We start from the raw sequence: 123340 nt of genomic DNA, 5'->3' as shown, positions 1-123340 counted from the left end.
ATCCTATTTTAACTAACGTAGCGACATAGAGCTTATTCTAGTCTCTAGCTACCTACTTTAGGCCGTAGAGACTCCGGAGTACCTTAAGGACCGTGTTCGGTAGGGTTTCGACTCCTAGTAGGGGTTTCATATAGATGTCTTCGGCTAGGTAGCTTTAGGTAAACGTTTTATTGACGTCGACCTAATATATCTCGAGATCCCGCTCGTAAACTACTACTATAAAGACCCTTAGGGTGTTATAGCGTACTATAGGTACAAATGTCTCTTCGAAGTTAACGCCGAATTTCTATAAAAACCCTCTTACGACAAGTCTTGCCTTAAACTTTTCGATTGCTCCGCTAATAAGTCTCTTTACGTTAAAGACCTACTTAGAGGTAACTATATTCGCCCCCCTTAGAGCGATAGCCGTTTCCTAGGTATTATTACTTAATAACAAGAGTAGCTTAGTATCGATAGCGTTCTTCTATAAGTAGCCCTATTTAGGATCCCCTAGCCTAGCCTTATATATCTTCGGGATAGGTACTTCCTATTAGTAGGCGATACCGGGTCCGAATGTAGTAAAGGCGTGTTCTTAGACTTCGTCGAATAGTTCCTCTACCGTAGCTATAAATATACGTTCGTCGGTATTAGTAAGTCTATTATTCACCTATAGTAGTTAGTAGAACAAAGCTGTTATAGCTTTGTAGTACTTAGCCTTATAGTCCTAGTCCTAGCCGTAGTTATCGTTAGGATCCCTAGTCCTTTTCCTCCGGACGATTAGTTCCGGTAGCTCCGGGGTTTCCTCGATCTTCTTATAGTCCGCGATATTATCTAGTCTACCGGAAAGTTAGATATAGAGCGGTCTTAAGACAGTTAGTCCTTTATCCTTAGCCGTAGCGGGTTCGGTCTCTATATAGGGAGCGGGGATTAGCTAGGTCAGTTCTTCTATAGAGGACTCGGCTACTTTAGTAGTAGAAAGTTAGGGTATTTTATACCCTATCTCGCTTACGTCACTCTCGCTAGGCCTAGGTATTATGCTACCCGAGGATCGTGAGATTGCTATCGGGGTATCCGCTAGTCGCTAAACTAGTAGTAGTCGCGAGACCGCCGGTAGTCGACCGACTAGCCTTCGTTCGGGTGCCTTACTAGGTTAGTTTATAAAGGAGACACCTAAATCTAGATCTCCCCCCTTCTCGTTTTCGAACTAATCTACTTGGCTATACTACCTAATAGCTCGTATATCTAGCTCCTAGAACAACTATTACTTAGTCGATTAACCGTATCTAACGAAAATAGCTTCCTTACCCCGGTTTATTAACTTATCCTATCGTAGCCCTTTTAGATATAATTTCGGTTCTACGTAAACTACTGCCCTATAACCCTATACTGTTAGGTGATCTACCGTTGGTACTTTGCTAGTAAATGCTTCCTCCGGCAAAAGTTAGATACCGTTAAGTAACGGTCCGTTCGGTAGTAGGTTACGTATAACCGCCTATACCTCTACCGCTTTAGGCTAGAATTCTACCGGTATTCCTAATTCCTCGAGTATTACGCGGATCGCGTTCTCCGATACCTAGATTAATCTTTCTACCACTCCGTTTTGTATAGAGTTGTAAGTATCCGTTATATCGTATTAAACCCCCGATTATTTCTCCTATTCTTTTAGAACTATTAGTAGCTTAGGTACATTATTACTCCGTACTACTCTTACCTAGTATTTCGATACTTTCTCTATAGTTAGCCGCTATTATCGTAGTACTTACGGTACGTCGGATTTGTTCTTAAGCGGGATTACCTACTTCTTTCTTAAGAAGTTATCTACGATCTCTAGCTAGTATTTAAAACCTAGCCTAGATGTCGCATTTTTGAAGGGTCCGTAGACATCGATAGATATAAGCGTAAGTCTTTCGTTCTTTCGCTCTACGACAGCGCCTTTAAACTTCCGTATATTCGCGATAGAGTATACCTTATAGTTATACTCGTCCGGGATAGGAATCGGGTCCTTCTTATTACTTACCCTATAGACGTTCCGGAGTAATCCTTTATCTAGGTGTACGAATCTTCTATACTAAAGCTCCTACTAATCCTCGGTAGGTACCGCGGCTAGAGCTTCCTCGTATAGCATCTCCGGTAGTCTATTATCTACCTAGTTTAGGGAGTCGGATATCGAAGATACTACCGGTACCCCCCCTCGTAGTACTGTTCGTACGATAGGCTTTCCGCTCTTATACTTAAGTATAAAGTTTAGGGGTTCGACATCGAATTGCTTAATAAACTGCCTCTATAAAACTAGATTAACTCCGAGATTAGGAACAAATAAGACTTTATCTAGCGCGATTTGTTTCCCGTTAGGCCTCCTATATTTACTATTCCTTTATAGAATATATCTAGGTACCCCCTACCGACTTTAATTACTTTCCTTCTCGCTAGTTTCCTAAGCGATCTGAATAGAGGCTTATTATTAGTTATATATAAGGAGGTATAGAAGTCTAGTAACTATTCGGAGGCGGGAAACTTGCCTTTTACTTCGGTAGTAGAATAGGCGACTTCGTCGTCGTATATTTCCTCGGTATCGCTTTCTCGTAAGGTATAGGCTCGTATCGCCTTTACCTTTATCTTATTGTCGGATTGGCTTCTCCTATCCTTCTACTGTTTCTTAGACTTCTTAAGGGCGTTTTAGGCCTTCTCTAGATCCCGGACTAGCTCTTCGTAAGACTTCTTTTCCGGTTACTTCTAGGTGTTCTTCTTTTTAATAAACTCCTTTACGGAATCTAGTTCCGGGCATAATATAACTAGGTAGTTACTATCGTAGATAAAGCAGCCGCTCTTACCCCCTTGCCTCTAGGAGTATAGAGCGGTCTCGCCCTTACTCTTTTAGATCCGGATTTCGTAGGATTTAAGTAAGGTTATAGCGGATTCCTAGCCTAGGTTTAGCTAGGCTAGGATAGTGTCCCTAGTACTAGCGTAGACGTCCGGGAGGCTACTTAGTAGGTGCTTAAACCTTCGGATAGGGTCCTTATAGTAGGTCTCTTTACTATCTATTTCGGCAATCTATATAGATAGGTTACCTAGATATATCTACTCTTTTCTAATTGTCTAATCGTCCGGTAGCTTAAACGATACTAGCTGTTTTATAAGCGCTACTACGTGTGCCTTATAGACCTTACTATACTTCTTCTATAGAAGTTTCTAGATCTCTTTCGTATCTCGTATATCTAAGATTTCTTAGTTATCCTCCTCGGACAAATATACTAAGATAGTATATCTCGCTATACCGTTCGCCTTCAAAGTGATCTTAGGCGTAACGGATTCTAGGAGATTAGCTAACGAGTCGTCGATAACCTAGAATACCTCCCGGCTTTTAAGATAGTCTCGTAGTATAACGAACTAGCGCTTCTAGTTCTTACGAGTAATAGTAGGGCCGACCTTCCGGGGGCCCTCGTGACTCGTTAAGTCTTCTATAGCAAAGGTAGCCTTAGATATATAGTAAGCTCTACTTGACTACGGTAGTTAGAATAAGCTTAGACTCCCCGAGTCTATTAGTAGCGTTCCGTATAGTATATAAAGGTATATAGTAGAATAGTGTTTAGTACTAAAGGTGTCTCTACTATTAGTATAGAGACTACGTCTCTTATACCTATATAGAGGGATATTACTCTAGTCCTAGTTCTATATACTACGCCTTATCGGTTTTACCTATATCTTATCCTACGACGGTAGTTCCTCCGATAGTCTCGTACTAACTAGCTAAGCGACTTTAGGTCCTCTAAGTCGCTCCTACTATTCGTACGGTATTATAGTAGTATTACCGCACTATTGTCTCGACTAGCTTAGTATATACTAAGTCAGTCTTAGTACCGTACGATATGCCTACTAACCTATATTCGTAATAATTCCTAACGTCATAGTACTCTTATTCGAGTTATCCTCTTCTTAGTTACTTGTCGTACTCTTTCCTTACCCTTATTATTAGAGCTTAGAGCCTCCGGCGTATTGTCTTTATCGCTATCCGAGTCTTCTATCCCTTCTAGGATTATAGCCTCTCTATATGTCACGGCCGCTCCGTAAGTAGAGGATTCGAATCTGATCACGTGACCCGGATGACTAAGCTCGGCCCGATGCCGACGCCCGACACCTCGGCCTTTAAGTATAGGCCTCGTTCTTAGACTCTCTTCTCTCTTTAGCTATCGACTTCGTTAACACTATACCCTTATACTCTCCTACTATAGTCTCGTAATACTTCGATAGCTTATATTAAGGACGCTACTATATTTAGCGCCGCTTAAGACTCTAGAAATTATAATATTACGACTCCTTAAAATCCCCGACTCGTACTAGCGTAAAAGTAGCGTAGTGCTCTCTCTTTCGCCCTAGATCAAGACGCTAAGAAGGCGTATCACTATATTATAGCTAGGCTATAGGGCACCGGTTGCCCTAGCGGCGGCGGCGGCGCGAATACTTAATATATCGAGCGCCGCGCGCGACTAACTCGAAACTTAGAACTTTTTACGCGATCCGATTAGTACACCTAGTCCGACGACACCGTCCTACTAGATCCCTTTACTAAGTACGCTAATAAGGAACGCGCGGTTCTCGATAGGCTCCTAGAAGAGGAGGAAGGAGAGGATACCTAACCCGAAATTATAGACACTTTTAACCTCGTAGTATTGCTCTACGAGGGCGATATTATAGACCACCTCGATAAGAATAGGTCAACCGACAATACTCGTAAGGACTTTGCTATTAACTATATAGACGATCGCGGTCGTACCGGGACATACCGTATCCTACTCGACTAGCTACGGTTACTTAACGCGACTTAGTTTTACGACTACGTCTAGAACTAACTAGAGGTAATTGCCTACGCCCTTCGCAAACTCGAGGCTGATCACCGCTAAGGTATCCTAGATAGGGCGGCGCTATATTAAGCTAACGAGCTAAATAAGAAGAAGTTCGAGGAAGTATATACCGAACTATAATATACGGAAAAGCAAAAGTAGGAATGTAAGTAGGACCTAGAACAGGCTAATAAGGACCTTATAAAGGCTAACTAGGACGTCACTAAGTATAGGAAGTAGGCTAATGACTAGTATAGCTCTACTAAGAGAGCCGAAAAGGAGGTCGATATATTTAAAGTTAAAGTCGCTAAACTAGAAATACTCGTACCGGACGACTCCGCCCCTACGGCTACCGACGTAGTAGGGCTATAGTAGACTATCGCTACGCTTAAACAGGATCTCGAGGAAGCTAAGCGTAGCCGTACTACCGAGAAACCTAAGGAGCGTAGCGCCCGCTCCCTCTCCGAGTCACGACGTCGACGCGGTAATAAACTAGCTAAAAAGTACGCCGAATAACCCGCTACGAAGCCTACGCGGAAGTAACGTAAGGAGCGATTCGCTAATAACTCCTCCGACCCCGATTCCTCCGACTCGTCCTTAGACTCTAATTCCGATTTCGAAGAGCGTCCGCGCCGTAAGAGTAAGGGTAAGGACAAGAGATCGAGAAAGAGATAAGAGACCGTTATCGTCGACGACGACGACGACTTCGAGATTATAGACAGTAGCGTAGATATCGTACGCTATAACCGAACTATAGTAGAAGACTTTAAGACGAGTTCCCGTACTAAAGTACCTAAGCCCAAATTCTTAGGAGAGAATATAGGTAGTAAAGACTCGCCGATACTTAATAAGTAGACTACTTAACTCGGTAATAAGCTTGCCGCTTCTATCTTTAAGGACGTACTATCCGCCCTACGTTTCGTATAAGAAACTACTATAGGGTTAGTATACTCTATACTCCGTAACTATATTCCCTAGAAGATCGTCTTCTCTAAGATTCCCTCCGCGAGCCGGCTATTTAAGAGCGTAAAGAAATGCCTACGTTTCCTAGATAAGAACTTCGGCGACTATAATCCCGAGGGCACCGCGCGTAATAATATAGACGCGCTTAAGATAGTAGAGAATAACAAGTTCTCCGAGTTCTATACTAAGTTCTAACGTAAGCGCGCCTAGCTCCTATAAGGCGCGAGCCGTAAGTACGAGGTTATCGAGCTTAAGAAGAAGCTAAGCTTTAAGTACCGTAATCGACTAGTCGTATTACCTAACGCGAAGTCGGTTAAGGAGCTTACTCGGCAATACTACCGCCTAGAGAGCGAGCTAGCTTAACTTAAACACGACCTACTACGTACTAAGAACGACGAGAAGAAGGACAAGAAGACGACTATACCTAAGGGTAACGGTACGGTATCGGTACCTCCTATAGTAGGGTAGATTATACTACCGGTACTCTCTTTAGATAACGGTATACCTCTCGGTCGCTCTCCTTATACTAATTAGCCGCTCCTTCCGTAGAAGGACCGCCCTAATTATTATAATAACCTTATATAACTTACTTAAGATTAGCGTACTTAGATTATCGCTAGCGGTAGCTACCTACGCTACCGGGGTACCGGCTACGTCTTAGGCGCCGCCGGCTACCTACTTGACCTATATAAGCGTCCTAAGAAGAAGGCTAATAATAACGGCCTTACGGTTACTAAAGTACCGGCGGGAAATGCCTAAGCTATTATTTGAGCGTAATAGATAATAGTCCGCCTTAGGAAGTCTTATACTAGAACTCATACCCTTACGAACCTTATAAATATACCCGTAACGTATAGGCGTTTTCCTTATAAGCCCGAGCGAGCACGCCCTCTTCTATAGAAGTAGATAAAGGACCCGAAGTCTTGTATTACTTTATAGTAGAGGGTAGGGCAAATAGAATATATATATATATATATATACCTTCCTTAGTAATAGTACTAACTCTAAACTCGTAAATAGATAGATAGATTTGTTATTCCCCTGTTCTAGGACCCTATCCGGCCTATGCAGGTATATATCTATTGTTATGTACAAAGGGAAACCCGAATAGGTGAAAACCCTTCCCGCCCCCGACTACTCCTTGTCTAGTTTAGCTTTCCCTCTGAACGTACGTAGTCTATGTCACTACCCCGTTAGCCCCCGCTCCTAGCCGGTCTCGTCGCGCTACGTCGTGTCCTCTCTTCCTACACTGTTCCTACTAGGCGGTACTGTTCTAGCCAGCCCTTCTCTAGTATCTAGTTCGTAATGCGCCGTAGGTCCTTAGCGTTATTAAGAAGTGCCCTAATCGTCCGGTTCCTCGCCTTTGCCATCCACTCCCCCCTTCCTAGCGACCACCTCGGACAGACGAGGAGTGCGTGCCGTACGTTCTAGGAGCGATAGCCGTAGGGGTAGCTAGTATTCGTGTATCCTGGAACCTTCCTCTATGATAGGTACCCCTGGAGGCCGATGTGTTCGCTTCGCAGTTAGGTTGCTATGCTACTCTGTGCCCTCGTAAGGCGGTAGTAGATGAGCTTCGGGGGGTGCTTGACCGCGGATTTTGTAGCTGACCATTCCTTAGGTTGTCCCGCTGGCTAAGGGCGTCTACTATGCCCTACAACCTAGTTGTTCCACCTCTCTTTCTATAGTTGCTCTACAAACGATTTCTCACCTTCCCATTATGTTGCTAGCTGTTCGTCCCTTGCCCGGTAGTTCGGCTCGTTTCCGGGTCGAATGCCCCTATGCGCTAGTACTGATTCGCGGGCCCTTACGACTGCACTGGCGATGACCTTCTGTACTAGGTACTGTGCCGACTTGCCTAAGTAGGAGGTCCGTAGTCCCTGGATATATAGGTCGATCGGCGGTATAGCGGTCTCGTGCTTAAGCATCCTCGTTAGTGTCGACTTATATGCCCCGGTGACCTTCCTTAGGCATTGGTTTTGGATCTTCGCTAGCGGCGCGACGAGTCCCTTCGATAGGCAGGCCCTCTCGCCTAAGGACCACACTTGGCTGCTATAGGTAAGGACTGGCCGTACAATAGCCGTATATAGAAGTCGTGACTGCCGGAAGTCCGCCCCCTATGTGGACGTAGTGAGCCTCTGGCATGATGCTATATTCTGTTCAGCTTTCCGTAATATTGCCTATACGTGCTTCCTCTACCGTAGCGCCGGGTCCACCTATAGTCCGAGGATCCTGAGCTGATTTGCCGGGTTAGTCGTGTGCCCCTATATCTGGATAGAAGCTTGCATATTGTGGAACCGTGGCCGGCGCGTAAAGTGTATCAGATTGTACTTTTCTGGGGCAAACCGAGCCCCGTGCCTCCTAGCCTAGTCCTCGCAGATCTTGTGCTTCTCTTCTAGTAGCCTACAGTTCTCCTTAGTCGAGGAAGACCACGCTAGGATGTTTGTGTCGTCTACGAAGCCGCTCGTAGCGGTGTTCTGGGATTCTAGGGCTGGGAGCAGCGTCGCCATAAAGAAGAGGAACAGAATAGGTGCTAGCGTTGAGCCTTGCGGGATTCTAGTGTAGACTGCTTAAAATGGGCTTCTATACTGGCCGACCAGGATCGACGTACTACGGTTTTGGAGGTAGGACCGTACGAAGTTAATAAGCTACTTAGGGAGTCCTTTCGACCTTAGGATATAGAGTAGCCGCGGGTATAACACGTAGTCGAAGGCTCCCGATATGTCTAGGCTAAGTAAGGAAGCCACCTTGTCCCTATTCTTATACTAGATAGCCTTTACCTAAGAGGTGATAAGTTCCATCGCGGATAGCGTCGATCGCTATGGGCGCGTACCCATCTAGGTGTCCGGGAGTAGGGAGTGTTCCTCTACCGCCTCGGAGAGTCTCGTTACAACCAGCTTCTTAAGCGCCTTCCCAAGAGTGTTAAGGAGCGCAATTGGGCGGTACGACTTCACCTACGTATAGTCTTCCTTCTACGGCTTGCGTAGGACCACTGTCGTCGATTGTTTAAAAGCTATCGGGTGGTACCCGGTCTGTAGGCAGGCGTTGAAGATCGCTGTAACTGCTGGGGCTAGTTGATCTCTACACTTCTTTAGTAGCTCGTTTGGGATCCCATCCGGCCCCGGGGCTTTCTTCGCCGGCAACTTCCTTAGTATAGCGGCAACTTCTCCCTCGGACACCTCCTATTAGACCGCGATGCTAGGGGCTAGGGGAGTAGAGCTGTTTATGTCGCTTAGATCAGCCTCGACTAGGGGCGGGAAGAACTTACTAGCTAGTAGACGCGCCTTGGCCTCGGGGTCGCTAACCGGGCCACTAGGCGATTATAGCGCTAGGATAGAGAAGGAGGGGCCCTATATAGGGTCCTGTCGGGCCCATTTCGCTAGCTTCCACATCCTCTCTAGCTTGCCGGCGATTTCTTCCACTATAGCCCTCTAGCCGACTACTTTCTCCCTTCGTATTATAGCTTTCTTCTGTTGGTATGCCTCCCTATATACGTTCTAGGCCTCCTCGCTATAGCTGCTCGTCCACACCCGGCGGGCTCTCCTTACTTCTCTTACTACCGTAGTGCACTCCGGCGTTTAGTATAGTTTGGACTATGTCGTTAGTTAGGCAAGCGGAACGTAAAGTGAGGTCGCTTTTCTTATTTCGTCTATCAACCCCTAGACTGCTTCGTCTATCTCGTCTTTACTGTTGTATTGCTACTACGCGATCTGGACTAGCCTCTTAGAGTTATCGAGGTACGCCTAGATGTTGGCCCAGTGGGCCTTTCCCCAGTTTGGCTTAGGGGTTCCCGCTGGTGTGCGTTGTATCTGTGTCGCAATAGAGGTCCTGACTAGCATGTGGTCTGACGACGCCTCGAGTTCATGTTCGATCCCACAGTAGGTTACCGTGTGGTAGTAGCTATCTGAGATCCAGGAGAGGTCGATCGTGCCTTGGAGTCCCCCTCTCTTCTAGGTGCCCAGGTCCTTCGGGGTATTGAGGGCAATTGCGTTGCTCGCCATCAAGTCGAGTACTTCGTCGGCTATAGGGTGCGGCTGTATAAGGCTTTCCTAGGAAGGGTGGTGTATATTGAAGTCTCCTACTACGATGTGGCACCCTTGTCTCTTGAGCGTACTGTCTAGGTGTCTGTAGACCCCTAGGTCGCGGCTAGACCTCGAGGCTAGCGGTTGTATATATAGGTTGTGTATCCAGGTGCTACCTACGTGGAGGGAGGTAATATCGCCCCCGCCTTCTTCGTCTGCGTAGTACACTACCTCCCAGTCGGATTCTAGTATGTCCTTGCTGACATAGAAGCACGTGCGGGGTCTGCCGTCGCCTCGTAGGCATGTCGTGTAGCCTAGTAACTTGCAGGTCGTTGGTCTCTTATAGTGCGGGTTAATCTATAGCTCCTAGATTACAAGGACGTGGTGGACGCGCGGGTCCGCCTCGTGTAGGAAATGGTTCTGGACTATATCCTTGCTATAGTTGACGTTATACTAGATGATGCTAAGCGTGTCGAGGCTAGTCATCGGCATCGACAATCATTTCCTCTGTATCGTCCTGTGTCCTACTGCCCTGTACGTCCTAGTCTACGCCTATCGGCTATGTACTAAAGGGGAGCCGGGCCTGGTTAGATTCCCTCGCCGTAGCTAGTAGAGCACGTGGCCTCCCGTACGCCCTAGGTTGCGCATCCTTTACATCGTTCTCGGCCCTAGGGCGCTTATGCCCGACCGCCGCTAGTTAGTTCCGGTGTAGGCTAGCCTTACGGTCGCCGTAGAATCTTAGGGCGACGGTTCTGTTTGTGATTGCCTTGTTTTTCGCTAGTTTCCGCTATGGGCATTCCGCACTATACGATAGGTAGTGCCCCGGACAGTTCGCGTACCGTCTCGTAGTCGATGTACAGTCCCTAGACATATAGTCTCCTATACAGTTCGAGCAGGCCTGCTTGTTTGTACACGTGTAGGTTTGGTGTCCATACTGTTGGCATTTGAAGTATTGGAGGACACGAAAGGATAAGGAGTGCTTTTCTACTGTCTTGAGGCTATATTGCTAGACCAGGCCTTGTTCTATCGCTAGATCCGCCGCTTTCGCGTCTTGTAGCTATACTATTAGCGCCGAGGCCTTCTTGCCTTCTGGCCATTTCCTATGGAGCTAAGTCGCCTTCTGGATTAGAGAGTTAAGAGTGACCGGGTTGTCCTCTTAGAGAGCGCGTAGGTGACCCTGGTTAGTTAGGTCAAACTCCTTAGGCATGTCGTGGACTAGGATCGTAAATTGTTTCGTTAAGACCTTCGCTAATGCCGCAACCTTAGATGCCCACTGTGGCTGTGCCTCTAGGTGCCTCCTAGTAGTAGCAGAGCTAGTATAGATCTATAGAGTGCCGTTAGACTGTTAGTTTACTGCGACCACCCCTAGTTAGTTGATTCGTTAGGCGAGCTCCTTGTTCGATAGCTTCGTAACTTCGGCCTAGTCTTCCTTTGCTGCAATGCGGATCGTAACTGCATCGTGCGTTGGGCGGGGGCCTAGTATCGATGCCGCGACCGATGCCTAGCTATAGGGGTGTTGATTCCGGGTGGCCTTGCTAATCGCCTAGGACGTCGTCCTCATTTCTTGTTGCCCTCGGTGATACGACAGTACAAGCGCCGTGCGTAGCTGAGTGATCATTACCTATAGAGACCGGTAAGGGAGCTGATCGTTAGTTTCTATACTTTTTGCGTCCTCTATAAGTTGCTGCCAGTTGTCTTAGGGGGGCTTCGCCTGTAGGGCCGTAGGCGCCGTTAGTGCCGTAGCCTGGGCTGCTATTGCCTAGGAGTTGCCTAATGTAGCTAGGCACCTCCGCGGCGTTTGGAGCTGAAGAAACAGGGTGAAGAGAGCTTCAAGCTGTCCAGATTGAATGAGGTAGAACTCCCTCAGTCCTAGGGGCAGTGGCCTGCTTTATATATCGTTGGAATGGCCTTGATAAGAGCTTTCGAATGTGTCTTGTTTTGGCGCAGAGATCGATAAGCCTTTTGTTAGTCACAAGTTGAACTCACAAGTTAACTCGTAAATACTTCCTTTACGTAAAAACACAAATTCCCGCTCTATAATATTAAGCCCCTTATACTAGGCCTAGGTAATAGCTCCTAAGTATTAATAATTATTACTAAAGCTATAAACATTAAACTGAACCTTTAAAGCTATATAGAGACGGTTAAATACCTAGTTACCGATACCTACTACGATATAGTCCTTAGCCTTAGATAGTACGCGAAGTATAGCCCTTATAAAGACTAGAAGCGAAGCGTACTTACCTTTAACGACGTTAACTATTAGAATTACTCTCTCTATAAGAACGTTAGCCTACTAGTAACGTTACCTATCCCCGAGTTACTACTAACGCCGGTACTCGACTATAATAGCCTTAAGGGACCCGACATCCGCGATATACCGGTCCCTTAGCCCCTCGAAGTCGGCGCCGAAAGAGTTAGGGCTAAGTATAGAGACGATATTAAGTAGATCAACTTATACGAACTCCGGAGACTCTATCGTACGAGAGGTACGGAAGTATATACTATATAGATTAACCTACGCGAAGTATATACGGCTAAGAGCGCGGCCGATCTAGTTATAGTATAAGCGTTAGGGCTTTACGCTATAGTAGTACGAAAGGTTATAGGCGGTAACGCTATATTTGCGTACGCTATATATATTAAAGATAGCTACTATAGGACGCTCCGTTATCGATAGGAGTACTAGGTAGAGGCCTACGCAAGAAACGTAACTGATTATAACGTGTTTATAGAAAAGCTATACCGGAAGTAGAAGGACCCCGACGTACTCGGCAAGCTACCGGCTATATACTATTATCGGTAAGCTCTGTTCTCGAAGTTAGAGTTAGATAAGCTACTACCTTATCGCCCTAGCCTAGATTATAAGATTAAGCTAAAGAAGGATGCTTAGCTACCGTTTAAGCGGCGCTATCTGATTTCGAATAGAGAGTTAGAAGTAGTAAAGGCTTAGGTAGATGACTAACTTTAGAAAGGTAATATCTAACGTAGTAACTTACCTATAGTATTACTAGTAATTATCGTACGTAAACTAGGTAGTAGACTACGCGTCTATATCGACTACCGCGCCCTAAACGCTATTACTATAAAATCGAGGTACCCTATCCTACTTATCTAAGATACCCTTAACCGGATTAGTAGTAAGAAGTACTTTACTAAGCTCGATATAATCGCTACCTTTAATCGTTTACGTATCGCGGAAGGGGACGAGTAGAATACGGCATTTACTACGCGCTACGGTCAATTCGAATGTCTAGTAATGCCCTTTAGTCTCTATAATACACCCGGCACCTTCTAGTTATATATTAATAACGCGCTCCGAGAGTACCTAGACGATTTTACCTCCGCGTACCTCGATAACGCACTTATATTTAGCGACACCCTAGAGAAGCACATCGTTTACGTCGAGAAGGTCATAGCGAAGCTATAGGAGGTAGGACTTTAACTCGATATCGATAAGTACGAGTTTTACGTCTAAGAGACGAAGTACCTTAGCTTAATTATAGGCGCGGACGGTATTAAGATAGATAAGGACAAGATCGCTATAATCTAAGAATAGGAGACCCCTCGTAACCTAATAGATATTCTATCCTTCCTTAGCTTTTATAACTTCTATAGACGGTTTATTCGTAACTAATTAGGCATCGCCTACCCAATAATATAGCTTACTAAGAAAGACGTACTATAGGTATAGGGTAACAAATATTAGGACGCTTTCGAACGTATAAAACAAGCGTTTACTAAGGACGACATTATGCTCGTACATTTCGTACCCGGACGAGAAACGAAGCTCGAAACGGATACGTTAGACTTCGTCACTACTATAGTAATGTCGTAGCAAGGAGAAGACGGTATATAGCGCCTAGTAGCTTTTATGTCTAAGAAGATGTCGCCGTAAGAATATAACTACGACATCTATAATAAGGAACTACTCGCTATTATAAAATCCTTTAAGGAATAGAGGCTAGAGCTTATGTCTAGAGACATTAATAGAGATAAGGCCGACTTCGAAAACCTTACCGACGAAAGCGGTAAGCTAATCCTAGTATACTCTAATTATAAGAACCTTAAATACTTTACGAGTACTAAGGTCCTAAATAGACGTTAGGCACGTTAGTCCGAGTTCTTATTACAGTTCTACTTTAAGATTATCTATATCCCTAGTAAGACGAATGTCAAACCTAATACTCTAATACGGCGGCTATAGGACGTCCCTATAAACAATAACGACCTACGAAGATAGTATTAAGAATAGGCGTTACTACCTAAGTACCGATTCCTTAACATCTCGCCGATAGAGATCCGTCTAGGCCGACGGGACAATAAACTTATAACTAAGATCCGCGTTATATACGGAGAAGCGGAGCTATAGTAAGCGTTACGCTAGTTAGACGTAGGAGAGCCTTATACGCTACTACGCTAGTACCGTATAGATAATAGCGAGGCGGTAGCTATAGGCGGCCTTATCTATATTAAGAATAGATACGGCGGCTATAACGTCTTCGTACTAGACGTACCGGGCTTCCGCTTTAAGGTCTTCTAAGTATATTATAGCACCCCCTCTACTAGTTACCTAGGTCGTACGAAGACCTACGAGCTTATTACTCGCGACTTCGTCTAGCCCGGTCTTTCGTAGTATATACGTAATAAGATCTTTAAGTACTACGAATGCCGCTCGTTAAAACCCTCGTAGACGTAATATCTAGGGCTACTAAAACTCCTATTAATCCCGTTTGAACTATAGGACGAAATTGCTATAGATTTCGTAGTAGGACTACTAAAGAGTACTAATTATAATAGCGTTATATATACTAATGCCCTTACGATTACTAACCGTACGGGTAAGGGATACTATATAATCCTAGTAAAGGAGATAACGGCCGAATATATCGCCGAGGTCTTCGTCCGGGACTACTACCGCTTATATAGTACCCCTCTGTCTATCGTTATAGATCGAGGTAGTTAGTAGCTATTAGCTTTCTAGTAACGCTTCTACGAACTAGTAGGGATAGTCTATAAGTTGTCTATAGCCTTCTATCCTAAGACTAATAAATAGTCTAAGAACACGAATAAGGAGATAGAGAAGTACCTCCGTATCTTTGTCGACTACGTATAAGGAGATTAGGTATAGTGGCTTCCGCTAGCGGAATTCGTAAAGAACAACTATATTATAGAAGTAATAGGCGTGTCGCTATTCTTTACCAAACGAGGTCGTAATCCTCGTACTAGTAACTTTAATAAAGATAGCCTCCCTAAGCGTCTAATACCTACTAAGTAACGCCGATCCGCCGAAAAGGCAGAGCGTTTTGCTTAATAGATAAAGGACTTCCGTATATAGATAGATAGATTTGTCATTCCCCTGTTCTAGGACCCTATCCGGCCTATATAGGTATATATCTATTGTTATATATAAAGGGAAACCCGAATAGGTGAAAACCCTTCCCGCCCCCGACTACTCCTTATCTAGTTTAGCTTTCCCTCTGAACGTACGTAGTCTATGTCACTACCCCGTTAGCCCCCGCTCCTAGCCGGTCTCGTCGCGCTACGTCGTGTCCTCTCTTCCTATACTACTCCTACTAGGCGGTACTATTCTAGCCAGCCCTTCTCTAGTATCTAGTTCGTAATACGCCGTAGGTCCTTAGCGTTGTTAAGAAGTGCCCTAATCGTCCGGTTCCTCGCCTTTACTATCTACTCCCCCCTTCCTAGCGACTACCTCGGACAGACGAGGAGTACGTACCGTACGTTCTAGGAGCGATAGCCGTAGGGGCAGCTAGTATTCGTATATCCTAGAACCTTCCTCTATAATAGGTACCCCTAGAGGCCGATATGTTCGCTTCGTAGTTAGGTTGCTATACTACTCTATACCCTCGTAAGGCGGTAGTAGATAAGCTTCGGGGGGTACTTAACCGCGGATTTTGTAGCTAACTATTCCTTAGGTTGTCCCGCTAGCTAAGGGCGTCCACTATACCCTATAACCTGGTTGTTCCACCTCTCTTTCTATAGTTACTCTATAAACAATTTCTTACCTTCCTATTATATTACTAGCTATTCGTCCCTTACCCGGTAGTTCGGCTCGTTTCCGGGTCGAATGCCCCTATACGCTAGTACTAATTCGCGGGCCCTTACGACTACACTAGCGATAACCTTCTATACTAGGTACTATGCCGACTTGCCTAAGTAGGAGGTCCGTAGTCCCTAGATATATAGGTCGATCGGCGGTATAGCGGTCTCGTACTTAAGTATTCTCGTTAGTGTCGACTTATATACCCCGGTGACCTTCCTTAGGCATTGGTTTTAGATCTTCGCTAGCGGCGCGACGAGTCCCTTCGATAGGTAGGCCCTCTCGCCTAAGGACTACACTTGGCTACTATAGGTAAGGACTAGCCGTATAATAGCCGTATATAGAAGTCGTGACTACCGGAAGTCCGCCCCCTATATAGACGTAGTGAGCCTCTAGTATGATGCTATATTCTGTTTAGCTTTCCGTAATATTGCCTATACGTGCTTCCTCTACCGTAGCGCCGGGTCTACCTATAGTCCGAGGATCCTAAGCTGATTTGCCGGGTTAGTTGTGTACCCCTATATCTAGATAGAAGCTTGTATATTATAGAACCGTGGCCGGCCCGTAAATTGTATTAGATTGTACTTTTCTAGGGCAAACCGAGCCCCGTGCCTCCTAGCCTAGTCCTCGTAGATCTTATACTTCTCTTCTAGTAGCCTATAGTTCCCCTTAGTCGAGGAAGACTACGCTAGGATGTTTATGTCGTCTACGAAGCCGCTCGTAGCGGTATTCTAGGATTCTAGGGCTAGGAGTAGCGTCGCTATAAAGAAGAGGAACAGAATAGGTACTAGCGTTAAGCCTTACGGGATTCTAGTATAGACTACTTAAAATGGGCTTCTATACTAGCCGACTAGGATCGACGTACTACGGTTTTAGAGGTAGGACCGTACGAAGTTAATAAGCTACTTAGGGAGTCCTTTCGACCTTAGGATATAGAGTAGCCGCGGGTATAACACGTAGTCGAAGGCTCCCGATATGTCTAGGCTAAGTAAGGAAGCCACCTTGTCCCTATTCTTATACTAGATAGCCTTTACCTAAGAGGTGATAAGTTCTATCGCGGATAGCGTCGATCGCTATAGGCGCGTACCTATCTAGGTGTCCGGGAGTAGGGAGTGTTCCTCTACCGCCTCGGAGAGTCTCGTTATAACTAGCTTCTTAAGCGCCTTCTTAAGAGTGTTAAGGAGCGTAATTAGGCGGTACGACTTCACCTACGTATAGTCTTCCTTCTACGGCTTACGTAGGACCATTGTCGTCGATTGTTTAAAAGCTATCGGGTGGTACCCGGTCTATAGGTAGGCGTTAAAGATCGCTATAACTGCTAGGGCTAGTTGATCTCTACACTTCTTTAGTAGCTCGTTTGGGATCCTATCCGGCCCCGGGGCTTTCTTTGCCGGCAACTTCCTTAGTATAGCGGCAACTTCTCCCTCGGACACCTCCTATTAGACCGCGATGCTAGGGGCTAGGGGAGTAGAGCTGTTTATGTCGCTTAGATCAGCCTCGACTAGGGGCGGGAAGAACTTACTAGCTAGTAGACGCGCCTTGGCCTCGGGGTCGCTAACCGGGCCACTAGGCGATTATAGCGCTAGGATAGAGAAGGAGGGGCCCTATATAGGGTCCTGTCGGGCCTATTTCGCTAGCTTCTACATCCTCTCTAGCTTGCCGGCGATTTCTTCTACTATAGCCCTCTAGCCGACTACTTTCTCCCTTCGTATTATAGCTTTCTTCTGTTAGTATACCTCCCTATATACGTTCTAAGCCTCCTCGCTATAGCTGCTCGTCCACACCCGGCGGGCTCTCCTTACTTCTCTTACTACCGTAGTACACTCCGGCGTCTAGTATAGTTTAGACTATGTCGTTAGTTAGGCAAGCGGAACGTAAAGTGAGGTCGCTTTTCTTATTTCGTCTATTAACCCCTAGACTGCTTCGTCTATCTCGTCTTTACTGTTGTATTACTGCTACGCGATCTAGACTAGCCTCTTAAAGTTATCGAGGTACGCCTAGATGTTGGCCTAGTAGGCCTTTCTCTAGTTTGGCTTAGGGGTTCTCGCTAGTATGCGTTGTATCTATATCGTAATAGAGGTCCTAACTAGCATGTGGTCTAACGACGCCTCGAGTTTATATTCGATCCTATAGTAGGTTACCGTGTAGTACTAGCTATCTAAGATCTAGGAGAGGTCGATCGTGCCTTAGAGTCCCCCTCTCTTCTAGGTACCTAGGTCCTTCGGGGTATTAAGGGCAATTACGTTACTCGCTATTAAGTCGAGTACTTCGTCGGCTATAGGGTGCGGCTATATAAGGCTTTCCTAGGAAGGGTAGTAAATATTAAAGTCTCCTACTACGATATAGCACCCTTGTCTCTTAAGCGTACTGTCTAGGTGTCTATAGACCCCTAGGTCGCGGCTAGACCTCGAGGCTAGCGGTTATATATATAGGTTATATATCTAGGTGCTACCTACGTAGAGGGAGGTAATATTACCCCCGCCTTCTTCGTCTACGTAGTACACTACCTCCTAGTTAGATTCTAGTATATCCTTACTAATATAGAAGCACGTACGGGGTCTGCCGTCGCCTCGTAGGTATGTTATATAGCCTAGTAACTTATAGGTCGTTAGTCTCTTATAGTACGGGTTAATCTATAGCTCCTAGATTGTAAGGACGTAGTAGACGCGCGGGTCCGCCTCGTATAGGAAATGGTTCTGGACTATATCCTTGCTATAGTTGACGTTATACTAGATAATGCTAAGCGTGTCGAGGCTAGTTATCGGCATCGATAATCATTTCCTCTATATCGTCCTATATCCTACTACCCTATACGTCCTAGTCTACGCCTATCGGCTATATACTAAAGGGGAGCCGGGCCTAGTTAGATTCCCTCGCCGTAGCTAGCAGAGTACGTGGCCTCCCGTACGCCCTAGGTTACGTATCCTTTACATCGTTCTCGGCCCTAGGGCGCTTATACCCGACCGCCGCTAGTTAGTTCCGGTGTAGGCTAGCCTTACGGTCGCCGTAGAATCTTAGGGCGACGGTTCTGTTTGTGATTGCCTTGTTTTTCGCTAGTTTCCGCTATAGGCATTCCGTACTATACGATAGGTAGTGCCCCGGACAGTTCGCGCACCGTCTCGTAGTCAATATATAGTCCCTAGACATATAGTCTCCTATATAGTTCGAGCAGGCCTACTTGTTTATGTACGTGTAGGTTTAGTGTCTATCCTGTTAGTATTTGAAGCATTAGAGGACACGAAAGGATGAGGAGTACTTTTCTACTATCTTAAGGCTGTATTACTAGACTAGGCCTTATTCTATCGCTAGATCCGCCGCTTTCGCGTCTTGTAGCTATATTATTAGCGCCGAGGCCTTCTTGCCTTCTGGCCATTTCCTATAGAGCCAAGTCGCCTTCTGGATTAGAGAGTTAAGAGTGACCGGGTTGTCCTCTTAGAGAGCGCGTAGGTAACCCTAGTTAGTTAGGTCAAACTCCTTAGGCATGTCGTAGACTAGGATCGTGAATTGTTTCGTTAAGACCTTCGCTAATGCCGCAACCTTAGATGCCTACTATAGCTATGCCTCTAGGTACCTCCTAGTAGTAGTAGAGCTAGTATAGATCTATAGAGTACCGTTAGACTATTAGTTCACTACGACCACCCCTAGTTAGTTGATTCGTTAGGCGAGCTCCTTATTCGATAGCTTCGTAACTTCGGCCTAGTCTTCCTTTACTACAATACGGATCGTAACTGTATCGTACATTAGGCGGGGGCCTAGTATCGATGCCGCGACCGATACCTAGCTATAGGGGTGTTGATTCCGGGTGGGCTTACTAATTGCCTAGGACGTCGTCCTTATTTCTTATTGCCCTCGGTGATACGACAGTATAAGCGCCGTACGTAGCTAAGTGATCATTACCTATAGAGACCGGTAAGGGAGCTGATCGTTAGTTTCTATACTTTTTACGTCCTCTATAAGTTGCTACTAGTTGTCTTAGGGGGGCTTCGCCTATAGGGCCGTAGGCGCCGTTAGTGCCGTAGCCTAGGCTACTATTACCTAGGAGTTGCCTAATGTAGCTAGGCACCTCCGCGGCGTTTAGAGCTAAAGAAATAGGGTGAAGAGAGCTTTAAGCTGTCCAGATTGAATAAGGTAGAACTCCCTTAGTCCTAGTCCTAGGGGCAGTGGCCTGCTTTGTATATCGTTAGAATAGCCTTAATAAGAGCTTTCGAATGTGTCTTGTTTTAGCGTAGAGATCGATCGCTTTCTTCTATTAGTATACCTCCCTCCGGGTCCAAATCGAGTACGGTTCTCTTCCGTATATATCTATACGAATGCTTACGTTACGATCAAGCCCTATAAGTAGATAACGCTAATATATACCGTACTATACTACCGCGATATAGCCTAGGCGACCGTGTCTATATTAATACTAAGAACTAGAAGTCATTACGCCTAGCTAAGACGCTTAATATTAAATAGTTTAGACCGGTAATAATTACTACCGCGCTCGGTAAGAATACGTATAGTATTACCCTACTAGAGACGATCCGCGTACATAACTCCTTCTATTTAAATCTTCTCCGACCGGTAGATCTAGAAGATAACGTACGACCGCCGCCGATCGAGGTTACTAATAAAACTAGTAATACGTTCAAGACCTAGGAGGTTAAACGCGCCCTAGATTCTAAGACGAAGGGCAGAGGCATTACTATACTAGTGAAATAGAAGGGCTATTTAGGTAGTAAGTCTACCTAGGAGCCCGCGAGCGTAGTATATAAGGATATACCGAAGGCAGTCGTAGACTTTAAGTATAATAACCTAACTAAGTCTATACTGATTAACTTTTATCCGCTAGAAGATTAGATTCCGAATAAGACCCTAGTCGATATAAGACTAAACGCGAACGTAATATATCTAGTATCTTAGTTAACCGTAACGGTATAGCCTCTACGTAAAGATAATAGCCCTATAGCTCTAGTTTAGGATAACTATACGCCTAATACTAACGATAGCTATATTAAAAGGGTTTAGTACCTATCTCTAGTAAGTTATTAGAGCTAATAGACAAAACGAACGATATAGACGATAATAAAGCTTTCGCGTTTACGCTAAGAGAGATTTAAGGATATATACTTCGAGACGAAGGTATTTTAGAGGGGGGGTAGTGTTACGGCCGCTCCGCAAGTGAAGGATTCGAATCTGATCACGTGACCCCTGGTCACGTGATCCGAATGACTAAGCTCGGCCCGATACCGACGCCCGACCCCTCGGCCTTTAAGTATAGGCCTCGTTCTTAGACTCTCTTCTCTCTTTAGCTATCGACTTCGTTAATACTTTACCCTTGTACTCTCGTACTATAGTCTCGTGACACTATAAGGCCTATATACCTTCGTTAGACTCTCCGGTAACTCTTAGCTAGCTCTAATACTAGTAAAGGACTCGAACCTCGATAAAGATATAACTAAAACTTATAACCTTATTCGTAACCGTAACCTTGCTCGTAACGTTATACTTACTTTATATAATACTAAGGACCTTAACCCTAGGTACCTTAATACCTTAAGATTTCGACTTCGAGTCGACCTTAACCTTAATTTTACAAAAATGTACTAATAATACTACCGGGTATATACTTAAATCCCCCCCTTATTAACTACTAAAATATAGACGACTAACTACCCTAGTAAGTAAGGGCGCGCGTAGTAACCCTACGATAGCTTACGCGTAGGTGTATATACTTACTAGTCCGCGGGCCGTAAAATATATATAGTAATCCTAAAAGATAATAAATCTAAAATTCTTAGATTCTCGTATTTTTACCTTATAGAGAGATTCTTCGTAAATCCTACCTTCCTACTAAGGTCGCCTCCTAAATATATATATCTTAGTAGTACCCCTATATACCCCTACTACGTAATTAACCGTTAAAGATTAACGAGATTCGATACGCAAATTTCAGGATCTAAAGGGGCCCTCGACTTATTAATACTAGTATCCTAGTAAAGTTAAATTTGTACGCTCGGTAGGTTACGAAGCGCTCGCTAGTAAATCGAGCTTCGGTAAGCAAATCGCTAGACGCTAAATACTCTATTATATAGGTATTATTACTCTAGGATATAAGAACATTACCTCCTAGTAGATTCTATATATTGCCTCGCTATAGGCTATAGTATAAAACGCGAGGATATTAGCCGACTTTAGTAGCGCTATTAAGAGACTAATAGGGTATAGGAGACTTATTAGTAGAGGTGTATACGAGGGCCTAGGAATCTTTTAGCGTAGTCGTAAGTTACTACTAGTATAACTCCTCGATAATACCTTACTAATTATAAGATATAGTACGGTAAAGAAGAATTATACTCTATAGGTTTGATATCTCGCTTTACGGGATTATATATAAGGCATAATACTCGTATTCGTAGCTTTTCTACTACTAGTAGTCTTCTATAACCTGCTTTACTACCGAGCGGGCTATACTACCGAGCGGGCTACTTTTGCTAAGAACTATACTACTTCTACTTTAATTACGACGGTATCTTAATACGACGACATCCTATAGAATCGTTACTAGGAGGACAATTCCTCTTTAGATTCTTCGCTATCTAGCGAGTCTACTTGATAGATACGTACGTTATGCCCCGACTCGCTATATCGCTTATAGCGTCGTAGCCTTAGTAACTTTTTAATAACTACGCTTTATATACGGCGGCTAGCCGGCTCTTTACTTCTAGTCCGTTAGTATCCTATCTCTATATTACTAGCTAAACTATATAGTTCCGCTAGTATCTATTAGAAGTAGGACTTCGAACTAATATTACGAATATGTTCTAGGTTAACGAGGTCGATAGTAAAGGCACTAAGGCGCTAGAAGCTCCCGTCGTAGGATCGTAGGTCTATAAGTTCGTTAATAGAAAGGAGTTATAGTATATTATAATCGATCTTATCGATCTTAAGCTATTTTCTATAAAACATCAACTTGTTTAATATAAAGCGATAGGACTTTAGAGTATTAACTTAGTAACCGGGCGAGCAAATATAAGTAAACCTTTAGGATTATATACTAGACCGGGGTACTCGACTAGGAGAAGAATCATTAATAGATTAATAAGCGAGTTAATCCGTAGGTAAGTACGATATACTATTATAGTATAGACCTAGGCTAGATAATATACTTATAGGTAATACCTACTTATTAGTCGAACATATACTAAACCCTTAGTATTCTAAATAGTTTGCCTTTCCTATATTATTATAGTGTCTAATGCTCGTTCGCGGTACTTTTATATAGCGGGTACTATACCTAATAGTACTCTATAGTAATCTCGTTATACGCTTATTACTACTTATCGTCTTTAGAGTCCTTAATAGTATTACCCGTAGCCTTAGGTAGATAAGATTCGACCTTAGCTAGGATCTTACTAAGAAAGCTTAGTAGTACTAGCTCCTCCCTATTTATATATATCGATAGGCTAAATAGAACTTTATTTATTATCTTGATCTACTCGTACGCGAGCCTTACCGCTCTCCTTACCTCCTCCTTTGCTACTTCTAGATCTCCTAGCTTAACCTTAATAGTACTTTTGAGTACCCTAATCTTCTTATACGAGCGGCCGAAGTCAATCTCGAATACTAGTATAAGCTCTAGGTATAGTATCTTCCTCGCGCTTATCGTAAAGGAATTCGCTAACTCTAGGTATAGGTCTCCTTATCTACTACCCTCTATAGCCCCGAAATCGAGGCGAAGCTTACGGATCTCTTTCGCCTTATCGATACTAATTATCTTATACTACTTTATTAACTAGTTGCCCTAATTCTCTCTTTTCTAGACGTTACCGCGGTAGCCTAGAACTTATATACCCTTAAAGTAGAGAACGAGTTTGTTAATAGAGTAGTAGATCTTAAGAGTTTCGGCGCGGATCTAACGTTATATATAAGAGAGGCCGAGGAGGAGGGTTCTAGAGTAGGCGTAAGACTTAGCCGCGAAGTTAAAGTTATCGTTAGAAGGGCGAGTCCGGCGGGATGAAGTAATAGTATCGTCGTCGATAGTAAGAGGGATACCGTTAGGTTCGAGGAGGGCGAGCTCGTAGATCCTATTATAGAGCTCGCTAGGAAGGCGGAGAAAGTAGTAGGCTATTATAATTCCGTTATAGTGTTACCTAGTAGGCTTAGTAGTAGTGTTTAAGTAGATACTATTAATTAGATAGTAGTTAGTAATAGTCGAGTCCGGTATTATAGTAGTTATCGAGGGAATAGATTAATAAGAGACGATTTAGAGGGGAGCGAAGTCAAATCAGATATATAAATCAAGAGTTATTTATAAGAATGACGTAGGTTACGTAAGTTCTAGAGAGGTGAATACTAAAGCCCCTTTCTAAATTTAGACGTACGAGGATACTATCTACTAACCCTTCGCGGCGGGTACAAATACCTAGGCCTCTAATACGTTCACTCGTAATATAGTAAAGGTAGTATTGATTAGATGACTCTAATGTCACTTATAGGTAGAGGAGTACGAAAGTGCTAAAGAGCGATAACTAATCTAAGGAACGCGGATTCTTATATATATACTAAGTATTATTACGGTCGGTAAGAGCGTCTTACCCTATATTACTCTTATCCCTAAAGGATAAACAACGCTATTAGAGTATACGTTACGGACCCGGAGGAGAAGCGAGAGCTAGAGGGCCTAATAAGTAAGGAGCTAGTAGATAGGATTGGCTAGAAGGAGATAGTAGAAGCCAAAATCGAGCCTAGAGGAGTAATACGCCTCTTTATAGTATAGGAGACAGACCGACAAAAGCTCGAGACCCTTAAGGACTAGATAGTTAAGGTAGCGAGGTCGGTAAAGGTCTCTTACTAGTAGTTTACGATAATAGCCTATAGGGTACTAAGGATCTTTAGGGTAGAGAACGACCTCGCCCTACTCTAGATATAGAACTAGAACACCTTACCGGGAGTACGCTTTACTAAAGCAGCGTAGCTAAATAGGAACGTCGAAGCTACTAAGACGTACTCCTCTCTAATCGTCTAGATAGCTACCGCGGAATAAGCGAACTAGGTCCTAGAAGGAGGACTATTCTAGTAATACAAACGCCTCGACACGGAGATATATAAGAGCAGCTATAGAGTACTCTAATGCTTCAACTGCTAATAATACGGCCACATCGCGCTAAAGTACACCGAGAAGACCCCTAAGTACCTATACTACGTAGGACCGTATTAGGGGAAATAATACCTACGGGAGGAATCGAGGTACGCGTACTACGGCCGTAAACACCCGGTATACTCGAACTAATGCCCTATAAGGATAGTAGCGTAAGAAAAGGCCCGCTAGGCTAGGGTAATAACTCCGGCGAGGTACTCTATACTAACGCTCGGCAATTCCTAGTATAGAGGATTCGAGGCCGTAAAGAGGAAAAGGATAGACAAAGCGACACAAAATATATAGTAGAGCACTTACCCGCCGCCGGGACGCCTAAGGGGGCTATAGAGGGCGGCAAATAAAGCTAGATAGATACGAATCTTTAGGTACCCCCTAACGACCGAATACTAACTAACCTAATAGGATAGCGCGATAAACAAAGGAGCTATATAGCTAATAAGCACCCTAATAGACCTTATCCTAGCTAGTCCGTAATACTAACATAAGCCAACCTTACTATTATATAGTATAATATTAATAAAAGTAAGGATAAGGTTCAACTCTACTTCCTCTAGGAACTTAACGACTAAAGGCATTATATCGTAGCGATATAAGAGCTATAGCTCAACCTATATACTCGAAGACCTACTACCTATACCGACCTACGGTACTATATAGCTATCGAGGGAGGCATAGGCTATACCCTAAGGACATATATATACGTTAGTAAAGTATTACGTACGGACGCCTAGAAGGTAATCTCGTACCCGGAAGGGAGTTAAGGAGACATTACGACTATCTAAATCACTACGAGTCAAGGACCTATCTAGATATATAACGTCTATAACCCTCCTCCTTAGGGAAGAACGAGTAGAGACCTCGGCACGCTAGTACGACTTGACTAGGTACTCGACTAAGGGGACATAAACTATATCCTCCTAGGCGACTTCAACCTCTACTACCTAACGTAGGGTCTAGAATTCACCCCCTCTTACGTATATCTAGGTAGTAAGCTCCTAGAGATTACGGAAAGTAGGGACATAGAGCTCGTAACCCTAAAGGGTATAGAGACGTAGAAGGTAAGAACAAGCGCGAGTACTATCGACCTATACTTTCTATCGAGGGACGTAGTAACAAGGCTAGTAGAGTATAGACCTAACCTTGCCCTAGAGGCAGGGTTAGACCATATCCCTATCTAGATAACAATAGCGACGGGGATAGAAGAGGAGCTTCGGGGTGAAAAGCGCCTTAACTAGAAAAAAGCTCCCTAGGAGGAGATCCGGAATCTGCTTAAATAGTACCTAAATAGCACTAGTATTAGGGAGACGGAAGCCGAGCTTAATAGTACGGCAGAATAGATAACAACGACGATATAGTAGGCGGCCGAGGAATATATACTAGAACTAAGGCCCTCGAAGTACTAGAAGCCCTTCTAGACCCTAGAGTACTTAGCTAAAGTCAAGGACATAAGGAGGGCAAGGCGAAAATAGACGAAGGAGCAAAGCTAAGAAGCGTAGGACGAGTACTAGGAAGTAAGTTAGGCAAAGAAGGCCTAAATACGACGAGACAAGCGATAAGACTAGAGGGTAGCTATAGGTCTTATAATAGAGAACCCGGAGTAGATATAGCGGCTTATAAAGTAGGTAAGGGCCGGAGACGGGGACAGGACACTATACTTCCCCCTAATCTAGGATACGATAGGTATAATATAGATAACGTCGGAAGGGAAGGCGAAGGCATTCGCCGACCACTTCTTTATAATATAGTTAACGGCCGACCTAATAGATATAGAGGGAACGATCTACCTAGAGCTACTCGATATATACTAGACAGTAGGCGAGGAGGAGATAAAAGGAGATTATAGGAAAGCTAAAGGGCTGTAAGGCCCCGGGACCCGACGGTATCCTAAACCTCCTCCTTAAAGAATATAAAGAAGAAGTCGCCCTATACCTCGCCGAACTATTTACGGCTTGCCTACGTAAGGGGTACTACCTACGGCTATTTAGGCGGTCCCTTATAGTCGTCCTAAAGAAGCTATAGAAGGAAGACTATATAAAGCTAAAGTCCTATAGGCCGATCGTACTCCTAAACATAATTAGAAAGATACTAGAGAAGGTCGTAGTAAGAAGAATTATATAGCTCGTCGAGGATAATAACCTACTCCTAGAGATATAGATAGGTAGTAGGAGTAAACGAGGTACCCTAACGGCTATAGAGCTTATTACCGAACAGATTTATACTCTCTAGTACTATAGACGGAACAGGGTTACATTACTATTGTCTCTCGATATCTTAGGGGTATTCGATAACGTCTCCTACGAGCGACTCCTCTATATCCTACGGTAAAAAGGAATCCCGCGGTAGGTAACAAGTTTTGTAAACTCCTTCCTTAAGGAGAGAATAACGTAGATTGTCCTTAGGAAGCGTAAGGAGGGCAACCTTATATATATAGAATACGGGATCCCCTAGGGCTTAATACTATCCCCGATCCTCTTCTTAATCTTTATAGCGGACCTAATCCTACTACTTACCTTACTATAAACGTCGGCCTCGGGGTTTATCGACGATACGAATATCCTAGCCTAGTTAACGACGACTGAAGAAAACTACCGGCTACTTATAGAAAGACACGAGGTATACGAGAAATAGGCACGTCGACACGGCGCCCGTTTCGCCTCGGAAAAGTACTAGCTTATCTACTTTAGCAAGGTAAGAACCTACTATAATATATAAGTAACGGTAACTATCTAGGGTTACGTAATAAAGCCCTCTCCTAAATTACGAGTCCTAGGAATCTAGCTAGACCCTAAGCTTAGCTAGAACCCCTAGATTAGGAAAGCCTAGAATAGAGCCTAGGTTAACGAGGCTATAATAACTAGACTCACAACGTTAATAAAGGGAGGTACGTTTAATAAGGTAAGGATTATATACAAGACGATCGTAAAATTAGTAATACTCTACGGGGCCTAGATATAGGGGACAGGAGGAGTAGGCAAACCGATCCCGAAGCGGATAGAGGGACCCTAAACCGGACGTAGGCCGCGAACCTCAGACGGATACTAGGAGCCTACAAGACAACGCTAACGAGAGTAGCGGAGGTAGAGACAGGGTCCCCCCCGATTAAACATTACACTAAGGGAATGAGGATCCAATACGCTAGGAAGACGGCGGATTATCTAGTATAACAAGCTATTCGGGACTCTACGGAGAAGATCGCTAGGAGGTACGACCGACTGCCTAGCCTTAGGGTACGTCAAAGCCAAAAGCAAGACGACCTACGCACGTTTGAAGTCGTCAAGCGAACCCAGGAGTGGCTAGAGAGGAAGGAGGAGGAGGAAAAGGCACGGAGGAAAAAGGGCAACAAGGTAAAGATGCAAAGCCTCGTAGAGCAGGTGGCGGGCTGCCTTTGGGAACAGGAATGGAAAGAGAATCCCCTACCAAATCGAGGACCCCCAGCCTTACGCCCCTTCTAGAGACACAACTACCTACTCTACCGTGACCTAACAAGGGCCGAAGCAAGCATCGCGATACAGATTAGGTCCGAACACATCGGGTTAAGGGCCTACCTGCATAGAAGGAAAGTCCCGGACGTACACAGCCTTGCATGCCAGTGTGACTACCCGTCACAGAACCCGGAGCACATGATACTACGGTGCCCGCAATGGGTAGAAGGACGAGGCCAGTAGAGAGCCAAGGCAGTAAGACGCGACTACTAGTTAATCGTAACGGACAAGCGAGACGTGAGACGGATAGCACAGTGGATACTACAGCAGGGCTTTCTCAAACAGTTCGCGCTAGCTAGCGAGACGGAGGAGTGGATGGAGAAGAGGCGGGAGGTCAAGGGGGTGCAGACAGGGTAGTCATTAGGGCAGGCCCATGACACTAGTGTACCCTCAACAAGGAAAACACGAAAGAAGGCAAGGTTAAGAACGTATAGGAGAGGAGAGGGGGTTTTCACTCTATGATACGAGTTTCCCCTTTGTAACTAGAAGTAGGTAGTATCGCTGCATAGGCCAACAGGCTCCACAACAGCATAATGAACAATATATATATATATATTACTCTTATCCTACGCTCCACCTATAAAGTTGTTGATCTCATTTAATGCTTCTATCGCTACTAAGGCTTATCTACTCATTATCGCCCTAGAACAGAAGCAAGTTGTACTGCTTATGGCTTATGGCATTTCTGCTCTCGTAATATCGGGCTGCCATCGGTCTCTAGAAGAGGCTGTTATGCCAGCTGTTTGATCACGCGGGCTCGTTAAAGTAAAATCACGGTCAGAGTTCCGATCTTATGCTCTCGGCAGACAGATCTAGATCAGCGCCATCACATTTCTCCTTGCCCCAATGCTTCGGCCTTTCAGTTGCTGAAGGGAGAGCAGTTCCCATGACGATACCATCCTGGTCAATGGCCTCCGCAAAGACCTCTCCACACTCATAGCTAGAAGTATAAAACGTGGTCACGAAGCCAGTGCGCGCAGCCTCGCCAATCGCCCTTGGGTCTTGTTCGGGGCCTGTGCAATAATACTTCCACGAAGCAATGTCGGTCGCGCCATTCCAACTGGTATAAATCACCGTTGAGCTCTTCTCTTGTGTAATACCGTGCGCGAATGCTTTCAGAACAGGTTTTGCTTCCGCTGGCATCCCAGTAAAGTTGAATTTGTACGCTCGGTAGGTCACGAAGCGCTCGCTGGTGAATCGAGCTTCGGCAAGCAAATCGCCGGACACTGAATGCTCTGTCATGTAGGCGTTGTCACTCCAGGACATGAGAACATTGCCTCCTGGTAGATTCTGCATGTTGCCTCGCAATCGCGACAGTCCTTGGTCTGGCCTTATCCATCGTTTGAGGACTCTGGCCTTCATAGTACGTTTGTCCAATTCGACTAGCAACCCTGAGGAGATCTCGCTGGTCGGGTATGGGCCGTACGGCGGGTCCAGATTGTCTGCGCCATTGTCGAGGAATGTGATGATCTCGACTTCATCGTTGGGGGATACCCATTGAGCGTCGTGTTGCCGCGAGAAATTGAAATCGTCGAGTTTGAAAGAGGATCTCAGGCCTCCGAGGTGCCATAAGACGGAGCCGTCGTGTCCAGATATTTTGAAGATACTATCCGTGAGCCTCGCGGATACTGTACAGTCGCACACATTAGCCTCCTGTCAACTGCTTCCAAGAATATCGCATACCTAGATAGTCACCATCGGCATTCTTGTTCACTGAGTTCAGATGTCTTATCACAATATCAGCTGTACCCTGGTATATGCGAGGACGTCCAAATACGTACAAGTAATTCCATCTTTTGGGCAGAGGGCTGTCGAAGCCGTATGGCGTGGTATTACTCTCAGTGGCATTGATGTGATCGCTACCAAGCCATTTGAAGCTGACATCTCCAGAGTCAAGACCTAATTCCCGAATGCCAATGTCGGCTAGCCAGCCTGCTTCGCTCGACGTCTCTACGCCGTCGAGGGCTTTGTAGACGTTGTGCATTGAGAAGTTGAGCGCCTTGGTGCCTCCATCTACCGTATTGAACTCATGCATATTGAAATTGTAGGCATCTTTAGCGGCATGCACTTCTTTGATGATGTTGTAGGAACTGTCAAGATCTCTCCGTGGCCCTGAGCATCATATTGCGTTTGGAAGAGGATGAAGGACAAATATTGCTTGCCATCTCTCTCGAACAGACGGAAGTCAAGGACGATACGGTTGGAATACATACACGTCCCTGTCCATACCAGCTCCTAGTAGACGTAAGCGAGACGAGTAACGCAAAGGGGTCAATCCGACTACATACCCCTTGCAAATCATATATCGCCCAAACGACTTGACAGGGTTGATAAGGCCCATTCCCCGTCACATGCGAGCTGATGAGCGTATAGTAGGGTGCAACGAACCAGTATCCAGGCTCGACTTTGTCGGCTTGGTGTAAGGTGACATTGAGGACTGGGAGCCGAATCTCTGGACGCTAGAGGTTGGGCTTAGCACTGTGCCAAAATGGGCGAACGATCGCTTGCGATTTGTAGATACCGTGACGAAACTTGTCAGATCCGAGTCGTCTGTATAGCCGATGTCATATGCGGCCCTGACACATTGAAGAAGATTGAAGAGAGCAGCGAAACTGCTGAGCGCCAACAATCGCATGATTGTATCGGGAATAACAAGACAATTGTAGCAATGCTAGCAGGAAATAGAGGTGCAGCGAATGATCATGTATTCTTATCTGCAAGAGAGGCTGCTAATGCGTCAATGGGTAGTCTCATGTGACCACTGCTGGACTTACTAGCCAGATCATTCAAGACTAAACGAGCACTATCCAGTGCTAGCAGCCGTAGCCCTGACTGACATGCACGTGTCAGACCAGAGCAGATCTGGAAGAATGGTACACCGCATGGCAAAGTATAAGATCGTCAAGCCTAGCCTGCCCACGGGGAGTTTTGGGAGGGGAACGACACCGAGTTTTTGATCTCCCTTCGATCCAAGTTCGATGAATAGCTATACCCTGGTACCGGTCGAGTCGCTAGACTAAAATGATTAAGCGTAACGACCGACGAGCGCTAGCCATCCACCGTAGCGACGTGTGAGCTTGCGAACACTCGAGCGTAGGTGGTGGCGTCAGCGAGGAGGGAGTGGAGCTCTATCACCAGCCCTCAACTAGCCTTGGCGCCCGCTCTGATTGGTCAACTCTCAACTTTTGGGGTCACGTGACCTACCGCACTGTGCCTGTTGGCGAACTCGCAAACATATACTCGTCGCTAACGCCTATGTCGTCGTATAATAAGCACTGTACGTCGGGTAGCGGTAGCGTGGATCGCACGCTACTTTGCAGTCTAGAAGGGTTGGTAGAGAGCTCCACTCCGCTACGCTTACCTTTGGAGGTTCACAACCGCCAACAGCACATTTTTCGCTATTGTCACGATGTCGTCGCAATGTCGCAGTCGTCGCAATGTCGCAGTCGTCGCAGTGTCGCAGTCGTCGCAGTGTCGTGCTCGTCGCGCATCCACGTGCTCGGAACAGGATTTACCGCGCCGGAGCAGCTAGTAAGCGAGCCAATCCTGAATCTCTACGTTCTTTTTGACCAATTAGACGGCAGCTCGAATTTGTTAGCGATAGCTTTTATTCTAAAGGCCCTCTTGCTAAGCACAGACCCTCGAAGAACACCCTACGCACCCTCGAAGAAGCAACAGGGTGACAGAGTCTGATAGTTGTTCTCGCTACGGGAGCTTTACGGACATGCTCCGTTCACTCCGGCTCGCAAGCTCGCCTCGTTCACTGACGCATGCCCTTCAAGCTACCCTTCGCTCAATTACTAAGAGGTGAGCAGATCCGTTAGAGGTCGGCTACAAGAGATGTAACGTGAAGTTCAATGTGGGCGACCCTTTCCCCAGGAAGAAGGATCGATCTAGTGTAGTATAGGGTCGAAAGCGTCGTCAGCTCGAAAGCGGGAGCTCCACAACATGTCACCGACATAGACGGAAAAACAACAATGTCCTTCTTTACTCAATCAAGCAGGTCTTCGACAGCATCGTGGCGTTCCACTAGGATTTCTCCATCACTTGCTCCCTGCCCTTTGGTTGTTACCCCTCCGGACATAGATCCTAGCGACGCACACTATCATCCCTAGAAGCGTCCTCGGTGTCGATACAGATGCTCCGACACGTCTCCAAAGATCCTTCCACGCTCTGAACAATGCTTTCATGCGGGAAAAGAGGCTTTAGCCCTGCCACTAGGCGTCACCAAGCATCACCAAGAATTTGTACAGTTCGGAAACTCATGCTTATGAGGAACCCTAAGCCTATGCGCAAGCTTGTTGGCCGAGTTGGATATGCGATTTTCCCAGCTTATGAACGATCTTGACCTTTCGAAGCAACAGCGGACCCAATGTCTGTGTTCGATTAACACCTATGGGAGCTATGTCAGCACATCTGCCCGCTGTTATTGTAAGACTGCATCCACGTGCGTACGACCATGCAATGCCAGTGTAGTCTGCTGTCGTCGCGCGAAGTACCCTCAGGGCCGCAAGGGGATACCGCTCCCTCGCTACGAAAGGCTATATAACCAGCCCAAGCCTCAGTCCAATGCCCTCGAAAGACAAATCTTCACCATACGAAGTCCCCAACCTAATACACTCAACACCTCCACAATGAAGTTCTCCCTCCTCACCCTCGCATGTCTGTTCTCCGTCGCGCTGGCGGTGGACACTGAATGCAAGTTATCCAACGGCGGAGCAGCAGGTGGCCCAGCATGCGGTTGCAACTCCAACGCCAGCTGCTTCTGCGAGAAGCCAAGCGATGATCTCTCTGTCGCGTCCGAGTGCTCGGCCAATGGCAGTTGCGGATGTCCTTCGGATGAGAATGGTCATTGCGATATGGTATGTCTAAGTCCTTCTAGAGTTCGATTGACTGCCGCTGACACGACGTAGTTGAACGAGCAACCACCACCACCTCCACCGAGGATGTTCTAGGAGCCTGGCGATGTCCGACTTGCTACATAAGGTGATGGGCACAAGCCGACTGGTCGACGACATGCATGCATTTCTGTAGAATTTCCATATCAACGGTCATGTTCTGGCGTTGCGAGGTTTCACGGCGTGACAACCTCCAGCTGTGTGGCTGTCATGTAGTTAGCAAAGGGAACGCAGGATTATCAATCGGCCGCCCACGACTGAATCACTTTAGTACACATCTGTGCTTACGAATATCAACTATCGTCGCTCGTTTCTTACCCATTGTCTGAGTAACAGTTGATGCTCCACCAAGCGTGGCAACACTCATCGAAACCTCCACTCGGTCTCTCATCCTGGCTGAACATGACGTTGATAATGGCTTTGGAAGGAGAACACCAGCGTGAGAAGATCGGTCCTGCTGCCAACATGAGTGTCACAGCCACCGTAACGCGGCAGTATGCGTTGATTGTATCTCTTCCTTCTGTTTCCAGGTAGAACATTCGTTAAGCTCTCAACGCTTCATGCGGCGTCTGGCATAGACAATGGTCCACACTGTTCCCTCACAGCTCCCATGCAGCAAACCTGCGCTTGAAAGCCGTCACTTACTTTCGAGACCTTTCCAATGTTTGCCATAATCCTGTCAAAAGCGCAATCTCCCACCCTTCTTCTTCTGCTCTTCTTGTCATGCGACATAGCTATCATGGCAGCAAATACCATCGACCGCGACCTCCTCGACCTCGTTCAGCTCAAGGACCAATGCAACGACCAAGTGAAGTCTCAAATCGACATGGTCTCCAAAGCAGTCAGAGTCCTCCAAAACACCAACGATAGCCTTCGCAGAGAGCGAGACGATGCACGTAAGCTACTCAATGCTGGCCAGCTTCAGGGGGCGCAGCAGCAGGCGCTGCCACCATCAACACCGATCGCTCCGAGCACCTTCCAGCCCAGTGTACAGCAACAAACCCACCCTTTCAACCCCTCTTTCAAACCTGCTGCTCCCAGACAGCAAGTCCCTCGACTCAACGGCAGCAATGCCAGCGTCATCTCACCTCGTACATCAATTCAGCCTACTGTACCTCCCGTCAGACCACCCGAGCGACAAGATGACGAGCCATCAGCAAAACGCCAGAAACCGAACTTCGCTCCACCAACCAGAGCATCATCCAGCCAAATTACCCCGAAACCTCCATCACGGCCAGCTGCACCTCCCCCGCCCCCTCCACGGCGATACGTAGCCTGCACCATGTGTTGGACCGCATGGCGAAGGTCTGGCCGCCGAGACCGTCATCACTGCAGTGGAGACATAATTTGTGACTTCTGCCGGTCCAGAGTAGGTTCCCCCCCCCGACCCCTTCATGCATTGAACACCCCAAAACTTTAGAAGCTGACCAGAGCACTCCCCATAGGGCTTCAAGTGCGAATACCACCTCTGCAGCAACGAGATGCGATGCACAAGACCAGACTGCAGTCGTTTGCATCCAGACCAGTGGGACAGGGAAAGGGATTGGAGGAGGCATGTTGTACTACAGTAGTGATGATGACGTGGAGTGGAGCGAAGCAAAGCGCAGCCCTGGCTGTACGTCCAGCAGTAGAGGAGTCCCTTTATCCTGGTCGTTGCAGATAGACGCATGTGAAAATCGAGTGCCAGAAATAGGTGGCCATAGCATTGGCCTCTTTTTGTTGGAGCTTGTATGAGACCCTGTGACAGACGTTAGGACATCTTCCCTGGTTTTAGACCGAGCTGTCCTGGCCATGTCCAGTGGCACCTAAAATTTCAATCGCCAAGAAGGTACATAATGATCGACATGTATCCTGGCTCACAGAAGTCACTCCTTCGCGGCAGCCATGGAAGGACAAGATGCACTGGATTATGCCCACGCATTTGCAGCTACACCTTCCAACGTCAGTTTTGGCCATCGTGGTGGCTGTCAAGTCGAAATACGTACGGAGTCGGGCGTCACGAGCATACGCTCGGCCTCAGCGTGTGGTGTGAATAGCTGCATCTATCTACTTCGTGTAAGAATTGCATCGCTTCATGCTTGCATCATGGGTATCGCGCAGTCTTTGCGCCGGTCCCATATCCTGTGTCCAATAGCAGTTGCGCCTACCCTCCATATCTTGATTTCTCTTCGCATAGCTCATGCCATGCTGACTCGTCCACCTCTTGGCTCGTCATCGCCGAAAAGCTCGCCGGCTTCACGGCAGAACTTAGCCTCTCCTCTGCCTCCTGCAGACTCGCTCGCCCAGCAGATCACTGCTGCATCCACCGTTGCACCTACAACGTTCTCTATCGATCCCAGGACTGCAAAGCCGATAGAGGCAGCCACCATGCCTACAATGTAGGCGTACAGGCTGCCACGGATCCCAGCTGTGCCCTCAAGCTTGATGCTATGTGCAGCGCGAACCCATGAGCTGAAACCGAGTGCGAATGACATGATATATCGAGTTGCTTGCAGCAACAGCTTTGATAGCTTGTACGGCAACAGAATGCTTCCATTAGGCGAGGCAGGGTTGAAGTTGCGTGGTCCAAGAGTGTTGCTGGGATTCGTCCGGCTAACAAAGTTGAGCTGTGCAAGTCCACGTGCCGCGATTCCAAGTGGTTGGCTGTGGATTGCGGCGTGAGTGAGCGTCAGTGGGTTCGTGAGCGTGGCCAAACTGGTAGGGATGATCCAGTATGCACACATATTCAGCAGTCCAGAGAGTCGACCCGGGAGGATGATGAGCGGAAGTCGAACCAGCAGACTGAGGAATGTGCTTAAGCATACTGTGCCGAAAAGAGCTCCTGTCGCGTGATTAAAGCTCGCCTGCACAACCTCGCGATTTGTCGGCTGTGGAACTGCCAGTCGGTGAAAGTACCATTGGCTCACGGTGGCTGCAGTAGTTGCACGCTGTATACCGGCAAGCACGCCCAAGGTCCACAGGTATTGTAGGACGAAGAAAGCTCCGAGCCACCAGCTATTAGCATAGAGGACGAACTTGCTTGCGCCCACCCAGCGGCCTGACAGGAACACGCGTTCAAACATGAGTGTCCATGACCAGGTGAACACCACAATGCTTGCCAACGAGACGAAGCCCAGAGTGAGGAGATACGGGCTCGAGGCGATGATCTTGGTGCTGAACTCAAGAATACTGATAGCCTTCGCGAGACTGTGCCTATTCTTAACGACACTCCAGGTCCAGAGAAGCGCCATCAAAGCTGGAACGAACGAGAAGCAACGCATTGCTCGATCCTGGATGGAAGCTCCGTGCCAGGAGCCCTGAAAGCTGCTCACCAGTGGGTATATGGAGAACGAGACGAGGATGACTGGCATCGCCACGAGCATGCCGAAGACCAGGACGCGAACATAGTTCCGCAGCAGGGAAAGCCAGATCAGAGCCACGACCACAGCGATCAGTGTATCCCACACCAGCATGTTCGAATTCGACTTCAGCACCGAATAGATGGTGTCCCCGAGTGGCTGCTTGCTGGACGGTGCTGCTGTCTGGAACCAGATCACAATGAAGGCTGCGACCATCGTGAACAGTGATATCATGAAGATATTGCCCCAGAAAGCATCGTGCTTCGGCGGCTCTTGCGTGGGCAGGATCACTGTCGGTGGCACGCTCTCTGCTCGGTCTGTGGAGGGTGGCCTTGGATGTAGCATGTTTGTCTCTTCGTCTGTTTCCAGAGGCAGAAAGCTGCTCAATCGACTTGACTTGACGTGCTGCTTGAAGGGCCGGAACGCAGGAGGAGGCGAGTCTGGGTCGATCGATGGCGAAAGGTTGGCCAAAGACTCGGGTGGCTCCTCGTGGATGGTGCTGTTCAGGTTGACGTCGACAAGCCTGCCCTTTCCCTTAGAACTAGGTCGGCTCATCTCCGACTCGGGCATGCTCCCAGCTCGAGACGATGGTGGGTATGGAGCGCCTATCCTCCCTCGTGGCATGCTGTGTTCTCTATTGCGATTCTGACCCCTTTGCGTCTCTTCCAGCCCGTCAACTCCATCATCTTCCAATTCCGAGCTCTCTGTCAGATTGCTGGGCCCAAAACGTTGCCTGCTCCGCTGGAGCGCATACATGTCGTTAACTTCCCTCTCATGTTGGTCATTCGCATCCTCCTCTTCGAAGTCATCCGTCGCACTAAAGAACAGTGGCGCCTGAGGATCTTGTCGCGACAGGCGGGAAGCGAAGGGAAAGCGTGACTGCGACGCAGAAGGGCCTTGGTGGTACGGGTGATTTGGCATGCCAGGTCGTTGGACGTAACGGGAGTTGCTCATGGGTTGTCGCCGTCGGTCTGGGGGGTTTCGAGAGCGATTTCGCTGGTCATCTTGATTGAGTGATAGTCGGGCGTTGGACTGCTGGAGGAACCGCGAGGCATCTGTAAGGCGGTCGAGTTAGTCACGCGAGCTGGTAGTGACGCTGATGCCCTGGTGACACAAACGCGAAGACGGTACGGAATTGTTGGACTTACACTCGGAGAACATGATGCTTGACTATGCGATGTCGCGACAGTGCTGTCTTGTCGCGTAGGTGTGCTGGTGCAGCAGACCAGCTGCACGCACTTGGAGCTGTCGTGCCGATGACCGAGCGAGACTCGAGATAGCCGGATGCGGGTGGTGGGTGAAGACTGAGGATGCTGTGCGACGGCGAATGCGAAAGACGATATGGAATACTGTCGCGTAGTGTGAAGAGTAGAGATTCGAGGTGCGTTGTTGGGGGTTGTCGGCTTCACGGGAAGCGGCGAGCGGTGGGCGATAACAGTATTCAGGCACAAGGCGAAGTGACGCAGGCAAGCAGGCTGATGATGGGATGTCGAGCTTGGGGGCGAGATCACGAGTCACCGGTCCGCAGTTCAACCACTCACTGACCAAGCCCAAGTCAACAACAACACCGTTGCGATTGGCTGTCGAGCTTTGATGCCTGAGTCGCACGTGGATATACAGAGATCCGAGCGGATGAGTAGTTCGTAGAGGAAGAGAGTCGCCTTCGTCTTCGGTGTTGGCTGTTGGCTGTTGGCGTTGTCTGGCGATAAGCCCAATCTCCGCCTATCTGTTGATTAGCCGAGCACGTGGCTCTTCCCAGAGGCCAGAGCTTCAGTTAGCTCGCTCGCCTCAGAAATAGTTGGCCCTCTGCCATCATCTGGCCACGTACCTCATCACCAGAAACACATGGCCGTGTAGTCGATCAACAACACCCCCAGACAAACAGACGCGATGTCTGGTCAAGCGCCTCCTGCAGTGCAGCCTGCGGGTGACACTGTAGCCGCCGATCCACAAGCCGAGAGCCAGACGAACTGGCTGTGGTCGATAGGCAAGAATGTCGCCATCTTCATCCTGATCCAGTTCGCCATGAAGCAGTTCATGGGAGGCAACAAGGCCGTAGCACCAACACCGGATGCCGTAGCAACGCCAGGAGCGGATCCCATAGCCCCAGGAGAATGGAGCGCGATACCACAAGGCCTCCACCCGTTGTGGCCCACAAACACGAGCGTCGACGTTGCCATGTATATATCGCCCAGCAACATTCTGCCGCGCCTAAGCCAGCTGCCAAAAGATAGCTTGATTGTAGACGAGAAGAACTTCTCCCTTGATAGAGCGAAGAAAGACTACCGCGAGGTGCACAAGACCTTCAATGTCCCACCGAGCGTGCAGAACAATGGAACACTATGGGCACATATCTTGATTGCGCAAACAGGGGCGGAGAAAGACCCGGCCTCTCCAGCATACGATCCGGAGAAGGCATACCGCATGCATCGCCCGTTGACTTCGTACTTGGCAAAGAAGAAGGTCAGAAGGACGAGAAATCTACTGGGCGGCACAAACGAGACGGAGACAGAAGAAGAGCTCGAGGAAGCATCAGGTCCTACAGTCGCGTCATACTATCACCCAAACTTCACTCTGTCATTCGTGCCGGAGACGGGTGATGTACAATGGCCGAGCCTTCACCCTGCTATGAGGCAGTTCTACACCCTCGAGCAGACTGGAAAGCGTGACCACAGTGGCAAGAACGGATGGTATTACCCAGTGCTATACCTGAACACATTCTGGCAGCTGCGATCGCACATGACTGAGCTCAATGCCACAATCCCGCAGAAGACATTGCCAATCAATGTTGATCTCTCGACCTTGGCCAGCTGGCAATTCAGCGTGATGGCAAGCATGGACGAAGGCATGAAGGAGACAGCACGCAAGGCCGCAAATGGCGAATCGACTCCCGGTGGCGGCGATGGTTCCGAGATGGAGATGATCAAGGAGACTCTGCTCGACACCAACCACTGGCTACTTGGCACGACTGCAGTAGTCAGTGTCCTCCACATGATCTTCGAGCTCCTTGCCTTCAAGAACGACGTCAGCCATTGGCGTAAGAAGAAGGACAACGTCGGCGTTTCCGTCCGCACCATCCTTGCGAACGTGTTCATGCAACTCATCATCTTCCTATACCTCATGGACAACAACGAGAACACGAGCTGGATGATTCTCTTCGGTCAAGGCATGGGCATCGCCATCGAAGCCTGGAAGATCACCAAAGCGGTCAACGTTCGTGTCCGTGTGCCACAACCAGGAACGTACTCCGCCAAGCTTGGGCTGCCATACACCGTAGTCTTCGAGGACAAGCACAAGCTGAGCGAAACCGAAGAGAAGACCGAAGAATACGACAAGATCGCCTTCAAATACATGGGCATCGTCGCCGTCCCACTCCTAATCGCCTACGCCGCCTACTCCCTAATGTACGAAGACCACAAGAGCTGGTACAGCTTCGTCATCACCACCCTAGTCGGCAGCGTCTACGCCTACGGTTTCCTCATGATGGTAAGTACGCCCACCATCTCCCATGTCATATCAACCTTACTAACGATCTTTTAAGGTCCCCGCCCTCTACATAAACTACCGCCTCAAATCCGTCGCACACATGCCCGGCCGCACCATGATGTACAAATTCCTCAACACCTTCATCGACGACCTCTTCGCCTTCACCATCAAAATGCCTGTCCTGCACCGTCTCGCTACGCTGCGCGACGATGTGATTTTCTTTGTGTACATTTACCAGGCGTGGGCGTACAAGGTTGATTACACGCGTGTTAATGAGTTTGGACAGGGTGGGGATGATGAGGAGGTTGAGAGTAAGCAGGCGACGAAGCCGCTTACGAGTCCGGCTGATGAGAAGAAGACGGATGGTGGGGAGTTAAAGGGGGAGTTGGAGGGGAAGGTTGATGCTGCTGTTGCTGTTGCGAGTGGGAAGGAGAAGGGGGGTGCTAGGAAGAGGAGGGGGTAAGTGTAGATCACAGTGCGGTACAAGGAGTATAGAAATATGTATCGGAGAAACAGCTTGCGCTGTGTACCAAGAACGATGGGACACTACGAATGCTCATCACTCATCATCATCTCATTCAACCAATCGCCCATTTCTCCCAACCCACCCACCTAAGAACTACAACTACACTGCATAGCCCTCTGATACCTCGGCACATCCCCACAAAATCTCTCCTCCTCCCCCTTATCCCATCCCCACTCTTCCTCAAAAGGCCTCAGCGCCATATCCATGACCCTCTTCAAGATCTCCCTCTCCCCCTTCTTCTCCACGCGCTCAATCAGCTCATCCAGAACCCACGACCTCGGAATAAATTTCGGATTGACGCTCTTCATCCCCGCCAACCTCTGATCCCGCGCCTCATGGGAATCGTCCCAGTCCTCAAAGACTCTGGTTCTATACTTCTCCAACCACTTCGCGATCCGGGCACGCGCTTTGTCTTCGCCGCCGTCTGCTAATACGAGGCCAGGCAGGCCTTCGTGGTGGAAGAAGCGGGCGGCGACGTCCTTTCGTTGTGAGTCGGTTTCGAGCTCGGACATGGTGATGTGGCTGAGGCGGCGGAAGGTGTGGTTGAAGTCTAGCTCGAGGGCTTCGAGCGTGTCGAGGAGTTCGGAGTAGAGGTCTTGGAAGTCGGATTCTTTGCTTTGTTTGAGGCCGAGGCGGGCAGTCATTAGACGTTTGTATTCGGCCATGAAGACGGCTTTGTATTCTTCTCCGACTCTGTCGATGACGGTTTCGGCACGTTTGATGAGTTCATCGGCCCGTTCTTGTCGGACTCCCTTCTCTACGAACTCGGCATCATCGCACCAGTCGCCAGCACCGATTAGTTCGCCAAATGCTTCAGCCAGGCGGACGAGGTTCCACCAGATGATGGAGGGTTGGTTCTTGTAGGAGTAACGGAGCATGTGATCGTCATGGTTGGGGGTGTAGTTGGGATCGAAGTTGTCGAGGAAGGCGAAGGGGCCAAAGTCGACGGAGAGGCCGTAGATGGAGGTGTTATCGGAGTTGAGGACGCCGTTTGTGAAGGCGTACGCTTGCCAGTGGGCTACTGTCTTTGCGTTGCGGCGGGCGATTTCGCGGAAGAGGCGGGTGTAGCGGTTCTCTGATGTTTCGGCTTCGCCTTCGATGGAGTCTTTGGAGATTCCACGCTGTACGTCGGCGACGTCCTTCTCTTCTGTGGAGGGCACCCTTGCTGGTAAGTTGTCCCAGCCGCCGAAAACATCTTCAGCAACGTAGTCTGCCAGCTTCCTGATCATATCTCTATCGCCTCTTGATCTCGGTAGATCAAAGGTGCCAACCCTTATCCACGACTCAGCAAACCTTGCCACCATCGCAGCCGGCTCTGCCGTTTCTCTTCGCACCGTCTCTTCTGGGCCGAGTGTCAAGCTCAAAGCTCTCGTCGAAGGTATCCCAAGCGCGTTCAAAGCCTCGCTGACCACAAACTCCCTGATGCTACTCCTCACAACAGCCTTGCCGTCTGCGAAACGCGAGTATGGAGTCTTTCCAGCACCTTTTAGCTGAATCTCATACCGCTTTCCAGTATTCGGGTTGTTCGCCTCAAACAGAGATATGGCTCGTCCATCACCTAGTTGTCCAGCCCATTGGCCAAACTGGTATCCTCCGTAACACTGTGCCCAAGGGTACACATCCTTGTCCCCGGGCTCTTTATCTTCATCGATGGTTATGATCTTCTCGCCGGCTACCGTCTTCTTGAAATCTTCATCATTGATCGATGCAGGGTCAATAGCCAAGTCTCGTAATGCTGCTTTCGATACTCCTACTAGCTCAGACTTCTTGAACGGTTCTGGCCGTACGAAGGTATATGCTGCATTCTTCACTAGTCGTGGTCCCAGCTTCTTTCGCTCTGCGTTGTGTGATGATGCCGGTGTTGGGTATTCTTGATCCGGTGGTAGCCTTTGGGTGAATGTGTTGCTCTTTGGTAGATCCCGGATAGTATATGTCTTCTGCTCGCCATTGGCGGCGTTGCTGATCTGGCTCGTCATTTGGATTATTCGTCGCTGTGCAATGCTTCGTGGTCGCGTCCGGGAGATTGCGCGATACATACAAGACGGCTTTACAAGATGAGCAGAAACACAGCGTATTATACCGGCAGTGAAAGTGGCACAGAGCACATTATGTTGTTCGTTGTTCACTCCGCATCACATCTTTGGCGAGATCGGCATATGACGTGATGCTCGCGCCTGCCGCGTCGAGCCGAAAGGAAGCCGAGACATGGCCAGACAAGGTTTAGGTTTAGCTCCCGTCGCTGGCATTTTGCCTTTCTGGATCATCAACAAATTACAACAATTCGAGATCCATCAACCACGTACACCACATCGCGAGCGCGGCATCGCTAGCATCGCCACAGGCAACCGCACTTACACAGTCATGCGGAGACCGGATGTTACAATTCAGTCTTGCCTCATTCTGTCAGGATGAACCGTGGCAACCTACCGGGATTCTACTTCGACGAGGAGAAGAAGAAGTACTTTCCCATCACTGCCAACCACAAGGCACCCGTAGGCGCGAAGTACTCCCAGGCAAATGTCAATGCGGAGGAGCGGCAGTCTAAGAAGCGAAAGCTCGACCGCCAGCATGAGCGTGCTTTGAAGAAGCAGACCGTACCAGCTGCACGAATATTCAAGCATCCTCTCCTTGGCGGCAGTGGCTTGTTGCGCGAACATGGAGCACGACAACGCAACGGGTCCTACGACGTCGACCAGCACAAGTCACTCGCGCAAGGTCTAGTGGCAAAGGAGACTCGAGTCGTGATCAAGCACATGGCTAATGCCTCCATTACGGACTTTCGCTACATGCCTGATAGCTCAAAAGTGCTCCTGGCTGTCAGACATACGCCGAGTAGTCATGCCGTGTACGCGAGTGACTGGACCGAACCAACTAATGGCAGCATCACTATTCGTCCGCTGCCAATGCATGCATTCTACGACCCGATCATGTCATTGGACTACACCACTGCGTCAGGAGTACCTTACGTTGTGGCTAGTACTGCTCGACCAAACCCATTCGTTGGCAATGTTTACATCGGGCCACTGGCTCAATTGTACGATGATGGCAGTATCGCCAGCGGCTACCACTTCAACGTTGGAGAGATACAGGACACCATCTGGGAGTGCAAAGTGAACGACTGGTCGCATGAGATTGCGGTAGCAGGTAGCCACGGCTGTCAACTACACTCGGTTGGAAAGCATATGCAGAGCGTGAATAGGCTCAGTCTTGCTGATTCCGCCGAGTGCTACGCTGCAGACTGGCTCAACGCTCGCACATTGGCCGTGGGCTGTCGACGAAAGTCAGGCAAAGATGCTCGCCACGACGTGTCATTGTGGGACACACGTTCGAATGGTACTGCGGTACGGCTCAAGCGCAATGCGCGTATCTCTGGGATACAAAGGCTCGATGACAGCCAGCATCATTTGCTCGTCAGCAGCAGCTACGATATCAGTATGTATGACCTGAGGGTATTGCGCAAAGACCGGCCGCTCCTCACACTGGACCACAAATCTGCATTTACAAAGCTGCATATGCCTACGCTGCACAATGATCTTGTGGCGGCAGTCGATCAGTACAACAAAGTACAGGTCTGGTCATTACGCACGGGCAAGCATTTACGGACCATGCACAATTTCAAACGCCAGCCCGGGCTACTTTATCATCCTCGATGGCAACAAGACCACAGCAGCGGCGCGCCATTCCTCCAGGCATGTTTGAACAATACACTTCAGCAGTGGAGCTGGCAGAACAGCCTCGACGAAGGATGAAGCAACGAGGTCAATTTGCATGTTATATGGATACCAGCATACCAGTGCTATCATGGCAGCCTACGTACTCGAAGTACTGCTGCTCCAGCTTCACGACCATGACCTCGTGGAACAGTCGAAGCGAAACATTCCCCTGCAACTCGCCAGCGTACTGCAGGAAGCGCCCGAAAATGTCGAGGTGCGTCTTATGCCGCTTGCTCCAGTCCTCTAACGAGCTCAGATCGTCGAAGTATGCCAAGCCGAACGTCTTGTCGGTGGGACTTGCAACGGCCTCATCTTTCTGGATTACGTCCATGAAGCGACATTCTATGCATCCGACTTCTTCGCCCCGATCTCGAAGGAAATCCATACCCTTGATCAGCACAGGGTGCATAGTATCGAGGTACAACTTTCTTTCATGCGGATTCGTGTTCGACCAATCTTGTCCGCTTCGGATCATGGCCGAATTCTGCCTTCCTTCGACATGAATGCGTCGTTTGGTCGTATCCTCTCTGCCACCTGCTGGCCGAATCGTGGCCTTCTCGCCTGTCAGGTGATCTGTCTGCGAAGCCGCAAGACGATCACGCATCGAGCCCCAGTACACGTGCTCTTGCAGCATGCCACTGACGCCGACTCTCATATTTGCTACACCTTCCGGTTCGTTGTTGTCGGACAACACGGTCTCGAATCTATCGATGCTTGGTAAGAAGACCTCCAGGAAGTATCCGACCTCGCCATCAGTCTGCAAGGCCTTCCACCAGGACTCGAAGCCACTTTCACTTCGCCACTGATCAAAGTCCTCTTTCGACCTCCAGTATGGGATCGCAACCTCATTATAGTAGCCACGGTTGTCTTTCACAGATGCAGCTTCCCAATACCGTGGCTTCACACCATTCGATGGCTTCTCGACAAACGAACTGATCTGCTTGAACTCTGTGCTTTGGCCTTGGACCGCATTCTTGTGCTGGACGCCAATCATGGCGGTGACCATTCCTTGTGCATCTTTTGGGAACCTAGCTGAATATGCTGGGAACGGTGGTTGATAGTTTGCTGGTGTGTTCGCAGGTATCGTTCTCTCCACTCGCAGGTGCTCTGGTATGGCCGATTCAAGGACCTCTACAGAGCCCATCTTTGCTTTCACCAGAGTTGTGTCAAGATGTAGTAGCTTCCGCCAAGGTATGTTCAATAGATGTCGACTTCAATGTCGTTGAACAACGCCATGGCCTGCAACAGCGCCAGCCACTTATTAATGGCCACCATTCTATTGCTCGACCCTGTGCAGCGGAAGCCGTTCCGTGTTCACAGCCATCTACCAAGCACCAAGCCGTGAATCACCAAAGTTGCCTTCCGGCTCTGAGCTAAAGGAGCAATTAACGAGGGGTAGTTTTGACAGTCAGGGTCGAAGCATTACGACCATCTTATCAGAGTTTCTCTTATCTCAGATCTGACTGTCAATCGTTAGCTTGATGATGCATCGAGCCAATTGTGAGCGTCTCATGCTGGTGTTCACGGACCGGGACCTGCAGCTCTCGACCACCCCACACTTCACACGGAAAGTCACCGCTGGGTCCAGGCATGGACACCCATACTTCATCTCATCCTTGTTAGGGTATAAGGCTGGAGTGTTGTGTAACTGAGGGCGTTTCCATTGAGTCGTTACTTGCTTAAAGTGGCTCGGTCGACGTCCGACATCCTCTCCATAAGTTCAGACTTTCGTCAGACCGGGACAGCAACCAGACACTTGCGCTCTGCCATCGTTCCGATCTGATCTGAAGACATCAACAACCATGACTTCCACTTCCCCAGCAACCGTCCGTGTTGCCGTAAGATCCTCGCCACCCTCCATCAAATTCCACTGCTAACACCTCTCCCAGGTAACCCAGCACGAACCCATCTGGCTCGACCTCGAAGCCACAGTCCAAAAGACAATCTCCCTCATCAATGAAGCCGCCCAAGCAAAAGCCAAACTCGTCACATTCCCCGAATGCTGGATCCCCGGCTACCCAGCCTGGATCTGGTCCCGTCCCGTTGACTTCGACCTAGGAACCAAATACGTCCAACATCCCCGTCGTCGACGGCCCCGAAATGAAACGCATCCAAGCCGCCGCGGCCGAGCACCAAATTGCCGTGGCACTAGGTTTCTCCGAACGTGATGGCGAGAGTGTATACATTGCCCAAGCTCTGATCGACGAAGCGGGAGAGATGAAGATGCGGCGTAGGAAGATGAAGCCGACGCATATGGAGCGGACGATTTTTGGGGATGCGGCGGGCGGGCATTGTCTTGCTAAGGTTGTGGATGTGCAAGGTGTGGGGAGGGTTGGGGGGTTGAGCTGTTGGGAGCATATTCAGCCTTTGCTGAAGTATTACACTTTTGCGCAAGGGGAGCAGATTCATGCCGCGGCTTGGCCACCGTTGGAGCCTTTCATTGAGGGGAGTCCGGGGTTCTACTCGATGAGTGTGGAAGGGTGCAGGAATCAGAGTCAGGCGTATGCGATTGTGAGTCAGTCGTTTGTGCTGCATAGCACCACGGTGCTGACCGATGGAGGCATTGAGGCGATGGGAACGAAGGGAGCGCCGATTATGGGGTCTGCGAATAGTGGGAATTCGGCATTCTTCGGGCCTGACGGGAGGCTATTGACGCCTGGAGAACATGAGCCGGAGAAGTTGATTATTGCGGACTTGGATTTGAGTCTTGTGACGAAGACGAAAACTTTTGCTGATGCTAGTGGGCATTGTAAGTTCTGGTTGTACTCTGTGCTGTTTGCGCTGATGCTGACCAATTCTAACAGACAGCCGTCCGGATCTCATGTGGCTTGGTGTTGATGAGGTGCAGAAGAATGTCGTTCGCCCAGAGAACATCGTTCTGCGATAGATACGAACGTCTCGGTCGCGGGTCTACATGGTAGATTTGAGCTCTGTCGATTCATTCACCATTGTCTTTGTCCTTTCGTGTTCATGCTGTCGAGCGGTCAATATCTTGGTCCGTACCAGCAGTCGTCGAGAGGTGCCATGTTGCTGACTTGCCATCAGCCTGTCTCGGAGGTATGTGCTCAGCTGAAGATGAAACCTTGCAATGCTCTCGCATGACCAACGGTCAGGTTCCCGAGATGTAATGTCGAGCAGACAGCATACGGCGACTCTTCCATTCTTCTCTTAAAGACCCTGCGTCTGTCTTCTCGGCTGTCGATACAATACGCCGATATTACAGGAGTGACGCGACGTCTACGAATCTCATGAACCCAGCAAATTTGTGATTGATGGGTACGACTTGCTCAGTCGGCTGCTCTAAACGACTGTTCTCAGTATTGCCCCGTTGAGGCAAGTTATCCATGTTCCGATTATGCCCCACCATAGCCGCTTCCAGTACTCGGGAAGCGCAACCGTATATGCCACGACTGCTCTTATAACGGAGTGAGTGCGCAAAGTCGATTGATCGTTCCTGGATATATCTCATTGCTGCTATCTTCCAGACCTTGTCAAAATCGTAAACGCAAACAGTAAGTCAAACCTCATTGCCTCCGGAACACCCGCTAACGTGGCCTCAAAAAAAGTGTCTGGACTTGTACCACTTACCGTTGTCAAGGGCGCTGGCCACGAGTACATCCCACTGCCAAACGGCGAGAACGCAACTGTCGCCGACTTTCACTCGTATGTGTGAATGCCCTTACCTGCTCCGAACAGATACTTACCACCTCCGCAGCATCCGAACCAAGACCTCCGACTCTCCTTCCTACTTCACCTCCGGCTTCTACAAGATCACCAAGGGTCCTGCACGACCGGCCCACTACAACTTCGAGGAGACCAAGTACGTCCTGAGCGGCCAGATCGATATTCTGGATGTGGCGACTGGGATTCAGCACCACTTGGTTTCGGGAGACTTTGCTTTCTTCCACGTTGGCTCCAAGGTTGAGGTGAGTCTTCGGATCAGATCATGTTGCTTTGAAGAAAGGAAGGACACTAGCTGACTTTCGTTCCAGTTCTCGACCAAGTCGGATGGTTTCGCGTTTTACGCTGTGACGAGGCCTGTCAAGACTCCTCACCCTAACCTCCAGGGCCGTGAGGGGGCAACGAGCTCGAAGTCGAAGTTGTAGATGAAGGATCTGCCTGGATGGAGCGGTCCTCGTAGCGATAACTACAATTTAAACGAGATCAAAATGTGGCGGTGCTGCGGCTGTTGGCCTATATAAGGTCGAGAGATAATTTAGAGCGCACGCTCTTATTGGTCAAAAAGAATCCAGAAATTCATGATTGGCTACGTATATACCCGCTAGCAGACTTGGACCCCTTCTCGGCGAAGAACTCCAAAATCTGTATGTAGCTACCTTACACTTAATATAACGACACGGACAGCGATATTATAGCTTCGAAACAGAGCTAGCTAGAAAGAGAGACGTCGAAAGGTTGCGCTATGAAGTGTCGGCGGCGCTATCGATGCGGGCGCATACCCTTCGCGCCTCCCCTTGAGACGGTCACCGGCTCTCCAGCACTACATTTTAGCATAGATGATAGACGACGAATTAGATGGTATTGATGATGAGAGTTTCGTCCACCGCGAGTGAAGTCCCTTACCGTATGCCTGGTTGCAAACCATAGCAGTGTGCTAAAAAGCTTTGTTGGTGGGATTGTAGAATCCCAACTGCTAAACAAGTGCTCAGGCAGAAAGTTCCATTGCTCAGTGATGAACGCTCCTTCGAAACAGTGGCTGGTGATTCACGTGGATCACCAGACACCTCACATTCACGCGAGCTTCGGGACGGCCCGCAAAAATGTTTCAGGGTCCTTCAATGCTTCTTTCCATCGACAATAGATTGTCCTCCTTGCATGTGCTAGCGGGAATTGCTCCAGTGCATTTGTAAACCACATTCCGCAAACATGTCTCGCGTAAAGCGCCCACGACTGTCGACAGAACCCGATCGCACCTCCACCGCCGCATACGCCGCGTCGCAGCCTTTGTTCTCCACTCTCAAGAACGCGACAGTTACCGTCGACTCGCAGAAAGCAGGCTTGACTACTGCTCGTGATGTCGTCCAGCAGCTACATGTCAAGATCGACACTGGCGACGCCGAGCGCCACGAGGCATACATGCAGAACGTAGTCAGCGCCTGGGAGGCCGCGACCGAGGCGTATTGCAAGGTGTTTGAGGAGCTATGCAACGTCACGAGAGCGGATGACAGTGAAGGCCGACCACCGCGCAAACGACACGAGGAATTCGCTAAGATCTTAGAGACGGCACGGAGGGCCAGAGATGCCGTCAAGGACTACGCGCCAGCGAAGGTAGAAGAGGGAGACGTGAGTGCTGCTGCTGAGAAGGACGACTTCTCTGATGAAGTGCGTGTGGAGACTACGTCAAAGGCCGAGAAGGTATCCCAGACGAACGGTAAGAAGAGAAAGCTGGCAGACGCCGAGCCTTTGCCAGACGCATACCCACACCAGAGGGCAGACCAGAGTGACGAGGACGAGATTATTGTTAAGCACACTACCGTTCCTACGAAGACGGCGCCTCCTGCACAAGTCACGAAGGCTGCGAAGACGAAGACACCGCCACAAAAGTCCCTACTGGACGACACCATTCGGTACAGTCGGCTCGATCCAACCAAGATCATATGGGAGAACGGCAAGCTCAGGGTACCGTTTGAGCGACTCTCGCCTGACGAGCGCAAGGCATGGACTGTTATCAAGCAGCGTCAGAAACGGCTGAAGACTCGCACCAAAATCAAGTCCAATCGTGCGGAGGGTCCTTCGGCTGCAAGGGAAGACGCAGAAGCGAAACAAGAGGTGAACACAGACAAAGATGCTGTGCATACTCAGGACGACAAGCCAGGGTCAAGCGTACCAACACCGACACCAGCCAACGGTCAAGATGAGAGCGTGCCTGTGGTCGAGTACGAGGATGTGTCAGCTGAAGTAGAGGCACGTCTCAAGGCCAAAGCTGAGAAGAAAGCACAAGAGAAGGCAAAGAAATCAGAGAAGAAGCGAAAGCGGGAGAGCAAAGATTCTTTCGTCAATCCTGGTGCCGAAATTGAAGATCCTGAGGCTGTGCCAGAAGGAGAGGCTGACTCGAAGGACAAGGCTGCTAAGCCAGCCAAGAAGAAGTCGAAAAAGTCTGCTGACTCTGGCGTTTCGACGAATGGCGCACCAACCGATGACGCGATGAAAGTCAAGAAGGCACCGAGGAAGATACAGAAGCGAAAGAATGTCGTGGAGGAAGAAGATGGCGATGAGATCAAGGTAGCGGCGGCACCTGCGAAACAGTCGGCGAAGAAGAGGACACGCCACTTTTAGGGAAAGCGCATTCCGAGTCGCCTGATGAAGTAGCATGGTCATGACAGTCAATGAAGTGTACGTGCAGCAGGTTGACTACATCACAAATGAAGATACTGAATGGACGTCTCGATAGACGCCTCAGCCGGCATTTATCACAACATTTCCGGGGCATTCATTCCCCATTTATTCCCCATTTATCGCACGTTCATCGTTGTCCGCATTGCTGTTAGCAACGACTGTGCTCTGCCACACACCCAGCGGCGATTAAGTGGAACGCATCAATGACCCTAGGTCAGCAATATGCATGGCTACAACGGGCCAGAAGACCACTACCTTACACAGCTGGTCGTCTCGAATGGTAGTGGGCGCAATATGACAGACGTTACTTTGCTAGCAGAGGCGCTCCATGGCTCTGTGAGACCAGCACGTTGCATCGAGCTCGCCGTAGCATCCCTCTCTGGCACAATCACAATACAGCTGGCAGGCGCCTAAGCTCATCCGGATAGCTGATACGTTGGAGACCAGCAGTCAACACAGATCAGACCCCGTATTTCCTGCTGCAATATGGACCATCAGTCCACATTTCTTCGTCGACCCAACACTGGCCATATCTCCATGGACTCAGTGCATCGAAACGACCAGCATGGCCAAGGACAAGCAAGACGACAGAGACTCTCTTCAAGCAGCGCCATTTCTCGTAAACCGCCTGGCACGACACAAGACCAGCGTTGCTAGCGTCACCACCAACTAGCCACAGACCTCGTCCGCCTGCATCACCAATGCCATCGAACAGCTCTCCATCATGCCTGGCGGCTCCTTGACCATCGGGCGACTGTCATTTTCACAACCGCGTCCTGGTCGACCTTGTTGATATCGCCTCATACCTCAAATACACCGCCAAGGGCTACTTGAAGAACCCCTTCAGCTGAAAGTTCAACAAGCAGCCAAAAGGGGCCAACTCGAAGATCATGCCATCCGGAAAAGGCTCGAAGGACTTTCCGAGCCCATGGAATGACCGCCAGTACGACGCCGCCGCTCTGGTGCGGGAGCACATCAATGCATTGCAGAACGAACACGTGCATCATCTCAGCTATGGATGTCTAACCTCTCTTGCGCTTCAAGGACACCATTGTCAACAACACAACGAGGCTGCTGGGGAAAGTGCTGAGCCGTCTCTAATAACTTAGTAGCAGCGCCGCTACAGGAGACAAAGAAGCGATTCACACACAGCCATGCACCCGAGGGCCGTAGATTTCATAAGAGTCCTGAACTGGAAGATGATGAGCCCACGTTTCCCGTGTCCCTGCTACATCTGGTGATCGTAAAGAAGACTGGTTCGCCTGCTGCTATTCCATGTCAACTCAAGAAACCTTCACTTCTTTCTCGCGTCCCGCCGTCAATTCGGTATCATGCCGCCGATGATCACCTTGTCCTCCTCGTTACCGTGCCAAGTATCCTGCTCCTTCGATCCTCGACGTTCATGTTCTCAACAGGGTTGGGAGGCGTGATGTTGCGTGCATCCTCCATCTTGGTTAAGAAGCACATATAGTGAAGCCAGTGAAGCGCGATGCACTTGGCAAGCATGTGAACCTTATCCGCGCTTTCCAGAAACGGGACGGTTGTCTAGCGCTTCCGTACTTTCCGCAACGCTGAAACAGCAAGCGCGTCTTCAACCATCTCACAAACCACATCAACATCCACCGCACTCTGTCGACCGCCTGCGATGGCTCCGAAAAGCAAGAAGCGCAAAATGACTGTCGCGCAGCCTGTCGCGCAGTCGGTGACAGCCGCACCTGCGAAAAAAGAGCCACCAAAAACCACTTTCATGGACTTGCCTGTCGAGATACGCTGCGAGATCTACGGCTACGTACTGGAAGAGCCGACGCCTATCAAGTTGCGTATTCAGGTTTGCTCTACGCTCGAGCGAACCTGTCCAGGCTATGCTAACAATGGCTGCAGTTCCATAAGAAGAAGAATGGACCCCGTGAGATCGTGCGCATCTTCCACCGGCGAGATCCTAAACATCATGGCCAAGTCTACGACAAAAAGACCAAATCGTGGATACCGAAGCAGTACACGCATAGCTCCATTCTACTCGTCAACCGGCAGATCAACGAGGTAAGAGCACGGCGCGTCGGCGCTTCACGCTCTCTCGAACGTTCCGTGGCAGTATTTGCGTCTTTGGCGCATTGGTAGACAAGCGAACTGCTCGAGAGGCGCCCGTGGTGCACTTGATAGGCCGACCATTTGCTGATATCTATTTCAGGAAGCTACTCCTGTGCTTTTCGCCCAAAATGGCTACTTTCTGGAAACGACGGCTGCCCTCAGGGACTTCCTGGAGCTTATAGGAGCTTCAAACGTACGTCACCTACGTCGCATCATCATTGGAGCGGATGGCTATAAGGCGAACAATGCACGCGCTGCTTTCCAGGCTCTCACGGCTGCAAAGGGCCTCCGTGCACTCGAAATTGATCACTCCAACCTCTGCGCACCACAGGGTCGCGAATCAACCACAACACATCGGTTGGCAGGAGACTGCAGAACACTTCTGAAGTCTCTGAAAGCATCGTACGAGACCTTGAACCTCTTTGGAAGTGTGCTGGATGTTCTATCAGTCACGCTGAGGCCTTGCAAGGCTTGGAGTCATCCGCCGCCATTCAGCACGGTGGGTCACCGCCGCGGACACGAGGGTGGTAGGCGCAATGGATCATGCGGATGCCGGTGTGAGGAGGTGGAGGAGGTGAATGCAGCATTGCAGCGTGATCTTCGCATCGCCGCTGCAAAACACTTAGGTCTGAAGGACGGTAGCAACAACGCTTCAGCAGCCTAGACGCACGGTAAACGTTTTTCAGGCAGTTCACATGCTGCTCACTTCGCTCGCGAATATCCATCACATGCTCTGGGCACTACTGTAGCTAGCACATAAAGACGAGCTTCTCTCCGGCTCACTGACACAAGTAACAACACACTCACAAAGCACGATAAATCTGTCTCATCCATCATGACAACCACTGACCTTGGCCAGGTGGGTCAAAGCGAATGCTACGTGTTAGTGATACTAATGGAAGACAGGCTGCCAGCATTAGCAACGCCACGCTCGAGTCCTCGACCGATGGCTGCAGTTTGGCCTCCGGAGACAAAGTCGGTCGTCCAGCCACATATGACGATGTAACTGGCACATACAAGCACATGGTCAACATCCAAGACTCAAGTTCTTTCTGCATACGTACCGTAAGTGAGACCCGAAAGGCTCAGAACACCATATGCTGACTGTTCACCTAGTACACCATCACTTCTGGGGCGCTCAAAGGCTGCCGAACCATCATCCTGGTTCCAGCTGGGAGCTTCAGGCTGCTTGACTTACCTGGGGAGATCCGCAACATGATCTACAAATGTGTCGTCATGAGTCCAAACATGATCAGCCTGGAGACATATCATCCCAAGGGACATGGAGAACGTGTGGTCCAGACTTCCTTCAAGCGAAAGGATCACAAGACCAAAGCTCAACACACCAAGAAGTTCGAGGTGCCAGGACCAAACAGCGACACGGCGAGCCTACTGCTTGTGAACCATCAGATCCACGATGAAGCAGTTGAGGTCCTGTACGGCCATAACACATTCTCCTTCGACCTCACCGATACGCTCAAGCTGTTCATCAAAATTAACGGCAAGTGCCTACCCTACCTGCGATTCATTGAACTTGACTGTTTCTGGCATCTGGTTCCGGACAAGGTTGTGAAGACGCTGAAGGCTGCCCAGCGCGCCATGTGGCGGGCTCCAGGACTTCGCAAGGTACAGATCAAGCATCACGCCGTCTGTAGCTCAACATCGCTCGATGCAGAAGCGTTTGTGGATGTCTTTGCGCCGCTGCTGCAGAAGATACAGAACTTCAAGCAGGCTCAAGGTATCAACAGCAACATGACTGAGCTCCTGGAATTCCCAGCCTGCTCCTGCGATGATTGTGCGCGCCGCAAGGCCGGAATACGCATTACCCCATTCGCTCGTGGGCCTTGTGCAGGAAATCCGAAATGCGTGAGCAATCAGACCGACTTTCCACAGCAGGTGAAGGAGGTCGTGGCGAAGAAGTTTCCGGCAAAGGAGTAGAGCAGGAGCCTGGCGATGCGGACGATCCTCCAGGGGTAGGAGGAGCAGAGTTAACGGATGGCCATGAAATGAGCACATCGAGAGTAATGGACGATCTATCGAGAGGGCCATCACGATAGTGCACAGGCTCAGAAGCCATCTTCACATAGCTCGAAAAGTTGACTGTGTTTTCTCTGAGTGCAACCGCCTTTCTCTTGAAAATACGCTGTGGGATTCATCAACGCTGGGGTCTCCAGTACTAGAGCTTCGATCTCTGCTGATCGGTCGTGGCCGTGCAGAATGCTTCGAGGTAGGCCATCTCTTGCAGGTCATCAGCCCCGTTAACAACACGGTCAATCTTCCCATCATCCCAAGCAAAGCCATGCCACAGCAGAGTTCCAATCTTGCGTGACAGCAGCACCGCTGCTTGAACATGGATATCAGCAAGCTCGGGGATGTGTTCCAGAAGCCTGGCCCAGAACCGATCGCGAAGCACACCGGCTTCGGCGTAGGAAGTGAAGTGAGGAACTGTCGATGTGCCGCTGCACTCGTGCTGGAAGCCAAGAAGGTGCTCAATGCCATACAACGTCATCCCAAACGGCAAATACTCAGCCTCTGCCCAGTCAACCAACCCACTGAGCTCCCAGCTTTTATCGTCAACCAAGACATTACTCGGCAGTAAGTCCCCATGATTCAACACCACGGGCAAACACTCCAGCCCACCACGCTCAACAGCATCAGCAACCATGCCAGCTTCAGTTCTCATCCACTCCAACGGCAATTCCCTCTCAAGCTTCCTCAACCTCTGCAGAATCGTCTTGCCCACCTTACCGTCCATACTCCTCTCAAAATTCCCACTCTTCCTCCCTACCGCAAAGAACCTCGCCATCCCATCCATCAACGTCTCCATCCTCACAACATCGCCATGACCCAAACACTTCTCCTTTGGTTGCACCTCACTGAATCTCACACCCTCTATCGACGTCATCGCACACATCTGGAGTAGAGCTCCATGACTCGTATCCAGCTCTTCGAAGCACAGCGGAGCTGGAACCAGACTTCCGTATATTGCTCGTGACTCGTGCGCAATCGTGGCTTTGAGTGAGAATCTCGAAAGTCGGAACTGGATAACGATGGTGTCGTCGTCATGACTTTGAGAGGGGACGGTGGAGCTTGGAGGCGTCGCGGACAGCGTGAGGGAGCATCCGCCTGGTTGTGCGAGCAATTGCACGCGGTGAGCCGGGTACTTGGCTTTTGCGATAGTCAGACATAGTGCTATGTCTTCGTGATTGAAGCCAGAGCTCGTAGATGTAGGAGCTATCGCTGTGACCTCATTAGCAAGCAGCATAAAGATAGACAATTCTCTGCTTACCTCGCCCACATCTCGAGACAGCCACTCCTTATCAACACATCAAACCTCCACCCCATCGCATGCCGTCTATTCTACCATCGTCAGCACAACACCACCACACCAGTAGTACTTCCAAGCTGTATCTGAGGGGCAGCGTGGCAGACGCGTCAAGCGGCCGAATCGAATCTCAACCTCACCTGTTCCTGACTGAAGCGACGCATCATAGCGCATGAAACTCCCACGCGCCCATCAATCGCAATCATTCACATGCCCAGTCTCTTTCCTATATGCAAAGTAGCTCAATATCTACGCGCGTGCCCTCTTTCCTGCCATCCATCCCGCCCGTGCGCTCTCTATGCACCCCACGGCTCATGCCTGAGCTCTCCAACCAACCAACCAACCAACCAGTTTAGACCAACCAAAAAGGGTATCGGCAAATGTGCACTTCGGTCACGTCGCCTTCCCCCTCCCCATCCGTAAATCACAAGATCGAATCTGTCCGACCACACCCACCTACGAGGTGTCGTGTCTGTGACTGATTCTGTCACAGCCGCAGTGAACCGCGTGAAACGTTCCACAACGACCCGAGTCGGGAGATCCCCGTGAAGCCAAGAATATATCACAGCTGAGGGATCTGCATGTACAGGATGAGGTAGCTCAAGTGCTGAACACTGGAGCTTTGACCAGGACTGAGCGACCTCGCACTGAAACGCCAATGCCTGCAGCCATGCGCACACGAGGCGGTGCATCTTCCTTGATATCCTGTGAGCTGCCAGGTCGTGTCAAGCTGCTCGAGCTACCAGCAGCTCCAGCGTGCTTGCCTTGGGCTTTGTGGCCCTTGCTTGTCCCGGTAAGTGCGCTGAGCATGCTTCTCTTCTTAGATGGCTGCTCAGCGTTGCTATTTTCGTTCATGTCTGTAACGTCGCTGGTCGCACTCTTCATGGATGCTCGTTCCGCTGCATCGTCGGCAACCGATGTTGTCAGCGGTGGAATGCCGGATTCTGACTTCATCTGATCGTTCATGACACTGTATCCTGGCATGAAGTACTCGATGACGACATCTCTGCTCTCTAGAGGTAGATGTATGGCGATGCTGACCACGAGCTCGATGATCATATGGACGCCGCCTTCAAGATCTGACGGCGGCGGGTCTTGGAGGTGTACTGCGAGTGCAGAGCACAAGTTCTCCTTCAGCGTGTCAATGAGCTTTTGCCGGTTCTCTGGGCATGTAGGGGATCGGAGCGACTCTTGCAATCCCTCCAGAGTAGCCAGTCTCCAGTTCACGACCTTCGAAGTAAGGTACTCTTCTTCCTCTGCTGTTTGCGAGATGGGTGCGAACTTGCGAATGTTCTTCTGTACACTCTTGAGCTGTGTTGACAGCACAGGTTCGAGATCCGGGTGGAAGTACTTGTCAAACACTTCCTCCACTAGCCAACAAGAAATGAATGCTCTTCCCGCAGCAGTCATTTCCTGCTTGCCAGTAGCAACGGCATCTCTGTTGACAGAATTCACCAGCCATTGTGGTATGCTCTTCCAGCTCTTGCGAATGCTGAAGGCGAGTTGCGCTACGAGACCGTCAAGACGATTGAAGCGGGTGGTGTACTCGCTATCGTCCAGCGAGGTCTTTGATTGAGACAATCGTTGATGTGCAAGGCTGTTCTGTAGTTGCTTGACTTGATCTTCCTTCTCAAAGTAGTACTTCTTCACCTTGGTATACTTCTCGCCTATGGTCATGTCAGCAAATCATACCGGTGAAATGCAAAGGTCGCCTTACGAAGTTCTTTATGATCCTTCACTAGATGAGCGACATCCTCCTCGCTCATCTCATCGCCTTGCAACTGTGCAGGCTGCGGCGTACCTGTGCTTCTGGTGACTTCGCCCTGCTGTGCCTGCTGAGCGTTACCGCTCTTATAAGGCCCACCCTGGCTGCCAGGTGGCACTGTTGACGAGTTGAAAGCCGGCACTTGGCCACCTTGGGTAGAGTGTGAACCTTCTCGTGATGTCAGGCCGTTGTGTACACTCTGACGGTTGTTTATATTGCCTTGCCGAAGCGCCTTTGGGCCGGGTATCTGGCCATTGTTCGACATGGCTGATTCGTCGCCTGGCTGCGAAAAGCTGCGTGACTGAGTCAGCGCCGGACGGGAGTGGTCCTGCGAGAATTGAGCTTCAGGCGGCGAGTACTGGCCAGCATGTGATTGCTGATTGTCTTGCGAGTAAGCTCTTGAAGTGTTGTTGGATGACGGTGTCTGGATCGCGAGGCCCACATTCGGCAGGTTTGCTGGGGCCGTGCGGGACGCTTGATAACCGACACTTGACTGTTGTGCAGGATGCGGCTGAGACTGTTGGTGGTGCAGGGGTTGCTGTGGCTGAGCATCCTGGTTTGAGTATTGTGCGCCCGTATTGTATGCCGTCTGCTCGGAGCTGCCACTACTTGTCGACGAGCCCCGATTCAATGGAGGTGACAAGACACCATGTCCGCCCTGTCTTTGCTCTCGAAATCCCTGCTCGGTGTTCAACCGTTGCAGGCGTCGTTGTGACCAGCGATCCAGCGCAACTTGCGGACCCCCCGTACTGGAGTCCGAGCTTATTTTGCGGTCGACGGGGTTGTGTTGTGACCCGGCGCTCATGGGCGCTGAATGGGCGGCGGCGGAGGGGTGGGCGACGAGGTACGAGGCGTTGCTCGAGAGATAATCCGTCTCGACGTGCTCCTCGACAGGAGAGGGAAATTGCGCAAGGTCCCGTGACCGAGCTGGCGTGGCGGTAGTGGCAGTCGGCGATGGTTGATCCTCGGGTACGGAGCGCTGATGCGGGTAGGGGTAGGTAGGGTGTCGCGCGGAGGGTGACGATCTGGCGTCGTGACGAAGGACTGTACTTGAGCGCGAGAGGCCACCGGGGTGATGCAGGGACGGCGAGGGCTGCCCAATGTCGTCGGGCGAGTATGCAGCAGCGGACGTGAGGTCAGTGCCGGTTGTTGTGCCTGCCCGAGCAATCGGGGGACGGTCTATTTCAGGCGCTTTTAGCCTGCGTGCTATCGCAGCCGGAATGGTACACTATTACCTCCTCCAGCGGCCGCGAATGTACAGACGTTGGAACGTTCGTGGACCGACAGGCTGCGGCCCAGCGTCGTGGTACGGGCAGGACTCGTGGACGACTGCTGTGTGTACGGTGGCACGGGTGGGGGCTGCGTCTGGTGCTGTGGTCGTTGGCGCTGGTCGTGCGCAGACGGGATATCGGTAAGGCTGTCAGTGGATGCTCTCTCGTTTCTTGGGTCGAGCTCTCAGAGAACATGTGCAAGGATCAGAAGAACCCTGAGCGGCGGCCGATGTGCTGAGTGGGCACGAGCGGACGACGCTGAGACCCCCTCTGCACGCTTGGGCAGTATTGATGGATGGTCGGATGGCCCGTCGACAACGGGCATTGGAGGCAGGTCAGAACTCACCCGGCTGCTGGACGTCAGAGAACCACGAGTTGATGTGCGAGCTCTTCCGCTGTCGGTGGGAGAAGAACGATCGCATTGGCTTCAGCTGCTGCCGCTTCTTCGCCAAACAAAAACAGTCGCCGTAGTCAGCAAGGTGGGCCTATGCGAGCAGCAGTCTCAGACTCTCAGCATCGACCGTAGCGATACACTGTCCGCGGAACATATGATACGACTGGAAAAGAAAGAGAAACGCTTGCTTGCTTTCTCTTCCTTTCTCACCCAAGTGCTCAAGATGACATGCACGCGGGCCCTGCTGTGCGTGCTGTGATGCTGCCCTTGGTGCGTCCGCCACAGCCGTCAACCTAGGAGGTACAGGGCTACATGAGTACCTATCACGCTGCTTTGCGCGTAGTTGAAGGGCAAAATCGATCATGCTGTTTTTTGTGTTGTGATGCCTCGTATGCAGCTCGCATTGCTGCTGAGAAGCGCGTTCGCCATCGACTATCGATTTCAGTAGCAACAGCGTGCCTGCGTGTCCTCGACCGTTGCTTTATTGATTGAGAGCTGCCCTGAACGCTGCTCGAGGGGCTTACCTAGACACCGATAACTCTCCACTTCCTATATATAGCACTTTTGAGAGTCCCCATAATTCTGGCGGGACATTCGAATTGCAACTTCGCTTCCCGACCTCCATCAAGTACACTGCCAGGTGATTACACCAGTAGTTCAGGAGAAGCCTGCTGCAATACTGGAGGCAGTCAGTGCTACGCTGAAATGTCGCTCGAGCGGAAACCCATCAGTCCCTTTATCCGAATACAGCCGCAACGAGTACCTTTCGGATACGACCGTGCATCGCCCACGAGCGCGTTATGACGATGGATTTGCGCTCCGAAGTGAAGATCGCTGAGCTGGAAGACTAGTAAAGGACCCTGCGGCCGTGTGGGTCTGGTGTCAATTACGCTGTGTGGACATCCACATCATCTTCCACAGCGAGACACAGTGTCTATGAGCCCCCCGTCCAACGGCCGTCTCGCCCGCAGACTCCCTAAAGTAATCCACTGCATGATTGAAATAGCGGACACGCCCGTATACTAATCGGGTCTACCCCTTTATATCTACTCGTAGCTTAGTACAGCGACTAGTACGTCGTTTTAGTACCTATAGGTCGAGGTCGGCTAAACGACGGAGACAACTATTAGGGCAATATAAGGCTAGTACATGACGATTGTAACGATTCAGCTATGGACCCGGTTCCCGTTGCTTGCCATGTCTCTCTCACGAAGGCTGTAAAGGTCACGAAATGCACGTCTGCTATACCGGATTCCTGTTGGGTTATGCCGCCGTACTAAGCCCTTGTTGGACGAGCAGTGCACAAGGCTTTCATCAGTAGCGTAGAGAGTCCCGCACTCCTCCTGAGATCATGACATTAACGGTGCCATGCCTGTTAGCAAGCTTTAAGTGCCAACTGCTGTCGTCTCGACCTGCAACCCCTTCCTTGCCTAGTATCGTACCGCGACGGCACGCTTCCCTAATTTGTCCTCTGTTTCTTCTCTCACACAACACTTGAGACGACATCGGGACAGCATTACTCAAGCGATCCCTTACCCTCGTTGCAGCATATAAGAAGAACGACAGCCTTTCTCTGGTCCAAAGTTAGGACAAGTTAATCAACAACCACATCTACAGTCACTATGCGCGTCATCTCTCTGATCAGCAGCCTTGCAGTGCTCGGCGCCACTGCTTCTGCAAATCTTCAAGCGAGGGCCGAGCTGTCAGAGAGCCCAGATCTCGAGATCACATCGCTGGTCATCGACAAGGTGGAAGGCGGCAACTTGACGATCTCCTTCCAACTGTACAACCCAGACACTCTGTCAGGCAACAACGCAACATGCAACGGCACCTGGTTATCAACAACAGAAGGCAACCCGCAAGAAGACTACGTAGGTCGAAGAGCTCAGTGAACTGGTGCAGAGCAGAAACACTAATCCATCGCAGGAGCTCTGCGGTGACACGAAGTTGGCCTGGGGCTTCGACGCCTACACTGATGTCAACGACTTCATCCTCAACATCGAGGACCGCTTCACAGATCCTGCGTACGTCTTCTCAACGGTTCCTTTGCGATATCAGCTAACGAACAACCAGAGTCGGCAAGCCACCATACGACCAGGTAACAGTCTTCGGCGTCGTAACCTTCAACGACACCAACCTCGAGTGTGAAGCCATGGGTGACGCCACCTGCAAGTCCAAGAAGGACACCGTCGTCGAAGCACCAATCTATGCAACCACCGCTTAGATCGGCTCGTTCAGTCCGTATTCAGCGATAGGAGTTATCGCAATACCACGGCCTTGGATCTCCCGGTGGACAAGGGTGGTACAGTAAGGGTCGTACCTGCATGCATGGCAGGCTTCCATGCTAAGCAGATCAGGTCTGCACAGCATTGTGCTGTGCTTGTACGAGTTGGTAGAGGCCACTTGAGAGGCTATGATGAATATGGCAGCATCATCATCAGCGCATGCGACACTGCGTCACCAATCACCAAGACAATGATGTATAACGTGCTTCACCACCAAGCGGGCCACACCACCGAGCGGGCCACTTTTGCCAAGAACTGTACCACTTCCACAGATACAGCTATGCAACCACCATTACAGCGTGTATTGTCTTCAAACGAGGCCAAACTGACCTTAGCTGTCCAGGCCACGAAACGCGACGCGACAATCACGAATCGACTTGCTGCAAAGGTATACGACGCGTCTCGAACTACACTAGGGTATCGATTGAATAGACGACCTCCTCGGGGTGACTGCGAGCCCAATTCGAAGAAGCTTACAGAGCTAGAAGAGAGGGTGATACTTGAGTACATACTCGAGCTGGATCTTAGAGGTTTCCCGCCATCAAAGGCTAGTGTACGAGCAATGGCCGATTCATTGCTACAAGAGAAGGGTCTCAAGCCCGCTGGTCTTAATTGGACAGACAGGTTCATTGGGCGGCATCGTGAGCTAAAGGTTCGCATGACACGTGGATACGATCGTTAGCGAGCCCTGATAGAAGATCTAGACGTTATCGAGAAGTGGTTCTTGCTTGTGCGTAATATGAAGGAGAAGTATGGCATCCTTAACCAGGACACCTACAACTTCGACGAGACAGGGTTCATGATAGGTGTCATTACGTCTCAGAGCGTCGTTGCGGGTTCAGAAAGGCGTGGTGGAAAGAGGAAGGTCGTTCAACAGGGCAATAGAGAATGGGCAATAGTGATTGAGACCATCTATGTAGACGGAACAGCGCTCCCACCCTACGTCATCCTTACAGGCAAACAGCACATCAGTACCTGGTACCAAGACGGCAACTTGGGTCCAGACTGGACAATCGGGCTAACAGAGAACGGCTGGACTAACAATGAGTTCGGTATACGGTAGCTAGAGCATTTCTAGAAGCATACTGTAGCTCGTACGACTAGGGCATAGAGACTACTCATTATCGATGGCTACGAGAGCCATAACTCGAAGGCATTCCAGAATCTGTACAAGGAATACAAGATCTTGGCCCTATGTATGCCATCGCACGCCTCGCACTTACTCTAGCCATTGGATGTGGGTTGCTATTCGCCTTTAAAGAAGGCATACGGTGCTTAGCTCTCGGGCTTAGCACGCTAGCGCATCACTTATATCGACCAAGTAGAGTTCCTACGCGCCTTCTAGGCAGCCCATGACGCTGTATTTAGACAGGAGAACATCCTATCGAGCTTCAGAGGCGCTGGTTTGGTTCCATTCAATCTATAGGTAGTGATAGACAAGCTTGATGTCAAGCTACGTACGCTAACCCCTCTAGCTCCGGACTCTACCCCTTAGGAGTCGAAGACACTACGAACTGTAAAGGAATTCGACTCTCAATCGACACTAGTAACGAACAAAATGCGTGCCCGGGCAGGTTCATCGCCAAACTCGTTATAGGAAGGGGTACATCAGCTTGTGAAAGGGAGTAGAGAGATAGCGCATCAGATGGCTCTTATACGAAGCGAGATCAGTGAGCTACGCAAGTCTAACGAGGCCCTTACATAGCGGAAAGCACGAAAGCGCAAGTACATTTAGTCTAGAGGGTCTCTAACCTTCGGTGAGGCGTCGCAATTGATACCTCCAGAGGATACTAGGAGGCAGGAAGTGAGTAGAGAGTCGCTAGATAGTGTTCGGCTAGCACTAAGGCTACGACGCTGCAAGCGATGTGGCGAGTCGGGGCATAACGTACGCACCTGTCAAGTAGACTTGCTAGATAGCGAAGAATCTGAAGAGGAATTGTCCTCCTAGTAACGATTCTGTAGGATGTCGTCGTGTTAAGATCCCGTCGCAATCAAAGTGGAAGTGGTACAGTTCTTGGCAAAAGTGGCCCGCTCGGTGGTGAAGCACGTTATTTCACTTAGCAAAGTATGCTAGCATCATGGGATGACACTCATTTAAGCTTGTTTGTACAGTAAAAGTCTGAGATCGTGTTTGGGTTGCCGAAGCCAGACCCGCGGAACGCGAACGTCTCGACCAACGAAAGTTTTGAGCAGGCACGAGTCGCACGACTCGGATGATATTGTCAACGATGCAACTCTTGAGTCAAACGACGATGTAAAGGATTCGTCGTGCGCAACCGCTCGCGTGGCGAAAGCAAAGAGTCACATGGCCACCTCACGTTGACTCATACCATCCACGCCCAACATTCCAGAAAAACTTCAAAGGCAGCCACGCCCAACCAAGGAAAACACATCATCCAGGTCACACTTCGCTATCGCGTACCATCGGCATTGCGAGATCGGCTATGAGTGTTCCGGAGTCGTCGTGTCATGTTCGCGTCTGGTCCATAACATGTAACTGCTCATCATCATCAACACCGAACATCTAAACCCAACCATAAACCACACTCCCTCATGAATTCGACGACTTTCATTACAGTACCCGCACACCACACCATGCCCCAGAAACAAAATAGAAAACGCATCAGGCACAGACCTATGCGCAGCAAGAGACGAGATTCTACATTCCCTACCCAGCGAGCCGGTCTGCAAAGTAGCAGTCAAACTTCGCTTTCTTCAGTTAACGCGATGTTGCCGAAATGGCCTTCGCCACCTTGGAATACGTTTACTGGCATTCCTATCAACACCAAACACTTCTTCTTCTCAAGGCCTAGGTTTCTCAGGCAAGAGAGCGCCGCTTCGAGAGATAGGCGCATTTTTGGCGGCGTGGAGGATGATCTGGAGTCTGCGAAGGAGTTGTGTGGGCCTATGTTGGATGTGGTTCTTGGGCTGTTCAATGGGGTCGATTTTGATGATTCTTTGTGTTGAGCGCATGGATGAGTGTCCATGGAGAAGGGCTCCAGGGTGCGCGACGAAACAACGATTTCCAGCTTCACGAACCAGAATGACCGCGACGATACGCTTCATGTTCTGCAGTCGATCTTTCATGATGGCGGAATGTATTATATGCAAGAAGTCTCCTCTCAAAGTTCATTGTGCTCAGCACTACTGCTGTCCACATCTTCAATGGGCACAGCATTCCGTATCTTCGTGCTGTCCAGCTCCTGCTTCTTGACCAGCTCCGCTCTCTGATCCTTCTTGTACACCTTCTCACTGTCAAACTGCGCCTTCGGCCTCTTCTTCTCCGCGCTCTCACAAAGCGGCTTGATCGGCATCATATTCAACCCTACTCCCTCTTTCCTCTTGACATACCCAACTTCAAAGTAGTCCTTCCCCGTCTCCCCTCTGAAGACCTTCGCCCAATGCCCTATCGCCTTGTCCACCTCCTTCAGCCCATTACCAACCATCTCATACCTATACAACCTTTCCTGCCGCGAGAGATTCTCATCGCTCTTCTCAGTCCAGTGCTCGACGTCTTTCGGGACAAAGGTCCACTCCACGCCGCGTAGATCTGCGTTCGCATCGTCTTTGAAGCAGCCGGTGACGAAGCCGCGGGCTGCGTCGCGGCCAGCGAAGATGTTGTACATGCCGCCAGGGCCGTAGATTCGTGGGTTTGAGGTTACGTCGTAGATTGTGCCGTTGAGAGCGAGGTAGATGGGGAGGGATTCATCTTCGCCGTTGTAGGCAGCTAGTTGCCATTCTTCGAGCATGACGGGCGGTCTCTGGAGCGGAAATCAGGAATATGTCAGCAGTATGAGTGTTATGATCATACCAGCTTTGCTACCAGCGCTCTCGGTCTTGTCCACCATGCGTTGTGGTTCCAGAAGATGTTGCCATTGATGAAGTAGCTCAATAGGCTGCTGATCAACAGCAAGCCGAAGACGATTCGGAAGCCGTCCAGTATGCTGAAGCTCGTGATGGGCTCTTCATTCTTGCTACTGCCATCTACATCTGGCCTTTTGGCATTAGAAGGCTCTTTGATATCAGGGCCGACATCACCCATGGTGTCCGATGATATGTGCTAGTTGTTGCTCTCGAAAGTCGCAGTCGACTGATTTCGGTCAAGGCGAACTTCGGTCACTTGCGATCCAACGGGACTTGCGGATCCGTCTATTCGCACAATATCGTAATGTAACGCACTTCAAGGACAGATGTTCAGACATGACGATACGACAGCGAAATGGTGGATGCAAAGGGAAGGGTAAGATCGAAGCAGGGTTGTTCCAGAATAGCTGTCGCGCTACTGCGCGTGTGCAGCAGACGCCTAATGCCCACAGCGCCTGCTGGACTGTCTCCTCCTTACAACTTCGACTTGCTTTGCTTCATCAACAACTTTTGGTCAACGTACGAAGGTTAAAGCGAGATCGACTTGGAAACATTTCTTCACAACAATAGCGTACTGAACCTCCGTCGCTGGGTCTCCACAAACATCGGACCATAAATGGCGACAGCCATACCTACAACGAAGGCCAACAATACCATCATCAGCACGCTTGTCAGCTGCACTCGTGTTGTCTTCAACATCACCAACTGGTGTCGAAGCTGAGCGCTAAGCTTGAATGACTTAGGTCCATAAGGAGCAGCAGGCGCCCATGGACCAACGAACTTGACAATCGGCTCGACATTCTCTTTGGTGGCACAGTCGAGACCTCTCTGCACTGCCGGAAGTCCATCGATACTCCATGCATTCTTATACGCCCAGTATCTGTTGCGCTGATCAGCATCTCCTGGGACACATCAAGACTTGAACTCCACTGACCTGTCTGGCGACTCCATCGACTTCCCACTCTCGAAGCTTTCCTTCTTCTTCTCGAAGACTTGGTTCAAGGTCTTTCGATAGTCTTTGAACTCGAAGAACGGCACAGAGAAGCCGCAGGAACTTCCAACCTGGTGTACATCGACGATGATGATCGAGCGGGTGGCATCAATGGTCTGGATGGACTGCTCTGCTACGAACTTGTCGAAGGCAGCCGAATGGCGCTCTAGAACTCTGCCTTCTAACGATCAGCACGCATGCTGACCTGGGTTGTGCAAGCACTTACCATGACCCCAGAGGCGCACGATCCGTGGTGCACCGTCGAAGGCGTTGAGCATGATAGTAATCCTGCCATTCTCTCGCAAGTGGCTGATGGTCTCACAGCCACTTCCACTAAGGTCCATATACCAGAATGTGGACTTGTCTACCAACCCGAAATACTCTCCACCTTTCGGCGAAACATTGACATGGCCTTTAGCCGACAAAGGCGCGGTGGCGACCCATATCATGCGCTGCTTGAGGATCCATTCGTAGATGTTATCAGGTATGTCTTCGTAGAATGCGCCCATTTTGACAACGTTGTGTCGTTGGAAATGTCATGGCATTTGCGAAGTGTTCATTGGGAAGATGCTCAAGATGTAGGGCGTGACACGTGATGACTCCGCCGAAGTCGGCCGATCCTGGAGAGAGCACATATCACCTACTGGCAGCTACTCAGTCCTTCGCCTTCATTTATTTCCGGCATGCAACTTGACTGTGGGAGCCCTCCTTGGTGCACAATGCAAACGACGCGCTCACATGCGTCGAAACAGTACTTGCTACGAACACACCAAGCTTACGGCATCAGTCCATGGACCTGAACAACAGACCTAGACGTCAAAGTGATCAACACCAGCACCAAGGACCCATCGTCTCAGAAGCTTCGACGTGACGAAGCATGCAAGAGCTGTCCGCATTTCGTGGCTGCTGTATGAGACCGAGGGACCCAGACACAGCCGCGTGTCTGAGCATCTGCCCATGTCCGCGAGATGAACTTGCAGGTGGCCTATATCTGCTGGCGCTCGCGTGTTGTTGTAGACGCATGCGAGATGAGTTGTGCTTTGCTTTGCACGGGACAGTCTCGCGGACTTGCTGACCACGCTCAGTTCCTTGCGCGCTTGTGCCGCAGTCCACTCCTGAGGGCTTCATTCTTGAAGACAACATGCTTGAGCCCACAGCACTAACCGCACATCATTCTGCATCGCTAGCAATTCTGCAGTACATAGCCGCACCGACTGATCACGCCACATGGTCCTTATTGGCAGACCAGTCCCGCAGACACCGCATTACCAATGAAGATACCATTGCTGGCTTTCTTTGCGTTTGCAACACTCTTCTTTGCGACCTCTGCTTTCCCAGCACAGCATGACATCAAGCATGGATTACATCACGTTCTTGATGGTCACCCGACGAACAACTCAGGCTACCCTAAGTCAAGCTTGCACAACACCACGCTGCCAGATGTCATCCGTGGCGTCAACATCGGCAACTGGCTCATCCTCGAAAAGTGGATGGGCTCTACTATCTTCGAAGGCAACAATGCAACAGATCAATATACGTTCGACTGCACTAACGATGCCGAATCGAAGATCAAGTCCCATTGGGAGACCTTCTTCACGGAGAAAGATGTGAAAAAGATTGCCTCCTGGGGAATCAACAGTCTTCGTATTCCAATCGGCTACTGGGCCTTTTCGAACGACACTACGCCGTACATCAGGGGTGCTGATGCTTACCTTGAGAAGGCCATCCAATGGGCACGAAAGTATCATCTCAAGGTACTGGTCGACTGCCACGGTTCGCCAGGAAGCCAGAACGGCTTCGACAATAGCGGTCGCTCTGGGCAGGTCAAGTGGCAGAGTGGAGGCAACATGGCGAAAAGCATAGAGGTGCTGAAGGCCATGGCGAGAAAGTATGGTGCGAAAGAGTACGCAGATGTGGTATTTGGCATCGAGCTTGTCAATGAGCCGATCTCATGGGGTCAGAACAACTTCAACCTCACACGAAATTGGGCGCAGAAGGCTTACCATGCTGTGAAAGAGGTCGCGACGAATGGAGACTTGATCGTCGTGATGCACGATAGCTTCCGGGGCCCTCCGAGCTGGACAGCAGTCGGTGCCAGTCTTAACGGCAACGTGACCAAACACAAGGTTAAATTCGCCATCGACACGCACCTCTACCAGAACATGGTAGCGAACGACTCATCCCTGGATCAGACTCAACACATCGCCAAAGCATGTGCCTGGAAACATACAGAGCTTCTCCCGGCTTCATCGAACCTGCCAGTCTTCGTAGGCGAGTTCAGCGCCGCGACGAATATATGCGTCAACCCAGATGGTTCAACTGTAGCTGGCAGCGAGTGCTCTTGGGATGGCTGCCAATGCTCCTCGAACGTTCCTATCGAACACTGGAGGCAGCCTTTGGTCGAGGTCACGAGAAAGTTCTTGGAGGCGGAGCTTGATGCTTTTGAGCACAGTGCAAGAGGGTGGTTCTTGTGGTCGTATAAGGCGCCGGGTGGATGGGGCATGGAGAATCTCGTGAGGTATGGTGTTGTTGGTGGGAAGGTTACTGATAGGATGTATCATGGGCAGTGTGACTTCACTGCAACTCACTGAGGTTCGGCGCGATAGGCGGTAAAGGCCCAGTCAGGCGATGGATGATGCATTCGATCAAGTTCACTTCGGTCGGTTAATCACATACACCGCACTCCATTTCACCTTTGCCATAATACTTGATCTTACTGTTTAGGTGACATTTGCCTCTGCGACACCAATCAACACCAAACACAACCAATTCAAACCAAACCACCAACCTGACAGCCTTGGACCACGTCACAATGGGGCAAGCTTTGAGCAGATTGATTACCGCCTGTCAGAATTATGCATATCTCAAGGTATGTCTTGGATCACATCCACCGCTCAAATTCACATGTTCCATCTAACCTGTCGTCACAGCACACTCCAAAGCCACACCCTGCCGAACAACCAGATCCCAGTGGTAAATGCCATCTCCTGAGCTTGCCACCGGAGCTTCGGAATCTGATCTATCGCATCGTGCTTGTGAGCGGAAGCCCAGTCGACATGATGACGCTCAAAGCAGCTTCAGACTCCGACTGTGAAACAGGTGAGGGCAAAGACGAGCACGAAACCACAAACATCCTCGCAAGCGCCGGCGATCCGCCGCTGGCACAAACATGCCACGCCATCGAACAAGAGACACTGAGCATCTACTACGGCGAGAACGTCTTCCGCTCGGAGCCTCTCGACATATCTCCGTCCTGGAGCACTTCAGCCTATGGAGACAGGTCATGAGCGAGGGGCTGCTCTATTTAGGCAGCGAGAGACGAGAGCTTCTGAGAGAACGTTGAGATTACGATCGGATGTCAGCCGCATCCTTGGCTTCTCCAACCAGAAGCTGCAAGGTCGAGCAGGAAGGCCATCAGATCTATCGAGGCATGGCTCAAGAAGAAGGCTCCAGAGCTGGAAGTGGGTGTGGTCTCGTTTGTGAAGCATGATGACACGAGCGAGGAGCTTTGGTCTGAGATCTTCGATGGAGAGGACGATGAAGAAGGAGAGGAGAGCGACGACGCAGGAGCCGTGGAGAGTGAGAACGAGACTGACGATGAAGATTAGGAGCGAGCCTACCCGATAGATCGGCCGAGCGTGCTCCTAACATTGTCTCACAGCTTCCTGCATTTGCTTTCAGCCATACCTAGCTCCTCCAAGCGTGCTGTTCCTGCAATATTATACCACCAAGAGTACACATCCACACTCTTCCTCCTCATCTCACAGAGTCCTGCACCGTCACTCAGTCCCTTCACCTATCCCCCATCGCCAAAACCCTCGTGTAAAACCTCACCAGCCCCTCGGCCGCGACCCAATCTCCTCCCCTGTACAGTCTCGCAATATCCACATTCAACGGACTCTCCGGCTCACCGCCCGCACTCAGCAACTGCGAAACGGCCTCCAGCGAGGTGACAACCCCATACGCAGGCGTCCAGCTCGTCTTCAACAAGTCTAAACAAATCTCTCCAGTCTTGAAGTTGACGTTAGGATGGCAGATCGGAGTCTGGAATCGAATCTCAGGCGCGGTGTTGGGGTAGGTCGGGGGGATGGAGATGGTGAGATGCCATAGGCCGCCTGTAACATCACTGTCAGCTCCAACTCCAACGATACCTCTGAAGATGAGGCGGCATCATACCTTCATAAGCCGTCCCCTCCGGCCCCTTCAACGTCGCAACAAGATGAAACAGATCCTCGTCACTCTGTGGTTCCAATCGCGTCAGCGCAGAGGACGGGGAACGACGAAACGCATCAAGCTCTTTGATGAGCCGCTTCGTGGCCATTTCTATCTGTACATCGTAGTAATTTGGATAGCTCCAGATGGGGTCGTGGAAGAGAGTGCTGGTGGGTAGGAAGGTACGACGGCGGAGGCCGTTCAGCGGTAGCGACATGATGCGCGGCGCGCCGAGGTGTCGGTTAAACTTTCTAGGTCTTAGTCATCTCGTCGATGAAGACGACGACTTGGTCGTCGGGTTGCGTTCTTTCTTGATCATGATGGTCGTGGTATGGTGGTACTGTGAGGGTCATACGATCACGTCGTACTTCGTTGTACTGGGTGTGAGCTTGAGCTCGTGGTATGGATTCATTGGTTTGCGAGAGTGGTACGTGGTAGCACCTCCACGAGCCGTTGTCAAACGTGCCGTGTCTTGTTGTGAAGCACAAGGTAGATGCTCTGCATTCATCTCTATATCATATGCTACAAAGGCTAAGTATCAGCTCACAGCTCATCATGCCCTCCGCCCTTCTTCTCGACCCTAATCTTCTCGGGCATCGCCATGATCTTGACGACTAAGCTCGTCCATCCCGTAAAGTGCTGCGTCCTTTGACCAGCGCCTGTCTCTGGGTTATATTGCTCCCAGGCAAAGCCAGTCTCGAGCCATGACCTGTATACCGTGTCCACCAAGTTCTTTCTCAGTGATCGGTACATGGTTGCAGCTTGCTTCTGATGCGCTCCGGGCTGCTGTGCGGTGTTGTATAGCTCCTTGACAATCAGGTAGTTCATGTTCATCCACACGGGACTTCTCCAGTAGTTCTCGTCAGTACCATAGAGTTCGTCCTTGGCACTCAAGCTGCGGATACCGTGAGGACTCCAGAGTTCCTCTTCATTCTTGATCAGGTCCAGGATGTCCTTCAAGTGCTCGTTGTCTGGTCCCACGTTGCCAGTGATGAATGGGAATATGCTGATGTAGCCCTTGTGGCATACATGGACACTCTCCTCGTAGTCATCCACAGTGGCATCGCAGTATGTCTTGTGCTCCTTGGACCAGTGGAGATCGTCAATGTTTCGGCGAATTGCTTCTGCGATCTTGCCGTACTTGGCCTCATCATCGGTTTCGCCCAAAAAGCCAGCAATGCGGTGGATGTTGCGGCTCATAAGTCCCATCCAGCTGATGAGGTCAACGTTAAGCTCACCTGGATGAGGTGGCTGTCCACGAGGGTAGTCGTCGAGGCCGGAAGTGAGGATGTGTCGAGGTGTCCTGCCTCTCCAGCGGTACGCCTCTTTCGAGTTGAAGGCTTCACGGTCATACGACTTGATATCACCCCATTGTGTCTTGCGATACCACTCGAAGTTGCGTTGCAGGAGCGGGTACAGCTGCTGCAGCCACGCTTTGACAGATTCTGGGGTCGCGAGGGTGTTTGTGCCAACCTTGTGCTCGAGCGCTGCACCAGATCCAGCCTTGCCGACGATCTTGTCGACCAGAGCCTCTAATGCGATGAAGAGCGTCGGCGGGTTGGCATAGTGCGGGTACTGTACCTGGAACTCTGCCGGCACCTTGCTTCGTGCTTCAGAGCCCAAGATCTGCTCACGAGGGATCCATCCATCATCATCCATAGTATTGAACCAGGAGCTCAGGATTTGCATGACGACCTCTGCGTCCCAGTCCAGGATTGGTAGCAGATGGAAGCCTTCGTCCCATAAGAAACCTCGAGGGAAGAATGGCCGTGAAGGTACGGAAGTGAACAGCTCGTAAGGTCCTTCGAGCTTCTGTTGGTTGCGTTGACGCGCTTCCTCAGCTTCCTGCCAAAAGCCTTCATTTTCCTCCTCGTACTCGGGTGCATATGAACGATCAATGACTTGGTCGCCGTGGAAGTATCCAATACCGCCGATGAGGTTGCTGAAAAGCGACTTGCTGAAGACGTCGTACTTGGAGTCCGTGAAAGGAGTCTCAGGCTTGTGCACTGCCGGGTATCTCTTGTCGAAGCCCGCTGCCATCTCCTTGATCGCTTTGTTGAAATCTTCCGCAGTCTTTTGCTCTGCATCAGCAGCCGTGTAGAACACATCGAATTCGAATGCTCCTTCAAACACTTTCTGCACCAGATGCATGTTGCCTTGCCCTGGCTTGTTCTCGATAGTGTATGTCTGCCACGGCGGTGGCATCTTCTCTTGGGTATATTCTTCGATGTATGCATCGATGACAGTCTTCATAGACCTGAAGAGAAGTGCTGCATGAAAGAAGTGTCAGAGAGAGTGTGAGATAAGAGATGGGCTGTGATTGACCTACGCTTGGTTTGCCAGAGTGCTTCCTCTTGGACTTGTTGAGAATGCACAAAAGTACGATCTAACGGCTTGGCCTTATCTGAAGGGTGTTTATGCCGTGGGTGGCTCTTGGACGTGCCCTTTGTAATGGTGAGTTTGAACTCGCCCAGATCTTGGGTCTGTCCGTCGAAGACCACATCACCGGCATATCCCAACTCTTCAGCACCTTCTGCCTCTTGAGGCTCGACAGTTCCAAGCCCCTCAGCTCCCACCGCAAAGAAAACGGCGTATCTGCCATCGCCTCCTCCGGTGCTGAATTGGTTGTCCTCAAGCAATGACCCGTCTGTCCTTGGTGTGCCCCGGATCCTGGCAGCCCAACCACCACGGCCCTCGTCAAACTTGACGAACGTCGTCTCTAGATCCAGACCGTTGCCCTTGTCCTTGATTGTTTGTATCCCTCCCGTCCTGGGATCATACTTGTCCCAGCCATAGCCATCGATCTCGTGCTGCTCGCATGTGTATCTCGTGTTGCCTTGGACGGATACGAAGTCTTCGACTCGCGCCCACAAAAGGCCAGCCAGGAGCGACTTGGGCACTCTCGGTCTGACACCAAAGTAGAGATTCGGCCTGTACGGTCCCCACAGCAAGCTGTCGTTGGACGCTTTGCTGAAGATGACCGGCTCCTCGGCGACTGCCAGAACAGCGCATGCTGCACTAAGCAATTGGACAAGACCCCAATGCTTGCCCATTGTATGATACAGGAAAGAAGGAGCTGAACCAGAGCTTCTTCCTCCACATGTCCAGAGAGTGGAAGACACGTTTTGGCACACGCAACGCAATACCTGATGAGCTTTGACCCCGTACCTGCAGCACGCCCCGAACCTTCTTTTCTGGTGGGGCTGAAGCTTGTCACTTTCATGAGCTAGACCTTCACCCCGACATCAACATCTTGTACGGCTTTCAACTGCCTCCAAGGCACACTGCAACAACGATGGACCTCCTCCAAACAGTCCGCAAAGAAGGCTCCCGTGGCGGAGTCAACTTCTCCTGGGATGATGTCAAGTCCTCCCAGCACCGCGAGAACTACCTCGGCCACTCATTGATGGCACCAGTTGGCCGCTGGCAACAGAACAAAGATCTCAACTGGTATGCGAAAGCCGAAGACGCGGAACTGACACCCGAGGAGCGAGCGGCGAGAGAAGCCGAGAGGAAGCGCGCGGAGCTGCGAAAAGTGAAAGAAGCAGAGGAAGATGCCATGGCAAAAGCGCTTGGCTTGCCGGTGCCGGATCGGACGAACGCGAACAATGAGCCGTTGGGAGAGAGCAAAGTCACACAGCGAGAGGTCAACAAGGCGTTGAAGGAGGCTTTGGCGGACGATGAGGAAGATGCGAACCGAGCGGTGGGACTTGGAGACAAGGAGAAGGAGAGGAAGAGTAGGCACAAGGATGAGCGGAAAAGGCACAGAAGTCGCGATAGGAGACGCGATCGACATGATGAGGACCGAGGCCACAAGAAGAGACGAAGGTCAAGATTAAGATCGAGAGACGGCGATAGGGACCGACGGCATAGAGATAGGCACAGTCACCAGGATCGCTCACGATCACGGTCGAGAGATAGGCGCGATCGCTCAGGCGACAGAAGCAGGCGAGATCGATCAAGAAGCAGAGACAGACACAGTCAGCGCCATCGACGACGAAGCTACGACGACAGGCCGCGGAGTCGAGATAGGGATAGGAAGCAAGACAGAAGCCGCTCGAGGTCGCCGTACTCGGAGAGGAAGCGACGTAGGGATGATCGATGAGAAGTATTACAGCTTCAGAGCTCTCAAACTACGCATGCCTAAAGCTCATACATGGACCTGGATCAATATTCGTCCTGCGCTCAACAGAGCCCTGCAATTCGCCTTGGTAGAGAACGTGAAAGAAATTTTGCTCCAGCTATCGCAGTCAAAGAGCAGATGGCATGGGAACGATCAATGAGCCGGTCCGCAACAGCATCTTGCCAAGTAAATCCCAGGCCAAGAACACCGAGATCCGTGAGGAACCGTGAGATGGCTATACGCAGATGCGTGACAGCATCGAACGTTCCTTGAACGAGCTACGCGACCGAGCCGTCATGGCTGTATATTAGTCTTCAGCGGGTACCTGGTTGAATCTGCGGACTCGCTCCAACTCTCTATCCAAGCTTGACCAGCGTCTCACAGTTCTGCTCCGTAGAGTTCTCAACGAGGTCCTCATCCAGCTCAACCTCACCCTTGGGATACAACACAATAAGAATACTGCCTCAGTATAGAAAAGCACCAAGACACTGTCCATGCTCGATCTCCGCCTCGACCTCTACTCCTGGATTGTACTTGATCCTATCGCTGTCCATCCGAGTCGTGCGCTCGAGTAGTCGAGTCGCCAAAGCCGAACGACATGGTAGGTGGTCCGAACGACATGTTGGCGGCCGTGTCTGTAAGAGTTGGGAAACTTGTATGTCTATGCCAGAGTAGCGAGAACTGTGCAGGTCTCGGTCGTATTCGTGTGTTGACGTCCGGTCAATCTAAAGCGCACAAGTGTTGTGTAGCAGGAAATGCGAATTGCGTGTTGCTTCGAGGTGCAGAAAGGAAAGAAAAAGGGTCGAGCCCGTTCTTATAAGCAATTGCGAAGGGAGTGGATGCTCGATCACGTGTTGCGGTGTTATGTGTTGCACATTCACGTGCTTTAGTGCACGGCCCACCGGTTGCCGAAAGTATCGAACAGTAGCGCAAGAACATTGTTCCGGTCTATAGACCGAACTGCCCAAGGGCTGGCGACAGAGGATTTCGCCGGCATGGGTGTCGATTTCGGTTCTAAACAGCTGCCAAAAAGACGCATGATCGTGGACTAAACATGCGGCGACGCGGTGTAAGCTCGAATACATCGGTACGACTCCGCTAGCGGGCTACACGCCAGCGTGTTCAAGCAAGAGCCTTCACTTCAATGATTTGTTCCAGCACTCGGCGGGGGAAAACTTTGTCAACAGCGCTCGGCCTCCCAGCACCAGGTCGCCAGTCATAGGCGAGCAACGAAGCTTTATCATAGCACAATTCCGCCAAACATGTAGTCGTCGCAATGCCCCGCTATTCAACGAATGGGCAGCGTGAAGGTGGCTGTAGCTTGGGTGCTGGCCTGCTCTTCCTCCTCCGGGTCCTCTTCGAACAGAGACTTGAGATCGTCGTCAATTTCGACCTCCTTCGTGACTTTCTCTGGCTTGTGACGCTTTGCAGTTGGAGCTGGCGCCACCTCGTCTAGCCCCATATCTCCATCTTCATCAGCGATATCTTCGTCGAACTCATCCGCAGTACGCTTACGAGAGAAGTTCGAGGCTGTCTGCGTCGGCGCGTCTGGAATCACCTCGTCCTCCCCGTCCTCTTCAGCGACTTCGGGTACAGTGTGCATTGCGGCATCGGCCTTTGCCTGCATACACTGACGACACTCGAAGGCTTTACCACCTCGCCAGGCGTTGTAGTCGGCCTTCTTGGAGCTCTCACGCACCATGGTGTTGTCATTGTAGTGCCTACCACTCTTGCAGCCAAGTCCGAAGCAGCCAGGGTGGAATGGAACATTGCAAGTGGTGCACAGAACCATGTTCTCGATGGAAATTGACTGGCACTTGCAGAACACCTCCGCGATAGCTGGCTCCGTTGTGAACGGCTTGCACAACTTCGCAAACCGGTGATGGACCCCGTGATCGTGGTTGCCTCCCGTGTAACACTGCTCGCAAAAGACATAGTCCGGGCAGTCGAAGCACTTGTAGTGGACAGCCTTGATCCTTGTCCCACAAGACTCGCAGTTGTCGATGAGGACAGCCCTATGGTCCACGGGCTTTGTGTCTTCGTTGAACTTTGGAATTTCGAGGTTGTCGTGGTCGGTATTGGCCTCGTGCGCCACGGCGTGTGCTTCGCGCTGTTGCTCACGCAAGAGCTCCATGCTTTCAGTGGTCATATTTCCGAGGCCGCTCATCACTCTAGAGGCGTCCCACTTCTCGTCCATCTCAGCCTGTGTCAGCAGTCGATTGCCAACCTTTGGTCTGACTCCTGGACCGCTGAATCTCATGATAGCATCGCGAGCTGGGTCGTTCTGCAGCTCTGCGTTGATGGCAGCAGCTGCATCTTCGAGTACTGGCTTCTTCGCGACCATCGGAATCTTGAAGACACGAGGGTTCGGCGACCGACTCCGCTTGCGTTGGAGCCCTCGCTGCCTCATGTTGAGGACAGGTCTTCCACGTCCTGTCATACCAGTGCTCGCAAGTTCCAGCATCGTCATCTCCTGCTTCTCTGCCACACGCGCAGCATCGGCTGCCGAGTCTCGTCCATAGACATGACTGAGGTCGCACTTGCGAGTGCGAGGTTGGACGATGCGGTGCGTTCTCACATCTCTCCGTGGCGCTAGGACCTTCGCTCTTGCCTGAAAGTCTGGATGTGGACAGGCAAAAGAGGAGCTCCCAGGCTTGCTCTCCGCTTCGGTGGACGGCTTGCAGTTCGAGCCGCATACCACGATTTTCGAGGTGACAATATCGTGGCCGCAGATCAGATGGTGATGATGTGGATGTTCCAAGAATGGCTTTTGGAAGCACTCAGTCTGATATGCGTCTCCAATGGGGGTCGAGGGCGCGTCTCGATGTGTTTTCGGCCTCGACGAACAAGGACCCTGCTTGTGGTTGCATCGCTCCTGTTGGTGTTGATGCCATCATACTCCAAGTGAGGGTTCGTCGCGCTGAACGGCCTTGAACAAAGTGGCAAATGTCTCAAGCGTGGTTATGCAGCCCAAATCCAGTGAGTCGTATGCCTTGCAAGTGTGGTATGCCGTTGGCGGTTGGAGTCAAGTCGGTTGAGTTTACACAATTGCCGGAGAACTGCTTCGAGATGGAAACGGACGGAAGAGAAACTGTCGAGCGCATCCTAATAAACCAAGATCAAGAAGGGAATGCTCGACCACGCCTTGCTGTGTTATGTGTTGTAGATTCACCACATTCACATGCTTGTATGCACGGCCCAAGCAACGCCGGGACGTGCCGAGCTTGACAGGCATTGCGCTCTCTACAGTCCTGGGCATAGTTTTTACAACCCCTGTATTTACGCTAACCCCTTCCGGCTATCCATGTTCATCTCAGAAGGTGTTGCTACCTTCAATCTCACTATCAAGAATGGGCCAAGCTCACACCTGAGGACATACAACGTATATGCAAGAGTATGCGAGAACGCTGCGAGGCAGTAATAGCCAACAATGGAGGACACACCAGGTGGTGAGCTACGCCACCAGTGGATACATCCTTCCTAATGAGGAAAGGTGGAAGAACAGGGATTGTAAAACCTATGCCCAGGACTGTAGGCAACAGGCAACGGCCCCTGCCGCTTAACGTTCACAGAGTCGATCATTCTCCGACTTCGACCTTGCCACCTCACAAAGCCTGTATACAGAAAGTTGGACCGTATATACCGCGGATCATGACAGCTGCCCTTACCGCACATCGATAGCAAGAGAGCGCTATATACTCAACACAGTACAGCTGCCTCTGTCTCTGCCGCCCGCTACGCGCAAGACATACATACGCCACACCATCCACTTCAGGCAATTCATCGATTGCTTTGTCTCACAAGACTTTGACTATTGTCTCAGACGGCAATTCTTTGTGAGAAGGTCTATTCTGATCTCTGCCGTCGCTCGAACAATGTACAGGTGCTCAACAACGAACAGAACAGATATGCGCAAGGTGACAACCTCGCGGCTCGTTCAACCGCCTGGACCTTCGAGTTAGACCAACATCAACATAATTACCGAAGACATAAAATCCAGCTCTTTTCATAATCAGCACAATGCTACAGACCCCAGCGACGACACCGAAATGTCTACCGCGCAGCGTGTCAAGGATACCTGGGAAACGACAATCAACATCACCGCAGAAAGTATCACAGGCTCCCATATCGAAGCCGCCACCTATGCAGTCAGCAATAACAGCTCAATCGCCACCAGAAGCACGAAGGTTGCCGGAGCCTTCTCGCCGCAGCTATTTACCTGCATCTGCTACTGACCTGCCAAAGCCACCTCAGCCAGCTACACGCAATATGAAAAAGCCAAGCCGAATAGCCACGGTTAATGAGGCTAGGACTCGTGTATCCAACGGAGTGCTGACACCAGGCAGTGTTCACTTTCGAGCGTCTTCGACTAGCAAGTCGACTGCGACTTCAGGTATTGCCACACCTCAAGCGCCCAAGAAGCAGGCACTCAAGGCCAGCGGCGGCGAAAGCCATGCGCTCTCAAGCGACTCAAAGTCTCTGTTCATGAAAGGGCATGTTGGAGAGCATTGCATACATGGAGCCCTGGTCCACAAGCTAGCTTGCGGACACAAAGTGATAACGATGAAAGTGGAGGACTGCGCCAGCAACTGCGTGCGCCCACTACTAAAGCACCTCCAACAACACGCGAACCACGCATCTGAAGAAGCCTTTGTCTGTTCAGCATGCATCGAACAGCATGTACAGTCGCACCGCGAAGCGAAACGCACTCTGTTCGAGCAGACGTACAAGGTCACTGAACGGAAGATGATCGCTTTTCCTGATGGCTGGTTGGAAAAGCAGCGTGCGTATTGGGAGAAGGTTTGGGAGAACGATACCGTGATGGAAAGGAGTGCGTTTGCGCTGCTAGGGCGGAAGTGCGCTCATTTTGGAGATAATGTCGTGGGTACGAGCATGAAGAAGGAACGGTCTTCGACTGCTGTTCCTTTTCCAGCGAAGAGGAGATTGAAGGCGAGCAGAGGATCGCATGAGAAATCTCCAGAATCTGTTCTTGGAGACAAGATGTGGAAGGATGAGGCCAATGGAAATGATAGTAGAAAGAGGGACAGTCTTTTGGAGTAGATCGCAGTTGAGATAGAGTAGGGAGGACCAATTGGATATATATGGCGGCTCTCTAATTCTCCACCTCACCAACCCGCTGAGCAAAAGAGCTGACCACATATCATGTGTGAACGCTGGACCCATTAAATCGAGACGGAGTGTACAAATAAAATCTCAGTCCCTGTCAGTCGTTTCACCTCTGCAACATGTAGTCGTGGCTGTAGTGGGGCGTTTTGCATCATCGAAGTTCTAGCATCATCAATGATCATCGTGAAGTCAAACGACCACAAAAGGTCGATCACGCGAGCAATTTAGAAACTGCTGCACGGATTTCCACTTAACAAACCATTGCACTTACGACTGAACACATATCCTACGACAAAGCCTCCAGAATATCAGCAGCATCATGTCTCACGTCCCAAGCTCAACCGGTGGCTCGAACCAGCCAGGCGGTGGTAAAGACCAATTCAACCAGGCATCTGGCAACGAGCCAGCTAGCAACAACAAGCACCAGCCAGGCAAGCTCGTAGGCAACGACCAAGTACCTGAGTTCAGCGCAGAGGTGAGTTTCCTCATCTCATCTCAAACCCGCTATGTCGCTAATAGCATTGCATAGACTCTCCCAGCCGGCACCGCCCCAGCACCAAAGACCTTCCAACCAAACCCAAGCGACGAAGCACCACCTGCCCCAGCCTCCGGCACAACTGCAGCACAAGATACTATCGGCGGCTCCACATCTGCGGACGTACACGCCGGCCTGGGCAAGCCAATCTCGGGACAGAGCTCGAAGGAGTTGCACGATGGAAGCCAGCAGCGAGCGGGCGGTATAGAGGGTTTGAAGAGTACTGGCCAGGGCACAATCAACCCACATGACCCAGCACACGCTGGTCAGCGAGCGTTGGATAAAGATGAGGCGACGATTGGTCGTAGTGATGTGCCGGATGCGCAAGAGAGGCTGCCACAGAGCGCGGAGAGTGTGGCGTCTGAGCGACCTTGAATGCTTTGAATGGAGTAGTGTTGATGTGAAGCATGATCGGATGTCGAGGTAGTTTAGACATTGAATGTAGCCCAATGTTAAGCCGACGCCCGGATGTGCAATGATCTATACCACAGTTTCCCAATCTGAGAATCGGCTGCGCTTCTCGTTCATGCGATGCAACGATATTTGATCCGAGCTGAGGGTCGTCATAGTAGTGCGCTTGAATCTCCTCACTAGTAGCCCATATTCTCGCTGAAGCCAAGCCACTGGTCGAGTTGGCTCGCATCCTGGTAGAAGAAAGGGTCCTGTAGCGAAGACGGGTTCATGTCCAGCTCCATGAGCCAAGGCAAAGTGTTGGCAATACCTGTATTGTATGTTTCATTCATTGGCTGCGGCATTCTCGAATCGCTTGCTGGCATTTGTATGCCAGCATGAGACATATTCGTCGAAGGCTGCTGCGACTCCACGGTCCCAAAGCTAGCGAGGTTTGCCTGCGATGGTTGTGACGCCGGAGGTAGTTGCTTGCGGCCGATTCTGATCTTGCCGAGTAGTGGGATGCGTAATGTCAGGCTTCGAGACTCGCTCGATGACCCACTAGGATCTCTGATCATGGCTAAGAGAGACCGTATTGCTGAGGATGCTTCTTCGACAAATTCAGATCCTGGTTGACCGGCGACGGAATCCATCGTGGCAACGATTTCCTCGACGAAGACGAGACCGTTCGACTCATCCAACACCGAAGCGCCTTTGCGGCTCTGTTTCATGTATGAAAGGCACAGGAACGTTGCTGCCGTAAAGACTTGCATGTCGACAATGCGGCTAACGAAGAAGCCTGTCGGTAAGAGGCGCCGCACGGTGGGATAGCGGCGAGCCATACACTCGGTCGCTTCCCTACAGGTGATACGACTGTAGGCGTACTGATCGTGATCGTCCTCGCTCATTGCTGCGTGCAGATGTATCCTAGTGGTGAGATAGTAGTGCCAGAATTGAAGGAGTAAGTCGGCGGATAGTGTATCGTCGGTTTCTCGCCACCATTGCTGAGGTAAGTCACGTCAGCACATATAATTGGGAGGATCGCCATGTGAGAGACATACCTTCGGGGTCTCTGCTTTCAACGAGCGCAACTGACGGTCGATTGGCAACACTTTTTCGAACATCTCATCGTCGTTCTGTCCAAGCACATAGCCTTCATCGAGCTCCGGCACGCTCATTGCAATGCCTGCCAGCTGGAACATATAAGGTTGAGCCATGACTTCGCCAGCTGGAGTGGTGATGGCACGACGTGGGAACTTGTGGGTCGACGTTGCAGCAGGGAGGTTGAACATCATACTCGAGAGTCTGTCAGTCGAGCAAATGGCCTCCCACAATGCGACCTTCTGCTTCCTTCTAAGGCGACTGCCATGTACACTTTGTCTTACGATGCCGACCTGTGCTCACGGATCAGAGCTCTGCTGGCGAGTCGTCAGGCATGACGGGAATAAGGGAGCACGTGGAAGGCTCACATTCGATGCAGCTCTTTGTGCCCTTGCGAAGACGCTTGGCCGTGGTCTGCTGGGGCATGTCAGGCGTAGGCGTCTGGGCAGCTGCCGACATGACGGTCGAATTCATGTCGACTGCATGGGGAGCGAGCTGAAGTTCGAGCGAACAAGTCAGCGAAGTTGCGTCGAGCCTTTGCACCGCTTTGTTTGGATCCGACATGTCGGCTTTTGCTTAGCCCGTGCCGATTGTCTCAGCTTGCAGTGGGGCACTAGAGTCAGGCAGTTAGGTCTAGCGTAATCAATAGTTCTATCTCATGAGCTCAGTCAGCTTATCCTCTCACGGCAAGGACCAAACATGACCACGTCTATACCACGTCTATACCACGTCTATACCACGTCTATACCACGTCTATCGCATCAACAAACAATGATTGCCACATCCGCAAACTCAGCACGTTCTGTGTGGCACGGCGATCGATCGAAGCTGGAGTCTCACCATCGACCACCGTCACGCACTACGTAGCCATCCTCGCCTCAAGCGAACTTCATCATCATGCACTTGCTCCATCCTGCCTGGCTACACGTCTTCAGTCTCTACAGTATGCTGACGCGATGGCAGATCAGATCGTATCTGCACATCACGCTAGCCCCAAGAGCTCCTTCGTCTCTGTCCTTGTTTCTTTTGGCTGTTGCCTCCAGTAGGAGATCGAACCGTTCGTCCGCATTTTCGTCCGATCCAGGACTATACCGAAAGCAGCCACGAGGCGTCAAGATGGCCTTGACTGGACCAGCGAGTAGGGAGGTACTTGTGGCTCCTTCCTCCATGATGCAGATTTCGCTGCTGTCTCAGACTATCACGTGATTTTGCTCGACCGCCAGCAATTATCGCTTGCGAGGAAGGAACTATATACATACCATGCCCGTTTCCGACACCGAACAAGGACCAACAACAGTGTTCAACAAAGGCACTTCAGCACCTGCATAAACATAATACTCAAGAGCACCAGCTTTCCAAAGCTCAACCAAGCACCACCATCGACCGTCGCAATGGCTTCAGCCCAAGACATGCAACGTCCTCCAGGGGTAAGCTATCTACACATCAGGAGCACGCGTGACTGCTTCGCTGACGCTTTCTTTAGCCACCTTATGCACCCACCACCGCAGGAATCGGCGGCCGATCTACAGTGATCCCAGATATCCCCATCCTCGCCGTCCTCCTCCTGTTCTACATTGGTGGCGCCGTGTCAAACATGACAATCTTCCAGCGAAATCGGCGAAGGCAACACAAATTTGTACCTTCGGCACTCCTCTTCGGTTTCTGCATGGCACGGATCTTGACATGCTGTCTGCGAATTGGCTCAGCGATGAAGCCTCAGAACATCTCCCTCGCGATCGCGGCGTCCATCTTCGTCAACGCCGGCATCCTGATCGTCTACATCGTCAACCTCATCTTCGCGCAACGGATCCTGCGAGCGCGGCAACCATATCTCGGTTGGAGTAAGGCCTTCAAGATATTCTACACCATGATCTTTGGCCTGATTGCGGTCGCACTGATCGTTGTCATCGTCTTCATCGTCATCAGCTTCTACACGCTCGATCAGCACCTGAAGCAAGTGTCGAGGGACCTGCAACTCGCCGCCATCACATACCTCCTCATCGTCACGATGGTACCTTGGATCATCCTCGCAGTGTCCTTCGCCCTCCCGGAAGCAGAAGATGCCGACACATTTGGCGTGAGCGACAAAAGCACACACTACAAAGCTCTTGTCCTTGCTGCATCGTCGGCACTTTGCGTGATCGGTGCTTCCTTCAAAGCCGGTGCAAATTGGGAAGCACCACGGCCGGCGTCGGACCCTGCCTGGTATCAGAAGAAAGCCGCCTTCTACGTTTTCTTCTTCGTGCTGGAGATCTTCATCATCTACCTCTTGATCATCACACGAGTGGACAAGCTTTTCTGGGTACCGAACAGATCTCGAGGAAGCTACAAGGTGGTGACGGAACAGGATGTCTCGCCCCTAAACACACCAAGGATAGGATCCTCTGGACAAGATGTCATTGTCAGGCCGAAGGAGGAAGCCTGAATTGAAGCTTCACTGCGTTCTGTTTACAGCACTCCTAGAATGATACCCTAAAGCGTGTTCCAGCAGTGTAGAATACAGCATTGCTTGCGAGATGATATATTGAAGTTGTACATAGCATAGCATCAGCCTCAGAATAGGCCTAGCAAGTCTCATACTTCCATATTATACGACAGCTCCAGCATCTTGCCGCCTTGCTCAGCGCAACGTAGGTCCTACGTCGGAAGACGGTACGGTCATCCGCCTGTCCCATCCCATAGCTCCCTGACTCCTGAACTAACACAGCTTTGATCAACGCGATCGTTTCAGAGTCCGCTAACAGATCAATGTAGCTAGCCACGTCCTCTGCCGCAAACGCATTACGACTATCTTGGAAGACGGCATCCATCGCGACCTCATTCGCTGGCTTGGACGAAGTGCAGTGCTCTTTTCTTGATCAGTCTTGCTACTAGGCCGTGTTGCGTGAGAGTGTTGCAGAGCTTCTTCTCTTCTTCTGAGCCATGATCACGCTTGAAGGCAAGGAAGGAGGTGATCAGGCTGGGAAGTCTTGGATGCAGGAGCACCGTCGTCTCGAGAGCGTCTTTCGCGATTTGGACTGCGTCGAAGTTCGTGATAGCGTTGTGTTTGGTGGGTAGCTGCCAGGGTGATCTCGACAAGAAGTCAAGTGGCTTTACACCAATTACAGGCTTCGTGCGCATGGTGGCAGTCTGTATTTGGGAATAACGTTTGGGCTATCCGACCAGATCTGGTCCGAAGGTCTAGAGTCGCGTTAAATAGGTCGAGGTTTCGGTGCAGAAGAGGTAAGACCAGAGTCCTGCGATGTATGTCAACCCTGAAATATACATGTGTCAGACGTTAGCTGCCCAGCATACGACATACTGCACACATTCACATGTAAGCATTCCGAGGGCAGGCGACAAAGTTGATTGCTGCCGAGCGCTTCGACTTATCACTAAAACAGAGGCCTTTGCTTCAACCCGCTGGCATGTAGCTTAGCAGCAAGGCCGTACCACTGCAGTCGAGCTTGTAGCGCGTCGCCGTATATATGATTCGCGGTCATGCGCCCATTGGACAGCATTTCAAGAAGAAGTAAAGTCGAGACCCCATCCCGCAACGTACTTTGTCCCCAGCCTTTGTTCACCACAAGACATCGATGTCGTAATCTCTTTACTGGAAGTTCTGTCATAGTCATCACTGTGTACAATAGCATTCCTGTTGCTGGTAAGATTCAGCTCCTGTCGATTAGTGACTGCCACCTACTCGAGGCCAAAGCAGTTAGCATAATATGTGCTCGTGCCCGGCCAGTCGCTAAAGATCTTAATCGCCTTCACTTGCTGCGCGATCACATCGATAACAGTGAACTCGTCGCCGTCATTGTTGATCAGATTTGCGACGCTGGAATAGTAGTAACTTCTGCCTTCGACTTCCAAAGGTCCAGAGCGCTCAAAAGACCAAGTGATGATGTCTAGGCCAGCTTCGTGCGCCGCAGTCGCATAGGTCGAAGGAATTACCGTGCCAGTGGCATTGTCTGCAGTCACAAGCTGCCATATTGATGGAGCAATGATCTTGACGCCTCGAGCTGCGAGATCAGGGAGCGAAGCAACAGCTGTGGCGTAGCCGGTCTCATTTAGATCTGCGCGCTCATCGAGGTATACAGCTTGGAGGCCATATTGGGGAGCGTTATCGATCCAATAGAAAATGTCGTCGGGAAGGAACGACTGGAGCCAGACTTGTGATGGGTCGACACCAGCCTCGTTGAACGTATCGACAATCTGCTGGACAAAGATTTCCTGTGTGTAATTGCCCTGAAACGGCATCTCGATCTCAGGTGTCTTTGCTTCGGCAGTGAAGTTCAGACCGTAGCTGTCGACTAGGGCAATCTGTTCCTTCAGCGACATTGGCTCCGCGCATGAGTACGAGAACATGTTGGTCCTCCAATCTGGCGTAGAACCAATGCGACCCATGTATTGGCTAGTGTTCACTGCATTGAACGTTGTGGCTTCCATCTCAGCGCAGAGAGACTTGAACTCGTACAGCGTGATATCACTGGTGCAGCACTTCGCGCTGGCAGGTGTGCCAGCCTCTGCGTCGAATGGTACGAATGGCTCGGAGCACTTTGCTGCTAGTTCTGGGTGTGCGAGGAGATCGGTCGTGTAGTGAAGGTCGCAGTTCGAGTGACGGCAGACAAGCTCGCGATCGGAGGTAAACGACACATCGCATTCGACAATGCCTGTTCAAATAACATCACCTTCAAAAAACTTCACTCCAACCTCGGGGTAGCACTCACCAGCTCCCATTCTGATCGCCGCCTCGTAACTCTGCTTGCTGTGCTCGGGGAACATCAATGGTGCACCGCGATGCGAGATGGAGAAAGAGCTCGTGGATTTCACATCTTCTTTGCAGCTCTCCAGCTTGTCTTTCAATGGCCCGTCATCCATGTTATCGACCAAGAAATATGGTCGCGGGCCGACTTGAACATTCAGCTTCTTCGCTTCATGACCAGGTCTGCCGGGGTGATATGGCGGTGGCTTCTGATGGTCATCGGCATGGCTCTGCCACCAATCGCTCCATTGTTTTCCCCAATGCTGCCACCCTCCATAATCGCTGTGTGGCGCAGGCGCTCCAGTTGCTAGGCCAAAGATCATGCACACAGCAGCGAGCTGCGAGGGTGCTGACGAGGCGCGCATGATGTGTAATGGTGAACAATGATCGACTCGGTGTGGTGACGGCAGTCGAGGCAAGAGAAACAACACCAACCTCTCAAGAGAAGCAAGAACTTTCGAGAGCGCTGGGAGCTACCCTGCCTCTTGTACACCCACGAATCCTGATTTGGATAAGCAGCCCCTGCAGGTCGGCTCCATGGCTACGATAGTGTTTGGAGGTTAGTCTACTTCGTGGAAGGGCTTAGCTTCAATTCATCAGGTCTCGCTGCGAACTGCTGGGGCTGGTGGGAAACCGTGGGAGAGATGGTGAGATAGAATTACGCTGCCCAGCCTTCCGACCAACAGTCAAGGATCAACGAATTGCTGTTTCAAGACAGAGCGTCTGGGCAACGGGCAACGATCGGTCTTGGCCTGAACCAGGGTGGCACCACGTGCAGAAACACGATGTTCTTTGGCGAAGGCATTGAGGATGTCCTTGGCTGTCCAAGGAAGCTGGCATACACTGCTGTGTGTCTAGCTGGAAGAGCTCGGTTGAGTGCATCAGGGCGTCGAAGTCGAAGAAAGAACTGGCAGCACATGCATTACGGCAATTAGAGTTTCTTGTAGCCGAGAGGTCGGCGCATGTTTGTCGCTGGTGTCGTTCGTCGACCGGCGAAAGCCACGCGATACCGTGATGCACGCCGCCAATACCTGCGATGCCGTCTGCATGTCGTCGCTGACCACGATCAGATCCTGATCTGCTCGAAGGAGTACTTGCCTACCGCTCTGCTCTTCTGCTGAGCAATCGCGGCTTTGCTCTTTCGTCCATCCTTTGTTCCCCATGTACGCACGATCGGAGGCTCAGGACGCCCGCCAACAGGCATCAACTTGTCTTCAACAGAGTCGTCCTCATCCGTTTGGAGCTTACGCTTCAGTGTAGATCGTTGTTGCTCCCCCAACACTGCCGCAGTCTTCTTGACATTGCTCAGCAGATTCGTCAATAGCTCGGCCTCGAACAGCCCTTCCACTGTGGCACTGACTTCGTTTTTCAGTTCTTGTAGGAGCTGTTCGGTGCCATCGATGTCTGCACTGAGACCGATGAGCCATCCACTTAGGCCAATTGCATCTACAGCGCAGTCGAAGAGGTCCGCGATAGTCCGAATAGCCAGATTGCTTGCAGTGATGTCCTGCGCATTTGGTACGTCGAGCGATGGTTCCTCCTCGCCAACGTCCTGCTCAAGATATCTCTGTGTCCAGCCACCATCAGCAAGTTCGAGGCGCAGAAGACATAGGAAGAATATGAGGTCGGCATGTGTAAGCATGGTATGCATCACTTGCTTGACATCCCGTTGAGGAAAGGCTTGTAGGCGGTTGAGTAAGATGCGACATGCGTGCGCGCGGATCGCAAGGCCAGATTCCAACAGGTTCTCGGCCTTGTCCAGCTCTCTCTCAACGGCATCAAGCTCGGTCTGGACATCTCCGTCGGCCATGTCGACAACTCCATTGGTCAGTTGCGCAGCCGCCATGTCGGCGTTCTGTTTGTCCTGTAAGGAGCGGATAAGGGTCTGCAAGCCTTGCACGATCTCGGGCAGATCCCAATGAACACGCATTGAGATGAGATCGCACATCAGCACTAGGCTAGGTTCACCATCCGCAATGGCCAGCATGATGTCGCCAGGAGCGACACGGCGTTTTGTACCGTCATTGGCTTGTGGTAACACAAGCTGCATGGTTGATGTGGTGAGATAGCCAGCAAGAGCCAGGAATCGCAAGACATTCCTTGAGAGCAACGTGATTTCGAGATTTCCAGCGCTATGAGATCGACGATCAAGCGATCGCCAAGCAAAGAGCTTTCGTAGCAGGTACGAGGCACGCCGTGTCTCGACATGCTGAGGATCGTAGGTATTCGAGGGCAGGTCCCAGAGGGCGACGTCGGCGTCGTGGTAGCCGCTGGGCAAGTTCTCTGCGGCCTTGTCCTGAGTTTTCGGGTCAAGTTTAAGCATTTTCGCAACGAAGCTTTCCAGGCCTTCGGCATTGGAAGCTTCGAAAAGGCCATCGACCTTCGATTTCCATTCCTCCCACTTTCGTTTCTTCTTCTCCTTCAGTTCAGAACCCTCGAGCAATGCTACTTTGCCTTTGCCGAGCACGTCAAAAAGCACTGGTTCCTGTGCTCTCGAACTTCGCCCATCATCGAGCATGTTACCGACCTGGAAAGCGATGAGATTGTTTGCTGACAGAGCTACCAGGATGTTTAGATCTGTGAACTGTGAGATGATCGCGAGCGACGATCTTGCTTGCGCATTAGCTGCCGCATCGGGCTGAGTGACATATGCCAGCGAGCTCAAAACCGACCCATACTTTGTGTCATAGACTGCCAGCTTGTCCGGAGTCACTACGAGGACTGTTGCTGATGAAAGTCTTGTGAAGCTGTTCACGATGAGACCATCCCGACGACCTAGCTCGAATGAGGCTTCGGGTGTTGTGCCCGATACATCGTAGGTTGTCAGTCGATTGCCCAGACGCTGGTAAAGCATAGCGGAAGCAGCATGGAGCTCATATTGTGCCTCCTCGGTGCCCGTGTTATGCCGCGCTGGAAGGTCGTAAGTAAGGACATCTTCAAACGAAGATCTACCGCCCTGCAGAGTATCGCCAGAAAGGTTGCGTAGAGCGAAGATGCGTAGTGATCTTTGAGAACCTGTTCGGATCACCTGGCAAAGCAAAGGCGGGCCGTTGGTGGTCCTTCCTGCATCTGCGGACGAGTCCAGCACAGCCAGAACGTCTTCCCGATTCTTCAAAAGCCCTCGCCTCGCTGCGTCGTACTCGACGACCACGGCATATTCAATCTGAGTGTCGCCGGTAGTTGTCGCCTTATGCTCCCACCGGGCAGCTGACATGTCGCCCCGCAAGCAATCCACGTCCCCGTTACTGTAAGACACCAGAACGGGGTGCTGGTCGCTCTCTAGCGATGCGAGAGTGTTATGCACCGGAACGACGTCGATTGCCACCACCTGCGCATGTCGCAGCTTCCGCTCTCGTCGGGTCGGCGCTCGCGGTTCACGCTCATCGCTTTGCGGTTTGCCGAGATTCTCCTTGATGCTCACGACACGCGCCTTCTGTCGGCTCACGCTGTCCCAGACGGCCAAATATGTCTGCCTCTGCGGTTGCTGCGGCTTTGCTCGTTTGCAGTAGATGGAACACGGTGGGGCGGCGAGGTAGGATTGCGGTGGTAGGGCGTATGAGCTGACGGTGCTCTGGTCCTGTGTCTGGGGTTGTCAGTATACACACACACATAGTTCGATGACAGCGTGTTTGCGCATACATGGTAGATGCTGACACTCTCGCCGTCCACGCCAATCGCAACCTCATGTCGCTTTCTCTTCCGCGAGCCAGCTATGCTGTGCACTGAGGCACCCACGATTCGTCCATGTTTGCCATCCAGTGGCTTCGCCAGCGCGGCGATAGCGTACGGCTCCTCTATTCCTCCCGACATCGTCCTCCCCTTCGTCGCAGAACAGTGCTTTACAGTACGCCACCTGTCCGTCCAGCATCGATTTTCTTGCTTGGTTTCCGAGCGAAATGTTAGCGTGCGGGAGCACCCACAGCTCGATTTAGCCGAAAGTCTATCGCGCTCAGGCGCGTCATCCACAGCGACACGCGACTGGTGGAAGTGAAAGTCGAGTCTCTTTCACATGCCATAGTCTTCTCCCATCACAGCCACACTCGGCGCACACAAGCTTGGCGAGACACGATACAAGCATGTGGCACGACCTCGAATGGCAGCAACGGCAGTGTTACCTGCCATGAACGCAGATGGCGAGAGGAGCCTTCATCCGTTCTTCACCAAGCCCCATGGTGGGAGTGACCAGCATCTTGCGGAAGTGGAAGCAGTAGACTGACATGTGCGACAGCCATATTCAACCAGCCCGCGATCGTTGACGAACGAGATGACGATGCGGAATACGTCGCGAACGAAGCACATGATGAGCCACACGAACAGCCAAAGCGGACAACCAGCAAAAGACGAAAGAAGAACAATGATCAGGGCTCGACGAAGGCCAAGACTCAACGAACACTGGGAGACATAGTGAATGGAAAGAGTGCAGCTCCACTCGCTCCCGAGAAGGTCGTAGAACCATGCACGTCCGAGCCGGATCTCAATATTGCTCGTCGGAAGAGGCGACGTACGAACGAGCATGAGCCCACAGAGGTTGGTGCCTCAGCTGTCGCAGACGAGGCAGCACCAACATCGATCACACCTAAAAGGTCATCGTCGCCACGCGTCATCATACCGGCCTCCTCGCCTTTACCCACGGCAGGAGCCGTCGAGGTGTTACGAACGTCTGAAGGCATTGTCATACCAGAGACGAGCGAAGGTGTGCTCGAGACTGTGCCTCCGCCCAGGAAAGTACTGAAGCTCAACGCTAGAGGCAGATTCAGTTCACCTCCCACGAAGAAGACCAAGGACTCGGACGAGGCAAAACCAGAAACCCCGAAACGACGAGGCAGGAAGCGAAAATCTGCCGTCGTAACTCCTGATGCGCACCGTATGGTCGTCTGCAACTATGGCCAGGACGAGGCGCGCCGACAAGATGTTGGTCAGAGAATAGAACGGATTCTGAATGGCACTGAGTCGGTTTCCACTAACAAAACGAAGACAACACCGAAGAAACGAACGCCCAGGAAGCCGAAAGCGACACATCCATTCTTTGTAGGGAAGATGGAAGACCCAGCGCCGCCTAAGAAAGGGTCTCCACGCAAAACCAGCGCCATTACTCCTGGTAAGCTGCGAGTAAAAGCTTCATTCGATCGGACTCACGAGTCAAATGAGATTCCTGCGTTCCACTCAGCACTTCTTCGTGATAGATTCATGATCAAGCATCCCGGGTCCAAGGATGCACCATTTCCGGATAGATCGCAGGCACATGTGCGAGGAGAAAACGATTCTAGGTCCGTCGGTCGGAGCAAAGCAGTGACCGGGTTGCCCTACCGAAAACGCAAGCAGGCAAAAGTACCTATCTCGCAGGAAGCATCTGTCCTCGCACGCTTCGCTACCGAGCTGGAGCCTGAGGCGGACCGTAGACTTCGTTCAGATGGCTTCCACGAGCCTGATCTATCGCTACATCTACCGCAGAAACTTCTCATTTCTGGGGAAGAGATAGCTAAGAAGATCAAGCGCCAGCTCTCTGTGGCATTGGCAGATTCAAACGAGGATGAGCTCCTGGCTCGAGCTTCGCAGCAGGCTCACCACCCCTCTCTGCAGCGGCTGTACGACAGGATACCCACCACGCTGACAGCGTTCGACGAATCGAAAGGAGAAATGCTCCAGTGGGTACAGAAGTACGCGCCGTCGTGTTGCGCCGACGTCTTGCAGCCCGAAAAGGAGATGTCAGTCCTCAGAACATGGCTCACATCTTTGGCGGTACAAGCTGTTGGAGGCGCGGCGACAACAGCTGAGCGAGCGGCGAAACCCAAAGCTATAGAAAAGCCCAAGAAGAAACGCAGAAAAAAGGCCGATGATCTCGATGACTTCCTGGTCGACAGTGACGAGGATGTGTACGACATGAATGAGCTGGCAGACCTCGACGATGATGTGGGCACCAGTCGTGGAGCGCCCAAGAGTATCGTGCAGGTTGCGCAGACTGGAGCGAAACTTGGCAACGCGGTCTTGCTTAGTGGTCCTCATGGCTGTGGCAAGACAGCTGCCGCATATGCTGTTGCCAAAGAACTGGGGTACAAAGTGTTCGAGATAAGCTCCAGCGAGCGGCGTAGCGGACGCGACGTGCTGGACAAAATCGGCGACATGACTGAGAACCATCTGGTCAAACATCACGGCACAGAGTCGGTCGAGATCTCTGACACCGAAGGCCCGGATCGAATCGACGAGGCGTTCCAGAAAGACCTTGAAAGTGGTCGGCAGGGCAAGATGATGTCGTTCTTCAAACCAAAGACCCAGCCGAAATCCACGCCGGCTGAACCCAAGAAGATCGTCAAGGAAAAGACCGTCAAGGCAGTACAAGAAGCGATCAAAAAGCGGCCCAAGGACCAGCAACAATCACTTATTCTCCTAGAAGAAGTCGACATTCTCTTCAAGGATGACAAGGACTTCTGGACCACAATATTGAAGCTTATCGTGACCTCGAAACGGCCGTTCATCATGACTTGCAACGATGAAGATCTTGTCCCGTTGCAGGCGATGTCGTTGCATGCGATACTTCGCTTTACACATCCTCCTGTCGACCTTGCCACGGACTACATACTGCTGCTCGCCGCTGCAGAAGGCCATTTACTGGAGAGCCTCGCTGTCGAATCGCTTTACCAGCATCACCACTGCGATCTCCGGGCTAGTATTTCCGAGCTCGACTACTGGTGTCAAATGGGCGTAGGCGACCCTCGTGAAGGGCTGAGTTGGATATACCAGAGATGGCCAACGGGGTCCGACGTGGATGCCAAAGGCAGAACACTGCGAATCGTGAGCGAAGGGACATATCGACCCGGCATGGGCCTATCTCAAGGCTACTCCAACAACACGGAGTCTTCACTGCTGTCAGAGTCGGCCGAGCTTGACTTGGCGCCATCATCAGCTCTTGGATGGGAGCAGCTGCCATTGACGACTATGGCAACACCAGCGGACCCGAAGTCGCGATATCAGCAGCTTGCCCAATTCGCGAAATTCGCAGATGTTTTGAGCGCAGCGGACTTTTGCTGCTCGGCTGGCCTAGTGGAATCTGCATCTTTGGATCCAACCCAGCCTGACATGCCAGATAAATCTCGCGGACATTATATCGAGGGCATCGCTCTCTTGCAGACTGATGAACGCATGGACTACAGCGACATGAGCAGGAAATTGCTCGTTGCAACAACTTTGTCTGCTTTCGACAATTTCGTTCCGCCTATCGGTGGCCGTCACCCAGCAGAGAACGAATTGCAGCAGAGGATTCCATTAGAAATGCCACTCAGTCGCCGTGCCTTTTCCTGCTTCGATGCTGTCTCAACGTCTGCTGAAGCAAATGCTGGCGTGTATCCTGGACTCTCCCAGTCCGCTTTTGATGGACCTCTGAATATCATTACCACAGACCTAGCTCCTTATGTCCGCTCGATCGTGCAGTACGACGAGGCGCTGGAGGAGCAACGCGACAGACTGGACCTTCTAATGACTGATGGTCGCAAAGCGAAACGAGCGCGAACAACCAGGGCCGCCAGAAGTGCATTGGAAGGAGGCCAACGATCAACGACAAGACGCGAAAGATGGTTTACGAAGAACCTCGACTTCAACGCTGTTCTGGCCACAGGTGGTATAGCTTGGCCAAGAACGTCGAATGCACCACCATCTGCTGCTGGATCTGTCGACATGATGTCTCAGAACAGCGCAGATGCCCCGCCTTCGAGTATGGAAGAGATCAAGTACGAGGACTGACAGCACCGAAGGCGGCAGCATCGAGTGGATGGTAATATATAACACATGGCTGACACATAGACGATCAGCATCATCGTAACCATTACAAATGAGTCAATGACACCTCAGCTACAGTATCGACGACCCAAAAGCTGGTCACATGGCTAACATCTTTGCAGCTGCCACTTGCTAAGCACACCGGTAGCGAGAACTCGGCGTTTTGTCTCGTGTACCTAGCATTTGCACCTTCCCCATTGGGACACTGCATACCCGGTAGCTTGACACACTACACATTGTGGTTGTGCACTCGTCTGCTTAGCTCTTCGATACACTTACAAGAGATTCCAGCAGGCACCTACACACCACCAAACAAGCTGCGGCAATGCTAGTCCAGGCGAAGCTGCCTCTTCCAGATCCCGTAATCGTATTCTGATTGGCTGGCCGGGCGAACGAGTGTATGAAGCATATTGAAGGCCGGGTTATATGGTTCATGCTCAGGCTAGAACCTCGGTAGATCAAATTATTACACGTGGCTGCAGGCATACCAGGTGGCAGCCCAGCCAGTCTAGAAGGTATATGAGGTGAAGCCTGGGACCAGCTTGTTCCGACTCCGTGGATCTTATTACCCTAGGGCTTTCGAGGGGAACAGGCGGGCATATATCTGTTCCATCTACTCGACCACCGCTACTGGTACCAAAGACTCGAGGACAAGAACGCCACATCACCGGCCCCATACGAACAACGTCAAAATGCTGCTTACAAGGGAAGAGCTCGACAAATCATCGCATCCAGATCCCCAGGTGGCAGAGGTAAGACATTGACAGTAGATGCCACTCATCATACCCAAGACCTGACCTCAACCTTACAGTACTACGCCAAGAACCCTGCCCAAGCACATGAGAATGATCCTCTTGTCGTCCGCGCAGGCATGGCCGCCTATACCGAAGCAGTCCTCTCCAAGCTAGGCGGCTCACCCACCGGACAGACGGTATTCTACCATGACATCCCCATGCGCGATGATTTCTCCAGTACATTGAAGATCTTCAAGCCTACGGACGATCGACCTCCCGGGGCCCTGATCGTTCTCTGCTTCGGCGGCGGCTTTATAGCAGGAAGCAAAGACCAACTCACCGAAATTGCCAGAACGCTCGTTCATCTCTTCGGGGCCACGGTCGTGAACATCTCCTACCGCCTCGCACCTGAATGGAAATTCCCATATGCACAGCTCGACGCATGGGATAGCATGAAATGGATTGCCGAGAACGCCACTGGTGAGCTTCTATCCGCTGACCCGAGGAACGGATTCCTGCTGGGCGGCGTGTCAGCAGGTGGCGCCATCACAGCTTGTCTCTCCCGGAAGTTCCAGGAAGAACCGCTGAAGTGGCCGTTGACAGGACAGTGGTTGTGCGTACCAAGTCTGATGCATAAGGATATCTGTCCGGAGAAGTACCGGGAGCTTTTCATCTCGCATGATCAGAACGCGAGTGCGCCCGGCTTGACGAGGGAGAGCAGGGAGATGATGAGAGAGGCCGCGCAGTGGGATGCTAGCAGTGACTTGAGGTATGCGGTGAATAGTGCCACGCCGTTGAGTGGACAGCCGAGAGCATTCTTCCAGGTTGACGGGATGGATCCGTTGAGGGATGATGCGCTGATATATGACGAGATGTTGAAGGAGGCCGGAGTCGAGACAAAGTTTGACTTTTATCTAGGATGTCCGCATGCGCATTGGTTCACAATGAGGGGGATGGAGATTGGAGATCGCGCGAGGGTGGATTGTGTGGAGGGGTTTGGATGGTTGCTGCGAGAAGAGATCAAGAGGGAGAGGATTGTGGAGGTGCTGGGGATCAAGACGTGGTGGTGAAGTCAAGTTGTTGTAGAGGACATGGCTGATGTACTCACAAGGTCGCGCTCCGTCACCATTCAGAAGGTATGGGGTGAAGGCAGGTGCGACTGTACTAGCCTGAAACAAGGCTTGAACTTCGCGAGCGTTGCAGTCCACATGAGCGTCACTTACCCTCACATTCACTTCGTGGCCACGATGACTCAAACGACGCCGGAGTCCTCGATACCATTCTCGAGCTCGTGGTTACGAGTGCCTGTCGCGGCGGAAGAACGTGCAGCAAAGCGTCGACGGTATGTCAATGCTCGTTGTGCTCTTCACTCGCACATGCTCACTCTGCATAGCTACACAAGCGACATCGTCGTGCTCAAGGTCGGCGAGAAGAAAGAGACTCTCACCATCCACGAGAACAAGCTCGGCGAGGACTCCGCGTTCTTCCCGGCAGCACTGAAGGAAAGCTGGGCCGAAGGTCAGAAGGGCGCGATCGAGCTACCAGACGATGACTTCGATGCGGTGGCTTACTACGTCGACTGGCTTTACTGCAAGCAGATCATCGGCTGTGTGAACGATGACAATGCCGCCGACTACATCACTTTGGCCAAGCTCTTCGTATTTGGCGAGAAGATGCAGGGCGAGGAGTTCCAGAGTGAGGTGCTTAGGACGATGATCAAGGGTATGGATCAGAAGGACACCGTGGGCAGGCTATGGGTCCTGGACCACCTGCGATTGACATCATCTACGATGGCACTCCGCCCGGATCCCGGCTCGTTGCCTGGTGGTTGACGGATACGTCCAGCGGGACGTGACAAAATGGTTCAGAGAGGATCAGTACGACAACGTTGAGTTTCTGCTCGATCTCAGTAGCGCTTTTGTAAGGGCGATGAGGCATTGTGAGCCCAAGCCGTTCTGAGATCGCCGTGGACTGTGGTTAGGCGTAGCTCGATCTCCCTCGCGAGGCGATCGCTGCTAGAGCATGCGAAATAGGTCAACAACAGCTTTGAACGAGTGCGCGATACTGATTGCACCTTCCTGTGCCATGGGTCATAATCCCTGTCGTGCGGCCATAGCCGAGTACAGAGTTGCTGGCCTGGCGTCGTTTGGCATGTGCGCCTTCGGCGCCTTCCAATACCATCGCGAACGTTGCGAATACAACACAACAGCACGCCCGGGGGCACAGCACAGCACCACTGAACATCTTCGTGCATCAGACTCGTCATGACGTCTCTGTTCGACGCCTCGCAGCTCTTCAACAAAGATGAGTGGTCGGACGTTACCATCGTCTGCGGCGAAACGAGGGTGAATTGCCACAAAGTCATACTCTGCACAACCTCCGCGCAACTCGTACCTGTCTAACAGTGTCTAATGTTACTAGGTTGTCCGACACCCGCTTCGCGGGTACATAGGGACCGACACGGCTAGTATTGGTCTTCAACCGGCTCTTATGTTTGTAACTAGGAGTATTATGCCTTTCAATCTTCTTCAACTACCTAACCTACGCCCCTTACGTTCGTTATAGTGAACCCCGACTCCATAGCTGAATATTTAATGCCTAGGGTAACACGCGTCCCGTGTGTAGTCCCACTGGCAAACGCCATAGGAACTTGTTTCACACAAAATGGCTTGATTGAGCTATAGGACTCTTAGTACCAAAGTGTGTAGCTAATATAAGGGACTCACCAAAGCGCAGTCATCTTTAGTTATTGGATGCGTTTTGATACCGCCTGTAGACATGCATGCACCCCGTCGCATAATGGTATCCCTTTTTGTAGGACACCCGCAACGTTTGTTATCGGCCGACGTGTCGCAGAACCTCGAAGGACTAGGACCCGAGGACCCACGTACAGTATGGCAGAACCCTTGCTAGGAGAGAACGAACATTAGTTGTAAACGTCAAATTCTAGAACGTAACATACACAACGGCCCGCTGCATTACACATACACGGTGTACAAACTTTGCTGTCGTCGCAGAAAGGGTCCGCGGCAAAGACTTGGAGTGTAAAAGCGAAAAGAAGCATTCGTGAAGCAAGCATTGTCCGTAGGTCTATTCTAGTCGAATCGAAGGAAAAGGGGAAGACGGTACTAGAGGTGTACACGATTTCTTCGGAGGTGTAGGTAGAGAGCCAAGCTAATGGCCGGATGTTGGCTATTATGTAGAAGTCGAATAACTTATATATATATTTATAGAACGGGGCTCGGTTTGCACCAGAAAAGTACAATCTGATACACTTTACGCGCCGGCCACGGTTCCACAATATGCAAGCTTCTATCCAGATACAGGGGCACACGACTAACCCGGCAGATCAGCTCAGGATCCTCGGACTATGGGTGAACCCGGCGCTACGGTGGAGGAAGCACGTACAAGCAATATCACGGAAAGCTGAACAGAATATGGCATCATGCCAGAGGCTCACTGCGTCCACATGGGGCGCGGACTTCCGGCAGTCACGACTCCTGTATACGGCTGTTGTACGGCCAGTCCTTACCTATGGCAGCCAAGTGTGGTCCTTAGGCGAGACGGCCTGCCCATCGAAGGGACTCGTCGCGCCGCTAGCGAAGATCCAAAACCAATGCCTAAGGAAGGTCACCGGGGCATACAAGTCGACACCAATAAGGATGCTTGAGCACGAGACCGCTATACCGCCGATCGACCTATACATCCAGGGACTACGGACCTCCTACTTAGGCAAGTCGGCACAGTACCTAGTATAGAAGGTCATCGCTAGTGCAGTCGTAAGGGCCCGCGAATCAGTACTAGCGCATAAGGGCATTCGACCCGGAAACGAGCCGAACTACCGGGCAAGGGACGAACAGCTAGCAACACGGTGGGAAGGTGAGAAGTCGTTTGTAGAGCAACTATGGAAAGAGAGGTGGAACAACCAGGGTGTAGGGCATAGTGGACGCCCTCAGCCAGCGGGACAACCTAAGGAATGGTTAGCTACGAAATCCGCGGTCAAGCACCCCCCGAAGCTCATCTACTACCGCCTTACGAGGGCATAGAGTAGCATAGCAACCTAACTGCGAAGCGAACACATCGGCCTCCAGGGGTACCTATTATAGAGGAAGGTTCTAGGATATACGAATACTAGCTGCCCCTGCGGCTATCGCTCCCAGAACGTACGGCACGCACTCCTCGTCTGTCCGAGGTGGTCGCTAGGAAGGGGGGAGTGGATAGCAAAGGCGAGGAACCGGACGATTGGGGCACTTCTTAACAACGCTAAGGACCTACGGCGTATTACGAACTGGATACTAGAGAAGGGCTGGCTAGAACAGTACCGCCTAGTAGGAGCAGTGCAGGAAGAGAGGGCACGACGTAGCGCGAGAAGACCGGCTAGGAGCGGGGGCTAACGGGGTAGTGACATGGACTACGCACGTTCAGGGGGAAAGCTAATCTAGACAAGGAGTAGTCGGGGGCGGGAAGGGTTTTCACCTATTCGGGTTTCCCTTTGTACATAACAATAGATATATACTTATATAGGCCGGATAGGGTCCTAGAACAGGGGAATGACAAATCTATCTATCTATCTATCTATCTATCTATATTTATAGAAGTAGCTAGAGGGGAAAGTATAACCTAATGCCAAGGCTGCATTGCTACGGGCCCACGGCCCCCGGGAAGCAGTAAAAATGTTGAAGAGAGGCAGAGACCTGCCTTAATACGAGCGAAGGCGCCGAGCGACCGATTAACCGTATAGCCGCCGAGCGTTCAAAGTATAAGGTGTTGTTTGTATCTATACAATTAATACTACGCTACTACTATATATATACTTTAAAGCTCTTAGTCTCTTATTCTCTTAATCTTAATCTTATTCTTAGCCTTTATTACTACGGCTCTTATCCTTACGCTACTACTTATTAGAATCGATATCTATATTATTATCCCTACTAAAGATCTCGTTATTACTTAGACCGGTATTATACTACTCTTAGATACGCTAAGCCTCTTTATTAGCCTAGACACCGGCCTTAGTATAGTAGGCGAAGTCCTTATTAGAGGGCTATTACTAGCCTTACTAGAGTAGCTCTCTACCGTACTCCTTACCTTATAGACGTCTTACTATAGCCTTATTATCCTTAGGATACTAATACTAAGATAGGCGCTAGAAGCTAACTCCTCCGCGTAGTAGCGGTAGAGAAAGATTACTATTATTGTCCTTATTATTATCGTTCTTACTATCCTCTAGAATATTAGTAACGTAAATATCTATACGCTTAGTAACCTTAGTACGCTTAGTATCCTTCTCGGTCTTCTCCTATAAACGCTAATCTATTATAGCTTAAATACGCTTACTAGTATATTCTATCTCGGTAGTAGTAGTATTAATAGTAGTAGCGATACGGCTAGGTAGTAGGGGCGACGACGATATAACTCTACCTCTAGCTATAATCCGCTATTATCAACGCCGTTTATAATCGTAATAACGATTAATCTAGGTATCCTTTAGCTTACCCTTAAAGTTACTAAATATAAAGGGCTCTTCGAATATTAAGTTCTATAGGCGGCGTATCTATAAGTAGGTAATATATAAAAGTCTTACTAAGAACTCCGGCTTTAAGATATCTAAGACTACCTAGCTTAAAGTTAAGCCCTAAGACTTATATATAGATAGATAGATAGATTTGTCATTCCCCTGTTCTAGGACCCTATCCGGCCTATGCAGGTATATATCTATTGTTATGTACAAAGGGAAACCCGAATAGGTGAAAACCCTTCCCGCCCCCGACTACTCCTTGTCTAGATTAGCTTTCCCTCTGAACGTACGTAGTCCATGTCACTACCCCGTTAGCCCCCGCTCCTAGCCGGTCTCGTCGCGCTGCGTCGTGTCCTCTCTTCCTACACTGCTCCTACTAGGCGGTACTGTTCTAGCCAGCCCTTCTCTAGTATCTAGTTCGTAATGCGCCGTAGGTCTTTAGCGTTGTTAAGAAGTGCCCCAATCGTCCGGTTCCTCGCCTTTGCCATCCACTCCCCCCTTCCTAGCGACCACCTCGGACAGACGAGGAGTGCGTGCCGTACGTTCTGGGAGCGATAGCCGTAGGGGCAGCTAGTATTCGTATATCCTAGAACCTTCCTCTATAATAGGTACCCCTGGAGGCCGATGTGTTCGCTTCGCAGTTAGGTTGCTATGCTACTCTATGCCCTCGTAAGGCGGTAGTAGATGAGCTTCGGGGGGTGCTTGACCGCGGATTTCGTAGCTAACCATTCCTTAGGTTGTCCCGCTGGCTGAGGGCGTCCACTATGCCCTACACCCTGGTTGTTCCACCTCTCTTTCCATAGTTGCTCTACAAACGATTTCTTACCTTCCCATTGTGTTGCTAGCTGTTCGTCCCTTGCCCGGTAGTTCGGCTCGTTTCCGGGTCGAATGCCCTTATACGCTAGTACTGATTCGCGGGCCCTTACGACTGCACTGGCGATGACCTTCTGTACTAGGTACTGTGCCGACTTGCCTAAGTAGGAGGTCCGTAGTCCCTGGATGTATAGGTCGATCGGCGGTATAGCGGTCTCGTGCTTAAGCATCCTCGTTGGTGTCGACTTATATACCCCGGTGACCTTCCTTAGGCATTGGTTTTGGATCTTCGCTAGCGGCGCGACGAGTCCCTTCGATAGGCAGGCCCTCTCGCCTAAGGACCACACTTGGCTGCTATAGGTAAGGACTGGCCGTACAATAGCCGTATATAGAAGTCGTGACTGCCGGAAGTCCGCCCCCTATGTGGACGTAGTGAGCCTCTGGCATGATGCTATATTCTGTTTAGCTTTCCGTAATATTGCCTGTACGTGCTTCCTCTACCGTAGCGCCGGGTCCACCTATAGTCCGAGGATCCTGAGCTGATTTGCCGGGTTAGTCGTGTGCCCCTATATCTGGATAGAAGCTTGCATATTGTGGAACCGTGGCCGGCGCGTAAAGTGTATCAGATTGTACTTTTCTGGGGCAAACCGAGCCCCGTGCCTCCTAGCCTAGTCCTCGCAGATCTTGTGCTTCTCTTCTAGTAGCCTACAGTTCTCCTCAGTCGAGGAAGACCACGCTAGGATGTTTGTGTCGTCTACGAAGCCGCTCGCAGCGGTGTTCTGGGATTCTAGGGCTGGGAGCAGCGTCGCTATAAAGAAGAGGAACAGAATAGGTACTAGCGTTAAGCCTTGCGGGATTCTAGTGTAGACTGCTTGAAATGGGCTTCTGTACTGGCCGACTAGGATCGACGTACTGCGGTTTTGGAGGTAGGACCGTACGAAGTTAACAAGCCACTCAGGGAGTCCTTTCGACCTTAGGATGTAGAGAAGCCGCGGGTGTGACACGTAGTCGAAGGCTCCCGATATGTCTAGGCTAAGTAAGGAAGCCACCTTGTCCCTATTCTTATACTAGATGGCCTTTACCTAAGAGGTGATAAGTTCTATCGCGGATAGCGTCGATCGCTATGGGCGCGCACCCATCTAGGTGTCCGGGAGTAGGGAGTGTTCCTCTGCCGCCTCGGAGAGTCTCGTTGCAACTAGCTTCTCAAGCGCCTTCCCAAGAGTGTTAAGGAGCGCAATTGGGCGGTACGACTTCACCTGCGTATAGTCTTCCTTCTACGGCTTGCGTAGGACCACTGTCGTCGATTGTTTAAAAGCTATCGGGTGGTATCCGGTCTGTAGGCAGGCGTTGAAGATCGCTGCAACTGCTAGGGCTAGTTGATCTCTACACTTCTTTAGTAGCTCGTTTGGGATCCCATCCGGCCCCGGGGCTTTCTTCGCCGGCAACTTCCTCAGCACAGCGGTAACTTCTCCCTCGGACACCTCCTGTTGGACCGCGATGCTAGGGGCTAGGGGAGTAGAGCTGTTTATGTCGCTTAGATTAGCCTCGACTAGGGGTGGGAAGAATTTGCTAGCCAGTAGACGCGCCTTGGCCTCGGGGTCGCTAACCGGGCCACTAGGCGATTGTAGCGCTGGGATAGAGAAGGAGGGGCCCTGTGTAGGGTCCTGTCGGGCCCATTTCGCTAGCTTCCACATCCTCTCTGGCTTGCCGGCGATTTCTTCCACTGTGGCCCTCTAGCCGACTGCTTTCTCCCTCCGTATTATGGCTTTCTTCTATTGGCATGCCTCCCTATATACGTTCTAGGCCTCCTCGCTATGGCTGCTCGTCCACACCCGGCGGGCTCTCCTTGCTTCTCTTACTACCGCAGTGCACTCCGGCGTCCAGTATGGTTTGGACCATGTCGTTAGTTGGGCAAGCGGAACGTGAAGTGAGGTCGCTTTTCTTATTTCGTCTGTCAACCCCTGGACTGCTTCGTCTATCTCGTCTTTACTGTTGTATTACTACTACGCGATCTGGACTAGCCTCTTAGAGTCATCGAGGTACGCCTAGATGTTGGCCCAGTGGGCCTTTCCCTAGTTTGGCTTAGGGGTTCTCGCTAGTGTGCGTTGTATCTGTGTCGCAATAGAGGTCCTGACTAGCATGTGGTCTGACGACGCCTCGAGTTCATGTTCGATCCCACAGTAGGTTACCGTGTAGTAGTAGCTATCTAAGATCTAGGAGAGGTCGATCGTGCCTTGGAGTCCCCCTCTCTTCCAGGTGCCCAGGTCCTTCGGGGTATTGAGGGCAATTGCGTTGCTCGCTATTAAGTCGAGTACTTCGTCGGCTATAGGGTGCGGCTGCATAAGGCTTTCCTAGGAAGGGTGGTGTATGTTGAAGTCTCCTACTACGATGTGGCACCCTTGTCTCTTGAGCGCACTGTCTAGGTGTCTGTAGACCCCTAGGTCGCGGCTAGACCTCGAGGCTAGCGGTTGCATATATAGGTTGTGTATCCAGGTGCTACCCACGTGGAGGGAGGTAATATCGCCCCCGCCTTCTTCGTCTGCGTAGTACACTACCTCCCAGTCGGATTCTAGTATGTCCTTACTGACATAGAAGCACGTACGGGGTCTGCCGTCGCCTCGTAGGCATGTCGTGTAGCCTAGTGACTTGTAGGTCGTTAGTCTCTTATAGTGCGGGTTAATCTATGGCTCCTGGATTGCAAGGACGTGGTGGACGCGCGGGTCCGCCTCGTGTAGGAAATGGTTCTGGACTATATCCTTGCTATAGTTGACGTTATACTGGATGATGCTAAGCGTGTCGAGGCTAGTCATCGGCATCGACAATCATTTCCTCTGTATCGTCCTGTGTCCTACTGCCCTGTACGTCCTGGTCTACGCCTATCGGCTGTGTACTAAAGGGGAGCCGGGCCTGGTTAGATTCCCTCGCCGTAGCTAGCAGAGCACGTGGCCTCCCGTACGCCCTAGGCTGCGCATCCTTTACATCGTTCTCGGCCCTAGGGCGCTTGTGCCCGACCGCCGCTAGTTGGTTCCGGTATAGGCTAGCCTCACGGTCGCCGTAGAATCTTGGGGCGACGGTTCTGTTTGTGATTGCCTTGTTTTTCGCTAGTTTCCGCTGTGGGCATTCCGCACTATACGATAGGTGGTGCCCCGGACAGTTCGCGCACCGTCTCGTAGTCGATATACAGTCCCTAGATATATGGTCTCCTATACAGTTCGAGCAGGCCTGCTTGTTTGTGCACGTGTAGGTTTGGTGTCCATACTGTTGGCATTTGAAGCATTGGAGGACACGAAAGGATGAGGAGTGCTTTTCTACTGTCTTGAGGCTGTATTGCCAGACCAGGCCTTGTTCTATCGCTAGATCCGCCGCTTTCGCGTCTTGTAGCTATACTATTAGCGCCGAGGCCTTCTTGCCTTCTGGCCATTTCCTATAGAGCCAAGTCGCCTTCTGGATTGGAGAGTTAAGAGTGACCGGGTTGTCCTCTTAGAGAGCGCGTAGGTGACCCTGGTTGGTTGGGTCAAACTCCTTGGGCATGTCGTGGACTAGGATCGTGAATTGTTTCGTTAAGACCTTCGCTAATACCGCAACCTTAGATGCCCACTATAGCTATGCCTCTAGGTGCCTCCTAGCAGTAGCAGAGCTAGTATAGATCTATAGAGTGCCGTTAGACTGTTGGTTCACTGCGACTACCCCTGGTTAGTTGATTCGTTAGGCGAGCTCCTTGTTCGATAGCTTCGTAACTTCGGCCTGGTCTTCCTTTGCTGCAATGCGGATCGTAACTGCATCGTGCGTTGGGCGGGGGCCTAGTATCGATGCCGCGACCGATGCCCAGCTATAGGGGTGTTGATTCCGGGTGGCCTTGCTAATCGCCTAGGACGTCGTCCTTATTTCTTATTGCCCTCGGTGATACGACAGTACAAGCGCCGTACGTAGCTGAGTGATCATTACCTATAGAGACCGGTAAGGGAGCTGATCGTTAGTTTCTATGCTTTTTGCGTCCTCTATAAGTTGCTGCCAGTTGTCTTGGGGGGGCTTCGCCTATAGGGCCGTAGGCGCCGTTAGTACCGTAGCCTAGGCTGCCATTGCCTAGGAGTTGCCTAATGTAGCTAGGCACCTCCGCGGCGTTTGGAGCTGAAGAAACAGGGTGAAGAGAGCTTCAAGCTGTCCAGATTGAATGGGGTAGAACTCCCTCAGTCCTAGGGGCAGTGGCCTGCTTTTTATATCGTTAGAATGGCCTTGATAAGAGCTTTCGAATGTGTCGTGTTTTGGCGTAGAGATCGATGATTCCGATCCGTATTATCAGCTTAATATAGTAATCGGGTCTTTAGAGCTACTTCGAAGCTTTACTTAGTACTTAAGACTTATATATAGTAATAGCGTATATAATAGTAAGGGGGAACTACTTACGGGTATATTTAACGTTCTAGATATTAAACTCGCGTATTAAAGAGAAGATAGGTACTATAGGATATAGTAGGTACGGTATCTAGGACCCTAAGATATACTATAGGTTCTACTCTTTCTAGTAGTTAATAGAAGGATACTTATTAGTAGTTTACCTATCGATCTAGACAAGTAGATAGAATAGTATATCCTTCGAAATATTAGTAGGCTCGCCCTATACGTTCAAATTAAGCTAAACGATATTACGGAGTATACCTATAGTACTATTAACGACACCCTTATCGACTTAGATATTCTTAGTAATTATAATACGGGCATCTATAGAGTATAGTAGCTAGGGGTATAATTTACCGCCTAACTCGAAGTCTACCTTAACTATATTCTTATAACTAGTAACGTACTTTACTACCGAGCGGGCTATAATACCGAGCGGGCTACTTTTACTAAGAACTATACTACTTCTATAGATATAGCTATATAACTACTATTATAGCGTATACTGTCTTTAAACGAGGCCAAACTGACCTTAGCTGTCTAGGCTACGAAACGCGACGCGACAATTACAAATCGACTTACTATAAAGGTATACGACGCGTCTCGAACTATACTAGGGTATCGATTGAATAGACGACCTCCTCGGGGTGACTACGAGCCTAATTCGAAGAAGCTTATAGAGCTAGAAGAGAGGGTGATACTTGAGTACATACTCGAGCTAGATCTTAGAGGTTTCCCGCTATTAAAGGCTAGTATACAAGTAATAGCCGATTTATTACTATAAGAGAAGGGTCTTAAGCGTACTAGTCTTAATTAGATAGACAGGTTCATTAGGCGGCATCGTGAGCTAAAGGTTCGTATAATATATAGATACGATCTTTAGCGAGCCCTAATAGAAGATCTAGACGTTATCGAGAAGTAGTTCTTACTTATACGTAATATAAAGGAGAAGTATAGCATCCTTAACTAGGACACCTATAACTTCGACGAGATAGGGTTTATAATAGGTGTCATTACGTCTTAGAGCGTCGTTACGGGTTTAGAAAGGCGTAGTAGAAAGAGGAAGGTCGTTCAACAGGGCAATAGAGAGGGAGTAAAGAGATAGCGTATTAGATAGCTCTTATACGAAGCGAGATTAGTAAGCTACGTAAGTCTAACGAGGCCCTTATATAGCGGAAAGCACGAAAGCGCAAGTACATTTAGTCTAGAGGGTCTCTAACCTTCGATAAGGCGTCGTAATTAATACCTCTAGAGGATACTAGGAGGTAGGAAGTAAGTAGAGAGTCGCTAGATAGTGTTCGGCTAGTACTAAGGCTACGACGCTATAAGCGATATAGCGAGTCGAGGTATAACGTACGTACCTATTAAGTAGACTCGATAGATAGCGAAGAATCTAAAGAGGAATCGTCCTCCTAGTAACGATTCTATAGGATGTCGTCGTGTTAAGATACCGTCGCAATTAAAGTAGAAGTAGTATAGTTCTTAGTAAAAGTAGCCCGCTCGGTAGTATAGCCCGCTCGGTAGTAAAGCACGTTATATAGATTATTATATTACTACGGATATATTACCCTTTATCGATCGGAGACACGTACGACGTACTATTCGAAAGCGCCTATTAAGGCTATTACCTAACGAGAATAAGAGTAGCGCGCCTACGCTAGCGGCCGCGTAATTACCGCGGAAAGCGACTAGAAAATAGGAATCTACCTCCTATACGACTAGACCCTAAAATTACGGAGCCGCGGAGGTAAATTGCCTATTTAGGTAACTTTTAACCTTAGCCGTAGCCGAAGTATAGCGACATAGAGACTAGATCCTAAGCCTAACTCGCGAGTATTAAGTAAGCTGCCCCTACGGCTATCGCTCCTAGAACGTACGGTACGTACTCCTCGTCTGTCCGAGGTGGTCGCTAGGAAGGGGGGAGTAGATAGCAAAGGCGAGGAACCGGACGATTAGGGCACTTCTTAATATCGCTAAGGACCTACGGCGCATTACGAACTAGATACTAGAGAAGGGCTAGCTAGAACAGTACCGCCTAGTAGGAACAGTGTAGGAAGAGAGGACACGACGTAGCGCGACGAGACCGGCTAGGAGCGGGGGCTAACGGGGTAGTGACATAGACTACGTACATTTAGAGGGAAAGCTAAACTAGATAAGGAGTAGTCGGGGGCGGGAAGGGTTTTCACCTATTCGGGTTTCCCTTTGTACATAACAATAGATATATACCTATATAGGCCGGATAGGGTCCTAGAATAGGGGAATGACAAATCTATCTATCTATCTATATACCTATATAAGTAAGGCTATAAGTATAGAAGTATAGAAGGTCGTACTATAGCCGGAGGGCTACTAGGGGGACATAACGACAATCGAAATAGTAATAGGCTAGGGAACCGTCCGAATCTATAACGTCTATAACCCTCCCCTATAAGGACGAACGAGTAGAGACCTAGGAACCCTAGCTACGCTAGACCGGATACTCGAATAAGAGGATATATACTAAGTCCTAGTAGGCGACTTTAACCTTTACTACCCGTAATAGGGTCTAGACTTCACCCCCCTATACGTATACCTAGGAGGCAAGTTACTAGAAATTACCGCGAGCCGCGATATAGAACTAGTAACCCTAAAGGGTATAGAGACGAAGAAGGCGAGATTAAGCGTAAGTACGATCGACCTATACTTCCTCTCGAGAGAGCTAGTAACGAGACTAGATAAGTACCGCCCGAACCTCTCGCTCGAAGTAGGACTAGACTATATCCCGATCTAGATAATAATCGAGGTAGGAGTCGAGGAGGAACCTATAGCGGAGCTACGCCTAAACGAGAAGAAGGCCCTATAGGAGGAAATCCGAGACGAACTAGCGGTACGACTATACGATAATAGAGCAAATGTAGGACTAGAAGCGGGAACAGAAGTAGAATAAGAAGCCGAGCTCGATAAAGAAGCCGAACGGATAACGATAGTCGTATAGGAGATAGCTCGTCGGTATATATTCTATATCCGACCTTCTTAAAGACAGAAGCTATTCTAGACCCCGGCTTACGCGGAAAGGGTAAGGGAGGCGAGGAGGGCTAGACGAGAGTAGACGAAGGAGTATATATAAGTAATATAGGACGTATACTAAAGGGCTAGCTAAGCTAAGAAAGCCTAGATACGTCGGGATAAATAGCTAGACTAGAGAACGACGGTCGGGCTCGTAATAGAGAATCCTAACTAGATATAGCGACTAGCGAGGTAGGCGAGAGCCGGTAGGATAGAGAAGACGCCTCACTTCCTACCTATAGTCGATATAACGGGGACGCTAAGGTTCACGCCGGAGGTAAAAGCGAAGGCGTTTACGGACTACTTCTTCTTAATATAAGTCGACGCGGACCTAACGGATATAGTAGGTACGTCGTACCCGGAACTACTAGATATATACTAGACAGTCTAGCTAGGCGAGGTTAGGGCCGTAATAGGATAGCTTAAGGGAAGAAAGGCCCTAGGGCCCGACAAAATCCTAAACCTCCTACTAAAGGAATATAAAGAGGAAATCGCCCCGAGCCTAGCTAAGCTCTTTACTACTTATCTACGGAAAGGCTACTATCTAAAGCCGTATAGAGACTCCCTAGTAGTAGTTATCCGGAAGCTATAGAAGGAAGACTATAATAGGCTCAAGTTATATAGACCGATTACGTTCCTAAATATAGTAGGGAAGATCCTAGAGAAGGTAGTAGCCTAGAGACTTATAAAACTAGTCGAGGAGAACAATATCCTCCCGGAGATATAGATAGGAGGGAGAAGTAACCGCTCAACCTTTACGGTAATAGAACTAATAACCGAATAGATCTAAACCCTCTAGTACTATAGACAGAATAGAATAGTATCGCTACTCTCTCTAGACATCTCCGGAGTATTCGATAACGTCTTCTATAAAAGACTACTCTATATACTCCGATAGAAGGGAGTCCCTATATAGGCTACGAAATTTATATACTCCTTCCTTAAAGAGAGGACTACGAGAATAGTCCTCGGGAGGGATAAATCCGAAAGGGTATACGTAGAGACCGGAATCCCCTAAGGATCTACGCTATTCCCGATCCTATTCCTAATCTTTATAGCCGACCTTATCCCTATACTTACGTCCCCTTAGACTTCGGCGTTAGGCTTCGTAGACGATATAAACATCCTAGCCTAGTCCGCGATAACGGAGGAAAACTATAGACTACTTACGGAGAGATATATAGTATATAAGGACTAGGCTAGACGCTACGGCGTCCATTTTGCCCTAGAGAAATACTAGCTAATCTACTTTAGTAAAGCAAGGACCTACTATAATATATAGGCAACTATAATAATCTAGGGATACGAAACGAAGCCCTCCCCCGAACTCCGAGTCCTAGGAATCTAGCTAGATCCGAAGCTAAGCTAGAACCTATAGATTAAGAAGGCCTAGAATAGGGTATAAGTAAACGAGGCATTAATAACACATCTTACTAAGTTGACGTAGGGGGCGACCTTCGATAAAGTAAGAATAATATATAAAGTAATCGTTCGACTAGTAATACTTTACGGGGTATAAATCTAGGGTACGGGGGGAGTCGATAAGCTAGTACCGCGACGGATCGAATAGCCTCTTAATCGAACCTAAGTAGGCAACTTAAGGAGAATTCTCGGAGCGTATAAGACTATACCGACGAGAGTAGCCGAGATAGAGACTAGGATACTACCTATCCGTTACTATATCTAAGGGATAAGGATCTAATATACGGCGAAGACGATAGAGTACCTAGTATAGTAAACTATCTACGATAAGACAGTACGAATCGTATAGAGATATAGCCGGCTATATATAGGACCGTACGTAAGGAGGAGTTAGAAGCGGGACGACCTACGCGTATTTAGGAAAGTATAAGGAACGCCGGAGTAGCTAGCGAGAGAGGAGGAGGAACGAAGAACCCGGGAAAAGAAGGGGAGTATAGGAAAGTCCTAGAGCCTCGTAGAGTAGGTAGCCGGCTACCTATAGGAATAGGAATAGAATAGTAACCCGCTAGCGAGAATAGGCCCCCTAGCCCTACGAACCTTCTAGAGACATAACTACCTCCTATACCGCGACCTTATAAGGCTAGAAGCAAGCATAATAATCTAAATCCGGTCCGAATATATCGAGCTTAGGGCTTACTTATATAGAAGGAACGTCCTAGATATAGATAACCTAGCGTATAAGTATAGCTACCCGTCGTAGAACCCGGAATATATAGTCGTACGGTACCTATAGTAGGTAGAAGGGCGGAGTATATAGAGAGCAAGAGTAGCTAGACGCGACTACTAGTCGATCGTTACGAATAAGTACGACGTATAGAGGATAGTACGTTAGGTCCTAAGATAAGGATACCTTACCTAGTTTAAACTTACTAATAAGACGGAGGAGTAGATAGAGAAGAGGAGGGAGACTAAGGGAATATAGACAAGGTAGTTATTAGGGTAGGCCTATAATACTAGTATACCCTCTATAAGGAAAGCGGGAAGGTAAATAACGGACAATAGTAGTATAGGAGAGGAGAGGGGTTTTTACCGCGAGCGGTTTCCCCTTCGTAAGACAGAAGTACGTAGGGCAGCTATATAGGCTAGGAGGTACTATAATAGCTTAACAAACAATATATATATATATATATATATATAGATCTAGTATAGTAAGGTCGGGTTTACTATAGACTTCTTATTAAGTACGATATAGATATATTAGCTAACCGTCTTCTTTAGCTCCGCTAATACTACTACGCTAAGAGGAACGTACTACCTCGTAGGGATAGGGATCCTAAATATAGAATAAATAGTACGGCCCTAAATATATATATAACGTACTTTACTACCGAGCGGGCTATACTACCGAGCGGGCTATACTACCGAGCGGGCCACTTTTACTAAGAACTATACTACTTCTACTTTAATTACGACGGTATCTTAATACGACGACATCCTATAGAATCGTTACTAGGAGGACAATTCCTCTTTAGATTCTTCGCTATCTAGCGACTCTACTTAATAGGTACGTACGTTATACCCCGACTCGCTATATCGCTTATAGCGTCGTAGCCTTAGTACTAGCCGAACACTATCTAGCGACTTACTACTCACTTCCTACCTCCTAGTATCCTCTAGAGGTATTAATTATAACGCCTTATCGAAGGTTAGAGACCCTCTAGACTAAATGTACTTACGCTTTCGTGCTTTCCGCTATATAAGGGCCTCGTTAGACTTACGTAGCTTACTAATCTTGCTTCGTATAAGAGCTATCTAATACGCTATCTCTCTACTCCCTCTCTATTGCCCTATTAAACGACCTTCCTCTTTCTACTACGCCTTTCTAAACCCGTAACGACGCTCTAAGACGTAATAATATCTATTATAAACCCTATCTCGTCGAAGTTGTAGGTGTCCTAGTTAAGGATGCTATACTTCTCCTTTATATTACGTATAAGTAAGAACTACTTCTCGATAACGTCTAGATCTTCTATTAGGGCTCGCTAAAGATCGTATCTATATATTATACGAACCTTTAGCTCACGATGCCGCCTAATGAACCTGTCTATCTAATTAAGACTAGTACGCTTAAGACCCTTCTCTTATAGTAATAAATCGGCTATTACTTGTATACTAGCCTTTAATAGCGGGAAACCTCTAAGATCTAGCTCGAGTATGTACTCAAGTATCACCCTCTCTTCTAGCTCTATAAGCTTCTTCGAATTAGGCTCGTAGTCACCCCGAGGAGGTCGTCTATTCAATCGATACCCTAGTATAGTTCGAGACGCGTCGTATACCTTTATAGTAAGTCGATTTGTGATTGTCGCGTCGCGTTTCGTAGCCTAGATAGCTAAGGTCAGTTTGGCCCCGTTTAAAGACAATATACGCTATAATAGTAGTTATATAGCTATATCTATAGAAGTGGTACAGTTCTTAGTAAAAGTGGCCCGCTCGGTAGTAAAGGACGTTATATATATATTTATAATGCCTATTTAGCTCCTAAAAGGTCTACGAGGCCGGGGGCTATTAAGAAAGAGAGAGGGGAAAACCGTCGTACGGAGAAAAACCCTCTTTAGGTATTAGTAAGTTCTCTCTATTACTTATTAGTTAATCTATCGTACTAGAAGCGGTAAGTACTAGGTAGTTAGCCGCCCCGGAGTACTAATCTACCCGGTACCTAGGAACGAGTATTAGTAGCTAGCCGACTATCGAATAGACGACAGGTCGACTATTAGTAGAGGCGGGTCGCCTATCGAGTAGGATATAGGTCGACTGTCGAGCGGAAAACGGGCTAGCCGTCGAGTAGATGACGAGTCGACCCTTCCGGGCTCCTATACTCTATTAGTACTCCTATCGCTATTCCTCCTACGCTCGGGGTTACTATAGGCTACGGTCTACCCGCCTACGTAGTCGTTAGCGCTACTAGAGTTCTACTACGTCTATAGATAGGGCGCCTTCGGAGGCTTCCTAGAGCTCTTCCTCCTAGGCTATCTTCCCTATTCTTACTACTATCTTACCCGCTATCTAGAACTATTATAGTAGGCCGGTCCGTATTACTATTCGTACCGCTACTCGTATCCTACGCGCTATACCTATTATATATTAGAAGTCTATAGCCCTCGTCTCGAGGCGTATAACCTACCGGGCTTCTATAAAGCGTAGGTAGAATAGTACGACGTGTTTCGGCGTCTAAACACGTCTATATTTATATAGGCTACTATCTACTCCCGGTACCTTTCGGCGATATAGATAGTCCTTAAACCTAATATGTTCCGAGCGGAGTAGTATCGCGACTATTACCTATAGGCGGGTAAGGGCTCGGAAGAGTATTACTCTATCCCGGCTAATAGGTCCTGTCTTCGCCGCTACCTCGTCTTCTCGTCGGTACGCTCGTCGCCGTAGTAGTTACCCGTTTAGGTACCTTTCGCCTTTCTCCTAGCGCTCGTTCTAGATTCCCTATATATATCTACGGACCGCGTTCGCTATAGCCTTCCGTTCTTCGCGTCCCTATCCCGCTCCTATTACTAGTATACTACTAGCTAGGGCCTATACTCGGAACCTTACTATCGGGGTTTATTACGTATCTAGCTACCGCTAGGCCTATAATCCTATCTTCTTTTTAGGCGCTATAGATCGAAGGCGTGTCGTAATCGCCCGGTACGCCGCGCGAATATCGCCCCCTACCTTACTATTCGCCGTCTAGAGCGAATAGCCTATAGCGAGCTATTAGAGGTAAAGGTCTAGCGGCGCGATCTACGTATTTGCTTCTAGGACCTACGTCGGTATAGTACGGTATACCCCGGTCGCCCTACGTAAATATTCGTTCTATATATTTTAAATCTACTTTATCTAGCTACTCGCGTAGGATAGATACTAGACTAGTACCCTAAAGGTAATCGCCGGTCGGACGATAGAGCTATATAGCTAGTATACCTTTACGAAGGCTACGCCCTATATAGAGGCCGCGAGGCGTATAACTAAGGCTTTATTCTAGTCTCCCCGCTACCGGACCTACTTTAGGTAGGCGTACTACCGGAGTTACGTAACTACTTAGAATCCTAGGACTAGGATAGATAGCTATAGAGTAATCTAGCTTACGCCGGTCCCGGCCTCGATCGTAGCTTAGAGGTTATACTTCTTCGGGGTCCTCGTAAGGTAGATTATCTAGTACTTCTTAGGGACGAAGACTACCCCGTATTACGCTACCTAGTTATTATATACCTCGAGCGCCGCTTCGAGTTAGCGGTAATTAGTCTTGGTTAAGTCGCTATATATTAGGATGTTCGTATCGTCGACAAAGCCTATATAGGAGTTAGTACCGCCGGCGCTTCCTCTAAGTAGCGGGAGGAGCGTAGAGGCGAAGAAAAGGAAGAGGATCGGAGAGAGCGATAAGCCCTACGGGATCCCCGTTTCTATAGGCCGTATCTAAGGTTTACGCTACTCCCCTAGTACGAGCTACGTAGACCGGTTACTAAGGAAGGACTTAACGAACGCGACGAGCTAGCTAGGTAGACCTTTTGCCCGGAGGTTATAGAGTAGTCGGGTATAGGAAACTTTGTCGAACGCCCCGAGATATTAAGGGATAGTAGGGTAGCGACCTATTATCGGCGTATTACCTAGATTATATAAACCTATTCCGTAACGAGTTCTAGGGCGGTCGTCGTAGACCGCCCTAGTCGGGCTCCTATCTAGTCGGCTAGGAGGAGCTAGTACTCCTCGGCTAGCTTATATATACGATCGGCTACGATACGCTCTAGCGCCTTACCGATCGTACTAAGTAGGGCTATCGGGCGGTAGGCCTTCCTAACGTTATATCTAGCCTTACCCTCCTTACGGAGGACGACTATACTCGAGTACCGGAAGGGGGTCGGTACGTATAACTACTAGAGGTATACCGTATATAGCCCCGCGAGGTACGGGGCGAGCGTCTAGCGGTAGTACTTAAGGAAATAGTTAGAGATCTTATCTAGTCCTAGGGCCTTGTCTAGTAGCGCCGCTTTTAGTACTATTAGTACCTCCGCCTCCGTTACTTCTTAGCTAGTCTCGAGCTCCGTTAGGTATACGAAGCCTTCGATATCGTCGAGTCGGGTAGTAACCGGAGGAGGGAAGAACGCCTCTACTAGCGCGTCGGCTCTACCTTACTAGGCTTCCTAGAGGACCCCTTATCTATTATAAATAGGTAGGAACTATAGTAGTAGTAGCGGCGTCTCCGGCTTCCTTATACGCGCCTACTTCGAGGGTCGGGTATAGGGGATCTTATCCCGGATCACTCCTACTATATACTACTATAGGCTCCTTACCGCCGCGTCGATTTCTACCTCTAGGCGGAGGGGTACCGGCGGTACGAGGGCCGTTATTCGTTCTTATAGTACTTTATTAATCTCCTTCTAGTCCGCTCTCTTCTACTAAGGCCGTAGTTCTAGAGCTAGTAGCGCCTATAGGTATATTACGTCGAACGTCGTACGGATAGCTAGGTAGTCTAGATAGCCGGTATCGAGTTCTAGGTCCGTATCGTAGAAGATAGTCCGCTAGGCTATCTACTATATCGCGAAGGTTAGGTTAAGCGTCTAGGTCGTATTTTTCTACTAATACGTAGCCGTGCCTACGGAAAGTACTAGGCTAAGGCCGGATACCTCTACTAAACTAATAAGCGCGTCTACGGCGCTATAGGCCGAGAGTATACTATCGCCTCCCTATCTTAGGTAGTAGAGGTTAAGGTCGCCGACTAGGATATATATATTAGCTTCCTCTTAGAGAGCTTCTTAGAGCTAGTAGAGGGTAGCCGACTAGCTGTCTTCTTCTATCGAGCCCGGTACTAAGTACGGGTTATAGGCGTTATAGATAGCTATTATCTTACCGTCGGTAAGGCGTAGCCTTAGAGAGGCTATATTACTAGAGTAGGTATAGGTCGTCTACGTTATTATCGCGATTTCTTTACTTACGTAGAAGTAGACCCGCGCTACCGGCTAGTTACCTTAGGGTACTATAAGGTAGTATCTCGGGTCTACGAGTGTCGTCTTTCCGTTTGTCTACTTCTCTTAGATAGCGACTATATAGTACCGGCTAGGGTGTAGTAGGCTAAGGAGTAGCTTCTAGGCCTTATCCTTACTCTTATTAGCGTTATACTATACGATAGTTAGCTAGGTAAGCGTACTATATATAGTTAGACTATTATATTAGCTATAGTTCCCTATTCTACCTCCGTAGGTTTACTACTATATTGTCGTCCTCGTCGCCCTCGCCCTCGCCTTTACTATCCTATCGCGGGGCCGGCGTCGCTAGCGTAGCTACCGGTAAGGGCGCGCTACCTCTATAAGGGCGGAATATCGTCGTATCGAGGCGCGTCTATCCGAGGCGCTAGGCCCGGGGGTCGGTAAGCGCTAGTCGGCCTACTCTATATATTAAGCGTCTATTACTATTTAGCCTCCTCTTCTTACTCCTATATATAACCGGCTAGAAGCCGTCGGCGTCGACTCTTAGACGGTATAGTACTATCGCTATTCCTCCTCTTTCCTAGCGTATACCTAGGCGCGCTCCTACCGCCTATTCCGCTACCTACCTCTTTACTCTATATCCGCCTATCTACGCCTTATAGCCTCCGCCGTAGTTAGCGTACTTACTTATCTTAGTTTAGAGGTATTCGCGGGTATTATATACCTTCGCGTAGTAGCCGTAGTAGGTCTCCTACCGACAATACTTTATAGTATACCCGAATCCCTAGTACTGGAAGTACTAGGTTACTATATAGGTATAGTCGTGCTTTTTAACGTAGTAGTACGAGTAGGCTAGGACTAGTCCCTTCTCTATAGCCTAGATCCTCTAACTATTATACTTAAACGCGAGTACGAGCGACGAGTGTTTCCGCTCTATTCGTTCCGGCTTCTTTAGCTAGTACGCCTAGATAATAACGAGGCCTAGGATAGTAGCCTAGTTGTCCTTTATAATAGGCTCTCCTATCGCTACTAGGCTAGTATCTACTAGGAAGGTATTAACTCGGACACCGTATATAAGGGCCTAGTATACTAGCGCGACCGGCGCTACGCTCTTTACGTTTAGTACCTCGACCGCCTAGGCTACGCTCTATAGTAGCGTCGATCTCCCCGCTATAGTTACGAGCGTATAGCGTACGTCTCTACTTTTTAGCTTCTAGGCTATAATAATATCTTGTTTACTAGCCTAGCGCGCCTACTCTATAAGGCGTTAGTATAATAGTACCGCTACCCGCTCTCTTTCTTTAGGGTTGTCTATATATATCGTAACCTCGCGCTAAACTAGCCTAACGCGGTACGTTAGTTACTCTACGGCTACTATAGCCGCTTAGGTATATATCGCCGGCCTAGCTCTTCCTAGCGCCTAGACCTCCCGTAGGAGGTCCGCGTTCGTCACTTCCTTTACTAGCGCTAGCGCCTTCGTCGCCCGTAGTAGCTCCTAGATCGCTTTAGCTAAGCTCTCGAGGAGGCTACGGATCGCTCGTTCGTAGAGTAGATTAGCGCTCGCGAGGGTAGCTATAATTTCGTATATAATCGCGGTATATTCTACCGTATCTATACCGTGTTTCGTATACTAGTTCTTCTAGTTAGTAGCTTACGGTTATTATAGTCGTTATAGTAGATAGTCGCTATGTTTCGTTTCTCCCGGGCGCGTCGTCGCTCCGCGCGTTTCCCTTCGTTCGCCGCCTTTCGAGGACGCTCTTTACTTTTACGACGCTATCGCCCCTTTGTTTATTATCGTAGCGAGTTCCGTACATCTTTTCTCACTATCTATATAATCCTTACTAGCGATATATTCGTTGTCACTACGTATATATACTATAGTATTACTAGTGTATAGAGTATAAGATAAGTAATACTAACTATCGGTTTCGATATTCCCGCCCGCTTCGTAATAAGGCTACTATTATAAAGGAATAGAATAATACTTATTATATATTTACCGCTAAACGTAACGACGAGAATCTTAACCTATATAGATAGATAGATATTTCATTAAGCTATTATAGTGCCCTTTAGCCTATACCGCTATACTATCTTATTTTCGTATATATAGAGGGGAAACCGTATTAGTAAAAATCCCTCCTCCTTCCCGCCTATCTTTTACCCCTCGTTATCGTCTTAGATTTCCCTTCTTAAGGGTATACTAGTATTATAGACCTATCCTAATAACTACCCTATCTATAATCCCTCTAGCTTCCGCCTCTTATCTATCTACTCCTCCGTCTCGCTAGCGAGGCTAAACTACTAGAGGTATCCCTACTATAGTATCTACCGAGAGATTCGGCGGATATTATATTATAATCCTTGCTTCGTTATCTTAATATAGGGTATATTCTATATATATATATATCTATATCGTCTCTAAGAAGGTAAAGGTTCATAACTATACCGGTAGTATAATAGATTAAGTTAAGTACGAAGCTCCTATATACTCGTTAATGAGCGTCGTCTATATAGTACTACGTCTTAGCGTAACTAATTAGACTAAGTAGGCTAATTACCGAGTACTCTAGTTAGTCCGGTCAGACCGGTCGAACTGAAATAGAGTAGCTCCGTCGTCTCCCTTAGCGCTCCGTTTCGCTAAATAAGTAGCCGTAGGTTCCCTATAAACCAAACCGTAATATATTGCCTTTGTCCCTAATAATTGACTTATAGTCTCTCCTTCCCGCTTAGTACCTCTAATTTTCCCTACTACTCGCCTACTACGGGTATTATAGTAGTATATATTCTAGGTTTTATAATAGGTACCTATACTATTAGGCTAGGCTTTAGATATCTAGTACGTATCTCCTAAATAGGTAGGCCCTTAATCTAATATATTCGGACCTAATTTAGATTGCTATACTTACTTCGGCTCTTATTAGGTCCCTATATAGCTAGTAATTATGTCTCTAGAAGGCTCGGAGTACTATCGGGCCTATTATCTTAGGGGGCTTCCTTTTCTAGTCCTACTCCTATAGGTAGATCGCTATCTATTCCGCTAGACTTTAGGTCTTAGCCTTACTCCCGCCGGCCTAGCGAGTCCTACGCTCCTCCTCTTTTCGTACTAGCTATTTAGTACTTATCTATACGGCCGTAAAGGTAGTAGGGTCATCCTCCTTTTAGCTTGTCCTATATCCGGCCCCTCTCTAGTAGCGGCTTTCTATCTTATTCTCTACCTCCTAGATCGTAAATTATACTAGGTAATTTATCGTCTTTACCGCGTATTAAATTCTTATTCCCCGGATATATTAGCCGATTAGTAGTATTCCCGTCTCTATTTCTACCGTACTTCTTAACGTTGTCTTATATACCTCTAGTATTCTACGTAGATTACCTACCTATATCCTATTTAGGTATTACTCTATCCGTTTCGGGATCGGCTTACTTACGCCTCCTATACCCTAAATCTATACCCCGTATAATATAGCTAGTCTAACGATCGCCTTATATATTACCCTTAATACTCGAACTAATACCCTATAAGGATAGTAGCGTAAGAAAAGGCCCGCTAGGCTAGGGTAATAACCCTAGCGAGGTACTCTATACTAACGCTCGGTAATTCCTAGTATAGAGGATTCGAGGCCGTAAAGAGGAAAAGGATAGACGAAGCGATACAAAATATATAGTAGAGTACTTACCCGCCGCCGGGACACCTAAGGGGGCTATAGAGGGCGGTAAATAAAGCTAGATAGATACGAATCTTTAGGTACCCTCTAACGACCGAACGCTAACTAACCTAATAGGATAGTGCGATAAATATAGGAGCTATATAGCTAATAAGCACCCTAATAGACCTTATCCTAGCTAGTCCGTAATACTAACATAAGCCAACCTTACTATTATATAGTATAATACCTAAAACCCGGAGTATATAGTACTGAACTATACTAAGTAGGTAAAAGGGAGAAGCTAGTAGAGGGCGAAGGTAAGAGATAGGCAATACTAGGCCATTATCTAGGACAGACAAGATATAAGGAGAGTGACAAGATAGATCCTTAACGAGGACTACCTAGAGCAATTCTCCCTAGTAGTAGAAACGGAAAGGTAGATAGAGAGGAGGGAGAGAGAGAGAAGAGCCGGGGAAACAGAAGGGAGAAAGGGAATCGAGAGGAGGACATCACTAGGGTTACGGGCAAGGTAGTTATAGGGTAACAACTATAATACTAGCGTACCCTAAAGGAAGGAGAACGAAAGGACAAGATAGGAAAGAACGAGGAGGGCAAAGACGAGGAGGTTTTTATCCGTTAATCGGGTTTCCTACCTACACAAATAGACCTAAATAGCGAGAGACCTGTATAGGCTATAGGGCACTAAAACAGGCGAATGAATAATCTATCTATCTATATAGTATAATATCAATAAAAGTAAGGATAAGGTTCAACTCTAAGCTTCGGGGTAAAAAGCGCCTTAACTAGAAAAAAGCTCTCTAGGAGGAGATCCGGAATCTACTTAAATAGTACCTAAATAACACTAGTATCGGGGAGATATAAGCCGAGCTTAATAGTACGGTAGAATAGATAATAACGACGATATAGTAGGCGGCCGAGGAATATATACTAGAACTAAGGCCCTCGAAGTACTAGAAGCCCTTCTAGACTATTACGGCGGTACTTAGGGTAGTCTATTATCCGAAGTGAGCCTAGATAAGGCTCCGCTAGTATAAAGCTTACGAGCTTCACGACCTCGTCTTTTACCTATTTAGGTAAGCCGGTAGCGCGGGTCTAAGCGGGCCGCTTACGTAGCCGTAATATAGACCCTAGAGTACTTAGCTAAAGTTAAGGACGTAAGGAGGGTAAGGCAAAAATAGACGAAGGAGTAAAGCTAAGAAGCGTAGGACGAGTATTAGAAAGCAAGTTAGGCAAAGAAGGCCTAAATACGAAGAGATAAGCGATAAGACTAGAGGGTAATAGTAGGTCTCGTAATAGAGAACCCGGAGTAGATATAGCGGCTTATAAAGTAGGTAAGGGCCGGAGACGGGAACAGGATACCGTACTTCCCTCTAATCTAGGATACGATAGGTATAATATAGATAACGCCGGAAGGGAAGGCGAAGGCGTTCGCCGACTACTTCTTTACGATATAGTTAACGGCCGACCTAACGGATATAGAGGGAACGATCTACCCGGAGCCACTCGATATATACTAGATAGTAGGCGAGGAGGAGATAAAGGAGATTATAGGAAAGCTAGTAGGCCGTAAGGCCCCGGGACCTAACGGTATCCTAAACCTCCTCCTTAAAGAATATAAAGAAGAGGTCGCCCTATACCTTACCGAACTATTTACGGCTTACCTACGTAAGGGGTACTACCTACGGCTATTTAGGCAGTCCCTTATAGTCGTCCTAAAGAAGCTATAGAAGGAAGACTATATAAAGCTAAAGTCCTATAGGTCGATCGTACTCCTAAATACAATTAGAAAGATACTAGAGAAGGTCGTAGTAAGAAGAACTATATAGCTCGTCGAGGATAATAACCTACTCCTAGAGACATAGATAGGTAGTAGGAGTAAACGATCTACCCTAACGGCTATAGAGCTTATTACCGAACAGATTTATACTCTCTAGTACTATAGACGGAACAGGGTTATATCACTATTGTCTCTCGATATCTTAGGGGTATTCGATAACGTCTCCTATAAGCGACTCCTCTATATCCTACGGTAAAAAGGAATCCCGCGGTAGGTAATAAGTTTCGTAAACTCCTTCCTTAAGGAGAGAATAACGTAGATTGTCCTTAGGAAGCGTAAGGAGGGCAACCTTATATATATAGAATACGGGATTCCCTAGGGCTTAATACTATCCCCGATCCTCTTCTTAATCTTTATAGCGGACCTAATCCTACTACTTACCTTACTATAAACGTCGGCCTCGGGGTTTATCGACGATATAAATATCCTAGCCTAGTTAACGACGACCGAAGAAAACTACCGGCTACTTATAGAAAGACACGAGGTATACGAGAAATAGGTACGTCGACACGGCGCCCGTTTCGCCCCGGAAAAGTACTAGCTTATCTACTTTAGTAAGGTAAGAACCTACTATAATATATAAGTAACGGTAACTATCTAGGGTTACGTAATAAAGCCTTCTCCCGAATTACGAGTCCTAGGAATCTAGCTAGACCCTAAGCTTAGCTAGAACCCCTAGATTAGGAAAGCCTAGAATAGAGCCTAGGTTAACGAGGCTATAATAACTAGACTCACAACGTCAATAAAGGGAGGTACGTTTAATAAGGTAAGGATTATATATAAGACGATCGTAAAACTAGTAATACTCTACGGGGCCTAGATATAGGGGACAGGAGGAGTAGGCAAACCGATCCCGAATCGGATAGAGGGACCCCTAAACCGGACGTAGGCCGCGAACCTTAGACGGATACTAGGAGCCTATAAGATAACGCTAACGAGAGTAGCGGAGGTAGAGACAGGGCCCCCCCCGATTAAACATTATATTAAGGGAATGAGGATCTAATACGCTAGGAAGACAGCGGATTATCTAGTATAACAAGTTATTCGGGACTCTATAGAGAAGATCGCTAGGAGGTACGACCGACTACCTTGCCTTAGGGTACGTTAAAGCTAAAAGCAAGACGACCTACGTACGTTTAAAGTCGT

At 49.7% G+C, this 123340-nt stretch overlaps 34 protein-coding genes across 34 annotated transcripts; 18 read left to right on the top strand and 16 right to left on the bottom strand.

Annotated features, from left to right (window-relative positions):
* Nucleotides 1–29261: 29261 nt before the first annotated feature.
* On the bottom strand, nucleotides 29262–30519 carry CLAFUR5_03623 (uncharacterized protein; the record flags this gene model as incomplete). Its single annotated transcript, XM_047902771.1, has 3 exons — nucleotides 29262–30112; nucleotides 30168–30211; nucleotides 30266–30519. 3 exons carry the CDS (start codon nucleotides 30517–30519, stop codon nucleotides 29262–29264), a joined length of 1149 nt encoding a protein of 382 aa, XP_047757432.1.
* Nucleotides 30520–33118: 2599 nt separating this feature from the next.
* Nucleotides 33119–33439, top strand: CLAFUR5_03622 (uncharacterized protein; the record flags this gene model as incomplete). The annotated part of the gene is made up of 2 exons (XM_047902770.1): nucleotides 33119–33346; nucleotides 33398–33439. The coding sequence occupies 2 exons, from the start codon at nucleotides 33119–33121 to the stop codon at nucleotides 33437–33439; spliced, it is 270 nt and encodes an 89-aa protein (XP_047757658.1).
* A 2120-nt stretch (nucleotides 33440–35559) lies between these two features.
* CLAFUR5_03621 (Choline transporter-like protein ctl1) lies at nucleotides 35560–37881 on the bottom strand (the record flags this gene model as incomplete). The annotated part of the gene is made up of 2 exons (XM_047902769.1): nucleotides 35560–37775; nucleotides 37869–37881. 2 exons carry the CDS (start codon nucleotides 37879–37881, stop codon nucleotides 35560–35562), a joined length of 2229 nt encoding a protein of 742 aa, XP_047757659.1.
* A 729-nt stretch (nucleotides 37882–38610) lies between these two features.
* On the top strand, nucleotides 38611–40669 carry CLAFUR5_03620 (Cleft lip and palate transmembrane protein 1; the record flags this gene model as incomplete). The annotated part of the gene is made up of 2 exons (XM_047902768.1): nucleotides 38611–40206; nucleotides 40262–40669. 2 exons carry the CDS (start codon nucleotides 38611–38613, stop codon nucleotides 40667–40669), a joined length of 2004 nt encoding a protein of 667 aa, XP_047757433.1.
* Nucleotides 40670–40818: 149 nt separating this feature from the next.
* Nucleotides 40819–42768, bottom strand: CLAFUR5_03619 (Adenylyltransferase, mitochondrial; the record flags this gene model as incomplete). Its single annotated transcript, XM_047902767.1, has 1 exon — nucleotides 40819–42768. The coding sequence occupies one exon, from the start codon at nucleotides 42766–42768 to the stop codon at nucleotides 40819–40821; it is 1950 nt and encodes a 649-aa protein (XP_047758846.1).
* A 372-nt stretch (nucleotides 42769–43140) lies between these two features.
* On the top strand, nucleotides 43141–44481 carry CLAFUR5_20160 (uncharacterized protein; the record flags this gene model as incomplete). Its single annotated transcript, XM_059462997.1, has 1 exon — nucleotides 43141–44481. The coding sequence occupies one exon, from the start codon at nucleotides 43141–43143 to the stop codon at nucleotides 44479–44481; it is 1341 nt and encodes a 446-aa protein (XP_059318904.1).
* Nucleotides 44482–44503: 22 nt separating this feature from the next.
* On the bottom strand, nucleotides 44504–45589 carry CLAFUR5_03618 (Phenylacetaldoxime dehydratase; the record flags this gene model as incomplete). Its single annotated transcript, XM_047902766.1, has 1 exon — nucleotides 44504–45589. The coding sequence occupies one exon, from the start codon at nucleotides 45587–45589 to the stop codon at nucleotides 44504–44506; it is 1086 nt and encodes a 361-aa protein (XP_047758844.1).
* Nucleotides 45590–46247: 658 nt separating this feature from the next.
* Nucleotides 46248–47332, top strand: CLAFUR5_03617 (Arylacetonitrilase; the record flags this gene model as incomplete). Its single annotated transcript, XM_047902765.1, is given in 4 exon segments — nucleotides 46248–46283; nucleotides 46335–46487; nucleotides 46504–47194; nucleotides 47250–47332. The coding sequence occupies 4 exon segments, from the start codon at nucleotides 46248–46250 to the stop codon at nucleotides 47330–47332; spliced, it is 963 nt and encodes a 320-aa protein (XP_047758862.1).
* Nucleotides 47333–48110: 778 nt separating this feature from the next.
* Nucleotides 48111–48551, top strand: CLAFUR5_03616 (uncharacterized protein; the record flags this gene model as incomplete). The annotated part of the gene is made up of 2 exons (XM_047902764.1): nucleotides 48111–48371; nucleotides 48438–48551. 2 exons carry the CDS (start codon nucleotides 48111–48113, stop codon nucleotides 48549–48551), a joined length of 375 nt encoding a protein of 124 aa, XP_047758437.1.
* Nucleotides 48552–49332: 781 nt separating this feature from the next.
* Nucleotides 49333–50742, top strand: CLAFUR5_03615 (uncharacterized protein; the record flags this gene model as incomplete). Its single annotated transcript, XM_047902763.1, has 1 exon — nucleotides 49333–50742. The coding sequence occupies one exon, from the start codon at nucleotides 49333–49335 to the stop codon at nucleotides 50740–50742; it is 1410 nt and encodes a 469-aa protein (XP_047758438.1).
* A 1705-nt stretch (nucleotides 50743–52447) lies between these two features.
* Nucleotides 52448–54828, top strand: CLAFUR5_03614 (uncharacterized protein; the record flags this gene model as incomplete). Its single annotated transcript, XM_047902762.1, has 5 exons — nucleotides 52448–52630; nucleotides 52684–52842; nucleotides 52991–53417; nucleotides 53750–53955; nucleotides 54007–54828. 5 exons carry the CDS (start codon nucleotides 52448–52450, stop codon nucleotides 54826–54828), a joined length of 1797 nt encoding a protein of 598 aa, XP_047758863.1.
* A 238-nt stretch (nucleotides 54829–55066) lies between these two features.
* On the bottom strand, nucleotides 55067–56155 carry CLAFUR5_03613 (uncharacterized protein; the record flags this gene model as incomplete). The annotated part of the gene is made up of 1 exon (XM_047902761.1): nucleotides 55067–56155. One exon carries the CDS (start codon nucleotides 56153–56155, stop codon nucleotides 55067–55069), a length of 1089 nt encoding a protein of 362 aa, XP_047758436.1.
* A 660-nt stretch (nucleotides 56156–56815) lies between these two features.
* Nucleotides 56816–58785, bottom strand: CLAFUR5_03612 (uncharacterized protein; the record flags this gene model as incomplete). Its single annotated transcript, XM_047902760.1, has 2 exons — nucleotides 56816–57882; nucleotides 57933–58785. 2 exons carry the CDS (start codon nucleotides 58783–58785, stop codon nucleotides 56816–56818), a joined length of 1920 nt encoding a protein of 639 aa, XP_047758858.1.
* A 2482-nt stretch (nucleotides 58786–61267) lies between these two features.
* On the top strand, nucleotides 61268–61869 carry CLAFUR5_03611 (uncharacterized protein; the record flags this gene model as incomplete). The annotated part of the gene is made up of 3 exons (XM_047902759.1): nucleotides 61268–61516; nucleotides 61572–61669; nucleotides 61719–61869. 3 exons carry the CDS (start codon nucleotides 61268–61270, stop codon nucleotides 61867–61869), a joined length of 498 nt encoding a protein of 165 aa, XP_047758861.1.
* A 2614-nt stretch (nucleotides 61870–64483) lies between these two features.
* On the top strand, nucleotides 64484–64897 carry CLAFUR5_03610 (uncharacterized protein; the record flags this gene model as incomplete). The annotated part of the gene is made up of 1 exon (XM_047902758.1): nucleotides 64484–64897. The coding sequence occupies one exon, from the start codon at nucleotides 64484–64486 to the stop codon at nucleotides 64895–64897; it is 414 nt and encodes a 137-aa protein (XP_047758860.1).
* A 155-nt stretch (nucleotides 64898–65052) lies between these two features.
* On the bottom strand, nucleotides 65053–65972 carry CLAFUR5_03609 (Membrane-associated progesterone-binding protein 4; the record flags this gene model as incomplete). Its single annotated transcript, XM_047902757.1, has 2 exons — nucleotides 65053–65691; nucleotides 65742–65972. The coding sequence occupies 2 exons, from the start codon at nucleotides 65970–65972 to the stop codon at nucleotides 65053–65055; spliced, it is 870 nt and encodes a 289-aa protein (XP_047758652.1).
* Nucleotides 65973–66352: 380 nt separating this feature from the next.
* On the bottom strand, nucleotides 66353–67294 carry CLAFUR5_03608 (Pyridoxamine 5'-phosphate oxidase family protein ustO; the record flags this gene model as incomplete). Its single annotated transcript, XM_047902756.1, has 3 exons — nucleotides 66353–66674; nucleotides 66729–66963; nucleotides 67012–67294. The coding sequence occupies 3 exons, from the start codon at nucleotides 67292–67294 to the stop codon at nucleotides 66353–66355; spliced, it is 840 nt and encodes a 279-aa protein (XP_047757610.1).
* A 762-nt stretch (nucleotides 67295–68056) lies between these two features.
* Nucleotides 68057–69376, top strand: CLAFUR5_03607 (putative glucan 1,3-beta-glucosidase A; the record flags this gene model as incomplete). The annotated part of the gene is made up of 1 exon (XM_047902755.1): nucleotides 68057–69376. One exon carries the CDS (start codon nucleotides 68057–68059, stop codon nucleotides 69374–69376), a length of 1320 nt encoding a protein of 439 aa, XP_047758665.1.
* Nucleotides 69377–69597: 221 nt separating this feature from the next.
* Nucleotides 69598–70072, top strand: CLAFUR5_03606 (uncharacterized protein; the record flags this gene model as incomplete). The annotated part of the gene is made up of 2 exons (XM_047902754.1): nucleotides 69598–69654; nucleotides 69716–70072. 2 exons carry the CDS (start codon nucleotides 69598–69600, stop codon nucleotides 70070–70072), a joined length of 414 nt encoding a protein of 137 aa, XP_047758666.1.
* Nucleotides 70073–70577: 505 nt separating this feature from the next.
* On the bottom strand, nucleotides 70578–71106 carry CLAFUR5_03605 (Ubiquitin-conjugating enzyme E2 16; the record flags this gene model as incomplete). Its single annotated transcript, XM_047902753.1, has 2 exons — nucleotides 70578–70900; nucleotides 70962–71106. 2 exons carry the CDS (start codon nucleotides 71104–71106, stop codon nucleotides 70578–70580), a joined length of 468 nt encoding a protein of 155 aa, XP_047758664.1.
* Nucleotides 71107–71540: 434 nt separating this feature from the next.
* Nucleotides 71541–74050, bottom strand: CLAFUR5_03604 (putative mannosyl-oligosaccharide glucosidase; the record flags this gene model as incomplete). The annotated part of the gene is made up of 2 exons (XM_047902752.1): nucleotides 71541–73267; nucleotides 73327–74050. 2 exons carry the CDS (start codon nucleotides 74048–74050, stop codon nucleotides 71541–71543), a joined length of 2451 nt encoding a protein of 816 aa, XP_047758649.1.
* A 242-nt stretch (nucleotides 74051–74292) lies between these two features.
* Nucleotides 74293–75102, top strand: CLAFUR5_03603 (Multiple myeloma tumor-associated protein 2; the record flags this gene model as incomplete). Its single annotated transcript, XM_047902751.1, has 2 exons — nucleotides 74293–74825; nucleotides 74943–75102. 2 exons carry the CDS (start codon nucleotides 74293–74295, stop codon nucleotides 75100–75102), a joined length of 693 nt encoding a protein of 230 aa, XP_047758061.1.
* Nucleotides 75103–76408: 1306 nt separating this feature from the next.
* Nucleotides 76409–77530, bottom strand: CLAFUR5_03602 (uncharacterized protein; the record flags this gene model as incomplete). The annotated part of the gene is made up of 1 exon (XM_047902750.1): nucleotides 76409–77530. The coding sequence occupies one exon, from the start codon at nucleotides 77528–77530 to the stop codon at nucleotides 76409–76411; it is 1122 nt and encodes a 373-aa protein (XP_047758648.1).
* Nucleotides 77531–79140: 1610 nt separating this feature from the next.
* Nucleotides 79141–80181, top strand: CLAFUR5_03601 (uncharacterized protein; the record flags this gene model as incomplete). The annotated part of the gene is made up of 1 exon (XM_047902749.1): nucleotides 79141–80181. One exon carries the CDS (start codon nucleotides 79141–79143, stop codon nucleotides 80179–80181), a length of 1041 nt encoding a protein of 346 aa, XP_047758647.1.
* Nucleotides 80182–80566: 385 nt separating this feature from the next.
* Nucleotides 80567–81157, top strand: CLAFUR5_03600 (uncharacterized protein; the record flags this gene model as incomplete). Its single annotated transcript, XM_047902748.1, has 2 exons — nucleotides 80567–80722; nucleotides 80777–81157. 2 exons carry the CDS (start codon nucleotides 80567–80569, stop codon nucleotides 81155–81157), a joined length of 537 nt encoding a protein of 178 aa, XP_047758040.1.
* A 215-nt stretch (nucleotides 81158–81372) lies between these two features.
* On the bottom strand, nucleotides 81373–82467 carry CLAFUR5_03599 (uncharacterized protein; the record flags this gene model as incomplete). The annotated part of the gene is made up of 2 exons (XM_047902747.1): nucleotides 81373–82176; nucleotides 82234–82467. The coding sequence occupies 2 exons, from the start codon at nucleotides 82465–82467 to the stop codon at nucleotides 81373–81375; spliced, it is 1038 nt and encodes a 345-aa protein (XP_047758811.1).
* A 1197-nt stretch (nucleotides 82468–83664) lies between these two features.
* CLAFUR5_03598 (uncharacterized protein) lies at nucleotides 83665–84698 on the top strand (the record flags this gene model as incomplete). Its single annotated transcript, XM_047902746.1, has 2 exons — nucleotides 83665–83700; nucleotides 83757–84698. The coding sequence occupies 2 exons, from the start codon at nucleotides 83665–83667 to the stop codon at nucleotides 84696–84698; spliced, it is 978 nt and encodes a 325-aa protein (XP_047758812.1).
* Nucleotides 84699–85090: 392 nt separating this feature from the next.
* Nucleotides 85091–85393, bottom strand: CLAFUR5_20159 (uncharacterized protein; the record flags this gene model as incomplete). Its single annotated transcript, XM_059462996.1, has 1 exon — nucleotides 85091–85393. One exon carries the CDS (start codon nucleotides 85391–85393, stop codon nucleotides 85091–85093), a length of 303 nt encoding a protein of 100 aa, XP_059318903.1.
* A 558-nt stretch (nucleotides 85394–85951) lies between these two features.
* On the bottom strand, nucleotides 85952–87382 carry CLAFUR5_03597 (Extracellular protein; the record flags this gene model as incomplete). Its single annotated transcript, XM_047902745.1, has 2 exons — nucleotides 85952–86925; nucleotides 86983–87382. 2 exons carry the CDS (start codon nucleotides 87380–87382, stop codon nucleotides 85952–85954), a joined length of 1374 nt encoding a protein of 457 aa, XP_047758819.1.
* A 701-nt stretch (nucleotides 87383–88083) lies between these two features.
* On the bottom strand, nucleotides 88084–90827 carry CLAFUR5_03596 (uncharacterized protein; the record flags this gene model as incomplete). Its single annotated transcript, XM_047902744.1, has 2 exons — nucleotides 88084–90600; nucleotides 90657–90827. The coding sequence occupies 2 exons, from the start codon at nucleotides 90825–90827 to the stop codon at nucleotides 88084–88086; spliced, it is 2688 nt and encodes an 895-aa protein (XP_047758820.1).
* A 283-nt stretch (nucleotides 90828–91110) lies between these two features.
* Nucleotides 91111–94751, top strand: CLAFUR5_03595 (ATPase family AAA domain-containing protein 5; the record flags this gene model as incomplete). Its single annotated transcript, XM_047902743.1, has 2 exons — nucleotides 91111–91189; nucleotides 91246–94751. 2 exons carry the CDS (start codon nucleotides 91111–91113, stop codon nucleotides 94749–94751), a joined length of 3585 nt encoding a protein of 1194 aa, XP_047758817.1.
* Nucleotides 94752–95479: 728 nt separating this feature from the next.
* Nucleotides 95480–96591, top strand: CLAFUR5_03594 (AB hydrolase superfamily protein; the record flags this gene model as incomplete). Its single annotated transcript, XM_047902742.1, has 2 exons — nucleotides 95480–95539; nucleotides 95599–96591. The coding sequence occupies 2 exons, from the start codon at nucleotides 95480–95482 to the stop codon at nucleotides 96589–96591; spliced, it is 1053 nt and encodes a 350-aa protein (XP_047758818.1).
* A 21-nt stretch (nucleotides 96592–96612) lies between these two features.
* Nucleotides 96613–97353, top strand: CLAFUR5_03593 (uncharacterized protein; the record flags this gene model as incomplete). The annotated part of the gene is made up of 2 exons (XM_047902741.1): nucleotides 96613–96863; nucleotides 96915–97353. The coding sequence occupies 2 exons, from the start codon at nucleotides 96613–96615 to the stop codon at nucleotides 97351–97353; spliced, it is 690 nt and encodes a 229-aa protein (XP_047758815.1).
* A 759-nt stretch (nucleotides 97354–98112) lies between these two features.
* Nucleotides 98113–98600, bottom strand: CLAFUR5_14659 (Ecp42; the record flags this gene model as incomplete). Its single annotated transcript, XM_047913807.1, has 3 exons — nucleotides 98113–98199; nucleotides 98248–98430; nucleotides 98484–98600. 3 exons carry the CDS (start codon nucleotides 98598–98600, stop codon nucleotides 98113–98115), a joined length of 387 nt encoding a protein of 128 aa, XP_047757769.1.
* Nucleotides 98601–123340: the final 24740 nt, after the last annotated feature.

The sequence above is a fragment of the Fulvia fulva genome, chromosome 2 (assembly GCF_020509005.1).
Source record: "Fulvia fulva chromosome 2, complete sequence".
Lineage (NCBI taxonomy): Eukaryota > Fungi > Ascomycota > Dothideomycetes > Mycosphaerellales > Mycosphaerellaceae > Fulvia > Fulvia fulva.
This window is presented reverse-complemented; position numbering and strand designations above follow the sequence as displayed.